This window comes from Danio rerio, chromosome 20 (assembly GCF_052040795.2).
Source record: "Danio rerio strain M-AB ecotype USA chromosome 20, GRCz13ab, whole genome shotgun sequence".
NCBI lineage: Eukaryota > Metazoa > Chordata > Actinopteri > Cypriniformes > Danionidae > Danio > Danio rerio.
In genome coordinates this window covers 12,068,502-12,212,680 of record NC_141040.1, presented here as the reverse complement: position 1 = coordinate 12,212,680, position 144,179 = coordinate 12,068,502, and the positions used below count along the sequence as shown (strand labels likewise).

Sequence of the window (144,179 nt, the reverse complement as noted above, 5' to 3'; positions counted from 1 at the left end):
ATGTTTTTTTGCACAATAAACTCTATAAAAAAGGAAGAAATAAATATAGTTAATTAATTCATTCATTTTCTTGTCAGCTTAGAATCTTTATTAATTTTGGGTCGCCACCGCAGAATGAACTGCCAACTCCAGCATATGTTTTACGCAGCGGATGCCCTTCCAGCTGCAACCCATCTTTAGGAAGCATCCATACACACCCATTCACACACAATACACTACAGACAATTTATCCTACCCAATCCACCTGTACCACATGTCTTTGGACTGTGGGGGAAACCGGAGCACCCAGAGGAAACCCACGCAAACGCAGGAAGAACATGCAAACTCCACACAGAAATCCCAACTGCCGAGGATCGAACCAGCGACCTTCTTGCTGTGAGGCGACAGCACTACCTACTGCTCCACTGCATCGCCAATAAAATTAATTTCGGCTTGTAATTATAATAAATTGTGAAGCTAAAATCCACACACACAAATAATAGCGATTTATTCATAAAACATTGTCTCAAATTAGAAGTTTAAACATTACAATATTCATGTGATTTTCTTAAAACAATTTAAAACAAACAAACAAAATCTATTTACTTTAAGTCCAATATTCTCTCCACTGATTTGAAGATCTGTCAATCCAAGCTAAGAAAATATATTTTTTGTACATTTGTTAGTTTCTATTGTGTCTTGATTTTTTTAATTTTTTTCTGCTATCTCTATGTTATGTGTAAGTCAGTCATTTTCAATCACAGATATTTGTAGTTACATTTTCAAAGCTCTTTAATTTTATTGTGCATGTCTTGGTTCTCTATTTTCCCTGATGGCAATGTATTCCAGTCATCAAAGTTTATCAATACATTCGCAGAAAAAGTGGTTTCTTTTGTTGAACCAGAGAGAGGGTATGCAATGGCAGTCAAAATCACTACCTCCTCATCTCAAAAAATATTTTTTCTCTTTTTGCTGTGGGGCACAAGGGCTTTAGATATCTGACAGTCTTAATATTACTTAAGCTGTGCACCAGAACACTTTTTGTAACCTTTCCACATCAAAATCTCTATGTGGACACGTGTGGAGCACAATTTAGGTGGCAAAGTAATGTTCAACAAGTACACATTGGTTCAATAACTACGCAGTGCTTTAGGGGATGCTAATGGAGCACCTTCAGAAATCTTTGTGGCAGCACAGGTCAAGAAAAGAGCAAATTATTTTTCCTCTCTCCTGCCATTCTTCAAAGTTTCCAGCTACATGAAGCTGCTTTGAGGAGTTTCTAAGAGATGCTTTCTCTTTAAAGGAGCGAGTTCAGCTATAGTTCATTTGCTAATTAATTCTTTGAAACATTTGTTGTTAGGCTAAATTCACATTTAGATTTTGATTACGTTAAGTTTTAAGGTGATATATTTTTTGCAGGATTAGATAGGTTTGGTTTAAGATTATTGCATGCATTATTCAAATGTATCATTATTAGTAGGGATATTAAATACATTAAAAAATACTTCTTACAAAGAGACAAAGACTAATGTACAAAAATAAATAAAATGAAATAAAAATATAATAATAATAATAATAATAATAATAATAATAATACCTTATTTTCAGCTCCAGGACAGCCTGATGTACAAATGGCTTTTTAATATCACTTTATTAAAATTTAGGACTTGGGACCAGTCTAAATTGACAGTTAGACTGTAATGCTGTAAATCCATGGTTCAACCAACACAATCTCACGGCAATTCGTAACTTTTTCATTTAGTGGCTAATTCATATGAATTCGTACGATCTAATTCGTACAATTTAGTACGATTTGCTTATCCCCCAATGACGGTTGGGGTTAGGGGTGGGGTTAGGAGCCACGCCTCCTTTTTAAAATCGTATCATTTCATACAACTGAAATAATACGAATTTGTACGAATTAGCCACTAAACTGGCAAAACGTTTTCTCGTGAGATCAGGCTGGATTCAACACATGACTAGGGTGCGAAAAATGCCTAATGGCTAGTGTTTTGTGTGGCGTTTACTCCGACCAATAATTATTACATTCAATTGATCTTGTTAGTCTTTGTTTTTTTTTCAGTTTTCTATTGGTTGATTTGGTGACATCACGCTATTAAAATGGACGGAAGTGCTTTCAAACCTCTGGAAAACGGACCTCTAGCTCTCGTTAATTTTTCCCATGACACCACAGTTCCTAAGGTTTTTGTCACCGACTCGGTCCCAGTCATTCCCCTCGCTGGCCAGCAGAGGCCGCCATCACCGGATTTCTAAGCATTACATCATCCACCTAGACTGATCGTGCACACCTGTTTCCCAATCTAGTTAATGACCCACGTACCCTTTATAAGCCGCACTCAAACAGTCAGTCAGTGAGAAGTCTTGTTCAGCCCCGGCCAGCATTACTGAGCGGTACATCCTGCCTGATCTCCTGTTTACTACGCCAGCCCGTTTCTGACTCTGCTTTGTCTTCTGCCTGCCCATGACCCAAGCTTGATACATGGACTCTGATACTCGCTGCCTGCCCTCGACCCAAGCCTGATACACGGACTCTGAACCACGCCGCCTGCCTTTGACCCATGCCTGGTAAATAACTTTGTTTGTCTGCCGCCAGCCTCAAGACCGATACTACTACTACTACTACTACTACTACTACTACTACTACTGTTGATGTGTGTTTGCACCTTTGTGCTTGTGTGTTTGAGTAAGAGTGTGATTTAATAAATACTGCAAAATGGATCCCTCTGTGTCAGTCTCCTCGTTACAGTTTTATTGTTTGTTTCTTCTTCATACTTTCCGTTTGATATTTGTTTAAAGTAGGGAGTTCCAACCTGCTTTTGTTTGAATATTTATGTTGTTGAGCTCCCTGTCTCTTGTCATTTTGGTTTTTTTTTTTTTTTTTTGCTGGTTATGTTAATAAATAATTTAGTTGAAGCACTTTGGCTGTTATTTGTGTTACTTTGTCTTAGGTTTATGACTTAAGTAGCGACCGTAACAGCTAGCTAGCACGTTAGCTTAACATAGCATCAAAACATGGCAATTTCCCAGTTTTTCAACTAAAACATGGCCTGAAGAATTTACAATTAGACTCTGTTTAAAAAAAAAAAAAAAAAAGTTAAAAAAAATATATTAGTAGTCATTAAACAGAAAAGGTGTGTGTGTGTGTGTGTGTGTGTGTGTGTGTGTGTATATATATATATATATATATATATATATATATATATATATATATATATATATAGCTGATTTGTGGGGGTTATCTTGACCAACGTGATGAACAGATTTTTAATCAGCATTTTTCTTTTCTTTTTTTTGGGGCGTTGTATAGGCTGAATATTGAATCAAAATGATACCAAAATTTAAAAAGCATAATTAAAGGGGTTGTTCACTACGTTATTATATTTTAAACTTTGTGTAGTGTAGCTGTGTGAACATAAACAGCATCTCCAATTGTAAAATGCTCAAAGTTCAATGCAAAGGAACACCTTGGTTTTTATAGAGTTAGCTTAGCAAAGCCTACGATTAACGAATTTTGGAAGCTACTAAAATATTTCCAGGCCTTGTGAGATTACAAACATTGTGAGATTACAAACAGCAGCTAAGGGCCATGGCCAGAGGCATAGTAACCTTACAGCAGAAGGAAAAAATGTCATTTCAACAGAGCTTCTCTGTTTCCGTATCTGGGCTTCCTAAGGACACGACACAGACAGAAGTGTGTTAAGGTCAATATTAATTATGTTCCAAAGAATTATAAAATGCATAGCAAGCAAGATTTGACACAGCTTCCAGAATCTCTCCCAGTTCAGTGCTGGATTCAGTTAAAATCTCCCTAAAGGAGGAGCAGTAACAACAAGCAGATGCTTTGAACTCTGAGCCATGACCTGGAAGTGTTTTTATTTGTTAAAATTTATCATGACATGCACAGTGTCGAGCCTTAATTGCATGTTGTAACAAAGATGTTAACAACGGAAAATGCCACCACTAACGATTTTGCTACAAATTCATATCAGTTAAACTGCTGTAAACACACACACACACCACCAGCATGTGCAGCTTCTCTATGTGTGTGCGACTGCAGTGTTTCTCTATAGGCAGCTTTTCCATGCATTTTACATCTCAGATTATAAACTCGCAAAAGATGAATGATTCATATTACTTACACAGGCATATTCTGAATATATGTGAAAGACGTGTAATGCGTTGAGTTACAAAAAATACTGGAGAGCTCATCTAACTCATGTAGCAGCAGAAAAATAAATCAAGGCTCACACAGGTCGCATCCCACAGCTTGAGCTTTATTCTTCTGTAAGCAGCGTCACTGTAAATTACAGAAAATAATCTGAGCATCAGAGAAAAAAAAAAAAACATAGGTCCTGCGCACATACAACACGCGCACACACATAAACACACACACACACACACTCTTAAAGGAGCACACACCATTTTCACTCATTAGAGACACAAGTCAGATGTTATTTTAGAGAGCGAACATGAGGTTGACTGACTGTTTACACAAAACGCGCGTGCTTGTACGGGCGTGACGTGGAGCCGATCTGAGAATCACAACACATTATTATACATGACCAATCAGTCACTTGAGGGTGGGCCTTTTAGAGGAACTAGGAAATATATCAGTCGTTTTCATGTTAGCCGAGTAGCTGTATATAATCAAAGTGAGATTTATGTGAAAAATAACTTGATTTCCTTCAAGTGAAACATGAGCACACATTGCTTTGCATCTTGTTAACACAACCAAGCCTTAAAATTACATTCTGGACAACCCCTTTAAAAAACAAAACAAGAACGGTATAGGCTACATTAACATTTGCAATAGCAAAGAGGAGTTTAGCTGTTTGAGTATATTCATATTTCTGGTTGCTTTTCAAATTATATATAGTCTATTTATATAGATTAATATTTTATATTATTTTATATGACATAATTTTATTATATGTTTAAACACATATTACGTTTGGAAATTGGGGCTATATGCCAGTAAAGCTATATTTACATGCAGCGAGTGTATGTGTATGTGTGCATGTTGTTGTAGGTGTATATGCAAGGATTGAGTTTATATGTACATGCGAGTGTGTATAGGTGTGTTTGCATCTTAATGTGTGTGTTTATGTGAGGATCAAGTTTATATTATATGTGAGTGTGTACAAGTCTGTGTACAATGCATGCATCATGTTTACAGTATATGCATGTGCATGTAATTGTGGGTGTTTATGCAAGGGTAGAGTTTAAATATATGTGCGTGTGTATGTGGGTGTGTGCATGTGTCAAGTTTAAATTTATATACGCAAGTTCCATATATGTATTAAACATCCAATAGTATAGGTGTATATGTGAGTAATTCATTGGTGCATATGCACGTTTTATGTATTTGTCAATAAGCAAAGTTTTATTTAAATCCTAAAGGGCACCTCATAATTTAGCATGTTTTTTTTTGTTTAAAAAAAGTGTTTTAGTCATCTCAAAATACAAAAGTTATATTTAGCTATAAACCTATATTGATTCTACATAGTATATGATAAACAACTTGTTTTGTGTTTATTCATTACTATATTTCAATTGATTTTCATTTGCTGTTCTCTACAGGATTGTGTTTTTTCCTTAAAGCTATTAGACACTAAATCTTGTACCTTTTGTCTGATTTTAACTGACCTTTTTTGGCTGAAATGTAAGATTTGTGATCTTCTTGTACGTGGTTGGTTTATAATGGATTATGCCTTTATTTTTAAACTCCCTATGGTAAGAATAATGGAAAACGCTTCAGGAACCAGCATGGTTGAAGAAGCGGATGGAAACTAATGCACTCTGTTAAACTACAGGACCTTCCGAGCCATGTGCTGACAGGACGTCAAGGACAGATGGGGGTTTGTACAAGTTTTACAAAAGCCATTAGATCCAGCACTCCAGCCAAGCTTCTTTATAACACAGCACTGATTCCTGGAAGAAATGACACACAATCATAAAAAGATGTTGAGCATGTAAGTCGTACACTAATATCTACCCTCAATCATTTTTTTTCATTAATACATTTTTTTAAAAATAAATATACAAAAAAAAAAAAAAAAATTAAACAGATAAAATTTGGCTAAATTATTAGCCCTCCTGTAAAGTTTGAATTCTTTTTTAAATTCCCCAAGTGCTGTTTAACAGAGCAATACACAGCGATTCTCATAACTTTTTTTTCTTCCATAAAATGGAAAAAAATTTCTTCCATATATATATATATTTTTTTTTTAGCTTGGCTGGAATAACATTATTTATTTATGTTAATTTTAAATGTGAAATTGCTGAGGTCAAAAATATTTTTCTGCTTACGAATCTTCCCTCTCCCCAAATTTCTACAGAACAAACCTTTGTTGTCCAGTGACTTGTTTAACTATTCTAACTTGCCCAGTTATCCTAATTATTATTAATATTATATTTTTTAATATAATTGAACAGTAAGCAGTGGTGGAAAGAGTACTTAAGTAAAATTACCATTACTAACCTAAAAATGTAGTGCGAGTAAAAGTATATGTTGTGAATATTACTCAAAGTATGAGTAAAAAGTAGTCCTGTCAAAAGTACTTAAGAGTTTTGAGTATTATTCTGTAAAAAAGCTGATGCATTTACATGTAATTTGTGGATGTGTGTAAACGTAACATTCTGTAGTGCATTGACATAAGTTATTGCCCAGCAGTCACACAATGTCATAACATGTTAATATTAAGTTCAATTTAAGTTGTGATTGTGAAGTAACCACAATTCAACGTCTAGGTATGTTTTAGATTGTGTTAGTAAGTGACCAAATAGACGTCAAATACTGACATTTATTCGTCAAGTATGACAACCAAAATTCATCATCTGATAGACATCATAGTGGTAACATTCACACAACGTCAAGTTATAACATTGATGTTTGGTTGCTTTTAGGTTGGACATTGACATCGGCTTGAGGTTGGGTTCTGATGTCAACTTGATTTTCATTTCCAATAAAAATGCAGTGTCCCCATGACATCATGTTGACGTCTTGTGCCTGCTGGGTGTTTAAGGCCATTTTGGTCATCATACAGTAAGCATCCATCATCTTCTCTTAAGTCACATGCATCTAAATGTAACGTCTTCGGTCCTTCAACTCTTCTTCCTCTGCGTTGTGTGCAATGCTCTTTAATGAAGGCCCGGACACAGTATTTGATTACTCCTTTTTACTGATATACTGAAATAATAAACAGTACAGCCCTTATTAGTGGATTGCTTGCTGCAGACATACAACATCCACAGCATGGCTGTCTCACAGCATCTGCTGCCTATTACATCATTAATATCCATATATTAACTGATAATCATATGAACATTTAACATAAAACGTAACATTCACAATTAACAAATAAACATTGACATACCTGAAATAATAAACAGTACAGCCCTTATTAGTGGATTGCTTGCTGCAGACATACAACATCTAAATGAAATAGAAAATCAAATCAACCGCATGGCCTTGCTAAAGAGCATAATCCAGTAGACATTTATAAAAAGCCATAAAAACTACATGTCACAAGTCAAACTTAATGCTTAATGATAATATAACCAAATTATAAACTAAATGTTTGAAATCGCTACTTTCTTAAGCTAATATTAATAAACTATGACGGAGCATGAAAAACACCTACCCACAGCATGGCTGTCTCACAGCATCTGCTGCGCTAGGTCACTTCCTGCCTAACTTGTATGTCTGCGGTACCCAAACAAACCACATGAGGGCGCCCTTACTCTATAAAACACATAACTGCTGCATAATTCAGGAGGATTCACAATGAAAATTATAACTTCGTTACATTCACCCCCACTGAATTCTGCTGAATGATGGCAGCGAAAGTTGTGAACCAGAAAAAAAAACAACAGTACTCTTCTATACACTGTACCGATACAGAGATACCATAAACAGGTATGCCAAACACAAGGTTATCTGACAAAGATGAAGTGGAATGAGAGGAGCGCCAATCTCTCAAACCAACAACTGGCAGTAAGATGCCTACATACATCTCACAATTCCATATCACGGTATATATATAAGTAAACACAAATCAAAACAAAAACAACTGGACCATATCCAGGTATGTCATAAAAAAAAAAATTACAATTGGAAGCAAAAAAGAGAAAAGAAAAACTATATAAAGTACAATAAATAAAAACCCCTGAGAACAACATGTATTGTCTTATCCATAATCTAGAAAAAGAAAACAGATGTTCAAACAGTCAAAACTCTTCCATTCTGCATTGACACAACATTTTGTCCAGACATGGTACACAAAAGTCTATTCACAGGTTTCAGTATACGTCCAAAACGAGACCGAGGGACGATAAACGTTCTGGAGTCTGAAACAGACAACCCATCATCATCATTGGAAACATCAGACAAAGGAATTGAAATGACGGAATGAGCAGGACTTGCAGCTGCAAAATCAGTAGTTCCGATAGTACTCAATTTGTCAGAGCAGTCATTTTCTTGACTTACTGATAAACTGATCAAGGAGACAGTTGATCCCAACTGCGAACAACTCTTGGGTAGACCTGAAACCCAGTCAGATGTACGACCATGACTGTCTGCAGAAGCAGATGAAACATTGCCGTAAAGAGACAAACCATCATTATTGCCTGTAGACACTGAAATCTCAGATGACTGTGCAATCTTATCTCTGACATACAACTCAGGATCTCGACGGTCAACAATTACGCCTGTCAAGGAATTATCAGCATCCTCACATGAGTCAGCTACAACCAAGGAAGGAACACTATCAGATCCTTCATCTTCTGCTTTGTCTAGTGGCAAAAAGTTCACAGGTAGCAACAAGTTACGATGCACCACTTTCACTTGATCGGTATTCACATCCCTTATCTTAAAAATGTGAGTATCGACATTCTTATCTACTACAAGAAAAATAGTAGATGCCCACTTGTCAGCTAACTTCCTCTTCCCTCTTGCAGCCTTGTTCGCTAACAGCACACGATCACCAATTTCAATGTCTTGACCCTTGACTCTCCTATTATAGAGAACTGTATGTCTGTGCTGTTCCTTTTTAGCGTGAGCCTGAGCTATGGACAAGGCCACTTCCAGATCTTTCAAAAGAGAACCTATGTATTTGTCATAGCAAGTGACTGTGTGATCTTCCAAAACAGAGCGGAAAATTAGGTCTACTGGAAGGCGAGGAACTCTACCGAACATAAGATAAAACGGTGCATAACCCGTAGTCTCATGAACAGTACAGTTATACAGAAAAGTCAAAGACTGCAACTGTCTCGGCCAATTACGTTTCGCTTCAGGGGCTAAAGCACGAATCATACCACCTAGAGTTCTGTTAAACCGCTCAACACTCCCGTTTCCCATAGGATGGTAAGGAGTTGTGCGCGATTTTTGCACCCCAGACACCCGTAGAAGCTCACTAATCAGCTGGCCCTCGAAACAAGCACCTTGATCGCTATGTATGCGCTCAGGAAATCCAAAAATACAAAAGTATTTATCCCACAAGACACGTGCCACCTGTCTAGCAGACTGATCATTACACTGATAGGCTTGAGCCAACCTAGTAAAGTGATCAGTAATCACTAGGACATCGACAGATCTGTTATTATGATCTTCAGCAGACCAAAAGTCAATGCACACCAATTGTTGTGGTCTGCTGGTCACGATACTCTCTAAGGGGGCTCGGCCCTCAGGCTCAGGAGTTTTGCTGACTACACACCTTTGACAATGACGTACATGCTCTCTAACATCTCTATCCAGACTCAGCCAAAAAAAACGACGTCTCGCAAGTCCCAAAGTTCTGGACTGCCCCTGATGGCCTGCCTGATCATGAATGCCTCTCAACACCTCTAACTGAAGCGACTGTGGGACCACATATTGAAAACGCTTACCCTTAGACAGCTGATCATGGGAGATTCTGTAGAGGATGCCGTCCTTCATAACAAATTTCTCCCAATGCTTAAGGTATCTGACCACCCCAACAGATTCCTTAGCTCTCTCTCGTCTGGATGGTTTGCGATGACGCTCCACATAAAAAATTACCCTCGACAGTACACTATCTGAGAGCTGTTTCTCACGTAAATCACGCTCTGAGTAAATTAGTTGACTCTCTGGCTCAGAAACTATCTGAGGAAGATGCTCTAGGATTGACAAAGCACGAAGTCTCGCACCTTCATCCCATGCCTCTTGTGAGTCAAGCACAGCCACAACCTCCTCCTTATCCAGGCATGTTCCAGCAACACTATTAGAATTAACATGCACAAGACCACCACAAGGAGTGTTTGGCTTCCCTTCAGATCCACAAGACCACCTAAAAGCATCCTGAACCAAACCAGCAGAGAGTCCTTGCACCTCATTTAAAAGGCTGTCATACGATTCGCTTAAAAGTCTAGAACCAATATTAGATCTCGCAAATGGAACTCTACTCAAAGCATCAGCCACGACATTCTGTGAGCCCGGTATGTATTTGATGTCGAAATTGTATGCTGCAAGTTTGGCGACCCAACGCTGCTCACAACAATCAAGCTTGGGCTTGGATAGAATATGTGTGAGCGGGTTGTTATCAGTCCATACCGTGAAAACATGACCCTTAAGCCAATGACTGAATTTCTCGCAGACTGCCCACTTTAATGCTAAAAACTCTAAGCGATGTGCTGGGTAATTTCGCTGAGATGGGGAAAGTGACTTACTAGCAAACGCTATAGGTCTAGCTCTAGATTCTCCTGGCTGGACCTGGGAGAGAACGGCCCCAATGCCGTCTGAAGAAGCATCAGTCGAAAGAACAAAAGGGCGGCTGAAGTCAGGATGAGCCAAGACAACCGCCTGTACCATGGCCAACTTAAGATGTTCAAATGCCAACTGTACTTCAGATGTCCAATCAGTCACACTCAACTTCCGTGGTACACAGACTCGTTTATTTGCACGACCCCGCTTGATCTTCTGTTTTTGACCCTTTAAAAGATCAAAAAGCGGCTTGGCCACAGAGGAGTAATTGGGTATGAAATGCTGATAATAGTTGACCATCCCAAGAAACGACCTTATGCGCTTCTGGGACGGTGTAACTCCATCAGCCTCCATTAAGTCCAATCCGGTCATTTTGGAAATACTGTCCACCTTACTTGGATCTGTGGACACTCCAAACTCATCAACAACATGCCCTAAAAACTGCACAGATTTCCTTAAGAAGTTACATTTCTTGGGAGCAAGTTTTAAGTTATGTTTCCTCAATCGGCTGAAAACCATCTCAAGACGATCCAGTGCTGTAATTTCATCAGGCCCAAACACTATCAAATCATCCAAATAACATAACAAACTCAAGAAGTTTTGGTCACCGAAAATGCTTGTCATCATGCGCATAAAACTTCCTGGGCTGTTACAAAGGCCTTGAGGAAGCCGATTGTACTCATATAAACCCATAGGTGTTGTAAAGGCAGAGTACTTTCGGTCATCCTCATGCAACGGCATGTTGTAAAAGCCAGAGGTCAGGTCCATTGTACTAAACAATGAATTCCCCCCTAATGCAGCTAAACAATCGGCCTGGTGGGGAAGTGGATGAGCATCTTTCAGTGTTCTCTTGTTTAGCCATCGAAAGTCTGTACAGACACGTAAATCCCCATTCTTTTTCCAGACGAGGACTAAAGGAGATGCAAACTCACTGGTCGACTTGCGAATAATCTCCTTCTCCTCCATTTCAGTCAACACGCGACGCAACACTTGATATTCGCTGGGTGCAACGCGCCGATATGGAAGACGGAAAGGTTTTGTGTCTGAAAGATGGATCCTGTGAACAAATTCAGTAGCATTACCACAATCTAAATGATGGCGTGAAAACACATCATTGTACTGTATGACCATCTCAGCCAACTTCTTCCTACAGGAATCAGACACATCACAGGAATCTAGGTCAAGCCCTTCCAGACCAACAGATTTCAGTTTCTCTCCAATACAGCTCGAACCTAAGGAGACACTATCCACTGGCTGAGTTTTCTGAATCTGTGAATATAGTGCTCCATCATCCAAATCCTCCAGTGCAACACCTGGAAACAAATCAGCTATCTTGGCATTACGCTTTAGCATAACAGGTTTATTCCATGTATTGATTAACTTCAATGGAACCCACCTGTCTCCCCATAGATGTGTGACAAGTCTGGCTACCAGAATGCCCCTAGGTGCAGAACGAGAACTTGTGGGCTCAGTCACAACAGCACTACCCGGCGACACCACTACATGCTTAGGCAGTCTTCCCCATACAAGGTACTCACGGCCAGGCTCTAAACAAACTGCTGAATTACATCTCACAGTTCCTATTTTGTCAGGAATTTCGTCACCCATCCAACGATTCAAGCCTGCAAGCATAGAAAGGTAAGTCTCAGCCATAGGATCATTACAACAAAGAGGTGTTGAAACTGTCCTCCAAAACAAGTCACATTGCTTAGAACACCGTATAATGTGCTTAATGACATTCGTACCAACGATGAATTCGTCGTGCTGCCCACTGACAACCAGGGTAGGTACCAGCATTTTACATCCATAAATCTCAAGTTGAACTGTCACAGTACGTTTAGGTTTTACCTGGCTACCACCACAACCTATTAATAGCACATCTGGGCTATCTCCATTTTGATCATTGATTATACCAGCTTCCAACAGTTTTTGCTCTGCACTTTCATTCATGGTACACGCCATAGAACCACTGTCAAGCATACCATTCAAGGCTACCTTATCATCCACCATGACTGAAGTGTAGAACAAACTGTCACTGCTGCAGATAGCATTGGTGTTCTGAAACACTACATTCTCACTACAACAAGACTCTTTGGCAGACATGAAAATTTTTTCAGCATTTGCAACATCTACGACATTTTGGGAGTTACTATCTAAACCTGCACAACCTCCCTCCATATACAGGTTGGTCAGTTTCCCGACTGAGACTGCGGACAGGCTGACTGTGCATGGCCAGGTGAAAAGCAGCTAAAACACAACCTGTCTCTCAGGCAGTGAGACTTAGTGGAATGCGAAGTATTACCGCAAACTCCACAGCCCCTTACCCTACCTCTGTACCTGGGAATTAAATTCCTTTCAGGTTGGACGTTGCTACTCTGGTGCACTCTTTCCACCACCTGTTCCAGCATACCCATCATACGATTCAGGATATGTTCATTCGAATTTCCCCCCTGGTCATGTGACTGTCGAACTGCTCTTTCTGGACAGCAAGTACTGTGCACCCGGTCTTGCACACCATCAGACACAGGAGGGGAACTCGTGTAGTGCGCAAAACTAGCATTCGTTTCCTGCGAGCGAGACATCGGCAAAAGATTGTCACATGGTAACACATCAACATTTCTCATGTCAAGAGAGCTGGCAGATGTCAGAGACGAGCGCTGCTCTCTCTGATACTCATCCAATCTCCCCTGAACTTCTTTTGCAGTCCATTCACTGATCGGCTTGTGCTTAAAAAAATCAGATAATACTGGATCAGGGCAGTATTTTACCAACATTCGAGCCACCTCTGCACTGATATCATCCATAACACGACCCTGTCTACGCAAGCCTTCATCTGCTAAATCTGCCGCTTTATTGACTCTGATCCAGTAATCCACTGCAGACTCACCCACCTTAGGCAGAGTTGAATAAAAGTCTGCCAAAGGGAGGCAAGATGGTGCAATACTAAAATATTTCAGCAGGATAGAGTAAATTATTTCAGGGTCACTCTTCACGTTAAGAGATGTGTCGCTCCTTAAACTAATCCGCACAATATCTCCCGCTCTGCCCATTAAGCGTGACATTATTTCATCCGCCTGATTTTCAACAGCACACTTCTGCTTGAATAAAAGTGTTTTGGTCATTTCAATCCATTCATGCACCGGGAATTTATCACTTCCGTCTCCTCTAAAAATCACAGGGTCTCTATCAGAAGTGACATGAACTGTTACACGGGAAACATCTTGCTTGGTAAAGCTGTCAGAATTTACCCCTCTGTTGACATGAGACTCTCGATTCACAGACATTGTACTGTTCTCTATTATTTTGGCAGCGACAGCATCACTAATTTGTTCACCCAGTCGCCCAAACATATCAGTTAGACAATCTAAAATTTGACTGTCACAACTGGTATTGTGTGTCGTAGACGTATTTCCAACACTGTGCTGCGCAGTCGGATCATGAACGAAAAGCCCACGACCCACACCTTGAACATAATCAGATGTCACATGGGAAAGGCCCATCCTATTGATAGTAGGTCCATCTTTGCAAGCACTGTTAGTAATGACACCCCTCCCACGTGGAATAAAAGGGCTAATAGGAGAACTAATATTGAAACGATCTACAAATTTCTCACCCATTATTTTAAAGTTAATGAAACAATGTCAGTTCGCAAAAAAAAAGAACAATAGTAGATACAAAATAAAACAAAATTGTTGCAAATTTCCCTTGTTTTTTTTTTTTTTTTGATTTTTTTAGAAAGTCTTAAATTGCAAAAAGATGCATCCAAATGTTCATAAATCAAATTATGTCAGACAGGGACTAAAGCAGCAACCTCTCGGCGATCTTCATCAAGTTGATCAGGTGATCTGACGAGTCACGGCACCAATGTAACGTCTTCGGTCCTTCAACTCTTCTTCCTCTGCGTTGTGTGCAATGCTCTTTAATGAAGGCCCGGACACAGTATTTGATTACTCCTTTTTACTGATATACTGAAATAATAAACAGTACAGCCCTTATTAGTGGATTGCTTGCTGCAGACATACAACATCCACAGCATGGCTGTCTCACAGCATCTGCTGCCTATTACATCATTAATATCCATATATTAACTGATAATCATATGAACATTTAACATAAAACGTAACATTCACAATTAACAAATAAACATTGACATACCTGAAATAATAAACAGTACAGCCCTTATTAGTGGATTGCTTGCTGCAGACATACAACATCTAAATGAAATAGAAAATCAAATCAACCGCATGGCCTTGCTAAAGAGCATAATCCAGTAGACATTTATAAAAAGCCATAAAAACTACATGTCACAAGTCAAACTTAATGCTTAATGATAATATAACCAAATTATAAACTAAATGTTTGAAATCGCTACTTTCTTAAGCTAATATTAATAAACTATGACGGAGCATGAAAAACACCTACCCACAGCATGGCTGTCTCACAGCATCTGCTGCGCTAGGTCACTTCCTGCCTAACTTGTATGTCTGCGGTACCCAAACAAACCACATGAGGGCGCCCTTACTCTATAAAACACATAACTGCTGCATAATTCAGGAGGATTCACAATGAAAATTATAACTTCGTTACATAAACCATTGGTCTCAAACTTAATTCTTGTAGGGCCACAGCTCATGCACAGTATTGCTCTAAACCTAATCAAACAAGGTTGATCTAATTATGTCTAGTCTTGAACACCTTGATTAGTTGAATCAGCTGTGGTTGACTAAGTTTGGAGCTTAACTGTGCAGAGCTATGGCCCTCCAGGAATTGAGTTTGAGACCTATTATTCAAACAGTCTCCGGGTCAATGCTTGTAAAGACTGTGGATGTCTTGGTCACTTCTAATGCTTTTAAACTGTTTGCTGCAATTATAAATTGCCAATGTCTTGTGGTTGTTTATTATGATGAGATTTACCTTCTATGTGTAATTTGATTGAACAAGAATCACAGGACTGACTTTTTAATTCCCATAGACAAGAAAAAAAAGTAGTGACTGCAGATTGAAGGATATTAGTGGAGTTAAAGTACTAAGACAGCACTAAAAATGTACTCAAGGGATACTTTTCAAGAAGACAATTTTATACTGACTTAGTAAATTACAATTTTTAAAAGAAAAACTACACCACTGACAGGAAGCCCCCCTGAATTTTTAGGCCGCTTTTTAAACTTTTTTCCCAATTTCTGTTTAACGAAGAGACAATTTTTTCAACACATTTCTAAACATAACATTTTTAATAACTCATACCTATTAAAGGATGTATTTTATCTTTGCCATGATGACAGTAAATAATATTTTACTAGATATTTTTCAAGACACTTTTATACAGCTTAAAGTGACATTTAAAGGCTTAACTAGGTTAATTAGGTTAACTAGGCAGGTTAGGGTAATTAGGCAAATTATTGTATAATAGTGGTTTGTTCTGTAGATAATCAAGAAAAATAAATATAGCTTAAAGGGGATAATAATTTTGTCCCTAAAACGTTTTGTCCTAATGCACATCAATTTAGTTAACTAATTAGTTTTTACAAATTTAAATGAATTGAACACAAAACAATTAAGTTGTCCCCCAAAAGATGTAATAAGTGTGTTGTTTTTAGCTTATTTTAATTAGGCAGTTTGAACAAGCATCCAAACTATTTTTTTTGGATTAGGGCTGTTTCTCAATATGCATTTTTCAGCAATCTTGAAAGGTCTAAAGGTCCATAGGTCAGCTCCAAAACTCAAGACTGTAAGAACGAAGGACGCATGAAAGTTCCTGGATGTGTTCTTGATATCGAGGATGCATCAATGCAGGCTTGAGCAATGAATTCGCTCTAGATGTCCCAGAAGTCATTGCGACAGGAGGTGGAAGTACAGCAGTTTACATAGATTTATTATTAAAGTTCAGAGATAAATTTTATCTACCTCAGGAGTTTCCCTAAAGGAAACAGTCAAAGTAAATATTAAAATGAATAGATTAACAAAGGCATATACACATTAGGGGTGTTTATTTGCTGAAATTTATATTAAATTTTTTTTATTTGTATTATTGTTTGTATTTAACACATATTTGTACTGTCTTTATGCATATTATATATTGTGAAAAGGGGGAAAACCAATAAATCGTTGTATAAATGCTGAAATGTTAAAAAATTTTTTTGTTTAAACACGCGTGAAGAATGCAGCATCTGATTTCTCTCAGAAATTCTCTTTTTGTGGTCTCCCGAGTTTGTTTTTTTGAAGTAACCTGGCAAGACTGGTCTTCACAAAAATGCAAGTCCGTTCTCCACAATATTGAAATTTAGAAATAGCCTATATGAGTACAAATAAACCACAAATGCAATTCTTCATGACGCGATTTGTCCTAGTTATGAGAATCTCTCCTTTGCCCTTTGCTTGTTCATAGCTCATCGACTAACTGAGTGACGGGGGGGGTTTCTGCGTGAACTTTGCATGGTAGCTGAAATAATCTGTCTACTTCCATCACACCTTCTCCGATTGAAGCGCTGAACTTCTCATTGCTTTTACAGGGAGCTGACCCCGCCGTGGCATCTGTCCTAGATAAACACTCCACCAGGCAACAGGCAGTCCTGGGTGGGACACAAATACAAATTTAGTTTTCTGCTCCATAAGGTTTGTGGCTGCTGGGGTTTTAGGGAGCAGCAGGGATCGAGACAGAGTTACATTACTAATGTAGCACAGCGGAGTGCCTTTCTGTCTGCTTTACACATTCTTTATATTGTTCTGATTCAATGTCCTGTGCTTTAGGATCAAGAGCAAGGACATTTCATAGAACATCTGTCGGTTCTAAAATCTATAATTTACAGTTAAAGTCATAATTATATAATTCATTCATTCATTTTCTTGTCAGCTTAGTCCCTTTATTAATCCGGGGTCGCCACAGTGGAATGACCGTCAACTTATCCAGCAAGTTTTTACACAGCTGATGCCCTTCCAGCCGCAACCCATCTCTGGGAAACATCTACACACACATTCACACACACTCTCATACACTACGGACAATTGACCCAACCCAATACACCTGTACCGCATGTCTTTGGACTTTGGGGGAAACCGGAGCAATCGGAGGAAACCCACGCAAACGTAGAGAGAACATGCTAACTCCACATATAAACGCCAACTGAGCCGAGGCTTGAACCGGCGAACCAGTGACCCTTTTGCTGTGAGGCGACAGCACTACCTACTGCGGCACTGCTTCGCCTAGAATTATATAATCATTTATAATAATAATAATAATAATACTAATAATAATAATAATATTAGTTTTTATTACATTTAGTAGGGCTAATAATTCTGACTTTCTGTATAACTAGAGATAAAACCTATGTATGATTTAAGTAAAACATTATTGAAGAAAATACTTATGAGTGTTATTTTGTTAAGTGTCACGATTACCAGCGATCGTATTCTATAAGATCGCTGGATTTCACCAACAATAACTATGGACTTCAATTCCTTCATTTCTGGACTACATATTCATACATGCACACTGGTCACACTCACACATGCTTCCTTATCTAGACTGTTTACTCGCACCACCTGACGATTGTCATAGACTGATTGCAGACACTAATTAAGACACACTATCACCCTTTCACTCTGCCAAGTCTTGTTTATCAGATGATGACACTAAAACGCGGTTTCCTTGTTTTGTATCTTCGTGTTTAGACCCTAGCCTTGATTATCCTTGTTCTCCTGTTTAGCCGCCTGCCTTCTCACCTTTTGCCTGTGTTTGACTACGATTCTGGACTGCCTGTACCTACCCGTTTGCACCTGTTTTGACCTAGCCGGACAAAGAATAAACCTGCATATTGGATCTTACCCCAGTTGTTTGTGTCAATCCCCGTCGTTACAGAAGACTCGGCCAGTATGATGGATCCAGCGGGTATAAAGATCATGCGACTTCGTCAGGAAGCACGGTCTGTCGAGGAGTACTTGGAGGAATTTATTAATCTGGCACATCTTTCAAATATGAGAGTTATGCCTTATGATCTTTTTTCATGGCGGGTTATCTGAACCCCTTTATTCGGGCATGCCACTTTACGAACCCCACTGGAAGCTAGAACATTACATCGATCTGGCACTACAAATGAGTGGGTCCCCCTTCACTGTAGAAGAAGCCTAGTCTTGAGCTATTCTTAGACATTTATTAAATTTAGATAATCACTGACTGCCCAAATTTAGCCTTGTTTTATGCTTAAATATCTATTAAACTGGAACAAATAATAAACAAATAATAGAATAAACAGAAAAATTTTTTTTTTGACTGACTGAATTAAGAAGTGATAAATTGTGGTTCCATGGATCCTAAAAATTTTACAATTTGAAAAATACATAATAAATAAAATTAAACTAAAATTCTTAAGCTAACTTCATTGAATGTTCCAATTGTGTACCAAAAATGTTTGCAAATTAGTCAGTATTTAATAAAATAATGACATGTTTGCATATTTAAATATACAATATTTGAAAAGTTGCCATACAATGGATATTTGCAGTTCTTAATATAATCACTCAACTTGTGAAGTTTGCTAATTAATTACTATTAGTATTTATAACTATTAGTATTTATAACTATTAGTATTTATTTATTTATTATTATAATTATAATAATTATTATTATTGTTATTATAAAATTTTTTTTCAAGCTCTGGATATATGGGGAGGTAAATAACAGCACTGAATGCTCACATATCTATATTTATATTGTGTTTTCTAAATGACTACCACTGGAGTTTGATACTAACCATAGATGCCCATAAAAATGTAACACATACACACAAAATAACTCTCATGAAGCCATATTTATATTCTTTTTATCCCCATGCTGGGAAGTTGACCATTTTATCAGATGGATACGGACAGTATATTTTTATCTTTTCTGTTTTTACGTAGCCCGGAAAGTCATTATGAAGCTTAGTGCTTTAAAGTACCAGCATGAACAGCATTTCTACATCAATGGACATCCATATGGAGTTTAAAAGTATAAAAAAAAAATAAATAAAAAAAACAAGAATATTTTGTGAAACCTCATGTTGTTCTAAAACCTGTAGCTCTGATTTTAATGTTTTTTTTGTCTTGTGTCTTGTTAAAAAAATAATAAACATAATTAAATACATACATACATACATACATGCATAATTCCAGAAACCCTGGTGTGATTTAAATTTAATGACACTATATCAGACATGCTCAAAGTTGGCCCTTTGTATCCTTTGATTTAGAGGGAAAATTATTGGAATTGGATTGGAAATTGGACGGAACTGTTGAGCTACAAAAAAGCAAAAATAAATTAAATGTTTCAATTAAATGTTGTAAATAAATCAGATAAAAAAAACAAATAATTACATACTGTCACTTAACGAATAGAGGACAAAGCAGAGGACATCAGCGTGCAAATTTAGGCAAAGGCAAGTTTCTGTTTGGAAGGGGTGGGACATGTAAAATATTAGACAACATTTGGTTGGTCAGAATATTTGATGAGAAACTTAAGTATCCATTAAGGCAGAAGAAAAATAAAAAAGTAAGCTCTTGATGTTCATAAAGTCTAAATGTGAATTATGTTACTGCTTAAAAGTAGATATCCTTAAAGTGCATGTTAAACAGACGTTGCTGAAACCTTTGTTTCTGTGTATTGACTTACAACTGAAATAGAATATTAAGTAGGGGGCGGGCCTTTTTTGACATCATTCCCTATTAGAAACCAACATAAAAAAAATAAATAAATAAATTGGCATAGTTAATAAAAATGCTATGCAGTTGCTTTGGAAGCCATCAGGTTGACAGCAAAAGAAATACCAGCACTCCCAATGCAGAAGCAAATGGTCAGACTTTGAATAAAGATTATCAAACAAACATTTGTTTGATGGTTTGTTTGCTTTTCATTGTATTAACTTGCACAGATTGTTCATCTAAACAGTAACAATTTGTGCTACCAAACCAAACATTTTATGTTTTGATTTTCATTTTAAACTAACAAACTGACACCAACTTCTAAAAAATGTACTCAACTCACACTCAGGTAGTTCCAAACCTTTCTGATTTTCTTTATTTTATTCAACACAAATGAAGATATTTTGAAGAAAGCTGAAAACGTATAACCAGCTAAGTTTCCATCCATCTATTTTTATGTGCAATTTGGATATGCGCATAAAAAAACTGCTGATGGAAACACTAAAATGCGCATCAATTTTGAAAATGCGCTTAAAAACATGAAAAAATAGACTAATAAAAGATGCGAATAAACTACGCTGGAAACATTTTTATTATGTAAAGTCCAGTATGCACATTAAAAAAGTCATGTGATTTGGTTATAAGAGATCATGTGATGATAAAAATGTGCGTGAATGGACGAACCAGTAGGCTGAGCATATTGTAAAACATCTAAAATGTTGCTTTGGTCATTCTAAAAACGCCTTAACCATTTCAGTATTAGTGCCATTATATTATTAATGACCTCCAGAACTGTCAAGAGCGTCTGCGTTTTGTTTATCATGGCTTGAAACGCCACCCGGCATTTATTGCATGTCGCCATTGTTTTCTGAGGCGCAAGTCATTTATTAAATAAGGAAAAGATTCATGCAGCTTCTCCTATCGCAGAAAATTCAGTTTTTACTGTTGATATTTGGTGCTAGTAGATTTTGTTCTATTTGAATCATTGGGTGGAAACGCTGCTTTTTTTGCTCATCATTTATGCAATATTTCTGTTTTATGCATAAATTTGATTTGCGTCTTTGGAAGGAAACATAGTTACTGACTTCTATAGTAAGAAAAACAAACACTATGTAGGGACAGCTACAGGTTTCCAGCATTCTTCAAAATATCTTATTTTGTGTTTAACATAATAAAGAATAAAAAACAGGTTTGCAACAAGTGAGGGGTAGGTAAATTATGGCAGCATTTTCAGTTTTGGAGAACTATCCCTTGTAAGTAAGCTTGTTAGAAATGTCTACCTCACTTCAAATAAATCTCACCCTGTTGTTTCTCTCCAAGACGTTTGGCTGCCTTTTTGACTCTCGCGGGTTTACCAGCGCCAGTAAACAATTCGCTTACCACACCCTGAGCCTGAAACACCAGCTCCTGCCAAAACCTTTGCTTCCCGCTCTCATATTGTTGACCCTCTTTCACTCTTACTCCCCACACTGGTCATTTGCAATTCTCCCTGCCTGACCTTTGATGCTGGAAATGGCTACACAAACTGTGTGATTTGCAGTTAATTACACTGAGGCATTTACAAGGGGCAGAGCCGCTAAAGCAAAAAGCCCGGCCCAGATCCATCAGTCACTGAGCTGGGCTCTGCCAAAACACAGCTGGATTCAGGTCTGCTCTCCAGCCTAGACTGCTTTTCATCAAGTACAGTATAAAGGATTTATGAGCATCCCGAGCCAATAACCAATAACTGACCCTGCCAGAGAAAGAATGAGGGGGAAAAATGAGATGACAAAAAACACTTACGTGCCAAGCCTCGAAGAGAGAAGCAGCAGCTGTGTGCTTTTTGCTAACAGAACTACTCAAAATACAACTGCCTTGACGATTATTAATGGACTATTCTGAGTTCAGTTAAAGTTAAAGAAAATCGAGGTGCTAGCGTGTGATGTTGATTAGCAAAACAATGATCGCTTTGATCTGTCAAAAAAAAAAAAAAGACTAATCAAGGGTACGGTGAGGCATGGCGAATGTGAAACGGACTGGTCATCAATTTGTCCATTAGAACAAGCCATATTATTTTTTACTGTAACTTAAATTAATCAAACTTTCAAGTCAAGTTTTTATTAAAATACATCTTAAAACAAATCAATGGATACAATTAAAATATATTAAAAATAAATAAATAGCAAACAAACAAGCAAATCAAAAATCAATACCATTTTAAAATAAACACAATAGCATATAAATTATACTATAATAGTATTGAAATGTGTAAGTCTATATTTATGAATATATAAATAAAAAACTAATATTATTCAAACATTGGTTTCTATAGTAAAAACAATAAAAAACAAATAATAAACCAACAAAAAATAAATATATAACACAAAGTAATACTATTAATTGTTTGTATGGTAAAAACAATACACACAATCAAACAAACAAACAAACAAACAAACAGACAAACAAACAAATAATAATAAATAAATAATGTAAAGTAATAATTTTCATAATTTTTTATTGTAAAAACAATAAATAGAAATGAATGAACCAACAAACGGAAAGACAGACAAACAAAAAAAAAATAACACAAAGTGATACTATTCATCGATTTTATCTATAACAGTAGATACAAACGAGTGAATCATTGATTGGACAAACAAACAAACAAAAAATAAATAATGCAAAATAATATTACTAATTGTTTTTATTGTAAAAAGCTAAAAGTACAAATAAACTGTCATGAATGTGGTTTGTTGATTGTCAATCTTTTCCCCCTCTGTGTTCTCCTACTAGCTGTCAGCGCTTGCAATCAGTGCGAGCGCTGATCAGCAGTCACCTGTTCTCGCTTTGTCATTAATGCCACTCCTATATCTACCTCCCTATTTTCTCCCTCTGTTGTCAGATTATTGTTACTCTGTGCGTTTGCTCGCCGTGTATTTGTCTTTACCAATATCAGATCTCATCATCATTTGTGTCGTCTCTTCTCGTCTGGTTGTTGATCACCCCCCTGTGTTCATCTTTCATGTTGAGATTGCCGCTGCTTTTTGCTCACCTGTTGACTGTGCTATGACCATCAGCACCCGGAGGTCAGTGGTTCCCGCATCGCTGTGGTGGGCACGGACCGATCGGCTCTCCCCCTCTCTCGCTCCCGGCTGTGGGCGGCCGTCTTTTGAGTTTTGTTTTGAAGATCCAGATCTGTGTATTTTCTCTGAATTACCGACAGACTGCTTTTGTTGAATTTTCTATTAAAAGACTGAGTTAAACTGCACAAACCTCTCTATTGATTCTGTTCCGTGACATAAACAAACGAATGGACAAACAATCAGACAAAAAAATAAATAAAAATAAATAACCCTACAAATAATATTTATTGATATTATAGTAAAAACAATAAATACAAATGAATGAACGAACCAACCAACAAACGAACCGACAAACAAGCAAACAAACAAATAATTAAAAATAAATAAACCTAAGAGACTATTAATTTATTTTATTGTTAAAAACAATAAATACAAACAAAGACAAACATACAACATACAAGCAAACACATAAATAAAAAATAAATAACCCAAAGTAATACTATTTATTGATTTTATTGTAAAAACAATACATACAAATGAATGGACCAACGAATGAATGGACAGACAAACAAACAAACAAATAATAAGTAAATAATCATTAGTAATATTTTTAATTTATTTTATTGTAAAAACAATAAATACAAATGAACAGACAAACAAACAAACAAACAAATAAATAAAAATAAATAACTCAAAGCAAAACTTTTTATTGATTGTAATGTAAAAACAATAAATACAAAAGAGTGAACCAATGAACAGACAGACAAGCAAACAAACAAACAAGTATGACAACTGACAGTGGGAGGTTGACAGTGATCGCTGGTTATACGGCACTGGTTTTGAGACATTGGATGTCAGCCCAGGATTAATTGTCTGTTATCTTGTAGCTCTAGGTGTGACAGTAATGATGGTATATCAGTCATAATGATGCATGTATAAATGAGGCATAGAATTATAGTCCTTAATTTGTTGGATCACATTTAATTCACAAAACAGTGGCCACACATCCAGTAATTAATTAACTGATGTTATGAACTCAGGCTCATTGAACATAAATGTCTAAGCCTTCATATTTTTTCTAAATGTAAAATACATTGTTCTGAGTACATTTAGTTGCACATTTCAGATGACAAATCCACTAGAGGGCACATTTTCGATTTAAGCAAATATGTTTAAGTTATGTTGCTTGGGATAGGCCTACATTTTGATATGTGTCAGATACACATACTTCTTGTGCAACTTGATTAGCCTGTGTTATTGGTTTAAATGGTTCTGAGAATAACATACCTTGAAATGGGATTGACCAACTAGAAGCAAGCATTCAACAAAGCCCTCAAAGGCAAGGCAAAGCAAGTTCATTTATATAGCACATTTCATACACAGTGGCAATTCAAATTCCCATATCTATACTTGCTGGCTCCTCTTGTCTTCGTCTTATTCTATCTCTGAGGTTCTCCGTGCCCTGCTACGTAAATAAATAAGAAATTGTAGATTTGATCAACTGGTCTCTGAATGTTATTGACACCATCTTCTCGACGAGAAGTTTGGGCTCAGGAGAGCCCACTTGTTCTGCAGGGACGTTTGCAGCTGGAAACGTGATGGACGGGTGGGAGAAGTTGTGTGTCCTGTGCCTGGCTGCTCTGTTTCTGGAGGATGTTGAAGATATTTACCTATTCGGAACTTTGATAACATGGTTTCAGCTGATGGGCTTATGCAGGGCCCTGGGTTATCGACGACTGATGAAAGTGGTCAGTGCTACACAAAACCCCACCAGGCTGACCGGCTTGATTGAAACGCATATGAGTAGGGTCGCAAATCAGACTTTGGTCCTAGACCGCAAACTGGAAAACATCGGGGTGAAATTAGCGGCTCTGCAACAAGATTTGGCCAGATCTAAAGACAAGTGATGAACATTAAATATCTTTGAATTTGGCAGATATTGACCCAAAGTTGAAGTATTTTACTATCTTTCGGCTCCCTCCCTCCACAACCACAGATAAACAATCACCACCGTTCCCCTCATTCAAACTCCTTAGTGTGCTTTTACCTACTGGAGGGGGTAGGTGGGTCTGCGACCAGTGCCTCCATGGCTGCAGGACCAGGCGGCCAGCCATCATCGGACTTCATCCATATCCCCTGTTCCCATCCCATTTGTCAATGTTATGTCTTGTCCTTGTGCTTTCTTGTGCTAGATGGGACTGTTTTTTCTTCCTGTCTCACTTTGCTCTAATCAAGAGCAAGGTTTGAGGGTATGTTATTTATTTTTTTGCATAACCTTCCTGATGTATCTTACATGCCTTTCTAAATGCTACCTCCTGTGACCTGTCTTCTCCTTAAAATTGTGATGTTTTGTGAAATTGCGAAAATGTATGTGACAAATAAAGGCCTGATTTGATTTGATTCATGCAGCGGGAGCCTATTCTCCCTGCTTTGACTGAACTCTTGGAATTTCTAGTTTATTTGATCCTAAATATCTGAGTGATCTGTTAGGTTTGTATTCAGTGAGCATATCTGTAATGTATTGAGTTCTTAGGCCATTAAGTGATTCATAGACAAGTAGTAATACTTTTAAAATCTATTCTGAATGTAACTGGGAACCAGTGTAAAGACCTGAGAACAGGAGTGATGTGCTCTGATTTCCTAGTTCTGGTCAGAATCTTGGCCGCAGCATTCTGGATGAGCTGCAAATGTCTAACTGTTTTTTATTTTTATTTTATGAAGGTCAGTGAGGAGGCCATTACAGTAATCCACTCTGCTGCTGATAAAAGCATGAACAAGTTTCTCTAAGTCTTCATTGGAAACAAAGCATCTAATTCTTGCTAAGTTTTTGAGACGATAGTATGCTGATTTACTAACTGCTTTGACATGACTATTGAAACTCAGATCTGACTCCAGAGTCACACCATGATTCTTGACCTTATTTTTTTGTTGTTTGACCTTTAGAGCCAAGGTACACATTTACCTTGAGAACCTCATCTCTGTTCCAAAATGCAATGACTTCAGTTTTCTCTTTGTTTAACTGAAGAAAGTTTTGACACATCCAAATGTTAATTTCATCAATGCATTGGCAGGGGGTGTCAATGGGGCTGTAGTCATTAGGCAGTAAGGCTAAGTGGATCTGAGTGTCATCAGCATACTGTGGTAGGAGGTTTGGTTCTTTCTCATTATTTGGCTCAGAGGAGGCAAATGAAGGCTGAACAGGAGAGATGCTAGAGTCAAGCAGTATCACTTAATAATAATGTATTTTTGTTTTTTTTGGCTACACTATAAAAAAGCAATTAGTTGACTTAAAGAGATTAAACCAATTGCCTTATAGTATTTAAGTAAACAAGCTATTTGCATAATTATAAAAGACTGACTTTTTTTGCTTTATTTTGTGATGCAACACGTTTAGCTGAGCTTGTGAGAACCTTACATTTACCAGTAACACTCCATTTTGTGGTGCTATCTTCAGTAATAAATGGCCTCCAGAACTTGAAATAAGCGATGAGGAAGCACATAAACTCTTGTGATTGTCAGACACGCTGCTGGTGCGTGTTTGAGCATTTGCAGGTGTTTTGGGTGGAACAGCATGAGATTATGTTCGCTGACAGCCTCCAATCAGCACATCCATTTGCATATTCATGCTATTTGCATAAGTGATGCATAATTTCTAGTGTTATTTCACAGCTGTCTTAACAGATTATTAAAGAAGAAGGAAATAACTTCTACTAAGGCAAAGCAAGCAGTACCGATGTGTGCATTTTCCTATAATTCAGCATAAAGCCTCTGAATTAATCAGATGAATAAAACAATGTTACTTTTTGAATTGTGATGCATTTTTTTTCGCTGTTGTAATGAGATCATAGCTAAACATGATTATGATTTAATGAGTGTTTTTCCCTGTTCAGACGCTCTGCTGATTCATGCGCTTCTGAGATCTTATAAGATCAGCGAAAATTCAGATGGAAACAATGGCTCTGACAATTCTAAATAGGAAGGAAGGGCATTTTAAAAAGAGTCTCTGGAAATGAGCGGAGAGATGTGTGTGCTTGAGTATAAAGCAGAGACTCGCTGTCAACAAACTCACTTCAGCAGAATGAGTTCAAAAACCCCAGATATCAGACATCCGGCCTTTCATTTGGTTCATGCTTTTGCCATATCTATGACTGAAATGACTTTGAAGCCAAGTAGAAAAAAAAAACTTACTTGGAACTGGAGTTTTTGGAAACTAAAAGCCAAATTGAATTAGTTTTAAAAGTGGAAAGAAAATGTGACAGAAATAAAAAATCCTTTTGATTGATGCTGAGAATGGTCAGAAAAAACATCACAAAGATTTCAACACACAGAGCTCTTATGAAAGCACACTTACACAATTGTAGAAAGACCAGGGTTTCAGCAGATATCATAATGTCAAATTAATAACTTTTTAAGATCTTTTTAAGACCATTAAGTATTAAATTTAAGACCTATATCACAATATCAAAAACATAAAGAGAAAATATAAAACAATATTATATAAAACATAAAAGACTTATATCACAATATCAAACACATAAAGAGAAAATCTACAACCACAAAATTAGTTTTAAAATAAATTCATTCAAATTGAACAGTACTGAAAACAGGTTAGTTGCACCATTAAACTACAGAAAAAACAAACAAACATCTTAAGGCTGATTTTTACTTTCGCCTGACACCGCATTGCACACCTCAAAAAACAGACAAGGGTTTTATATTTGACATGTTCGCCATTGCGATATTCTTTTAAATGACAGAGGGGGGGTCAAAAAAAAATAAAAAATAAAACAGACAGTAAATTTAGACGGATGAACAGAGATATAGAAAGTTTCCAGAACTTTCATATCATTAATATGATTCAGTATTTTTAAACGAATTGTTTTTATTATTTGTATGATTTATTATAATCATTATAAAGATTTTTATAACTGTTTAGGATTTTTTAAATTAAACTTTGATGCATCACTGGCTTTTGTTCATATCCCGGACAGTTCTACATATTAAAGTTAAATGATTATGGCAAAAGAACATGGGTTGCTCTACAATTATATATTTTATTATAGCAAGAATAAAAGCAAAAAATACACTCACTAAAAATACTGAACTTTTTTTATTATTATTATTTTTCCCACTCAACAATTCAAACATTTACTGTCTGGCTAGATTATGACCTCTACTTATAAGTTAAAAAGGCAATAAACATCCCTGACCATTATCACCAATAAAGCCTAGAAATTGAGCATCAATATTTAGCAAACTGATCAGTTCATATACTCCTTTCCAATTAATAAAGTAATAATTTGTTACTTAATTTTAGTTTGTAACTATTGAATTGTTTTAAATTCAAAATTCTAATATGTAAAACCAATGTAAAACCTATGAATGGTGAAAAAACTCTCTGGTGACTAAAGAAACCCTTGTTCCCCGAGGAGGGGAATGGAAATGCTATAGTGAAATTAATCCACTTATGGGAATTTTGTTCAGAAAGCCAATCATCTGAAAGAGTATTTAAACAGGCCAATGAAATGCCAATGAATTGGCAGCATCAGTTTGCGCACATGATGCTTGTTGCAATCAATTTAGCATAAAAGCACAGCGAAAGCAAGATGAGGCATCCTTTTTTAAGCTGAAGAGGCTGATACCTACAGCTAAGAGACAATCATTATGGCGATGCAGTATAGCATTTCAGTTCCCGAGGGTTACTTTAGTAACCAGAGCCTTCCCCTTTGGATGTGGAACTTCAATACTATAGTGGAATTAATCCACTTATGGGAAATGTCGGGAAAACGCCATAATGACTGCACATTACCTCCGCCTCTGATGAGAGGTTTGCCAGGCAAGCTTGAGCGCACCTGCATCATAGAGATGCGTGGTCTTTTAACGTGTTCCTTGGCCCTTACCTATCCCACTTAAAAGAGATTTACGGATTCAGATATATTGTTCAGGAGCCGCAAGCGTCTAGATAATTCTAGGAATTTAAATATAACAGTACGTTGGGAAAGCGTGCAGTAGCGAAGGAAGGATGCTGCGGAGGCCACCTGCTACCCAAATGGGGAGATATGATGGCAGAATATATGGACTAGCCCTGAGAAGGGGGAGTATGCATATAATAGTATGGTTAGCAGAGAGGGAACGCACGGGTCTGTCTGTGAGAGGACTGCACCGTGGCTGAATAAGCATATGGGATCGCCTAGTAGGGATCACGCATTGCGGGCACCTATACCCAAAACGCGGCTGACAAGAGGGCAGACCTACAACATAATGGGCCAGCGAGTGACTCCTCTGCTGAATTAGTGCTTGGGACCTCGGAGGAATCTGCAGGGTTTACAAAGCGGGGAACTTTACTGACAGAATGAATAAGCGCACTTATCTACATGTTGGGGAGAATGGCACAGCAAGCGTGTTTCAACACCTTAATCGAATTGTTTTCTCAATCACCAAGGGTTAGCTAATACCCATGAGGAAACTGGCTCTACTCGCAGAATGTAAAACCTTGCAAATGTATTAGGTGTCGCCCAGCACGCAGCTTTACAGATGTCTGTAAGAGAAACGCCACATGCAAGACCAAGAGGATGCGATGCTCCAAGTGGAGTGTGCATGCACTCCTGGGGGACACAACTCGCCCTGGGTCTGTTAAACAAGGGAGATAGCATCCACTATCCAGTGGGCCAACCTCTGTTTCGATACGGCACTTCCCTGCTGCCGACCACCATAACAGACGAAGAGCTGCTCAGATGATCGAAAGCTCTGAGTGCGGTTCAGATAAATTCGCAAAGCGCGAACTGGACAAAGTATTGAAAGGGCTGGGTCTGCCTCCTCCAGGGGCAGCGCTTGCAGGCTTACTACCTGGTCTTTAAACAGTGTGGTAGGAACCTTGGGCACATATCCTGGGCGGGGTCTCAGGACAACGTTAGAGTAAGCCGGCCTGAATTCCAGGCACGAGTAACTGACCGAAAATGCCTCCAAATCCCCGACCCTCTTAATCAATGCCAACGCGACCAGCAGAGCGGTCTTCAGGGACAGAAATCTTAAAGATACTGAGTCAAGTGCTTCAAAGGGATCTGTACACAGGCTTGTGAGAACGAGGGCGAGATCCCAAGAGAGCATGAGAGAGGGGTGGGGTGGATTAATTTGTCTAGCGCAGGGATGGGCAAAATTGATCCTCGAGGGCCAGTGTCCCTGCAGAGTTTTGTTCCAACACTAGTCAAACACACCTGAACTAATCAGTGTCTTCAAGATCACTTGAACTCTATAGGGAGGTCTGTTTGAATAGGGTTGGAGCTAAGCTGTGCAGGTCACTGGCCCTCCAGGACCGAGATTGCCCACCCCTGGTCTAGCGCCTCTAAGGAACGGAATGATGAGGTTATGTCTTCCCACGGCGCAGCCAGCCATCGCGTCATGATGAGCGGAGAATGCAGCTACATAAACCTAGAGTGTGGAGGGCGAAAGTCTGCTCTCCAGCTTCTCTTGGAGAAAAGAAAGCACCACGCTGATCTGGCAGTTTTGGGGGTCTTTTGAATGGACTCCATTTCAGGGCGTAGGTGCGCCTTGTGGAGGGGGTTCTAACCTGAGTGATGGCATTAACCACTGCACTCGTTAGGTTACCCAAGTCTTCCTTACATCTAAGGACCACACGTGGAGGTTCCAGAGATCGGGGCAAGGGTGTCAGTTGGTGCCCTGTCCCTGAGAGAGTTGGTCCTCTCTCAAAGATTTCTGCCAGAGGAGAGCTGTCGCGAGAGCTCTGACATCCATGGCCGATTGGGCCAGAGGGGCAAAACTAGCAAGACCTGCTCCTCATCCTCCCTGACCTTGCACAGTAACTGCTCGAGCAGGCTTACTTAGGGAAACGCATATTTGCGAGGCCAGATGTGGGCCAGTGCATTTGTGCCGAGAGAGCCCTTGGTCAGGGAAAAAAACAACTGGCAATTAGCGTTCTCGGGGGAAGCAAACAGATTGATCAGAGTCTTTTCGGAATCATGCCTATATCAGCTGAACAGACTCGGGGTGGAGTCTCTGTTCTCTGGAACGTAAAGGCTGCCATGAGAGCACGTCGGCTGCACAGTTGAGCTCGCCTAGAATGTTAATGGCGCGCAGCGTTTTTAGCCACGTATGACTCCAAAGGAGCAGACGGCGAGCGAGCTGAAACATGCGGCGAGAGCGAATATATATGATATATGATGATATACGTCACCGCCGCTGTGCTGTCCATCCTGACCAGCAACTGCTGCTGCTCCAGCACCGGGAAAAAATGGTGGAGAGCGAGGAACACTGCCAACAGCTCTTGACGATTGATATGCCAATGCAACTGGTTTCCTTTCCACAGGCCTGCAGCTGCATGCCCTCAACACACAGCCACCCAGCCCAAGCTAGAAGCATCTCTTGAAACAACAACATGACTGGACGCCTGTCCTAGAGGCACTCTGGCCTGTAGGAACAAGGGGTTGTTCCAAGGGCTGAGGGCGCAGCTACACAGCGCAGTAACAGAGACTCGGTTTATGCCCGCGTGCCATGCGTGTCTGGGGACTCGATCATGAAGCCAGTGCTGAAGTGGTCTCATATGGAATAATCCGAGCAGCATGACAGGGGCTGCGGATACCATATGCCCCAGGAGCCTCTGAAATGATTTCAGTGGGACCACTATTTTGCTGTTGAACTCTCTCAGACAGTTCTGCATTAGCTGAGCGAGCTCTCCGGAGTATCGTGCTGTCATGGTGATTGAGTTTAGCTCCAGCCCAAGAAAAGAGATCCTCTGCACGGAGGCGAGTTTGCTCTTTTATTGGTTGACCTAAAGCCCCAACAGGTGGAGGTGCCAAACACCTTGTCTTTGTGCATAATCAATTTCTTCAGAGAGTGGGATAAAATCAGCCAGTCGTCAAGATAATTGAGTATTCGTGAGCCCTTGAGCCGAAGGGGCGCTAAGGCACCCTCCGTGAGCTTGGTGAAGACCTGCGGACCCCCGCAGGGGAGAACTTTGTATTGCAAAGCTTGACCTTCAAACACAAACTGCAGAAACTGACGGTGGCGTGGAAGAATGGAGACATGGAAGTAAGCGTCCTTTAGGTCTATCGTTGCAAATCAATTCTGAGGTCGAACGCACTGGAGGATGCGCTTCTGCGTGAGCATTCTGAACCGCAGGTTGTGCAGACAACGGTTCAAAATGCGCAGATCTAGGATTGGCCGTGACCCACCGCTCTTTTTGGGCACGATGAAGTACGGGCTGTGAAACCAGCTCTCCTTCTCGGCTGGAGGGACCGGCTTGATTGCCTCGAAGTCATAGCCGAGTATAATTGTGCGTATGAGCCACCGCGAAGGGCTGGCCCATGCTAACCAGGCAGGCAGAGCCCTCGCTAATGAACTCATTGCTACAATTGCTGACGTAGGTGTGCTGATACAGGAAGCGCAAGGGTCTCGCGGAAGAACTGGAGGCGAGAAATTCACTCTCACCTCGCACCCACGCTCCGGAGGGGGGGCCCAAGGAGTGGGAGAAAGGAGACCGTCCTCCCAGCGCCTGTGAGCCACTGGCAAAATGCACAGAACCTGCGAGCTGGAAGGAATAGCGTCCCAGAGTGGCATAGAATGAAATAAAATAAAAATCATAAAAATAATATAAAAGTTCAAACAAGTACATCAAAATAATATACAAAATCTATCTTCTTGCTGTGAGGCTACAGCGCCACTCACTGCACCACTGTGTAGCTTAAATCTAAATATACTAAATAAAATTAAATAAATAAAGTCTTTTTGATGGCTACATATGGGAGATTTCATTGATGCACTAAAACATTTTTTTAAACCATACAACATAGTAACTGTGATGCCAAAATAGCAATGTTAGTCAGATTTATATATAAAAAAGGGTTTTATACTCACATAGTGCAACAAATCTGTAGGATATGTAGAATTTAGGCTGCCCGTCAAACTCTGATTAATCTTTATTTGCTTTGACAGGGAACTCTGGGTTCAAAATAACATGAACATTCCCATTCAACCATAATGGAAACCTTCTCTCTCGTATTAATTTAATTTTTAATTCCTTCCACACTGGAACATTTGAGAGGCTTATATTATATTTTCATTATAAATATTACATTCATAAAAAGGCAGGAATGCTTTCGTTGAGTTCACACATGTGGGCTGAGTGGTTTGTTCGTGTTCTGTCTGCCATAAGATGGCGTATGTGTGGAGTAACCCGGCAGCCTACAAATCTTCCTAATGATTACCATCCACCGACCGCTAATGCAAAACTTCTCACGGGGAGTTTCTGCCCATATAACCAAGCGCATGGAGCTCATTATTTCATATAAAACCAGAGATGATGCCACACTTTCCAGGCCCGAGCACCAGCCGCGCTCGCTTTCAACATATGCAACAGAAATCCTGCTCAATTTCAAAACTGTCACCAGCAGACACAAGTATGTGATTACAGGGCTTAAAATAACAGTTCAAGTTAGTAAAAATTCATGTAAGCTTGTGTGTATTAATCTGGTTACATTTGGATGAAGGCTTCACTGATTTAAAAGATCTGGTCAAAGAGAGTCTGCATGCAGTTAACATCTAATTGATTCAAATGATCTGGTCAGAGAGAGTCACCAGTTAGAAACGAAATGATCTGGTCAGAGTGTGTCTTCGGTTAACATCTAGCTGATTCAAATTAACTGGTCAGAGAGAGTCTTCAGTTAACCATCTCCATCTAACTGATTCAAATGAATTTCTGTCCAAAGAGGTCGTGTTTTGATCTTTGATTGGTATCACGCAATCATGTAATGCAGTCTCACAAGTCAGAGTTCACCAAGCTTGAACTTTCCAGTACAGCTGCAAAACTTGACGCACAAGCTTGCGTTTCGGTCTGACGCATTCACATGTGTATGAATGAAAGGCTATGGGAAGAAAACTGCAGTGTGACTGCAGCTTAAGTCTTTAGTTAGAAAGTAATTGATTTAAATGCTCTGGTCAGAGCGAGTCTCCAATTAACATCTAACTGATTCAAATGATTTGGTCAGAGTAAGTCTGCAGTTAGAAACTAACTGTTTAAAATGATCTGGTTCCTCATGTGTCAATGCTGCGTACGCACAAAAACTTTGCATACACCAGGTAACAATGAAATTACATGAGAATGTGCGTTGGTCTGCATCAACATATTTCTGGTGTGTGTTCGTTTTATTTCCATTGGTGACTCCTACAGGGAATTATGTTAAATTGCACACTACAAAGTATCGCACCAACACATGTGAAAAATATTGATATTAATTTATACTTGATAAAATGGGTTAATTGACAATTTTTTTTAAATTAATTTTTTACCTATTATGTGATTTAGAACATATAAAAGCATTTGCAAATGTATTACATTATATGTCTACATTTAGTCTGCCTTAGTCTATAGCAATGGCAGTGTTGGCCTTTTTAGAGGACGTTGACATTGTCAATGGTCAAATTTTTTTTAGGGATCACAGTGATTTTCTGGCCTACGATAATGACTGGCTTATTAGCCGTTTCAGATTTCCAAGAGCGATCCTCTTAGAGGGCAATCTGAGAGCGATCCTCTTATTGAGCGATCCTCTTGCTGAGTTGGGTCCCAACTTGAAAAGAAAGACAGCGAGGAGGCTCCAAGGTGGCAGGGTGCACCATGGGTGGCTTCTTGGTGAGTGATGTATTTAAATATATAATTCCAGCTAAGTTTTTTTTTATAATTTTTTTTTATTGAGAGTATTTATTTAACTGCATATTAGGAAATCATGGTTATTCATTAAAGGCGTGGCCCCCCTCAACAACCCACAAACTGACCAAAAGCGCAGATACAATGATGCCCATTCTCGCACTCGGTCAGATTGGGCAGCTGAAATGCCGGTGGCGCTGCTTTGAACACAAAGTGTTCCTCTCATACAGGAGTGGCCAACCCTGTTCCTGGAGAGCCACCTTCCTGCAGATTTTAGTTTCTACACATATCAAACACACCTGAATCAATTAATTAGGACCTGAACACCACGTGATAATTACAGGCAGGTGTGTTTGATATGGGTTGCAACTGAAATCTGCAGGAAGGTGGCTCTCCAGGAACAGGGTTGGCCACCCCTGCTCTAATACATCTGTGTCTCTCACAGACACAGATACTACACCAGACAGTAAAGTATCGCCCACAATTGAGGCACAACTCTCTCCTCAAAGGGTGTTAATTCAGCATCTGCTTTTCCTCTGCCTGTTCGGTCCACACTTTGATGCTGCGCCGCTGTGCTCCTCTTAACCTACACCTTTACATCGGACCATTTCTTTTTTAATTTACTCACAGTGCGATGTTCACACACCACTGTGTTAATCGCATCAGCTAAACTTTCCCACAATTTCTTTTCTTTTGTTATTAATTTCGGATGACAAACTTGCAAATAAAACAATTTTACTCCGGTCTACCTCTGATTGGAGCACCTCCAATTCACATTTGTAAAGTTTCTCTTCTTGCTTGCTTTTGCCATAGCTTTTTCATTTGGTTTTGCAAAAGCAAAGTCATTACCATATTTATACGGGGTAGGAGGCAGGGAGAGGTTTTGCAAAGAGAAAATCTCAAAGAGAAATATGAGTGGGATTCTGCGTGCGCAGTGTTTCGTACATCTGATTTTTTTTTATTGCATACGCACATTTACAGCTTTGTCCATACGCAATGTTTTAGTATTAATTTGTCTTTGTACATGAGGCCCCTGGTCTGTGTTTGATTTTTGTGCAATGATTTGCTTGTTTAAATGATCTGGTCAGAATAAGTGTCCAGTTACAATTACAACTCACTGGTTCAAATAATCAGATCAGAGTGACTGTCATGGAAATCTGCTAAACGACTTTAGTAAGACAAGGATTAGAGCAAAGCAAAATGGTAGTTTACTAAAACAATCCTGCCGGATGAAATCTGTGTCTGAGTATTTTTAACAGACAGTTTCATATCCATCAGTGCACATACACTCACATACATTTGAACCAAACTCCAGGAAAGATACTTTTCTCGTGGGAAAGAAAATTCAGTTTCTTGCTGTGGTTCTTGTTGTGTTTTTCTAAATCCTGACTATAAGTGCTATAATGTGTCTGCCTTTGGCCTTGACCAGTACAAAAGAGCTCAGTTTCTGTCTGCATTTTACAAAAACATGTTGTTCATTAAAAAATTCCATCGCAGTCACTCTTCACGGCTTAATGATTAAAACGATTTGGTCAGAAAGAGTCTAAATGTAACAACTTTCTGTTTCAAAGAATATGGTGCGAATCTCCAGTGAAAAAAAAAAACAAACAAAAAAAACACCAACAACAAAATAAAACTTTCAGATATATTTTCATAGCAAGTATACAATTAAAAATGTGACTGATGCAGTCAGAATGAGTTTCATTATCAACTCACTGAATAAAATGGTCCAGTAACAAGGGTTCTCGAATAAACAATTCACTGATTCAAATGATTCAGTCAAAGTTAATCTCCAGTCAACGATTCACTAATTCAAACAATCTAGTATTCAGATCTAGTATTCACATTTTTTCACATTTCACATTTTTATCTTTATATACTAGACAACATGGCATTTATTTAACTTGTTTCCACATTTTAATTATCATTATATCTACCTAGCAACGCTGTGGCACAGTGGGTGAGGCGATAGCGCTACCCACTGCACCACCTCGCCGCCCAAGATTCAAGATTCTGCACCACTCTTCTTTAAAATAGATCTAAAAAATTTATGTATTTAAAAAAAGTTTTATCCTGTAAAATTTTTTATACAGAAATTTAGAGGTAACATTGATATATAGCTTTTACTGTGAAATTTTCACTACAAGTGTAGCTCATTTATTTTGGGAATGTCCTTTTGTTCAATATGTTTGGATTAACGTGACTGGATTAATAAATAAATAAATAAATAAATAAATAAATAAATAAATAAATAAATCATTGATCCTGCCATGTGATCTGTCATCATGCAGCAAACTACAAGTCTAAAGGTGTCCGACATGATAACCTCGTTTTCAGCTCCACCCCTGCCTCTACACGGCTAATCTCATTGACTGTCAGCTGCAGCCGTCAAAGCAGCTTGGCTGTAAGTAACTGCACACCCATCACTTGTGAGGCTGCTTGGCTTAAGTCTGTCAAGAATTATGGAGAAGCTGTTACAACGAATCATGTAATTCATAAAGTCCATAAATATTTGCTTTAAGTAACCATGTGAGTGATACCTCTGTCTTGGATCCAAATAAATTAAAAATTCAAGTATTTAAATTGTGTACTTGAGTTTTACAGTCCAAATTACAATGCAAATATGGCATGCAGAAAAAATGAAAAGAAAAAATGTTTTCGTAATAATTGTCTGAGCGTTTGTTTTATCTTTCCAAAGTTCTTGTCATGTCTCTCAGCTTGCAGCTATACACATTTATGATCGGCTCCAAACAACAGACGGTACTTTAGGGATCTGATTATCTTTTTATTCATTGTGTTTAATAGGGTGTGCATTCTTCGCATGTAATCCAGCATATTAAGGCAAAGGAATATTCTGAGGTCGATGGGAAACAGGATTATTGTGCATATGTAATTGTGGTCAATGAGTCAGGACGTGAATATGTAATGACTTTACCGTCCTTGCTCTCCTAGCTGTTGATTTTCAGTTGTACTGCTGAGAACTTTGGGGGATTTGTTGAGGTTCAGTGCGCATCTGTTCCCACTAGATTTTCAGATTTAAATGATGCTTTAACAAGATCGAGCATCTCATGCCTTGAAATGTGAAACGGCTCGGCATGAATAGGAATAATGATGCAATGACAGTAAGATTCAGTGCTAATGCCTGTGGAAAATCTGCAGAACAAAGCATAGAAATGGCACCTATTATGCCTTTTGAAGGAGTTTAAAAGAGCTGATGCTGGTGAGTTTTCATTTTATCTGCTTTGATGTGATTTATTGTACTACCTAATTAGGTCCAACATAATTTGACAGAGTCTTCCAAATATATTTGTGAAAAAAAAAAAAAAAATTAAAAGAAAGAGTTAATCGTCAGTTAAATGACTCATTAGAACTTATTACAAATCTCAAATATTAGGGTAACATTTTGGTTTGTTAACTACTAGCTTAAAGGTGCAGTAGGTGATCTGCCAAGATGCTAACTGCTTAGCAAATTATCTTTGAACGGTGGGGAGAGACTGTGATTTAAAGCCACGCCTCCTGAAATCGTGAATGTGGGCACCGCGTCACAACAGCAGACAACCCACTAGTTTATTTCTCTTGCCAGTTAGAAATGTAACAGTTAGTTAGTCAATCTTTGGCCGGTGGCGTGCAGGAATTACATTTGTTACTAAGCCATACTTACATTCTATTTCAGAGCGAATATTCAGAGTAGCATGGTAAACAGTATAGGTAGGCTGTCAATGTTGAGAAATTAACCAATGTGAATTTAAAAGCAACTTCAACCTGAAGCAGGTTAGGCGGAATAGCGCTATTTGCTGATGTTTTACTGTTAAACTAAATAATCTACATCATCGATGCTGTCAATTCCAAATACACACGTTTTCCCATGTGATCACATGTTGTTCACATGAAAATTCACACGAAATCGTTCCAAATACACACGTTTTCCCATGTGATCACATGTGAATTCACACAAAAGCGTTTCAAATACACACGTTTTCCCATGTGATCACATGTGAATTCACACGAAAGCGTTCCAAATACACACGTTTTCCCATGTGATCACATGTGGTTCACATGAAAATTCACACGAAATCGTTCCAAATACACACGTTTTCTCATGTGATCACATGTAAATTCACACGAAAGCGTTCCAAATACACACGTTTTCCCATGTGATCACATGTGGTTCACATGAAAATTCACACGAAATCGTTCCAAATACACACGTTTTCACATGTGATCACATGTGAATTCACACAAAAGCGTTCCAAATACACACGTTTTCCCATGTGATCACATGAAAATTCACACGAAATCGTTCCAAATACACACGTTTTCCCATGTGATCACATGTAAATTCACACGAAAGCGTTCCAAATACACACGTTTTCCCATGTGATCACATGTGGTTCACATGAAAATTCACACGAAATCGTTCCAAATACACACGTTTTCACATGTGATCACATGTGAATTCACACAAAAGCGTTTCAAATACACACGTTTTCCCATGTGATCACATGTGAATTCACACAAAAGCATTCCAAATACACACGTTTTCCCATGTGATCACATGTGAATTCACACAAAAGCGTTTCAAATACACACGTTTTCCCATGTGATCACATGTGAATTCACACAAAAGCGTTTTAAATACACACGTTTTCCCATGTGATCACATGTGAATTCACACGAAAGCGTTCCAAATACACACATTTTCCCATGTGATCACATGTGGTTCACATGAAAATTCACACGAAATCGTTCCAAATACACACGTTTTCCCATGTGATCACATGTGAATTCACACAAAAGCGTTCCAAATACACACGTTTTCCCATGTGATCACATGTGGTTCACATGAAAATTCACACGAAAGCGTTCCAAATACACGCGTTTTCCCATGTGATTCACATGAAAATTCACACGAAATCGTTCCAAATACACACGTTTTCCCATGTGATCACATGTGGTTCACATGAAAATTCACACAAAGTCGTTCCAAATACACACGTTTTCCCATGTGATCACATGTGAATTCACACAAAAGCGTTCCAAATACATACATTTTCCCATGTGATCACATGTGATCCCATGTGCATTTCACATGTGGTTTGTGTGTTTCACATGTAAAATTTCACATGTGCAATTTCACATGCACATGTGATCACATGTGAATTTCACATGTGAAACTCATGTGAAATTTCTGTAAGGGAAAGGTCCCTTATAAAACTGAAAATAGTCACATCAATCTTTCTCTGGGAGGTTTCAGTGGCTGAACAACACGTCTGTGCATATAAGCCATTCATAACACAATCTAACATAAGCTTAGCCTAATTAAAATAGTTTTAAAACAGAACATTACCTGTCTAACAGGAATACTTCAGCCATGGTGTCATTCTTCCTCCAGCGTGCAAAAGCAACTCCAATATTGATTCAGGATTATCAAAAGTTTCAATTCAACATTTGATTTCAACGCTCATGCAGGCGGGCACTCGCAAATGGCGAATCTGTACGAACAGAGATGTCCAAATCTGGATTTGCTGACGGACAGTTTGAGCTACTTATGAGAATTATGGGCGATGTCGACCCAGCAATATTTAATTGAATGAACATTTTTTGTTTTATGTTTTACACTCACACAAATGATATATTCCCCATCTAGGGAACTTCAACACTGTGTCTAACCAGAATGCAAGGGGGATCACCTCTTTTATACACGTCTTGAAGCACATGTGAAATCAATCTAATATAATTAAGCAAGTGTCGTCAGACCAGAAAGTATAAAAGCCTGCACTGAGCATTCAGTGTTAACTTCTTTGCTTTCAAAATGCATGCACGTGAAAATGCATCCTCTTTCTGTGAATATACATTACTAACCTGCATACACAAAATACAAAAAACGTGACAACTTACTTTTTTGTTTTTAATATGGCAGAGAAAAACTTTAAACGTTGTGTGCCTCCATGCCCCCGTTTTATCACGGCTGGTGACTTACATGATTTGTGTTTAGAGTGTTTGGGAGAGGAGCATGCCCTGGCAGCATTTGAGAATGCTGAATGTGGACACTGTGACGATCTCTCCCGCAAAGTGCTGCGTAGTAGGAGGGAGTTCTTTAATTGGCGCGTGCTCCTCGTGGTTCGAGCCCCGCTCGCTCGAGGCTGAGCGTCCACTTCAGTCGTGTGGTTTGCAGCTAGATCTGGGGGATGAGATGGAGACGGACTCTGTCCTTTCTCTTTCTGTATATTTAGCGTGTCATCTTCGTCCAGATTTCAAATATGCAAGGGTCCCTCCTTTGTTGCCTAGACCATTAAGAGTAACATCGGGTCTAGTCAGCAAAGCATATATGATGGATGGTCAGTCTGTTGGATGCCTGCACACTATGTCAGTGATGCTGGCATGTCAGGCTGACCTAATTAAAGAGTGCCTAGATGGTGGGGGAGCGACACCCGAAAAGCCTCGAGAAGCTCTTCGGGCGTCAGATCTAGCTTTACACTGTAAAAAATTGCTGTTAAAAAACGGTCAGATTCTACAGTAAAATAATGTTTTTTCACTAAAACAGTAATATTCTGTTAAAAACAGTGCTTTCTGGGTAACATTTTTGTTTTCGAGAAAGAAACCAACTGCAGAAAACTGTGAGCGAACAGAGTTCAGATTCGATGTTTTGAAGTCTGTGTTTGAAATCACGCTTTGTGTCCTTGTTCACTATTTCATACACTAGTTAACTAATATAGTTCACCTGACAGTTTTAATGAACACTAATGAGTGAATTCAGACACTGATGAACACCTGCTGTTAATAATTACAATTACTGAAGAAAATAAACAAGAAACACAAACAGTGACTTGAGTTACAACATTAAATAAAATCAAATAAAATAAAACAGCTTCAGTCTCAGCAGAGGATCATTAAACAACTCCACAAACAACAGCAGACACACACTTATTACTGACTGATTTGACTTCCATACTATTCTCATTGAGATCCAACAGAAATTAAGGTGTTTTTTGTGTCACCGTAATGGAGAGAGGGGCTGATTTAGTTGGGCTCTTCACCCTTGAACTCTTTTAAGAAGACTTTCCATCTGCTTGAATACAGAGTTTACAAAACGTTTGTACTATAGCAATAAAGTTGGGAAGTCAATAAATAGAGAAATCTATTTATCTGAAATTAGTTCTGATAAATGTTTTGGTATAAATCTGGTAAAAAGGGCCACATTCAATAGGTTTTATGCTTAGTTGCAGGTATTAATTTAATTAATGAGAAGTGGAAACAAAAAAGATACCTCCATAATTACTTAACAGTTAAGAAATAACATACAAAAAACAGTTCAGTTATGACAAATACACACTCAGACCTCATAAATCTGACCTTGTATCTCAACAATGGTAACATCTCAAATGTTTCATGCTGCAATGCATGCTGGGAGTGGCACTGTACAAATATCCCAGCATGCATTGCGGTATAAATAAATGTTGTATAATGGTCTAACAGTTTTCTTTATTTGTGTTTGATTCTGCTGTTGTTTATGTTTAGACTTTCAGTTGCCTGTTTCTGAGTTAAACTGTTAATTTTGATAGTTGTCACCATTATTGATGTCTCTTTGAGTGCGATTTACACCATAGAGCAGTGTTATTGTTCAAGATATTCTTAAAAACTTCCAGAAATCATTGCATATATAGACATCAAATGTAAAACAATAGATTTAGCATTGAATAGGAGCAGTAAATATTATACTAAATGAGAACAGACTCTGCCGTTTAATAGCAACATGAACATCACCAGATCTTATTTAGGTTTTTGGCTGGCTTGCCACAACAAAGGAGCTTTTTAAACAACGTTCTTAACAATTGCAGCAGCCAAGATATATAAATGTTAAAAATGACTGAGCTGAGAGCCCAACTAAAGCAAACTCTGTTCTCCATGATGGTGACGTAAAACTTTAACTTTTTCTCAAGAAGAACTTTAGTAAATGTTATACAAAAATACATGTATTAAGTAATAAGTGTAGCTGCTGATGATGTTTGTAGAGTTGTTTAATCATCCGCTGATCATTTAAATGATTTAATCATTTGTTGTTCTACAGGTTATTTCATTATAAAGCTGTGACTAAAGTTTTGTATGTTCTGTTCTTGTTTTTTTCCTTCAGTATTTCTTCATTTGTTCATTGTTAATCCTCAATTATCATTTAATTAGTCAGTTAATTAATGAATTTACTTCAGCTTTGCTCCATGTTTCTTGAACACTCAGTAGTGTGGACACTTCAATTAAAACTGAAGTATATGCTCTGGGGTTTAAATGGTTAAAGGTGTGAGAGGTAAAAACAAAGTGTAAAAATATATTTTAACAGTAATATACTGTTAATTTACACAACGGAAGTAGACTGTAAAAAAACAGTATATTGCTGGCAACCACAGCTGCCAGTAGATTACTGTTAAATCAAGGAAAAAACAGTATTTTACTGTAAAACCTGAAGCTAATTTCTTCTGTCTGTCACCGTTGTGGAGGAGAGTAGAGCCAGTGTATGAGTTAAAGATGAACAATGAACTGCTGATGTTATTCTGCATGTTTCTCTATTTAAAGATAGCCGCTGTTTAGTTGCTGATGCAGTCAGAATCTCTCTGGTGATTCCAGATTTACATGTATGTGTGCTGTTGTGAAAAATAAGATATTAGAGTTAAACCGAACTTTTCTAATTAACTAAAATAAGTTATCATTATAAGTATGTTTCTAGGCATATATAGCACATTACTTTATAAACTCATTCAGCAGTTGAGGCAGTTGCTTTCAGTGAGCAAAATAAGCTCACTTGAGTATTGTGTAAACCAATGTAGTCCATGTATTTTTACAGCAACATACTGTAAAATAACAGTACATTGCTGGCAACTGCAGCTGCCAGTATTTTACTGTTTTTTAACGGGACAATTTTTAACAGTGTACTAAACAGGCGGCCTCTAGTTTGGGGCAATCTATGTCTACCCTAAGGGCTACTGAGCGGCACCTCTGGCTGACGCAAGTAGAGGGGTCAGATATCGATAGAGCTATTTTTATGGATGCTCCAATATCGAGCTCAGGGCTCCTCAGTGACGGCGTCGATCGGGTCACCGAATCCTTTGACAGAGTTAAAAAAACGCTCTAGCTCCCTCTGGGACTTTCTCCCTACAAGATCAAAATGTCATGGGGCTGTTAAAAGACAGCCCCAGCCGTCAACCAGCTCCTCATATCATGCGGTACAAAAGCAGAGCGTGGCTTCTCGGGCTCCCCCTCAGAAAAAGAGGGCCTGGAGAGCATGCTCTCAGCCTGAGCCTTCCTCAAAAATTATCACGAGGACAATAGTAATTTCAAGGAAGGCGAAGGAAAAAAAGGAAGTCCTGACATCTTATACATATGTTAACCCCTGAATGCATTTGTTAACCGGGTTATCAACTTGAGAAAGAGTGAACAATTACTGGTCTGCTTTGGACCCTCAAAGAGGGGGAGTCCGCGAATAAGCAGACAATAAGTAATTGGATAGTTGAGACTATCTCAATAACTTATCAGGCTGCTGGACGTCCCGCACCTAAACTTGTTAAGGCCACAAGGGCTGTAGGGGCCTCCAAAGCTTCTATTTCAGGCTCGGCCCTTTCTGACAATTGTTTGGTGGCAGGATGGTTGACACCACATACATTTGTGCTTCACTATCAACTCGATGTAGACCCCTCACCAGGGTTCTCTGTTCTCACTGCGTAGTGTGCGTTCACAGTCAGCAGTGAGTCTGGCCTAGTGGGTATTATGTTCCCCTAGCATTCTGATTAGACGCAGTGTTGAAGTTCCCTAGATAGGGAACGTCTCGGTTTACGTACACTGTAAGAAATTTTTTTTTTTAAAAAGTACTTTATTTTTGCACTTTATTTCAACAAAGAAATTTTACCATGACTTTATAGTTTTTGTTTGGCAGACATAGCTGCCAGTCATTTGAACTTTTTTTTACGTTTTTTGTTTTTTTTGTTTTTACAGAGCAAGTAATTACAATTTATTACTTTAATTTTACGTAATTTTAAATGTATATAAAAAACTGGAAAAAACACTAAATAATATGTAAAATTTTTTGTAAAAAACAGACAAATTTCTGTAATTTGTGATTACTTATATAGTACATAAAATAACAGTCAAGCCGTTAATTTACTGATAATGTTTGTAATTTTTACGAACTTTTGAATATAATTTAAAATAACAGAAAAAATACTATATAAATAATACTGTAATTTCCCTGTATAAAAAACACAAATGTCAGTAACTTGTCTTTAATAATAAAGTGCCTAAAATGAAAGTCAACCGGTATTAGAGAGATTGGTTGTCATTTTACTAAGTTTTGAATATAATGTTAAATGACAAAAAATTACTGTAAAAAATTTAAGGATATTTTCTGTAAAATTAAGTTTTTTTTTTACAGAGTATGTAACCTTAGCTCCCTGAGCGGGAACGAGACACTGCGTCTTCCGCCATACTCTCTTCTGCCTGTTACTTCTTTCAAGCAAAATTCGAAGTTAACACTGAATGCTCAGTGCAGGATTTTATACTCTTTGGTCTGACGACCCCTGCTTAATTATATTAGATTGATTTCACATGTGCTTCAAGACGTGTATAAAAGAGATGATCCCTTAGCGATCTGGTTAGACGCAGTGTCTCATTCCCTCTCGGGGAAGTATGGTTATATACGTAACCCGAGATGTTTTTTGCTTAACTTAATTTTTTATGTTAAATCTAAAAATTTGTTAAAAGTGTTAAGTTAACTTAATCAATTTGTGTTGGGACAACATGAATGAACTGTGTGGAACCCTGCATTTTTTTACAGTGTACCCTGAATATACTTATTGTTAATTGCTATTGAATTACTATTGGACTGTGAAGAGACTTTCAACCAGCACAACAAAACATGTTTCTGAAGACAATAACCTTCTGCACCTTTAATAAACTGCTAATTAACCATTCATTAATGGAAAGATTTATGTTGGGCTTAGGTTTTGGATAGGATTAGGGATGTAAAATAAGATCATACTTCATAAGCACACTGTAAAAAAAAAAAAAAAACTAATTTTACAGAAACTATCCTTAAATTTTTTACAGTTATTTTTTGTCATTTCACATTATATTCAAAACTTACTAAAATGACAACCAATCTCTCTAAATTAACCGTTTGACTTTCATTTTAGGTACTTTATTATTAAAGACAAATTACTGACATTTGTGTTTTTTATACAGAGAGATTACAGTATTATTTATAGAGTATTTTTTCTGTTATTTTAAATTATATTCAAAAGTTTGTAAAAATTACAAACATTATCAGTAAATTAACGGCTTGACTGTTATTTTATGTACTATATAAGTACTGACAAATTACAGCAATTTGTCTGTTTTTTACAAAAAAATTGACATTATTTACAGTTTTTTTTTCCTGTTTTTTAAGTACATTTAAAATGACGTAAAATTAAAGTAATAAATTGTAATTACTTAAAATTTTTTTTATAAAATCGTAAAAAAAGGTCAAATGACTGGCAGCTACGGCTGCCAAACAAACACCATAAAATTAAGGTAAAATTTCTTTGTTGAAAAAAAGTGCAAAAAATAATAAATTTACAGATATTTTCATTAAAATGTTTACAGAGAAACACTGTCATTTTACAGACTTTTCCTAGATTATTACGATCTAATCCATTAAATATAGAAACACACTAAGAGTGCTCACATGCACCTGTTCCGGATTCTGCTGATTGCACATACACACTCGGAGGATCGTTGTGAACTGATTATTGCCTTGCTTTGTCTGTTAATTGTTTACGTGGATTGCTGCCGGGACTGACCATTTGCCTGTTATTTGACCATGACTCTGGATTCCCCGCAAAATGTTACATCTGTTTGTCCCTGTGTTGACTGTTGCTTGCCTTTGGATCTGCACTCATTTGTCAACGTCCCCTTCATGTTACGGTTCCATTTCATTTAAGATCTGTAACTGAATCATTCCATATAACTTAAACCTCTACATGATTTACATAAACACTATTCAATAAAATATAACAACTGTAATTTCAAAGTTGTGAGAATTTTAATCAGTATCTCGTTTGTTGTTTTTTCCAAAATTTTTTGATCCAAAATAAAACTGTTAAATTACGATCATGAGCATGTCTTGGCATGTTATAAAAGGTGTTTAACCGTAATGATTTAGGGAAAATTATTTTAAATAACACTGTTTTCTCTTTAACTTTTAGTGTAGTCACTTTATTGATGATGTTTGATCATAATAATCTAGGAGAAGTCTGTATAATAACAGTGTTTCTTTGTAAAACTCTTTGTGTATACCTTTATTGAACGGATTTGATTGTAATAATCTAGGAAAATCCTGTAAAATAACAGTGTTTTTCTGTAATCATTTTAATGAAAATATCTGTAGATTTATTATTTTTTGCACTTTATTTCAACAAAGACATTTTACCGTAATTTTATGGTTTTTGTTTGGCAGCCGTAGCTGCCAGTCATTTGACCTTTTTTTACAATTTATTTTTCTTACAGTGCACTCTGTAAAAAAATATTTTATTTTACAATTAATAATAACTTAATGTTAAATAACGGCCGTTGAATTACACAGATTTACTATAAAATAATAGATGTTAAATTCCAGAAATTTACCAGAAATTTAGGTTTAAGGAAATTTCTGTAATTTAATGTCAGTTACTTTACAGTATTTTTTTTTTTAATTTAATAACAGTTTTTTTTTTTACAGTAAATTTCTGTAATTTAAAGCCATTATGGTACGCTAATTACTGTAATTGAACAGCCGTTATTTTACTAGATATTTCTGTTATTTAAGACCATTCTTTTAAAGTAAATTGCTGGAATTTAACTGCCGTTAATTTACAGTAAATTTCTGTAATTTAATGGTCTTTTTTCATGGTAAATTTCTGTAATTTTACGTATGTTATTTTACAGTAAATTTCTGTAATTTAACAGCCGTTATTTTACAGTAAATTTCTGCTATTTAATAGCCATAATTTTATGCAAAATTTCTGTAATTTAGTGGGCATTATTTTATGATACATTTCTGTAATTTTACTGTAAGTTTCTGTAATTTAATAGCCATTATTTCACTTTTTTTTTTTTTTTTTTTGGCACCTAAGCAATTAATACTTTGATAATGCCGGTAATACGCCAAAAGTAATAGCATGAATTGTGACCTCATCTACAGTGTTACCAATATTAAAAATAAAGTAAAATGTAAGAAATACAATTCAAACAAACATATGTTAATTTTAATGACCTTGCAGTGTATAACTTTGCATTTTGATCGTACACTATGTAGATATAAGATAATTAACAGCACTATCTTGAGTGCTATCTAACTCTAATATATAAATGAAAGAGCACTGAAACCTACACAGAGTGATGGCAAGAAGGGACTTTTATTTCAGTGTGAACATCAGTGTCCTTGTTCTTCCAAGTGACTTTGAAAGGCTCAGATCAGGCACTGACATAAAAGACCTGCTCACAGCTAAAGCATAAATCAACTCTGTCATCATTCCTGATACTACTGAAAAGTGAGGACTGACTGTAGAGAAAACGAGTGACAAAGAAAGACAGGATCTCAGATAGCTATTTAAAGTTCACACACAAAAAAAAAATGTCAATTTTACTTACTCGTCATCTTAAATTGTTTCCCCCTGTACAACACACACACACACACATTTTTTTATTTAGCTCTTTTGTTCAACTCAAAAACTTTACAAGTGTAATATTATATAAGCAAACTAGCAAAATCAAATAAATGGGCAGAAAGAACTACAGTAGGTGTCTCATCTAGTTCTAGTCATCTTGAAATCATGCAGAACAATAAGACAAATGTTGATGTTACCTTGAAAGAGACACATGAATTAATGTTCTAAACATTTTTTTAAGCATCTTAGCATATTGTTAGCATGGATAGACCACATACATGTTTATTTGCTAGTTTTCAATAAGCTAGCCTAAGCATTTTTGTGGGCTGCTGTAACATTATAAAATGTGCTGGGAACAATGTAGAGTTCCAAATGCAGCTTTATTGAAAAAGAATGGCCACGCAGGCAGATGTCAAAACGGGAACAAACAACAATATCAGATTAATCCACAGAGCTTAAAACATAAAACTGGTGACAGGTACGAGGCAGACAGCTAACAATTATATATGGTAAATCAGTTCAACAAAACACGAAGGCTGGGAAACCAAGAACGCTCAGAGTTGCACACTTAACAAATAACAAGAGTGACTGAAGTGTTTATATAGTCTGAGTAATCATTGAACATTTGTTATGTGTGTGTATGTGTTCGTATTGTTGTCAGCTGTAGCAAGAGTTAATTTGCCCAAAGCATACGCTGGTGATTGTGATAGCTGTCAATATGTCATTCTGTATTTGGTGTTGCTAGCATGTTTATGTTGCTAATATATATTTTTTAAGATGTTGCTAAAATGTTCTAGGCTAGTTACTAGGCTTTTGTTGCTAGACATGTGAAGGCCTAAATGCTTTGTCCAGTTTGCCCAGTGACTCGTTGCGTATGTCTGCAGACTTGTGACATAGAGCATAGTTCACCATGTTAACGGGTTTGACTCTGTTCGTCAGTGGCCTCTGGTGAATTTATGTGAGACAGACAAGCGCGAATGCTACTCACAAGAGAAATTTGAGATCTCAAAAAGCATACACAGCAGCCACTGATGGATTTTCGAAAAACAAAACCTGCAAAAAACGTACATGATTTGGTGCTCTCCATAAATGTATATAGGGATACATTTTCAGAATGAGCATGGGTTGACAAGATGAGACAAATGTTAGCTTGACAAAGACATGCAAATTAGCTGGTTATTAATATGTTTTAGCATCTTAGCAGTTAGTATGGATTGGCCACATGCATGATTACTTGCTAGTTTTCACAAAGCCAGCCTAAGCATTTTTTGTGAGCTGTCAATATGTCGTTCTTTATTTAACATGTTCTAGGCTACTTACTTGGCTTTTATAGTGATAGCTAAACACTTGGAGGTCTGAATGCTGTGAAATGGTTGGTTTTAAGTTAAATAATTTGTGAGATTTACTTTTTGAAAACTTTTATCCCTGCGTCTTTGGGATCCATTCATTAATTTTTGGCTTAGTCCCTTTATTAATCTTGGGGTGCCACAGCAGAATGGACCGCTAACTTCATTCATTCATTTTCTTGCCGGCTTAGTCCCTTTATTAATCCGGGGTCGCCACAGCAGAATGAACCATCAACTTATCCAGCAAGTTTTTATGCAGCGGATGCCCTTCCAGCCGCAACCCATCTCTGGGAAACATCCACACAAACATTCTCACACACACTCATACACTACGGACAATTTAGCCTACACAATTCACCTGTACCACATGTCTTTGGACTGTGGGGGAAACCGCAGCACCCGGAGGAAACCCACACTAAGGCAGGGAGAACATGCAAACTCCACACATAAACGCCAACTGAGCCGAGATTCGAACCAGCGACCTTCTTGCTATGAGGTAAACGTGCTACCCACTGCGCCACTGCCTCGCCTACAGCAGAACGAACCGCTAACTTATCCAGCATATTTTTTAACGCAGCAGATGCCCTTCCAGCTGCAACCCATCTCTGGGAAACATACATACATACTCATTCACACACATACACTATGGATAATTTACCCTACCCAATTCAACTGTACCAAATGACTTTGGACTTTTGAGGAAAGTGTAGCTCCCAGAGGAAACCCACGCGAACGCAGAGAGAACATGCAAACTCCACACAGGAACACCAACTGACCCAGCCAAGGCTCGAACTAGCGACCTTCTTTGTGTAAGGCGACAGTACTACCTACTGCACCACTGGGTTACCTCTATTGAATTTTATCTTTTTTTTTTTTTTTCAAGTAAAATTATGGTAAAGCAAAAGTGGTAAGTTAAAGCATGATATAACATAAACATTTAGATAAGTCTGGTGGACTAACGTGAGTTTAGTAGTTTTACAGTAGCTTGAAAGAGTTTAGCAACTGTACAGAAGCATTAAGTGTGAAGACACCCTATACTAAAATCACAAATAAAGTGTATTATGATGAAGACAAAAACTAATTTCAAAAAATAAATAAACAAGTCAAGAACAGGGTGAAAATGTGGCAAAATCTGAAAATGTGGTAAAAGTCAGGGGGCTTTTCTTTTTCTGAATTGCTTTTGAAAACTGTAGGTTAGGTTTAGGGTAGGGGTTGAGTGGGTCTACTGGTGCAACACTATTGATTGGGTTTAGGGAAGTAGGAGGGTGGGTCAGTTAATTGGTCAGTTAGTCGACAGTGGCCTCTGGTAGATTTACACAAGACGGGCAGCGCAAATAGCATTCACAAAAGCAGTTTGAGATCTCAAAAAAGATACACAGCAGTCTCTTGTGGATTTGCAAAAACAAACATTGCAAAAACTTACCTCCTAAGACATATTTGACACTCTCCAGAATTGTTCATGGGGTTTGTAATCAGAATGAGCCTGGGTTGACCAGAAGAGAGCAAGTCACTACTAGAATACATTTCTGTTAGCTTTTGTTAAAGCTTTTGTCATCGTTCCACCTTTTCTCTGGAGTGTTGATGTATGAAAACAGCTTGATTTTCTACTGTGTTGGAGCTACATGGTGTTTAGTTTCTCCTACAGAGAGAGAGAACAATAGTCAGAAATCCCTAGATTGAGAAAGTCTTGTGCAATAATGATGAACCCTTTGGCCTACAAAATGCATGATCTGTTAGTTTGAAAAACCTTTGTCTGCTCTGGTTAGGCCTAAAGACCAAATCCTTTGGGTCATAACAACACAGCTATCTGGGATTCATCACTGCGGCTTTATACAAGACACTTCACATCCTCCAATCTCTTTACCAAATCACAAAAGTGATGAAACGCATGACTGACTCCAGATTCTTTAACAGACTAGGTGAAGCTTTCTGTTTTAGAGCTGTTGTGCCTTTTTAAATGGCCCCAGCAGTTCAGGCCATTAAACCGAGCATCTTTCTATCCCTCCATTTTGTAGAGGCACTCTGGGGTCTTGTTAAAGTCCCTCATTGTTTTATAAGGGGAAAGAAAGTGCTTTGATAGATGATTTCTCAGACCTCGAGGAGAGAGATACATTCTCACATCAGCCTGCTTTTGTGGTAGTAGTGCAATTTTCTGAGATGAAAAATAATTGAAGCTCAGTGTACACAGTTTAATCTTGTGATTCGCTTTTATTGCCTTCTGAAATGTTGTAAAAGTTGTACAGATAATTACTTTCCAGTTTAATTAGAGGTGGAATTACATACTTCTGTGCTTTTAGAAACACACACACACACAGACACAAAAAATCATTTCAGTATAAACATTCCTCCCAAACCCACAAACACACCACAAAAACTGACCTGTGTGTGACTGCAGTAAAAAGGAGAAATGAAAAACTGTGAACATGGACATGTACATATTTTTGTTTATGGATCTGATCCAGTATTTGAGGCCACCAACAAACGGTCTCTATGGGAAAATGTGCCTCTATATTTCTGCAAAACATCAATTTCACCTATATTCACTGTTGTTTTTAACTGAAATGAACACTATAGGCAGTAAAACAAAATTGCTGCATAAAAATACAGCATTTTGGATATGTATGTGATTATGTTGGCTTGCTTGGCTGGGACTAGTGGACCTGCTATTCGTGGTATATCTGTTCAGTGGGTCATCTTTCAGCAGTAATGTTTGCATCATACTGATTTAAACTTTTCCCTGCTTTCTGGAACCGTTCTACACTAGACTCGATTCCCATCTTTGCGGTCAACTCCTCTCTGCATTTCAAGTGTGCCAGCATATATGGCGAGCTACTGAGCAAACTAGTAACAGCAGAAAAGCCATCCACATAAAGGTAAGTGGTCAGCTGGTATCGCGAAAAAACAGAAGTCGTCTGCTGAGTCATTCTGCCCTGTACGGCAGTGCATAGCTCTGGCTACATAATTCGCACCACAGAAATGTATACAGGGGTATGTTTTCACAATGAGCCTGTGTTGATAGAAATAAAGATGACTTGACTTATTTTGAAAATATTGACTTCTGTTTTTATTCCCTACTGTTTTGTAAATACACTTTTGGTGTTTTTCATTCCTGCTGCTGGTTTGTTTTTCTGGTTTCTCTTTGGTTTATTGATTATGTTTACCTGTGTCTGGTGTGGTTTCTTATTTCGCCATGTATTTAAGCACCTGAGCTTTACACCCCAGGTCCAGAGCTGGCACAGTGCTGGTCTGGAGAAATAAAAACAGTTCAAAACTTTCTGGGCTAAATCTGGGCCTGAGGGCATTTGTTATCTGGCCAGTTAAAGCACAGATCTGTAACCTAAGTCTTGTCTGTATCCATATTAAAGGCATTAAATGAATGTGACTTTAACACATATATATGCAGCTGTGAAAGAGACAAGATATTTTTAAAATAACTCGTTGAATTGGAAAAGAAGAAGAAAGTTACTTAAAAGTAAATCTAACCATTTATTGAGGTGCAAAGTTTGAGTATTAAAAAAAGATTTATTAATTAATTTTGTGAGAATGCTCTGTGATCATAAAAAAGATAATTCTATTGTAAGTAATTCTTAGTGTAAAATGTTATTGTTTTGCTTGGAAAACCTTTTATGTTTTTGACACTTGTAAATCATTGTAAAACACTTTAAAAATACTAACATTATATTCATTCATTCATTTTCTATTCTGCTTAGACCTTTTATTAATCCGGGATCGCCACAGTGGAATAAACCCCCAAATTATCCAGCACGTGTCTAACGCAGCGGATGCCCTTCCAGTTGCAACCCATCTCTGGGAAACATCCATACACACTCATAAACTATGGACAATTTAGCCTACCCATTCCACCTGTACCGCATGTCTTTGGACTGTGGAGGAAACCGACGTGAATGCAGGGAAAACATGCAAACTCCACACAGAAACACCAACTGACCCAGCCGAGGTTCGAACTACCCACCTTCTTGCTGTGAGGCAACAGCACTACCTACTGCATCGCCAACAATTTTTTTATCTGTATATAATTTGTAGTCTTTCTAAAAGACAGAAAGACTTGTAAAGGTGCAAATGAAGATACCTACTGGACTCTCTGGATCGCCTTTATTTTGTTGAAATGAAGCAGTTGTGTTTTATAGAGTGGATAGTGCATTGACCTTGACAACTGTGACTGATGAAAGAAGAAATTGCCAGTTTGCCAAGCAAAAACTGAATAACCACAGGACGTAATGTGCAATAAAACAGAACATCATTGTGGAAGATGAGGAAAAACATCCTGTTTTGTGTCTCAAATAGATTGTTATTTTACTGATTCGGCAGTAAAGCCTTTAGATTAGATTAGGAAAGTCAAACTAGACATGTCTCCATGGTTTATTAATTCAAAGTAAGCTTATTTGTAAGTAGATTGTTTCTAAACAATATAACTGTTTCTCATTTTATATGTCATTACCTATAGATAACAATAATTTGTGTTATAAAAATGGTGTGGGTATGGCACTAGCTAGGAGCTAATTAGACATTGCTAGCTAACAAAACCAATCCTGCCCAGGGTAAAACAATACAGATATGTTGACAGAAATTTGAGTTTAAGTTCCACATCAGTTTAAGTTGTCTGAAATGTCACAATATGCATAACAATTTACAAGAAATCATTGTTGAACTATGTACAAAAAAGGTAACCTTATAAAATCATCCATTATCTGTTAATATGCTATGGAATTTAGTTTGTTTGCATTTATTGACATTTTTTGTGCAAAAATATAAATGGTACAAAATGAATAGTGTTTCTCATCACTGATTTATCCAAGACACATCTATGAAATTGGGAGAGGTTCATAGCTCTATAGAGTTTACCTGCTGGGGAGTCATGCTAAAGAAAACACAGAGTTTTAAATGGAAAGTATAATTGTAATTTGACAGAGGGTGGTGGATCTCCATGGCTTTGCCAAGCTGTAATTTTGGTCACAATAGCTGTGTCTAAAAATGACTGTGCTGCCTACCTAGAAAGCTCTTTTGGTCTATCATTGGTGTGCTCCTGATGTGAAGACTGCCTAAAATTGTAGGTAGTCAAATTATGCTACCAATTTTCTCTGCTGAGATCAGACATGAGTACAGAAAACTTTCTACAACAGTATTCCATGTCTTTGGTACATTGTAAATCTTCAACTAATTTCCTACACATCTCATCCAAACCCTTCTAGGCTGTGAAAATACTAAAAATAATTTGCCATAGTGATATAATGCAGTGGTTCCCAACCTTTTTCTTTGGGTCCCCCCCAATGAACATATACAAACATTGGAGCCCCCCACTATATAAATGCACACGCACGCACACACATATGTACTGTATATATATATATATATATATATATATATATATATATATATATATATATATATATATAAATAAATAAATATATATATATATATATATATATATATATATATATATATATATATATATATATATATATATATATATGAAGAATCACTACATTTACGTTTCTCTGCCATTTTTGTTTTGATTTTGCCTTTACGACACGTTGGACAAGCACATTGCGCGAGTGAGCAAAATTTAAATAATTATTTAAAGTTATTTATTTGAATAGTTTTTACTTTTATGTTGGAATTTTAAGCATGTGTTTTTATTAATTTTTTTTTTTGGTACTTAAAAATACATATATAATAATAGGGCTGCTCGATTTTGGGAAAAATCATAATCACGATTATATTGGTCATAATTGTAATCAAGATTATTCAAAACGATTATCAGTTAAAGTCGAAATTATTAGCGCTCCTGAGAATTTATTTTTAAATAAATATTTCCCAAGGCATTTTAACAGTATTTCCTATAATACTTTTTTCTAGGCTTATTTTTTTTATTTTAGCTAGATTAAAAGCAGGTTTAAATATTTTGAAACCCATTTTAAGGTCAATATTATTAGCCCCCTTAATCAATATATATTTTTGATTGTCTGCAGAATAAACTACTGTTATACAATGACTTGCCTAATTACCCTAATTAAGCATTTGAACTGCACTTTAATCTGAATGCTTGTATTTTGAAAAATAGCTAGAAAAATATTATGTACTGTCATGATAGCAATGATAATAGAAATCATTAATTAGAAATGAGACATCAAAACTATTATGTTCACAAATAAGTAAAAAAAAAACTTCTCTCCATGAAACAGAAATTGGCGAGAAAAAAGGTTGCTAATATTCAGGAGGGCTAATAATTCTGACTTCAACTGTATACATACAGTTATTTTACACCCTGCAAAGGAAAGATAAATAAATACAATAGAATAAAAATATTAAGCAAACTGTGCTTTAAGCATCTTCACTGTAAAAAAAAAAAAAAACACTTTAGCTATAGCCAGTCAAGACTAGTGAGGGATTTTCTCGTTGTTTGATTAATAGTAATAAAAACAGGTGGCAGCAGGAATGTTTCTCCCTGTCTCTTTAATGGTTTCTCTTTCAGGTCTTTTGATCCTCAACTCATTTGTTTATTGCACAAAACAGGGTTAATATGAATAATCACTAAACACCGCGTTTTGACACCTATTTGACCGTTAAAGCGCTCACGTTAAGATGAATTTAGATGTCTGCGCTTCCCTGCTCATCTCAGTGTGCGAATGAGACCGAATGCTGACCGGCCGCATGCTTTTGACTTCGTGTGCGTGCTGCACACACACATAAGCAAGCGGTCTTTCACGCTTTTAAGAGCAACGCGTGCACAACTGGAAAGGGGGCGGTATATGATGCAATAATCGTTTATCTCGATTAATGCTTTTTTATAATCGTTTGAAATCAAAATCGGATTTTCGATTAATTGTACAGCCCTATATAATAGTGGAGCATTTTTATGTCTTTTTCTACATCAACACTTATCCTTTCCCGCGCCCCTCTTGTGAACTCTGGCGCCCCCCTTAGGGGGACCCCAGGTTGGGAACCACTGACAAATTAATAATGTTTCTGTACAGTTTTCAGGTTTTAAATTCAGTTTAGTTCAGTTCAGTGTGTTTTAATTTTCACTGCTGAAAGTACAAACCCTGAAGAGCAAATCCATTGATGGAAAAGCTGCAGGTGTGAGTAAGTCACCGTCGTTGATCAGGCTGACCCACAGGTTCAATGTGAAGACTTGTCTGTCACTGGGGTCTTTCAGGAATCAGCCTCATGCTTTTGGCTCCTTCATGACCACCGCAACATCTACTCAGGATATGGCCTGGTCCAGGTGTATGGATACTTTGTTCTTCCCAGGTCTTGGATCAAATCAATCTGCACAATCTCTAGAGGCCTCTTGATAAGTATATACAGGTGAAAATAGAGAATAAAGAAAATCGTCACCTTAGAATTATAAGGTTCTATCTGACATTTTTGTCAAAATTGAGTTATTCACATATTCTTATTAATTGACAACTTATTTACATTATATGATGTTTTTTTTATAAGTGGTTTACATTTTAAGACTTTTTTTTATTTAAAAAACTAAAAAGGTTTTATCCACAAAGTCAAACTATAGCTTGGCTCTATAAGGTTCTTTCTGTGAGACAATCAGCATTTTTAATGCACGCAAAAGGACCAATCAGGATCAGCTTTCTTTGTCATTTTGCCAGACAGCTTCATTGACAGCGGGAAACACAAAAAAGACAAAATCACACAAAATCATAGTCGACTAAATAATATTACACCACACAAAATTAAGATGTGTGTAAGATGTGATTTAGAAGCATTTCTTAAAATTGAGATTCATTCATTCATTAATTTTTTTTTCGGCTTAGTCCCTTTATTAATCTGGGGTCGCCACAGTGGAATGAATCGCCAACTTATCCAACATATGTTTTACGCAACAGATGCCCTTCCAGCTGCAAACCATCACTGGGAAACACCCTGTAAGAATTGAAATATTGCAAATATTCTGATATCTTTGACAATTCAAAACATGAGCTGAAAACAGAGACTGGTGACTTCACAACCCACCAGGGAGGAATGCGGGAAAAACCAGTTCCTGCTGCATTTGCATCTGACTATGCTGAGACTCAGCTTCATCCCCCCAACTCACGCATATGGTCATTTCAATGTTCGAATGTTTTAAATTAACCAAACTGACTTTAACCATCATGTTTGATATCATTTGAAATGTCTCAGTGCGATTGGTACAATGGTCTCATTCTCTCAGAAATAGACATAATCAGAACAATAAATATATAACTTCAGGCATCTTTTGAACCACTGTGAGGGGTGTGACTTTTACACTAAGTGTGAATGCCTTCTTTGTTATTCACACCCCCTTCCTTGAGGGAATTCTTGGATTATTTAAGGTAAGGTCTAAGAAAAGCTCAGGGCGATTCTGCCTAACCAGATCAGCCCATAACATGAGGTCTGCCCCATGTTATGTATATTTCAAAGTCAGGTATGCATCTTTTCATCTTGGATTTATCTTTGATAATTTGATGTTTTGTATTGATCATTTATGAATTGACTGATTGAATTGGCATAATACATTTACCTGACTAATAAATTGTAATGTTTGACCATATTTTGCTCACTCTGTAATTATTAATTCAAGTAGATTACGCTGTATCCTTGTTTCCGCACGTCTTGCGTCAGGTCAGTAGACGGACTAGAATCCAGTTGAGATGGAGCATTGGGCACACTAATTGTGTTTTAGGGATCCGGCTGACTCTTGATATTGATTCATGTGTACTTAGGTGGAAAGGGCGATAACTTCCGTCTAGGTCAACAAGGTGTTGCACGACTAACCTAGATTGGGTACCCGACCTTTGTTTGAAGGTAATATTATTCTAAATTAAGTTCATATGGGAAACCATGGGCTTGGTGAAAACCAAAGTTACTATAGAGTCCAGTAGTCGGGTACATTTATATTAATGCCCTAACCTCTAATTAGAAATGATGATTGTCTTAACTCAAAGGTGTACATCTAAGCGGGACTAACTAAAGTATTTTAGAATGAGCGCGCTGGTAGCGGCCATCTAAAGTATTAGTCAATTTACCTCTGTTTAATATTCAAGACTGACCGGAGTGTGACCGTGAGGGACGCCTTCGGCCGAGGCGATTTCTCTGAGCGACATGAGCACCCGAATGAACGGATGTAATAGTTACTAGTAAAGACAAACGGTTCAAACATTTATCTAAATTACATATTGATATAATCTTCTTAATGTTTTATAATTGGAGTCAGATAAAACGAGGATAAATATATTAATATTCTAAACCATCTCATACTAAAATTGGAGTCAGATATGAGTTAAGTTTAATATAAATCAACATTGTGCACTGGAAAGACCAAACATGCAGTGAACCTTCATCCACCAGTGGACACCGGCATTGGGCCAACTGGGTGGACCTTACAACCCACACACACTCTATCACTCACATTGACTATGGCCAATTTTAGTTTACCCAATTCACCTATAGCGCATGTCTTTGGACTTGTGGGGGAAACCCGAGCACCCGGAGGAAACCCACGCCAAAACGGGGAAAACATGCAAACTCCACACACAAATGCCAACTGACCCAGCTGAGACTCGAATCAGCGACCTTCTTGCTGTAAGGTGATCGTGCCGCCCACTGCGCCACCACTTCACTGACATTGAGATGAAATGTTAAACTTTTGTTAAATGTTAAAAATTCTGCATTAAAAAGCCAAATGTATGGAGACATATATGAAATGCAAATCTATTTTTTTTTCTGTTTAAGAAACATGTGCCATGGTAAAATATGCTACGGTTACTTAAGTAACCCACGTTCCCCGAGGGGGGAACGGAAATGCTATGTGGAAAACCTTCCACTATGGGTTTTCGTCAGAAACCAATCATCTGAAAGAGTATAAAATCAACAAATGAAATGCCAAATTAATTGGCTGCGTCAGCATGCACAGCTGGCGTCAATGACAATCAGTCAAGTATATGAGACGTGACTTCTAGGTTTTTTAGGTTCTAGGTTCCCCTTCGTATGGGGAACTCCAATGCTATGTGGAAAACCTTCCACTATGGGGAAATCTATGGAAAACGCCACAATGAAAGCACCTTACCGCGTCCCTGGCGAAGGGTGCGCCACCCAGTAGAGCGAGCGCACCTACAACGCCGCAAGATGCAGTCTTCCAACGTGTCCCATGGCCCTTACTTACCTGTTCAGGTTTAGCTTTATTTTTCAGGGAGTCGAAAATAACCCAGTAAAAAGGGTTTTAATACAACAGTACGTTGGAAAAGGGTTCAGTCCCGATAGGGAGGACACTGCAGAGTTCACCTGCTACCCAAGGAGGGGAGACCTGGTGACAGCCTGTGGCCCAGCCCCGGAACGGGGGAGGGGTACATAAGAGGATGGTTAGCGGGGAGGGAAAACACGAGCCGAGTTTTTTTTATTATTTTTTTTTACCCCGTTAAATGAAGAGCCCCACCCTCCAGTGGGGAAAGAGCAAATTCCCTCCTCTCCGGATGACCTGCCTCAGGGATGCTTCGCGGTCCATTTACCGAACTGAGCAGCACCCTGGAGCAGGGGCCGCTGGCTGCTTGCGAGATGCTCGGCTCAGCCGCTTGGCCGGAGGCACAGGCGGGGCGGCGGAGCAAAAAGCTACAGGTGAGGGCTCTCTGCGAAAAACAGTGGATGTGGATGGCTTGGTGGGACGGAGCGGTCTTACGATCCCGCCGATAGATTATAACTCGTCGCCTCCGACTGCTCCATCACCGGCGTGAACTCCTGGGTGAGTTCACTGACGCTGTCGCCGAACAGGCCAGCCCGGGATATGGGTGAGTTAAGAAAGCAAACTTTGTCAACATCACACACATCACCAGATTTAACCTGAGGTGGTATTCCTGGCCACTTAAGTGGCCAACGTCCTTCCCAGGGTGCGGGGCTCATGCCCAGTCCTGGGTCGGAACCATCCTCGCGCAGCTGGGCCAGCGCCTGCACTTGGTAGCGCTGGTAGGTGGCCATAGCATGCAAGGTGAGGGTGGAGGCGGACGCAGCACACTGTGGAAGCCCACTGTGCGCATCCAGGAAGAAAGGTTTTTACACCCCTCTAGTCGGTCTGGCCGTGGAGGTGGGGGATAAACCAGCCTGGGGAAGCACGGCCACAAAGTCTGCTTCTAGATTCGACACCGAGCTCATCAACCCGGAGGGAGGAGCGGGTTCTAATCAGACATTGGCAGCCCACCCTCCAAGGATGGTGAGGATGGAAGCGCATGCAGATCGGGCAGAAAAAAAAGTGCCTTCAAAACTGAGTCCGAATTTACTCCCACTGTAATCCTCAGATCTGCCCGAGTGCCAACCGTAGTACGGGGGACAACTGGGGTGGGTCGCGTGGGAAGCAAGCCGCGATCTTAGCTGCACAGCAGACATGACATCAAAGAGACGGCATGCACTGCCCGCAAGCAACGCATTAACATGCTGGACCCCCAGACATGAAACGCTGTGCTCGTGCCCATCATCCGGGGATAGGAAACCACCGCATTCAGAATGCATGGTCGGAGCGACGTCTTGAAAAAGACACGCTGCAAAACCGTGTTGCTCTTTGAGGAAAACCTTTTTCCTATATACAAACCGCTCTAGGAAGACCGGACCTAAAGAACACCAGGCAAGGGAGAAAAACCCAGCTCGACCGCCTACCGTATACGCGCTCTGGAGAAGCTGTTTTTTGATCTCTCTCTGTAGAAACAGGTAGTAGAACCCTCAAAGACTCTTTTAGAAGTTAGTGAAAGGCTCTGAAAGCGAAAAGGATGTCGAGCATTGCAGTAGCCGCGTCTTATATACTTGACTGATTGTCATTGACGCCAGCTGTGCATGCTGACGCTGCCAATTCATGTGGCATTTCATTGGCCCGATTTTATACACTTTCAGATGATTGGTTTCTGACGAAAACCCATAGTGGAAGGTGTTCCACACAGCATTGGAGTTTCCTATACGATGGGGAACATAATGTCACAGTGCAGGCAAGGCAAGAAAAGAGATCCTCACTTGCTTTAGATTTACTTTATTTACTAAAACTAAGGTCATTCAGAATAAAAAAATCCAACCTAGGCTCATTGCCTCAGCCTATATTTTGCGAAACATAAAATGTGATGCTCTGGGTATACTTTGTTGCATGTTTCAGATAACAAATCCACTGGAGAGCACTGTGTAAATTTTTGCAAATCAAACATATTTTTCAGGGTATGCTGTGTTGTTCATTTCGAATACACACACACACACACACACATACACACACATATATATATATATATATATATATATATATATATATATATATATATATATATATATATATATACTGTATATATATATATATATATATATATATATATATATATATATATATATACTGTATATATATACTGTATATATATATATATATATATATATATATATATATATATACTGTATATATATTGTAAATATATAATATTAGTGCTGTCAAAATTAGTGCTTTAACGCATGAGATTAATTTGAAATATTTAAATTGTAAAAAAAAAATGCACGCAAATAACGCAGTTGAAGTTTTTTTTTTATTTCCTGTTGTGGTCAATGTGTGTTCAACTAGCAAAGACATATGGATAACTTTTTGGAGCACTTTTTGAAGGCAAGTTTCAGTATAAAACAATTAATGTCGCATTACCAGGCTATCCAGCGTTTCTTTCAGAGTTTCATGCAGTTTCGTTTGTTTCATTTTTAAACTTTCGACTTTTGTTTTAGTGGAATTTGAAACAGCAAACGGAAAGAAAAACCTCCACATTTCGTGACTCGGTGGTCCTTTAGGGTAATCAAAATATTGCTGCTTAAATGGCAGACTCTTAATAAGAGTATTATCTTAATCATATTAAATTCGAAGTATTTTTAAATGTACTCAGAAAGTGCCAAATGAAGTCGCCAACTGTCAAAGACCGCATTTCTCTGCCTTTCAACATGTTCCTCCAATGTTTCATTATGTTTGATGTGTTTCCCCCTTAAACACAACTTTTGTAAAGTGTATGCTACATGTTGTTGTGTCAGAATCCTTATGAAATATATCTATACTTTATAGAAGTTTAGAACGTTTAGAACCTTTTAAGAAGTTTAGAAGTTTAGAACCTTTTTAGAACGTTTAGTTAAAGCAAATTTGATGAATGCAATCATACGTGTTAAATCTGAAGGGAGTTGCTCTGGCTCCGCTGTCCTGCGTGCGTTGTGTGTGTCTGTGTGTGCATTTCTTTGTGACAAACCTGCCTGAAACGTTGTTGTCCGTAGCCACTTAATTAAAAAGTTATGAATTGCCGTGAGATTGCGTTGCTCTCTCAGCTCACCCTTACTCTCAGCTCAAGGTCCACATTGTCCCCCGACAATGTCAACAGACTGGACTGTTTTAGCAACTGGCTGAATGTAAGGAAGGACTAATGCCAAGTACAGACTGCATGATTTTAGCCCCGGTTTGACTCGGCGACAGGTTTTTAAAAAACGCCAACAAATGCCTGAAATCACAGGCAAATCAATGATCATTCAGGTGAGTGACAATCACACTATGTGAACTATCAAAGACGCAATCCGAAAGAATAGCAGATGAGTCGCCGATGCCTGTGAGATATTTGGCCTGCTAAATATCTGGAGCTGTTGGTAATTCAAATCATGCCGTGTAAAATGAGTTTTGACTGAAAACAACATCAGCGATCGCATACAGCCAATGAGAGCAGCATCCACTAGACTAGTGTGTGTACCTGCAGGCCAGCGGGAGGCTTGAGGAGAAGTTAAAAGCGCTCATTTTCAGTTTATTTGGACCCAAGAAATGGAGGAAAAACTTGTTTAAAATTGGCAAGAGCACTCATGTCTGTTTTGACGTGTCATGTGAGCAATACCACAAACGGGTCAAAATAAAAAAAAAAAGTTGAGTAGAAATTGCTAATTCCCTTCAAACCTAAGCGAGCAAATATGTACATTTTCTACCTCATTAAAGGCATAATAACAAAAGATGTATTATGTGTTTTTGGTTGTGACACGTAGTTTTGATGAAGTTGTCAGCAATTCTTCCAATTGTAAAGTCATGCAATGTGAAAGCCCCTGTCGCCGATCTATCTTGCAGTGTAAACAAAGCAGCGACAAAATGCTAGCCCAGATAGTCATTCAGTGTGAAAGCATCTGTGACACCACTACTTTGAAAATCATGCAGTCTGAACTCGGTATAAGCAAAATTGTTTCTACTTAATAATTAATGTTCTCAACTCTCAGCAATACAACTTTTCAATGAGTGCAATTGTTTGTATTCAATACTTTATTGTAATTATAAGTTTCCATTTTCTATATTTGCACTGCCTGTATTTTGGCATTTTTTTGCAGTTCACTTAGAATCCAACGAGGAAATTTATTAAATTTATTTATTTCTGTTATAAATATGGCTGTCAAGCCAGGATCTTGATTTTTTATTGCGAGTATGTTGTTTACATAGAGATCTGTGTTACAAGTTAAACAAAAATTCTACTGAACAATTGCATTTTGAATTTAAATAGTTTTTGTCTTGCGTTTACATTCATTTTAAATTTGAATAGCCAAAATTACATGTTTGCGTCAGCTTAATGGGATGTAGCCTCTTAATACGCTGATTACATTTTATAATTGGCAGCAAAATGTAAATATATAAATAAATATATATATAACCCTAAAACTTGCCATAGTTGTGTCCTTTGTGGCAGTAGCCAGTTTTGGTGTAAAAATACTATAATATATATATATATATATATATATATATATATATATATATATATATATATATATATATATATATATATATATATATATATATATATAAACATTTGATGAACGAGTATCTAATTATTAAGTGCTAGTACCTATAACAGTTTTTCATGATTGCTAAAACACTAAAATTAAACTTCTTAAAAGTGTTTCATTTTCATATTTAACATATATTTTATTTTAACATATATAATTAAGTTCTTCACTGATATTGTTAATATTTATTTTATTAAAATTAAACACTACTTCAATGTGCTAAAGATTTGAGAACAATGTAAATTTTATAATACAGCAGCTAATAATAAATTACAACCTGCAATATATTTTGATACCAGGTTATTATTTGCTTTGGTATTCAGCCTAACTGTAGTGACTTTGAAGGGATGCTATTAACAGTAATAATAGTGTATATTTATGAGTTTGAATATGCACAGTGTGCATTCTAACTTCAATATTTTCTCATCCTCTGCATGTCAATAGACATCAGCAGAAACTCTAACAGTAACTGCAGTGTTTACAGATGTGCACAGTTGAGACCCAATCAGTCTTAGTGTTTATAAGCGGTGGTGTTTACAAAGGAATTGCAAGTATTACATGCCTCAGTAGAAAGTCAATACTTGCTTACTAGATAAAACACAATAAATCTTCAGAGAAATGCAGAAAATAGTTGAGCCAGTCAAACTGATTTTGTGTAGAATTCCTATTTGTAGAGTGCATTTATACTAAGCCATGACTATGCCATATTTAAAATAGGATGTTTAAGTCATTATATATATATATATATATATATATATATATATATATATATATATATATATATATATATATATATATATATATATATATATATATATATATATATATTATTATTTTTTTTTTTGTTTTGTTTTTTTTGTTTAATCTAAATTAATCTCACTGTAATCTTGGAATTAATTTAGATTAAAATGGCTCATTTGATTTCTGCCAAAGCATTTAGATTATGTGTGCTACCCAAATAGTGACTAAAAGTAAGTATTTGAAGAGTGGGTTTCTCAAGCCAGGTGGCACATTAGACTAGGGGCTCATCTCCGGTTTCTAAAATCCATCACCAACTGCTTGAGAAACTGTTCTATGATGATTGGTGATGAAAATAGTGTATGGTCAATAAATTGTAGTTGTGTTTACCAACTGTTTATTCAGTTAAACATGAATTTTGAATTGTAGGCCTACATAAGCTTGAAACAGCAATTTTTGATTATCTAAATCCGACTATGTCATAACTGAACTAAACAGAAATGGAATTCTGACATGGAGTATGCATATATTAGTGGCATTATTGAAGTAAACACCGTGATCAAACTATTGCTGTCATATAGGACTTTTTGCCATATTTTTCAACAAGATCCACGGCTGTCAGTAAAGGGCCGCGCACACAGACATACACACAGCGCGAAATGCAGAAGTTTTTTCGTTCCATTTTGCGTGCATTATTAATTAATTAATTATTAATTAATTAATTCCGTAACACTCACCAGTCCTTACTCCTTATTTGCGTTTAATACCCCAATTTGTCAGGGGGGCATGAATGAAATGTTCATGAGTTGAAGTAAAATTGCCAAACAGCAGTTACAGTCATCCAAAATTACAGGAAACTCTTACATGAAAGCACTTTACGTAAAAACCTTAATTATATTATTGTATATTAAGGGAAATAACTAGAATACAGATGTTCATGTAAAAGTATTCAGTAATATTTTCGAAGTAAGCAAACGATCCAGAAGGGCATCCAGCTTATTTAATTCAGAAGGGTACTTTTTTGTCAGACAGCTCACCAGTCAGGTATACATCCGGGCTAAAATATCAAGGTGAAAGTCATCATAGCTTGCATAGAATAGACCCAGCTCCCAACCCAACTTTGAGAATAAATTAAAGGCAATATATATTTTTTTATTGCGCGATAGGAGTCTCGCATTAATGCAGCACATCCTTTAGGAAGAAGAGACGAAAAAAAAAAAAAAAACAGCTCAGACTTAGACTTATCTATCTGTCATGGGAGAAAAAAAAAAACTAAACAAAACAAAAACCTAGAAACTAGTTTGCATTTGACTTTCAGGAAAAACTGGTGGTTAAAAGTTAAAATACAATACATAAGTACAAATTAAACATAGTTTTCATCCTTAACAATAATATTCTAAGAACATCAGTAAATAAATTCATTACTGGGGAGTTTGTTAAGCTCAGCTGTTTGATCTCTGACTTTATCCTGATGGATGAAGAGCTACAAATCCACAGATCACAGTCATTGGGGTAGAAAGAGTAAATGACACTGCACTCACCTCTGCTTATCACAGCCGGCACTTTCCATCCTTGCAGACCTCAGTGTAAACAGGTCGGGGGGTGCAAAGCTGCTTCTGTGAGGGCCTGGGTCCAAATGCCTGCCTCACTCACTCACGAACCGGTGAAGTCTACATTGGATACGTGGCCTGGAAGTGTGATATGCACATTATTATAGCAGCATTTTTTATAACACTGTATAACGATTAATTATATCTTCACAGTACTGTGATTGTTGGATTCAGGGTTGAGGTGTTAGGCGTTAAAAATATAATTTATCTGGTAATTTGATAGATAACAATTAATACTCTATACAACTACTGTTTTTACATTACTGTGATGATTGGGTTTAGGGTTGAGGTAGAGGTTAATAATAATAAATGGAAAATTTAATAAATATTATAAATAATTCTCATTAACTTCTGGTTGCAACCATGTCTGATCTAGCAACAACCTCACAAACCTGCATATTAAATAAGATGAACACCCATTATTCAAAAACAGCAGATTAACAAACCATGCAGGTAAATTGAACTTAAATGCGTAAAATTCTTGACTGAATCATTCTCAGCAAAAGTGCAGCACATGCATTATGCTATTTAAATAATAATAATAATAATAATAATCCAACATTGCTAAAATGAATAACAAAAAACAACGATAAAGAAAACGCTCCAGTTCAATGTACGGTTGAACTTAATTGTTGTCAGAGTTTAAAGATATCATACATACATAAATTATCCTCCAGTGCTGCCAGATCCATCACTGGCGCTGACTCATTCACAATCATTGCCAACCTTCTAATCACCCGCATCTATCACCACCTCATAACTGTCACCACATAAACCGCTCCTTCACAACAGTCAATGTCTGGTCTTACGCTAAATCCCTGAGCTCCAACCTGTTTCATATGTTTGTCTGCCCACCAATCTGTCCATTAGCTCAATACTTTTGTTATTTCTCAAATGTGATCCTGGAAAAGAAAAGGAATAAAGATATTTTGTTAATGCTGCAAGTTCACTTTGGATGATTTTAGCCCCGCTTTGTACTCTTTGCTGACAGGTTTTGTAGAATAGCAGACAAATTGACAAATCAAGCAAATGACAGTCACATAGTGTGAATTATCAAAGACATAATTAGAAAGAATCACTGACCTCCATAAAATACTTAAGATGCCAAATGTTAAGACCTGTCAGCAATTCAAAATCCTGATGTGTGAACATTGAAACACTGGCTAAAAAAACACATTGACGATGACTAAGCTCACATGAAACCTGACGATTGTTATATTGTTGTCTTTGGGTCTATTTTTTTACTTATGTAAATGTATGTAAATATATATTGCATGATCAAATACCCCGCAATAGTGGAGAGCGGGTTGGGAAGCCGGCGGCTAGAAAAGTAGGTCAATCAGAGTTATGATTAACACCTGTTTCATGTCAGTGATTGGATCGTAGAGACCTTTTTAATCGAGAAGATGGGCCAGGTGCTAATAAGAGTGCTGCATCATCACAGCAAGAAGGTGCTGGATTGAGCTTCAGCTGGGTCAGTTGCCGTTTCTGTTTGGAGTTTGCATGTTCTCCCTGCTTTTGTGTAGGTTTCCTCCGGGTGCTCCTGTTTCCCCCACAGCTCAAAGACATGCAGTACAGGTGAATTGGGTAGGTTAAATTGTCTGTAGTATATGAGTGTGAGTGAGTGTGTATGGATGTTTCCCAGAGATGGGTTCCGCTGGAAGGGCATTTGCTGCATAAAACGTGCTGGATAAGTTGGTGGATCATTCCACTGTGGCGACCCCAGATTAATAAAGGGGCTAAGCCAAAAAGAAAAGGACCTAAACCAGCAACCTTCTTGCTGTGAGGCGACAGTGTTAACCATTGAGATACTAGACATGTTTTTCACTCTCAACACTTACAATCCCTGCCAGAGCTGGGACTCAATCCTGCAAGAATTTCCATCACAAGTCCAGTTTGATAACATCAGCAGCTGAATGATATTCCATATAGTCATAGAGTGTGAAAATAACAGATATTCAATGATTTTGAAAATTATGCACTATGGACTTAGCATAAGCTAAATGAATACTCTTTTCAATTTACCTCTTACTTACCTGAGTTTACCATGTTCATCTTTTTATGTTGATTCTCTTATCTACATAATGGATAATGTAATGTAAAGTTCAAATGGACTCACCTGGGAATAACTAACTCTGGTCCCTTTACCAGTCCAATACACTGCATGCATGCAGTCCTATGCTCCTTCCACTGACTTACTGAGAAGTAATTGGTTGGGAATTTCTTCTCACCATCACATCTCTTCCGACAGGCTATGATCTTCTAGGGGCAAATGCTTTATGGAATTTGAACTGCCTTCAAACCAAGGGTAAGCAATCTTGGTCCTGGAGGGCTGGTGTGCCTGCATAATTTAGTTCCAACTTGCCAAAATACACCAGCTTGGAAGTTTTAAGTTTGCCTAGTAAGACCTTGTTTAGCAGATGTCAATCTATGTATGATGACATTGTTGGGTTGAAAAAAAGCTGAAGACTATTCGAATCTCAACACCTGGCTGTCTGCGTATCTGATCCATCTATTGCTGTCTTCTTAGCTACCTCTCCAACCATATCCCATAGCCTTTTTCCACCAGAACCAATGCAAGTGGACACATACCATCTGTCAACAGCTGAACATTTCAGATGTTTATCCACCAAACTCTGTTTATACTGTTGGACAGCCGGTCACATTTTATCCACCTGTTCAGTCTTTCCACCACGCCCTATGGTAAGTAATATCATCTATCATTTATCATGTATCATTTATCCTCTGAATTGTCAAGTACTCAGACCCTTATGTTTTATTCCAGCAAAAGTGCTCATCACCTCTGAGTCCTCTGGAAGCTTGAGCACTAAAAAAACTTGGTTGGTTTACATGAAGAAACACCCTTAAGTCTTGGTCATGCATTGTATCCAAGGTAAACTATTAGGGCATGGTATAGTGACTCCCACAGTTCAGAGAATTGACTGCCTGAATCTGGAGATTTTGTTTGGTATTAGAGCACTCTATGGTTGAAATTGTCCTGTGATGCCTCTTGCTCTTCTATAATTATCATTCAGTGAATTAAAGCTGCAAGTGGATTAAAATAATGGAGTGAATACTGAATGCAAAATCATCTTCAGAATATTTTTAAATCAATTCTGCCATAACTGAGACCACAGAAATCTCCAAAATGATCGAAATCCCAACTAATTTTCAGGATCTTTTTAGCAATTAAGCTGCCATAAAACCCTCACCACACTGGTCATGTGACTGTGCCATTGACCTGCTGACTATAGATAGACGGCCTTAAGAAAAATATATATCCTTTGTCCATCGCAGAAATGATTGCCATGTTTTATTATATCAACAGGGCTCTCAGACAATCATTTTGCTTCAGGCTTATTTCTTTATGGAGCAAATCCCAGACTTGTGGTTCTATATTAATTTCAAAGTCCTGAATTTCCAAAACCATCAAATTCATATACTCTTCCCCTGGTCCTCACAGCCCAGGAGGATCTCCGTGGGGCTTACATCTTCAGTAAACTACTTGAAACCTCTTTTGCATTCAGGAAGGTGATGAGTAAAAGACAGCATTCATCATTCCTGCTGGCCACTATGAATAACGATTGATGCTGCATGGCTTGGCAAACTCCCCATCTCTCATCCTAGGTTTTTCCTTTTTCTATGCTCACTTCATTTATCATTTCAGTCACTTGCCTCCTCAAAAAAAGCCTTTGCCCTGGACCCCAACCCTGCATTTACTTCAACAACTCAAGCAAGCAGAGCAACTCAAACAAGAACAGTAACCCAGTAAACGTGGTATACAGTTAATTTAATACAGCTTGTTCCAATGCACGTCATTCTTAACAATGACTCTTAGCTGTTCTAAATTCCATATAAATAATGGGTGAAATTGGCAAAGCAGAGGCACAGTAGTTAGTGCTGTCGCCTTACAGCAAGAAGGTCGCTGGGTCGCTGGTTTGAGTCTCGTCTCAGTTGGCGTTTCTGTGTGGAGTTTGCATGTTCTCCCTGCATTCGCGTGGGTTTCCTCCAGGTGCTCCGGTTTCCCCCAGCATCCAAAGACATGCGGTACAAATAAATTGGGTAGGCTTAATTGTTCGTAGTGTATAAGTGTGTGTGTGTGGATGTTTCCCAGAGATGTGTTGCAGCTGGAAGGGCATCTGCTGCGTAAAAACTAGCTGGATAAGTTGGCGGTTCATTCCACTGTGACGACCCTGGATTAATAAAGGGACTAAGCTGATGAGAAAATTAATGATTACATGCTATGCCAGTATAAATACTATGCAACTACACACATATGGGCCTCTTTTTTATGCATAAACACTCACCAGCCATTTTATTAAGTACACCTGTCCAACTGCACATTAGCGCAAATTTCTGTTTGCCTGGTCTGTTGAGTCTCAAATTCTGCGGCTGCATTCGGATGGTAGGGTCAGAATTTGACATCAAAAAACATTAAAGCATAAATCCATCCTGCCTTGTATCAACAGTTCAGGCTAGTTGTGGTGGTGTAATAGTGTGGAGGATATTTTAATGACACACCTGACAGTGTACCCATCTTCTGATGGCTACTTTCAGCAGGATAACGCGCCATGTAATAAAGCGCAAATCATCTCAGGCTGGTTTTTTGAACATAACAATGAGTTCACTGTAATCAAATGGCCACCACAGTCATGAGAACTCAATCCAATAGAACACTTTTGGGATGTGGTGGAGTAAGGCTTGAAGCTTACGCTGCTATTCTGAACCAATAGTCGGAAACAGAAAGCAGTTGAAGGATGGCATGTTTAAATCCCTTATTTACCTGACTCCATTGCAATTAATCTGACTACATTAAAGTTATCATCATTAATAAAGAGAAAGAATCTCAAAACTTAAAGCAGGCAAAGTTGTTTATTAAGTTATATGTTTAAATATACAGACAGTAGAATGAAACAAACTAGCACACTGTATAAAGAAATCAGCCTTAACATATGCACTGTTGAGCAACAAAGACAGTGAAACTGCCTTTGTTAGCATATGAGACTATGCACCAGTGTGCAGGAGATGCAGAGTAAAAGCCATTCTCCCAGATCAACATTTACTTTTCTTTATTATACCCTGAGCAAAGCATTGTCAAACATGAGTGAAAACCAACCCCCAAAACCAGCTGAACATGAGAGCAAAGTTGAGGAGATAAAGTGGGGGAGAAGAACATTAACATACTCCCCTCAGGCCATGACTCAACAATAGTAAATATATTGTATATTGCGATCACACCACAAACTGGCCTCGGTACGCTTACTTCGTCGCTGCTGCGCTGTTCAGTGCTGCGCTCTCCCACTCAGCAGCACAGTGGAGATTTCTTTAGTTATATCGTTTCAGTCGTTTGATATGCAGTGACATGCAGTCAAATGTTTTGCCAAACAGTCCTTAGGGATGCGGTGACATGCAGTCAGATATTTCGCCGAACAGATCCACCACTTTTGGCGCTCATAAACAATCATAAAGCTCTCGTGCTGCAGGAATGAGGAGGTCTGCTGAAGGCGCGCAGCTGGCGTGCAGTAAGGGGTTTGCGTCTTTAATAAACTATGGCAGTTTGCGTTCATTGAACAGTAAGAATGATTAATAAATCAATATGAAACAGCCCCTTAAGAGTGACGTCTCGCTTTCAGTTTCGGGCTTTGGCGCGTTTTGTACTCACACACAAGTGTACCGTGCCAAAGCCCAAGTGAACTGTGCTCAGGCACACCTCTTCCAACCGGGCCAGGGCCGGCCAAGTGAACCGTGCTTGAGCCCGATTCAGCGCACTCACACTTCTCAAATGATCCGGGAAACGGGCCTGGGCACGGTACGGATGGCATAGTGTGAGTAGACCCTAAGTAGTCCTTCATTAGCATAGAAGGAATAGCATATATTTTCTCAGCTTACAGTGGAACGGGAGATTCACATCATGGATGTGCATCCGATAAATCTGCAATAACTGTGTGATGTTATCCAATCAATATGGACCAAAATCTCTGAGGAATATCTCTTGTCGAATCTATCTTGCTGAATCTATGTCATGAAGGATTAAGGTATTTATGAAGGCAAAAGGGGGTCCAGCTCAGTACTAGTAAGGTGTACCTAATAAAGTGGCTGGTAAGTTTGGACTGAAAATTTACTTCATATACATTTGGTAACACAAAAATACATATTTGTATATTTCATTGAAACTTGTACCTTGAAACTTGTTTTTATAAGTCAATATTTATAGGCCTCTAAAACATTGCAGTTGTGTACATGAATTGCCAAAACACATAAAAATGTACATTTATAAACTGACAGATTGTTTTTACTGACATAGCACACATTAATCCACAAAATCTCATGAATGTTCAGCTGCAGATATAATATTCTTTGCAGTTTTATATTGTTTTAATCTTTAAGTCTACTTGAATGCTGAAATATTGCTTGTTCAAGTTTTGCCTGTGTGCAATTATGCTAAAAGCCCTAAAAATGCAATCCATTAAATGGGTGTAGTAAATAAAGTATTTAGAAGACTCCAAATGCAGAGAAGTTTGTGTGCGAGAAGTGAGTGTTGCGAATCACATTTGTAGCACAGTGGTAATCTAAAAAAAGGGAAAGGGGTCTGGGTGCAGTGCAATCTGAGCTGCATCCAATGCTTTTTAATGGGCTTACCTAACCCCACCCTTAACCCTACTCCTCACAGTGACGTCACTCGCTCCATTTGACTGCATTGTGTCTGACATTGCATTGCTGAGTGATGCAATCTCAGCTTGTATCATAAAGTAGAGATCTGTGTGGGACTAAATTTTAAATCCCGCTTCCGCCAGGTTTTAGCCCGAACTTGACCGATCCAGCTTATTTTAAGTATTTGTTATCCTGCTGCCCGACCCAGCCCGTTGTCTACCCGCTGTGCCCGTTCCCGAGCTAGGGATCCCCATATTAGTATTTTTTTGTCATTATTACAATTTTTTTAACGACAAACATTTGATTACAATTGAAATTTTGCAATCTATAATCCATTACCATAACTCCTGTATAGCAGTCCCACAACATTCTGTCACTCAATGACACTTGAATACCCTGTCAGAAAAGTCTAGTGGCTGAGAATGAGCTTTTTACAGTGTCTGCTACATTGTTAGTGTTGTTTTCGTGTGTTCACATAGATGAATATGGCCACTGTGTAAAAGTACACAGTACTTATACGATTGAATTGCCACATTATACCGTTATGATAACATAATATATGCCTTTAGTTTTTTTTTTTTTTTTTGAAGATGAATACCAAATAAATAACACAACTGTAATAACTACAGCAGTCACGATCGTCTGATCTCAAATGAAGCATGAGATCGTGTTGACATATGATAAAGTGTGCAGGTGCTGTAGTGCTCTCCCAATTCTTAAGGGTAAATTCTGAGGTCCTTCCCCTAAACTAGAGGTCTGCATTCCCGCGGCTGTCCCGCGGGCGCCGCAGGACCCGACCAGATTTCTGCGGCGCGGGAATAAATTTCCGAATAAATTGCGGGAGCGGTCGGTAACGGGTTTAATTTGGGACGGGAGCGGGCTGTCTAGCAATATCGCGGATATTGCTATGCGAATGAGAGAGAGAGCGAGAGCAAGAGCGAGCTTTGCCTGTGTGTGTGCTTAGTGCTTGTGTGTGTATGTTAGTGCGCGCGCGCGAATGAGAGAGAGAAAGCTTTCCCAGATAGCAAAATACACTCGGGCCAGTTCCGGCTAGATTCTCGCCTGCCGGAGACTTACCACTCAGCCCGGCTCCGGCCCGAATCAATTGAGCGACGCTGCCGCATCCGCGCCGGAATCGGCCCAAGAGTAATGTGCGCTGCGGCCCGGAGCTGGCGCGACTCAGTATTTATATACCTGTGTGTGTGTGCTTGGTGCTGTGTGTGTGTGTGTTTATACAGACAGCTTGGCTGTCTGGACTGTATAGCTGGGGGATTTTCGGTTTTGTTCTCCCCCGCTCTTTAGTGGGATCGGGCGCGGCGGCCAGAAAACGGGGCGGGTCGGGCAGCGGGACAATAAATTCTTAATATAAGCGGGAGCGGTCGGGTTCGGGGTAAAACCTGGCGGGTGCGGGCAGGAGCGGGATTCAAAATTTAGTCCCGCGCAGATATCTACCCTAAACCCTCAGTTGTAAGCGCCAAGGGGAATGGGTACAAAAATAGAATTGGGATTGGGTCCAGATAAATTTCCAGATTATGTTTAGCAGCTTGCGCACATTTTCTTTTGGATACACAGAAACATCTTTTCCTTTAACATGGAATGTAAATAGTTGTTATCAAACTAAAATACAAATCTGCTTGGCAAAAAAATAAATCCATAAATGAGCAAGTTCTGAATAATTACTGTTAAAACGCATTACTTTGTCATTGTAACCAGGGACGTGACACTGACAACAGAGGTGAAGATCTACATGAAGGTTTATTAGAACAGTCAGGCAAGCAGTAGTGAATACGGGGCAATCCAGAGTCATATTCAAAATAACACGCAGATGGTCACAACGCAGGCAGCATACAGGAATATTTAAATCAAAACAAAGCAAAGGTTCAAAACACAGAAGGCAAGGAAACCGCATTGTAGTGTCACTAATCATAACAAGACTCAGCAACAGTTCTTGTGCTCCTTATGTAGTGCATTAATTATTCCTTGAGCAGTCCTTTAGCTGTGGGAGTGTAATCAGTCATGATCTAGAACCGGTTGTCTGTGTGTGTTGTATGACTGGGTGTTGTAGTCCATAACATGGAGGATTTGTAGTTCATGTGAATGTGTTTACCAGCGGTCTCTGGTTGTAGATCGCTGGTGATCGTGACAATCATCAAGTATGTGCCCAGTTTAATTAATCTCTCACTTGTCAGTTTCCTTTATGATGGTTAGATTTTAGTGCATAATAATGTGTCAATGGCAAGAGCTGGACTTGAGAGCAGGGTTAAAATAGTCCCTTTTTCCCAGAATTAAAGCATTTACTTAGTAAAATGTTATTTTAGTGATGTGATAATAACCTGGCTTACTGCATATTTAGTCTGCAATTTGACTGTTTGACACATGACACATGACTGTTTTAAACATGAAGAGATCAATACATCAGTGCCATGCAAATTGTATTTTGCTAAAAACTGTAAAGGCTAAAAACAAAGAATGTTGCTTAAAAACATGTTGAACTAATTTTACAAAGGTAATTATGCATAATTACCTTTGACACAGTGGCTAAGTGGTTAGAACAGTTGCCTCACAGCAAGAAGAGTATTAAACTTGGTTTGTGTCTTTGGCACCCAACACCGAATATACTCAAAATGCTTTGAGGCTTCAAAGAGATTTGAAAAGTCAATATTTTTGATTGTAACATTTAAACTGTTTGCCAAAGGATTTTTTGTTTTGAATGCTATATTTTCTAAATGAATTGATATATCATTATGAACTTGGTATGGGTGGCTGCATTGGAAGCACTGCTTTATGATGCTTTGAAACATTAATTAATTATTTGTTTTAAATCAAGGGTGGCATGGTGGCTCAGTAGTTAGCACTGTTGCCTTAAAGCAAGAAGGTTTGAGTCCCGGCTGAGCCAGTTGACATATTTGTGTAGAGTTTACATGTTTTTCCCCTGTTCGTGTGGGTTTCCTCTGGGTGCTCCGGTTTCCCCCACAGTCCAAAGATATGTGCTATGGGTAAACTGAATAAACTAAGTTGACTGTACTGTATAAATGTGAACGATTGTGTATGGGTGTTTTCCAATGCTGGGTTGTGGCTGGAAGGGCATACGCGGATAAAGCGTCAGTCGATTTCCAGTGCATGTTAAGTCAATGCAAAGATGTGAGTAAACATCTTGTGGTGCAAAAGACGTGGTGCGGTTTAAGCGTTTAGCTTGCTTAACTACTGTATTGTTTGGGTAATACACCAACAAATTAAACACCATCCACCTCTTCTAGCCAGAATTGACTGGATGGTCAGTGTGTAATCTGACCCCAAAGGTAAGACTTAAGATAGGAAAGGAACCCCTGCTTCGAATGGACACAGAGACATGGTCAAAATACTATAAAACTTGCTTAAGCCTTATGCTTTTAATGTAAACCTTTATTCCCCCTTTTTGTGTAATCAGGTGTTATGCAACACGTCTTTTAATCCTCATGCAATCAATGTTTTAACACTATCAAAGCTAAACAAGATTGTAGATAGTCCATGTTTAATATCCCTGGGAAGCTAATCGAGTGTACTGACCAATTGTTTACATTCATTCATTCGTTTTCTTTTCGGCTTAGTCTCTTTATTAATCTGGCATCGCCACAGCGAAATAAACCACCAACTTTTCAAGCATATGTTTTTCGCAGCTGATGCCTATCCACCTGCAACCCATCACTGGGAAACATCCACACACACTCATACACTACGGTCAATTTTTAACATACCTAATTCACCTATTCCACATGTCTTTGGACTTGTGGGGGAAACCTGAGCACCCGGAGGAAACCCATGCAAACATGGGGAGAACATGCAAACTCCACATAGAAACGCCAACTGAGCCAGCTGAGACTCAAACCAACGACCTTCTTGCTGTGAAGTGAAAATGCTACCCACTGAGCCACCCCTATGATCATTTACATTTAATGTTAAAACGCTTTCAGGGCGTGTCAGAATGCATTTTTGCTAACTTAAGGATGGGAAAATTCACTTTGTGCCATGGCGCATGGTCTAAAAGGGTTGAGTTTATTTTCTTAATGAGGTTTAGGTGTGTTTTGAGAATAAACCAATCAGAGTCTCATCTCCTATTACCTTTAAGAGCCAGCTGCTTCGGGCCATAAGCGCATTGCTATTAACATGACGTAAAGTAAGTTCACTTTTGCTTTTGCTCTCGTGGATAGGGAAACCTTACCGCACAGACATCAATTAGCCTATAAATAATTAATTTCATTTGTTAACCGCAAAGATTTGTTTCAAAACTATTTCTAAATTCAGTTCTAATTTCCAGCAAACAAATAAATGATTAATAATAGCAAAGTGTGGTCAAAATACTGAGTTATTTCCAAATACACCTGTTATGCCCCATATGGTCTAACCTGACAGGTGGACAAATCTAAGCTTGTTTTTAATAAAACAAATATAAATATGGATATAATAAATAAGACTGCTAATAATAATAACATTATACAAAAGCAAATTGAATGAACTAAAAATGCCTCCTGAGATGAAGAAAGTATGAAGGCAGTGGTTTTTAAATTTATGTAGGCTAGAAATTAATATGTTTTGTAATATTTTAATCATTTATATTTATATCCTATATATATCCTTATTATATATATATATATATATATATATATATATATATATCTTTAAGATATTATATCTTTTTCATATGTAAAGATATTTGCGTATTGCTCTACATCTTGTTTGTAGTGTGTAAGCCAGGCGCACTTTGCGCCAGACAATAGACCGACTTTGTCCTGGTCTAAAGAACAGACTATTTACAGTTTCCCAAAATAGCAACGCTCCAAAACACGCCTGCTTTTTTAGACCAGAACGCCTATGGGCGCACATTTGAGCGCAAATGCATTTGCTATTTAAACAGTGTGGCGCAACACCTTAAAATGGCCCTTACGCCAAGCTTAAAGTAGCAAAAGACTATTGCGCGCCACATTGTGCCGGGTGTATGATAGGGCCCTTTATGTTAATACATATGCAACATATTATCCTTTAAAGAAACTTAAAAAAATTCTGCATCCACATTCACCCAGAATGCATATGAAATCTTGAAGCTTCTCAACAAAGGACTATAGAGCATACCTTGGGGTAATTAGCTTTCCCATTGGTCAGCTCAGCTCTTGAGGGTGTTACAAGACCACCCCTATGAAAGCTGGTGACTAAGGCCGCACCTCAGAGAAATCCAGAAGAAGAAGAACAAGAACCGACACAAACCCCAGGAGAGACTTGTTCCATTCTAGCTGAGGACAGCTTGTTTTCAGGTCCAGTGAGTAAACTTGGAACCTGACAAAATGGGTTAACATTCTCATCTCTGATACCCTTCTTTCTTTTCTTTCCGTCAAGTGTGTGGTTAAGTTTATTGCACTTTGAAACTAGAAGTCAACACAACTAATCCCTTTCCCGCCTCAAGACTTGAAATGACAGACTCCACCCCACTCAAAGCCCCACTAGACAAAGAGCTGACCACCAGCTAACCACGTGGGAACCAAACTCAACTGAGGGAGTTCTGCACAACACAAAAGGAATGCAAGTAACACCTCCAGAATACCACTGAACAAGGGTAAACAAAATATAACTCTAAAGAGAAGGGATAAATTGACCATTTGTGGGTTGCTTGGTTTGGTCGTACAAAATCTAATTTTTTTTTTCCATCATTACACTCTTTCACACTCTTATTTTTTCCTCATCTATGCTTTTCTACAACCTGTATGAATAAGTGTTTACATTTAGTGTTATTTTCTGTTAGATTAGTCAAAAAAGTTTCATTTTGTATAAAGAAAGGTGCCTGTGCATGTTTATGAATCTAATGGCTTATACTTCGATCTAGTTAGCCTGCTTAAACATAAATGGCATTTAATTTTTTATAGAAATAGCCGTAGTTTAAGTCAACTTTCCATTCAAACGATTGCTGGATGATCCGTTTGTTCTAATAAAGAGTTGATTCTTTTGAAGCCCCCTTCAAACTCAATTCACGTTGAGCTAATTCATTACACTTTCATTCTTTCTTTATCCTGGCAACTACTATTTCTCACTGACTACGTTTACATGGACATCAGTAATTGAATTATTTGCCTAGATCTTATTTAGACAATAATTTGATTGAGGTGTTTACTTTTTGAATGTTCCTTCCATGATCACATTTTACACAGAATACCAAATAATTCGATTATCGTTATTGTTTTCACTTTTCCTCCAGAGTTTCATGTAATTTTGGCCATTTCATTTCATTTTTATGTACTTTAACAACAGTTTCACTGTTATTAAGGAACATCTCATTCATTCCCCTGTGTAGTGAATGAAAAAGTAAAGTTCAAATAATTTTACTGACTCTGACCTTTTGAGTCTTGTTCATCGAGATTCACAAATTGTTCAATTTGTTAAAATAACATTAAAATGCTACAAAATGCTCCCAAACAAACCTAGCCTAAATGTTGATCACACTACTACATACAAGTCATAACTAGAACACTACTGTACAGTGCACTGCTACTAAGAAAGAGAAAATAATCCTTCGTTGTTTAACTGGTGTTTTAACTATAATTAGCTTTGCTTACTTCTTCTGGCTTGCCTTCAACTTTGAGTCGTTCGTTCACCTGACACTGACAGTCATATATAAGTTTAACAAAAAAAAATTTATTTAAATAAAAAAAAATTCAAATGGTTTTCAATGTATAACTTTATACAATTTACATTTTTTATTTACTTTAATTTATGTTTTTTTTCTCTTCTTTCTCCTTCTCTTCTTTTTCTTTAAAATGCATTATGCAGATTGCAACAACATCTCCGTTATTTTCTAATGTTCTACGTTTCTGCAATCTATTGTTAATTGTTTTTGAAATCAATAAATAAATAAATGAAATGCATTCAAAAATAAAAAAAGCTTAACTAATGCTTACAGTCTGAGCTAGAAACACTTATGATTAGTTCACCTTCCAAGTCTTTGGGTTTTTGAGTCATGTGTTCATCATGTGACAGTATGTAAAGTTATGACTCGAGAAATGAACTGATCAAATCTATTCCTGGCTTTAAATGCATAAGAATGGCTTCTTTTTCTCATGTGAAGAACAAATGACTCAAACCTAATAGAGGACTCGAAAAATGAACTAATCTTCTACTTCACCTGTACTTGTGCTTGCACGAATAAACAAATTACTCTTTAAGAGGACTCATTATTCTTGAGTCACATAAAAGTTCAAAATGAACGAATCGTTCAAAACCAACCCAGCGTGACAAACTGAGGTACTGGATGCACGGACTGGTGGAAGAGTATTGTTTTAATAGAATTTGATAACACAAGCCAAATGGAAAGGAAAAAAAATAAAACTTGTCATTTTGCGATGCAGGTGTCTGTGGTCCTTCACTGACTGGTAGGTGCACAGCCATTTGTATATGGACTATCCTGTTGCAAAACACGATGAAACGTCCTACATGCTGGTAATAGTTTGATTGCAGTGTTTCCATGTCTGTACTACATTTCAATAATGCCTGATGTGACTAAAATTGGCATACACCACATGTCCTAATTAGACATGTAGAATGTTTACATGGTAGACTCATAATCAGAGTATTGATTTAATCGTATTATAATCTGATTATTGGTGTCCAATAAACGTACTTACTGATTTACAAACATCTGGGTAGTGTTTGAATGCAAATGCTTCTCCTGCATTTTAGCTGACATTGATTTTTGACATGTGTAACTCCACATTTCTGCTGTTGGCTCTGACGTCCTGTCCATTTGTTCTGTCATGATAAAAAGGATGTTCTCTCTGAACATGTGCGTCGTATGCCATAATCCTCTTTGGAACAGCTGCGCGGTGTGTTTTATCCTGGGATGATGGCAGTGTGATGGTGTGCAGTGCTGGGACGTGTCCTGCTGACCTCAGCCTTGCAGAGATGCTTGAGACTCTGATCCTGTCATCAGTTTCTCTATTCCTTAGCTGCCATGCAGACGTCTGGTGGTGACAGCATGAGAGCGCTTCATTTATTCTGAGATGCTCACACTGAGACTCACAACACCGATGGAGAAAATGCTATAAATCAAGATAATTCAATGCTATAGCTGATGTCATTTTGAGGAGCTTGCAGTAGGCAGTTGTTTGGCTTTCGATGTGCAATGTTTATTAGCAAAGCAAATTGTTTGAAGTCATCCTAATTATTAAATGGAGTAGAAGTAAACAGAGCCTGGCAGCAAAGCTCTTGAAGCAGAATTATGAGTGTTACTTTAAAATAAAAAGGCCTTATAGACAGGCAGATTTGATGAATTAGAGTGGAGTTTTTGGAAAACATATAGCTTATTTTTATAGAATGCATTACTTGTTGAATTTTTGTTCATTGCCTTTCTGTAAATTACACCTACATGTGGCTAACTCAGTTATGCTTAAGTAGCATAAAACTGCTTGGTTCCACATAGGCATGGGCCGGTATAAGATTCGGACGGTATGATTACCTTGGATAAAAAAATAAAAAATAAAAAAAAACTGTTTTACGTTATTGTGATTTCTGCTCTGAAATATATTATTGTTAAATGTCTGGGTAAAAAACAAAGGTTTCCCCCCCTTTGAAATCTATACATTATATATTTTTGAAATATTTAAAATATTTGGAGCGGTAAATATATTTTGTCAGGCTAAATGATGAAAATGAATCATTTACTTCTGCTGTCTTCATTAAAAAACAAACCAAAAAATTTTTCTTTACTATTTAAAACGGCATCTTTGGATATCTTTTCTGCTGGAGATACTGTTGTAAAAAAAAAAGAAAAAAAAAAAAAGAAAAGAAAAATCTTACAAATAACTTAGGAAAGGTATTAAAGAAAACTTTGGCAGTTTTAAAACCTTGACAGTTTAAAACCGTGGTATACCTTGAAAATGGTTATCATCCCCTGCCTAGTTCCAAACAATAACGTCATGTTGTCACAACAAAAACAGTTTTTGGGCCCACAATAGCCCCCTTTATTTTTTTTTAAATAAAATAATCACAAAAAGTACAACAATAAGTTGGTGACCAATAAAATTTGAGGTGGGTGTGGATTTGACCTGTTATCTGGGAGCAAAGGAGCTAATTTTGGGACCACACTCTCATAACCTGCTTGAGCACAGAGCTTGTTAGCATGAGCTAACAGAATGTAAGATAAATTAATTTTTTCACATATTTAAATTTAAATATCTTTATATTAAAAATATGTGTGATATGCATGAATATGATTATTTTTGGCTAGAATAAAAGCAGTTAAAAAAAAAAAAAAACATTTTAATGACAAAATTATTAGCACCTTTAAGCTATTTATTTATTTTCTGATAGTCTACAAAACAAACCATTGTTATACACTAACTTACACTAACCTATACTTACCCTATCCTGCCTAATTATCCTAATTAACCTAGTAAAGTATTTAAATGTCACTTTAAGCTATATAGAAGTGTCTTGAAAAATTTCTAGTAAAATATGATTTACTGTCATCATGTCAAAGATAAAGTAAATCAGTTATTAGAAATGAGCTATTAAAACTATTATGTTTAAAAATGTGTTGAAAAAATATTCTCTGTTAAACAGAAATTGTGAAAACGGGTAAGTTAACGGGCGATAATAATTTAGGGTGGCTTATAATTCTGACTTCAACTCTGTATAATCTAGTTTCAGAAATTAACAATTATCTATATAAAACCAAAAAGTTATATCCTTTGGTTTGAATTAGCTTATTTCATTCCAGTACTCCATTTGCATGCTTTCTTTTATGCTAAAATGTGTTATGAATGAGTACCAATATACTGATGAGATCAGGGCTGGGGATATGCTGTTTATCTTGCTGACTCCAATACTAAATTAAAATGTTTTAGCTTGAAGGCGTAGGCCAAAGGGGAAGGGTAGATACCCCTTCGAACAGAGATTTTTCAGGACCATGCTTGAAACCAAGAGGTAAGGAAATTTAACAGAATACACTGGCCACAACAGCAGTGTAGCTGCACCCGGACATAAGGAGATCCACAAAGTAGTATTTTTTTTGTAATTATTACACATTTTTACAACACACAAGCACATGTTTTAATATATTCATAACGATGTTCGTGTTTTACCATCATGATTTTAAAAAAATGCCTTCAGTGATTTCCTTAAGATAAATACCAAAAAATAACACAACTGCAATAACTATAGCAGTTATGATCGTCTGATCTCATATGAAGCATGAGATCATGATGACATATGTTGTGCAGGTGCTTTAGTGCTGTCACTTTTCTTAGTGGTAAATTTTTAAAGAAAAATTATGATTGGGCCTTAGCCATCTTCAGCTAGCCACCCCTTCCTCTTAAAAACATATTATAGATTTATTTTAGACTTGCTTTTCAGACTTGTGATAAAACTCACAGACTGCAGATCTGTACGAAACTCTTGATAGGCTCAAATTGTGAACTTCTTGAAAAAGTAATCTGACTGCAAATCAACCAAATTCTCAATAAAAAAAAAAAAACAATATATATATATATATATATATATATATATATATATATATATATATATATATATATATATATATATATAATTTATATATATATATATATATATATATATATATATATATATATATATATAAAATATAAAAAACATTTTCTGTTTGATTCAGGCTCAAACTGATATAGTTAACACTTACACTGACTGACAGTATTTACTCAACCGATGTAGCTAGTAGAGGCGTGATGCCTCCTGGTAACAATGAGCCTATCTGCGAATCACAGCACATTATGTTAGCTGACATATCAGAGCCTTTTAAGGGTAGGCTTTCCGAGGAACAACAAAATATGATAGTCATTTTCATGTTAGCTGTGTAGCAGTATGTAGTTAAAGTAAGATATATGAAAAAAATAACAAATTATTTTACAAATTAAGCATGAGCACACATTGCTTTGCATATTATAAACACAATCAAGCCTTAAAAATAAATTCTGGTACAATAATGACTCTGACACATCAGGCAGTGTTTTCTCATTAAAGTAGCTATACTTGGAATTTTAAAATGGTGGCACAGTGGCTTCAGTTTTGCTTCACATCTCTGATGCTCATATAGTTATAACTCGCACCATGTGAAAGGAACTTATGAGCAAAGTCAAGTGGCTCATAAGCTCCCAATTATTGTTTAACATGTCATAGAATTTTGAGAGCTGTCTGCTTGGATTTGTGAGGCGTGTACAGTTGAATGAACTGATCTGTTGGATCTGAAGTTAACCAGTCAGGAGGACAAACTGAACAGCAAGCACAATATGACATGGCTTGCATGGCAGAGTCATCAGAGATGATAAATTATAGCGAACTAGGCTTTATAGTTGACACATGGGTGAAAGAGAAAGAGAGAAGCTTTGAAAGTAATAAAAGCAATGTCTGTTGCAAAATTTCCTGTCATTGCTTTGAAACTTGCCAGGCCATACAATTGTGCTGTCTGTCACTGCATCCTAAATTATTTACACATAATCTAATACAGGACATATACATGCAATGTTCTAACCATCAGACTTCGCACCTTGGAAGCTTGCCTTAAAACCAAAATATTGGCTTTATAGACAGAATTTAAGGCATGTCCAAATTCAAATTCTTCTTCACTTGTTGTCTCAGGAGGTGCCTTTATGCCCAAACACTGCCTCCAGAGTGGTTGGCTCCAACAAGGTACTAATAAACTTTAAAATACAGCCATTGTCACTTAGAGCGAGAAGTAACTCTAAGGGACAATGGCTGTGTTTTAATTTATTCATTTTCTTTTTAGGCTTAGTCCCTTCATTAATCTGGGGTCGCCACTGTGGAATGAACCACCAACTTATCCAGCATCTGTTTTACCCAGCGGATGCCCTTCCAGCTGCAACCCATCACTGGGAAATGGTTGTATTTTAAATTTAATATTAAATATACGTTTTTCTTCTTCTTCTTCTTCTTCTTCTTCTTCAAAAGTGTCAATTAACAACAAATGTCTGTCATTTATAAAAAAAAAAGTAGCATATGCTGAGATAAAATGTTCATAATTAAGTCAATTATGGTCATTCGAGGTCAAATAATACTCAATTTTTTTTGTACTTTTAATAAAATGCAAAAAAGGTCAGGTTTCTACATTTACTGTAAATTAATTCTATTTCAACATTATGCTTATTTGTAATGTTAATAAATAATTTTATTTAATAAATAAATAAATAAAAATGTTCATAGTTAAAAACTGAAGAAGACGTATAATATGTATTTTTATCATTTTAAATTAATAACAAATGTCTGTCATTTATGAAAAAATGTAGCATATGCAGAGATAATTTGTTCATGAATAGTCAATTATGGCCATTTGAAGTAAAAATAATACTCAGAACTCTTCTTTTTTTGTACTTTAATAAAATGTTAGAAAAGACATGGTACTGCTTTTACTGTAAATGGTTTTTATTGCACTTGTTATTATATACACACATACATACATACATAATCAAATATAATAAATAAATAATCAAATAAATAGGCATGTATTATGGATGGGTTGGATTGGTAGACACAGTAGAAAGACGGACTGACGGACTGACGGACGGACGGACGGACGGACGGACGGACGGACAGACAGACAGACAGACAGACAGACAGACAGATAGATAGATAGATAGATAGATAGATAGATAGATAGATAGATAGATAGATAGATAAAACGGCACATGGCAGCAACACAATGAATTCAGGCATGCTAGACATAGTCAAGACGATCTGCTGCAGTTCAAATCGAGCATAAGAATGGGAAAGAAAGGGCATTTAAGTGACTTTGAACGTAGCATGGTTGTTGATGCTAGACAGGCTGGTCTGAGTATTTCAGAAACTGCTGATCGGGGTTTACAGAGAATGGTCCGAAAAAGAGAAAATATCCAGTGAGCGGCAGTTCTGTGGGCGCAAATACCTTGTTGACGCTGGTTGAAGCTGATAAAAAAGGCAGCAGTTACTCAAATAACCACTCATTACAACTGAGGCGGATGGAGTACAGCAGCAGAAGACCACACTGGGTGCCACTCCTTTCAGCTAAGAACAGAAAAATGAGGCTACAATTCGCTTAGGCTCACCAAAATTGGACAATAGATGACTGGAAAAATGTTGCCTGGTCTAATGAGGATCATCAATCATCATCAGACATGATCAAGAGTGAGTTTTACGAGTTTAACATGTTTTAAAATGTGTGCAGGTGTGTAAAGAAGTACAGCAATTCACATCAGATTCACTTCATCAGCACTGCACGTGTCTCTCTTACTCTGTGTGTTTGTGTCTGCACTATGTATGTGTGTGTCTGCATGTCTACGCTATGTATGTATGTGTGTATGTTTGTGCTACGTGTCTGTATTATGTGTGTGTGTGTGTGTCTACGCTATGTATATTTGCATGTGTGTCTGCGCTACGTGTCTGTGCTATGTGTGTGTGTGTCTGCGTGTATGCGCTGTGTGTGCGTGAACTCATTGTTGCAACTCCACAAAAAATGCATCAAATAATGATTGGTAAAGTTCTTACTGTAGTATTTATTCACAAACGTTAAATGAGATCTGCTTCCTGAGGCAGCCGAGGGCGGTGATTAACGCATGTTGCTGACAGGCACGTGGGAACGGTGAGCCGGGATGACTCGCCCTAAAGGCCCACTGCAAAAAAACAGCAACAACCTTTTCCCAGACATTTCAAACAGCTATAATACATACTCTGATGGGTGTTTTGAGCTGAAACTTTACAAATACATTCTGGGGACACAAAAGACTTATAATAAATATGAAAAAAGGGGTAACCTATGTGCCCTTTAATGTAAATGAGTTTATTTCCACTCTACAAATAGTTTTTACTGTATTTTTTAGTTACTACAGTACATACTGTAGCAAAATAACAATTACACAAATGGCGAAAATGAATGCCTTAAAAGTGGTTGAGTCAAAAAAAAAAAGGAAAGCACATATTTTCCCTTTCTTACTGTATATTTACGAGTAGCTCAGACCGCCTCTAAACAATCTCCTGGGAAAAATCTCTACAGTCTGGAGGTGTGTGAAAGTGAGGAATCAATCTCTGTCTATTCTTAAAACTGTTTCTCCTGATTTCACTGCACAGCTCGAGAGGTCACAGTAAGACAAAAAGGGTTAAATCCCTGCCAGGCTTTTTTTCTGATCATATCACGATTTGTCAACTGTGAGTGTGTGTGTGTGTGTGCGGATACAGCTGGGGATCATTAGGAGAGAAACGGAGACCCACGGTGGAGACGATCATTCATCTTCTCCAGCTCCAACACAGGAGCCAAACTCTAGAGTCCAGCGCAGCTTGACAAAACCTTCTGCCCTTCATCTGAACAAAACCCCATCCTCTTCATCACTGTCTGTCCACATCACACCCATCAGTGGGGAATCTGGAACCGTTGGCTTCCTGAGGCTCTGCAGAGAGGTTTTTCTGCTCTTCTGAGCTTCAAATATCATTCATCTTCTTCTTTCTTCTCATTGTAATGGAGTTTTTTTTTTTTATTCCTATGTAAGACTATTTCAGTGAAGAGTTAAACAAAACGTTTTATGAAAATAAAAAAAAAAAAAAAAATGTTTTGCTTGTGAGCTAAAAATTCAGATGGGGAAATATATAAGTTATAAAGTTTTTCTTCAGTTTTATTTATTTTTTTATTTGCTTATTTATTAAATAAGCAAATTAATTAGTTTAAGCGAAGAATAAAAATAAAAATTTAATTATATTACTTAAACTGAAGAAGAAAAAAACTTTAATGAATAATGTATAACATATAGTAGAATATTTATTTTTATTTTAAGTTTTTCTTCTTCTGTTTTTTAATTATTTATTAAATAATGTATAAATAAAACTGAAAAAGAAAAACTTTATTAATATATTTATAATTAAATTAACTTTATTAAATAAACTTAATTAACTAAATAAACAAATAAATAATAAAACTGAAGAACTTCATTAAATAATTTATAATTGAATTAACTTTATTAAATAAATAAGAATGAAGAAGAACTTTAATAAATAATTTATAATTGAATTAACTTCACTAAATAAACTTTATTTATACTAATTCATTTGTTATTTAATAAATAAAACTGAAAAATAAAAACTGTTAAATAATTTATGATTAAAACTGAAGAAGAAAAACTTAATTAAATAATTTATAATTGAGTTAACTTTACTAAATAAACTATTTATAATAATTAATTTATTATTTAATGAATAAATAAAACTGAAAAATAAAAACTGTATCAAATGATTTATATTTAATTTAACTTTAAAAAATAAACTTAAATAAATAAAACTGAAGAAAAAAAATTCTAAAATAATTATTATTTAAACTAAAGCAGAACTTTCTTAAAATGTTATATATTAATAATTTAATTATTAATTTAACTAACTATTACAGTACAAACGAATAAATAAATGAACAAATATATAAATAAACAAACATTAAAGTGTCTATAAATTCAAGACTCCATTATACATGGATAACCCCATATAACATATTTTCATAAAATATCAGTGTGCACAAAGTACAATATATATATATATATATATATATATATATATATATATATATATATATATATTACTTTGTGCCCACTGATATTTTATGAAAATATGTTTTATATATATATATATATATATATATATATATATATATATATATATATATATATATATATATATATATATATAATTGTTATTATTATTATTAGTCTTGTATTATTAGTCTTGTATATGTAACATTATAATTTTTTGTGCATCATACTGTACGTACTGTATAAAATATACCACACAGTATAAACAGTGCTAAACGAAGACTTCTAGCATTATATATGCAGTTAAAATGAAATAATTGTTATTATTTTATTTTTTTATATTTTATTAATGCTGCTATATTATGTTTTTAAGAGAAAAAAAACAGGACTTCTCTAATATGTGGTTTTGTATGGCTAAGAGCTGTAAGATAGCAGTCATCACATGGTCTGCTTCTTTGAAGTTCATGTATGAGTGAGATGTGATGTAATGATCCTGGATCAGGAGTGAGAGACTCTTTAATGTAGTTTCAACAGAGTCTAACGCAGGTGTCTCTTATCAGTCACTTTCTGCCCTAGAACAGATGTGATTACATTCCTTACAACTGGAAGTCTTTCTTTCCAAAAAATCTGCACAAAAAGTGTTCTTTTGTCCCTTATTTGGCAAATTATATGAACATGCATACATACAAACATACGTAAATGCATACATACAAACATACATAGTGGAGGGAAAATATTATTCAATGCATCATTTATTTTTTATTTTTTTCTAGGAAAATATTTTAAAGGAGCTTTTGACATGGAATTGAACCAAATGTTGGTAAAAAACCGCAAACAATACAAATACAAAAATTCAAAAATAAATAAAAATAAAAATCTAAAAAATTGTTTAGTGTATTAACAATGAAATGACAAAAGGAGAAAGTACTGAAATACTGAAATGTATTTAATACTTAATATAACATGTTCACATACTTTAACAGAGTGTATCTCGTCTATCAAATCTGAGCTTTATTTTTTATTTTCCATTGGGTTCAAGTAAGGTGATTGGCTGGCCATTCTACAACTTGATTTTCTTTTTCTGAAACCATTTGAGAGTTTTCTTGGCTGTCCACTCTGGTTTCATCTTCATCATCCTGGTAATGTATATATATATATTTTTACATGTTTTCTATCCTTCCTCAGATTTTGATTATTTCTGCATCCGCAAACAATTGCCTTCTGTCATTCATACTATTGTTGCATGTTTTGTAAATACAATTATTTTTTGTTTGCTTTGTCAACATTAGTTTAATGGTGACACAAGATAAATATAACAGATCACCTATACCTGTATTTAATTTTACCTTACTACTTTTCCATTGTGAAGAGGTTGCAAAAATTACAAACTGATCTTTTAATTTCATCCTTTCATTAAACCCTAGATGCTATTACAAAATTAAAGGGTGTAACATTTATCATTCTCAAACATTCAGACATTCAGAAATTGTTGTGTGCTCTTTTATATGGTAATAATATTATTTCGGCCGTGCTTACGTACTTATATCATTTGCTATTTATAAATGTCACAGAAGAGTGATGTGCACACATTTCATTAATCTAAATCACACTTTGCATTTTTGCTAAATGATCTCAGAGCAAATTTAAAACTTAAAAATGTAAAACAACATTTCATATATGTGTCTCCTAGTCCTCAAAAACATGTTGTTTACCCTGAGCAGGGTGGACTGATGTACCAATTAAATAACCTCAATTAAGCACACACGAAATGTCTTTATGGTTTAGACTGTTTTGCTAGGTCAGATAAACTGCATGACCTCATCCACAGGAGAATAAATGAAAGCAAACATAAATATTTCCCTTGTTACTAGGCAATGTCTCATTGTGAAAGCACTAGCACATGTTTAGATTATTAGATACACAAGACACCTGTATTATAGGGTACAACGGGGTTAAGGACCACCTGCTGTAAAATACCTTTTGATTTACTTATTTATTTTTTTTCCCCGGCCGAGCTCTAAATAGCCAACATAAACATAACTCTCCCCTAATTAGCAGTTTCTTGTTATGCACTGCAAACTGACCTGATCCATGAGTTCACTGAGTGCACTGACAGGCTTATGTTGCCTTTCATTATATGAATAAAACATTCTGAGATGTTCCTGAAATGATCTTCTTTTTCATGCCACACAACCAATGTTAGGTCTATTCATGTACACTGTTAAACAATTCCTTGTAAAAAAAAAAAAAAAAAAAAAAAAAAACTGTTGTAGCCAGCATCAAACTGTAAAATACAGTGCCCTAGCGTTTTTTTTTTTTTAATTAACATAATGATACTGAATGATACACATTATACACCTGTTTTGAATTAATATTATTATTTTTTTATATTTCCCAAATTATGATTAAAAGAGTAAGGAAATGTTAACATTATGTCTGATAATATTTTTTCTTCCGGATAAAAATCTTATTTGTTTTATTTTGGTTAGAATAAAAGCAGCTTTACATAAAAAAAAAATAAATAAATAAAATAAAATAAAAATAATAATAATAATAATTTTTGGGACAAAATTATTAGCCCCTTCAAGCTATATATTGTTTCGATAGTCTACAGAACAAACCATCACTTTATAGTGACTTGTCTAATTACCCTATCCTGCCTAGTTTACCTAATTAAACACAAAAATATATATTTATGAAGGATAAATGGAATTTATAGGAGTCAAGTGGCTTAGCCTTTGATTAGATTCTGATGTTTTGGGGTTTAAAACAGCTAAAGATAACAGTTTACAGCATATATCAATTTTTATATACATCAATATATATATATATATATATATATATATATATATATATATATATATATATATATATATATATATATATATCTGCTGAGGAAGAATTTTAGTTGAAATTTGTAGATGCACAATTGGTCTGTCTTCAACAAGAACCATTCAAATTGCTTCGTAACATTACATCTCTGGAGACTTAGGAATAAATTAATGGCACTCAAATTAGAGACAGCACAGGAATGAGTAAATAAGAAGACAACTTTATGGCTGTACCATTCCTTCAAAGAATAAACTTAAAACAAACTTAGATTTTCATGAAGAATAAGTCCTTCCTTTTTTTCAACAAAGTGAGCTATAAGGAGTTGCACAACAAGGTAAGATACTTCAGAGTTTGTAGGCTTGCTTTTAAAAAAAAACTCAAAAATGTTTGTTCCATATTCTTGCATTGAAAGTTCAAATGCATGTAGGACACTGATGTCAGTAAGTAGCTGAAAATGTGTGAGCTGGCCTTTCTGAAAAAAAAAGGTATGGCCATTTTTCAATTAACTCTGCAACAGTAAGGGCCGACACATTTTTTATTTTGGTTCGTTGAAGGCGGTACGTTCTCTCCATCAGTTGGTTTACTTTAGCCTTCTCTATTCTTTTTTGCTCCTTTTCGAAGATACATATTCTCCAGCTTCTGGCATTTATTTTCAACAGAGGCATCTGTTTCCTCTAAAGGAAGACCGGGCGAAATCGCGCACAACCATATTTGTCAGTGCGTCCTCTTTTAATGCTGCTGCTTGATGACCTGTGTTGTCTGAAACTGGTGGTTCGACTGACATTTTCTATTCTCGTCTTGATCTGGATCAAATGTGAGCTATTACCTTTACCAACAATTCGGCCATCATTAAGCTAATCTGCACAGCTTTGAGGATATTTGTGAACTGTCTCTTTACAAATAGTAAGACAAATAGTTGTGTGCGTGTTGGAGTTGGCTCATATTTTCATATTTTATCTGCAAGCACCCTAACCATCTATCGTCTTGCTTGTGGTGAAGGCCGCCTTTTAGAGGAAATAGCTTTCTGAATATCACCAGGCATAAGCTGCCATGGCACCTGGAAGGTATCTGGCCATGATTTCGTAGCATGGGATGTAGATGGTGTACTGTCTTCTAGACAACTTGATTCTCCATCAGTAAACATATTAGAAGAGCATGGAAGTGGTGAGGAGCTCCCAGCTGATGATGGAGTGTGCTGCATGATGCTAAAATCCAAAGTAACAGTTTCCGTCTATATACATCACAAAAATATTGAAGTGACAGTTAAAACACAACTTAATATATAAAAAGGATAATGTATTGAATTCTACCCACTGACTCATTTACATTTATAATACAAATTTGTCACATACGAGTAAAATATATTTCAATAAAGCTACTTACATCTAAAACTATTTGCATTGTTTAATTTACTAATGAACTGACTAAAAAGGAAACATCATTAGAAGGTATGATCTTGTGGATGATGACTTTTAGTTCTTCTCTTATGGAGGACATTGCTCTAAACTGAGACAACAGAATGATGAAGAACGATTACAGACATATTCACTACTGTGTATTTTGACAAAGGATAATAATCAAGAAGACTTTTCTGATTAACACACAGGTAGGATCCATCCATTGTTGTCAAAATGTGAATACCCATATTATGGAATCTGTTAGTCTGGAAAAGTTCTTCGATAAAATACACAGAACTGTTGTGTATGACTGTCATCACAATCCTGCCCACAATAAGCTCCTCATCAATTTCTTGAATGACAACAAACTTGTTTTTGGTATGTTGTTCATTTCACAGTACCCTCGTGTGAAACATATGTATTTTTATGCTGAAAATCAAATTCAGATACAGACTCCCTAATGGGATCATTGTAATCACTCACCACAAACTGTTACCTTTTCAGCAGTAATAGCAGGAGGAAACAGCTCACCAGCACCAAGAAATGCCTGCATAAAATGCCTGCAAAGCTGATGTCTTTCTGCAAGAGTTGAGCACATATTTTTAAAGTTGTGTAGTAATCTTGCACACTGTTTAAAATACCTATGCTTGCTCTCAAAGTGTAATGTCCATAAGCGTATGAGTGGTCCAAAATAAACAGTTAGCTCTGGGTAGTGGCTAAGATAGGGATGTTTAGGTCTCAGACACTGTGTAGGAAAAAGTTGTTTCCTACAATTCAGATACTCATCAATAGGGTTGGGTACCGAAACCCAGTGCCATTATAGCACCAGTACCTAGGTAACCGCTTTGTACCGGTATTAAATCAGCTATGAATTTCGGTGCCTAAATTCAGTGCTGCGGCAAGGACGTTACACCTGTTTCACACCGCAAGCAAAAGCAGTGCATGAGTAGCAAGTGCAAAGATCAATCTATCTCTATTTCTATCTCTATGTCTATTCTATCTAGTAATGAACAGCTCTCGGGTGGAATAACTTAAAAAAAAAAAAAAACATAAAACAAAGCCGAGTAAAACTTTCTTTCTCAGCTTCAGCTGCACAGCACACAGCGAGCTCACATCATCCAGCATGCGTGTCAGACTACACTACCCACAATACACTTCGCTATGGACTACAACTCCCATAAATAGCAAGTCTTAAAGCAGTTTTTAATCATTTAAGTTCATTTGATTGACTATAAATAAATCAGTTGATATTATTAACGCATTTATTGGGTAATTTGCTACTTTTTACTGTCATTCAATGTGTTTTGGTCATTATCAATGCACAAAACAAACAAAAAGAAATAGGACTTATTATGACTCCAGAATAATTATTTTTTAGGAAATAGGGTCAAAATTTTCTGAAACATTATTGTGAATGAATGGGAGGGCAAAATAAATTGACTTCAACTGTAGGCCTGGTAAAGTTTACAGGTGCAGCAATGTGCCTTGATGTACTTGAATGTTAGAAATATGTTCTCCTACACCAGTATAAGGTTACTTGTCAAATAAATAAACAAGGAAGATTATTTTGAATTTAAGTTATTTAATTATCTTGTTCATGAAGTTTGTGATGGATGAAAACAAATCACTTCCAATAATGTTAAGTATTTTGTGATATATATGTTAAAATGTGCTCCTAAAAGTATGTGGCCCCTGCCTGCCCCCCACAGGTTAATAGTAAGCTAATGTAATTTCATAATGCAAATCTTAAATTCATGCTAACCAACAAATGATAAAAGGAAATGTATTAATGTAATACAATATCAATTTTTGTTTACTTTAAACTGTAATTATATTGTTCTATCAAAATTATTTTTAAAAATATTTTGTCAATAAAATATTTTTGTAGAGTCATCCACCATCATTTTGTGGCTAAAAAGATTCAGGCACTGTTTTGGCATTGGTATCATTTTAAAAGTATCGATTGGGCACTGGTATCGAAAAAAACCCAAACGATACCCAACCCTACTCAATCACAACTCTCAAATAGCCTTCCTGGCCACTGGAAATGGCTGGTGCACAAACAAGTGCAACCATTTCCCTTAATACTAAAATGAGTTGCCAAACTTCATTCTTACCCAGTGATTCAATTTTGAGACCAATCAACATTGGTAGCATCCTCAAAAAAACACCAGTTCTGGACAGCATGTCCAGCTAGCTTCTCACTTCCTGGGTTAATCTTACAAGGTCTGTCACTGTTGTCATTACCTAGAAATTTGACTGAACTGACTGATCCTTTGATTTAATTCCTGGTAAGTAAATTGTCTGTCATCCTTTACAAGATGTTTAATACATAAAAGAAGATCATACGACACAACACCCCCAAACAAATCATGTTCAAGGCAAGGGGGCAATACATGATAGAATGGCTGTCTGGCATACATGATAGAAGGAAAGCTCATTAAATAATGAATCAAACTTGATACATCGACTCTGGATCAATCCCACATCAAGGCTCTTAATGTGGTCTTTGTAAGACTGCACTGTGCGAAATGTGGCCCTGGGAAGTGGATCTTCCTGAAATGCAAATTTGTCAATTTCACAATATCTGCAAAAGTATGTGCTTCCACTAAAATTCTGCAGAAAACCACATATATTATGTGAGCCTAAATTGTCACCAGCTATTGCCAGCAAGATTGCTTTTACATTCAGTCCATCTGGAAAATTTACACCTGTACTCTCAAGGTCTTTAAGGACTTTGACTAAGGGCCTACTCACACTATGCCATCCGTACCGTGCCCAGGCCCGTTTCCCGGATCGTTTGAGAAGTATGAGTGCGCTGAATCGGGCTCAAGCACGGTTCACTTGGCCGGCCCTGGCCCGGTTGGAAGAGGTGGGCCTGAGCGCGGTTCACTTGGGCTTTGGCACGGTACACTTGTAGTGAGAGTGGAGCCAGAGCCCGAAACTAAAGACGCTACGTCATTTGCTGCGACGCTTCAAAACAGGAAAAAGTCATGTTACGTCACTTTCTGCAACGCTTCAAACTCTCAAAGCAACTGGAAAAGGACGAGTGATGCATTTTCTGTGACTATTCCAAAAACAACCATGGCGTGGAAAGGATCCTTTTGGTCAACTGAAGAGGTGCAGTGTTTGTTGGATGTTTGGGGTGGCGAGAGCATTCAAGAGCAGCTGGACAAAACTCACAAGAACTCCGAAATATTTCGGAAAATTAAGGATCATCTTCTCGGCCGTGGTTACGGCCGAGACAAAGAACCACCGAACAATGCCGGGACAAAATAAAAAAACTACGGACACAGTACTTAAAAGTGCGATAGTGTGATAGCAAACATGTTTTACTACAAATGGAAAAAAGTAAATGATCATAGTGCATGTTTGTTTACTGTGCATCATTAAAATGTTTATGTTTGTGTTTTCTTTTCTTGTAATTCGACAGTTATGTGCCCCAGTTCGAACTCACCTGGCACCTCAAACAGTAGTGTTGAGACACTAGAAACAACACCTTCCAGGGAACAAAGGAAGAGGAAGAGAAAGGTGGAGGCAAACGACACGATGGCTGCCTTTAAAACCTGCAGAAATGGCAGCACGACGAATTTATGGAGGGGGAACAACTGCGTTAACAGCAGGAAAGAAAAATGCTGGATAATCGGATGAAGGCTCAAGCTAATGTGGAGGAGCGTATACTGCAGCAGCATCAAGAAACCACAATGATGTTTATGCAAACAATTAACAGACTCTTTGATGCCATGGTGCCTACAAACTCTCATCATCATTCTTATTTTCGTGGCCATGTTCCTACACCTCCTCCTGCAACTTCTCCACAGCGGCCATACCCTCACCCTACCCAGTCATCATCACCCTACCCAGAACTTGAAAATGTGACTCATCCCCAGTATCAACAGCACGCCAAGTTATCACAGTACTCTGAATGTGATAACATGTCAAAAGTTTTTTGGAAGCTTTAAAAAACTTGTTTTTGTATTTACAGTATTGTTTTCTTTTACTTAGGATAATAGTTTTACATTTTTTTTAAAGTTTATATATATATATATATATATATATATATATATATATATATATATATATATATATATATATGTGTGTGTGTGTGTGTGTGTGTGTGTGTATGTGTGTGTGTGTGTGTGTGTGTGTGTGTGTGTGTGTGTTTTAAATAAACACTTGGTAACCTTTCTTTAAAGACAATGTATGCCGCCAAAAAAACTTAGTTTTGATTTGCTTTCTTAATTTTGTTTTTTTATATTGTTTTTTTCTTTATATAATAGTTTATAGTTTATAATAGTTTGTTTATGTTGTTTTTCTTTTCTGTATATAAGAGTTGTTGTACTTATATATTTATATATATATATTATATTTATATATGTTTATATACATTTTTTATATATTTTTTGATAGTTATTTCAACCACAATGTATATCTCTAAAAACTGCACTTTATTGTTATACCTCAGTATTCAACAAACTCTATATTTGATTTACTTTCTTTTTGATTTTCTTTTATGTCCCATTACTGCACACGGTCATCTACTGTAAAGTACTGTTAGTACTGCAGAATGTGCTTCTTTTATTATAAATAACATTTTTGGATATTATTTAATGTTTTGTGTGTTGATAAATAATTAGAGCAGTTCTGAAAATAAGCAATATGTCTTTATTGACAACAATCACAGAAATAGTATACCAGTACTAACAGGGTAAATAACTATGCAACATTACACAAAGTATGCCATAAAAACCATTGTTCCGCAAAATCTGTCCTTACAGATTAGAGAAATATGAGCACAGTGCATCTCTAGTGGCATTTGACCTGGTGGCTGAATGGCAAGAATTCCAATCACCGTTCACATTTACGTCTTTCATAGCAATCTCATCACAGTCCTCACCATACAATTGACAATAATTGTAAAGCACGCAACAGGCACTGATAATAGTGTTAATGTTGTCTATGTGACAATCACACCTCTTCATCAAGCATCTCCACCTTCCTTTCAAGAGTCCAAATGCCCTTTTCACAGTCATCTGTGCCTTGCTGAGGCGGTTGTTGAAGGTAGTTTGTGCAGGGGTTGTCAGTTGGTTTTCAGGGTATGGTTTCATCAACCATGGCAGCAACGGATATGCATCATCCCCTAAAAGCATAAGAGGCACATCCACATCCCCAAACCTCTCTATGTTAGGAGGGAATAGGGAATTACCCTGACCCCTATCAAACAAGGATGAATTAGCAAAAACCCTTGCATCATGTACCTTGCCTGGCCATCCCACATTAATGTCCCAGAACATAAGTCTATGATCAACCACACCTTGTAGAATAACAGAATAGAAATCTTTCCGGTTATAGTAGTCTGCAGGGCTGACTGGTGGAGCTAAAATCCCAATATGAGTGCCATCAATGGCTCCTCCACATTGTGGGATCCCCCACTTGTTTCTGAAACCCTGAATTATGCTTTCAAATTCCTGTTCAGAGGGTGTTCTGATGAAAATTGAAAGCAAAATTTTCACAATTGTTGAGGCAACAAAGTTTGTAATGCTTACTGCAGTTGACTGACCAATACCAAATAAATGGGAGATTGTTCTGAACTCAACTTTGTGGCCAATCTCCATATGCATATTGCCACACGTTGTTCCACAGGCACTGGTTTCCTGAATGTAGTGGTTTGTCTTTGAATGTGTGGCTGCAGGCGGTTGCACAACTGTAAGAATGCAGCCCTTCCAATTCTGAAATTATCCTTCCACTCACAATCTATCCAACTGGTGAGAACATGCTGCCACCACACATTAGATCTCTGACGAATCCATGTAGTCCTGCAGCAGAATGGAAACAATATTATTAATTGTATAGTTTTTGCATACACAATAACGTTAAAGCTCTTTAAAGTGGAAATAAACAAACAACAAACCACTATGACAAATCAAATCACTTTTATTGTCACATCACCAGCAGCACGTGTGCTATGTTGAGTGAAAAGCTTAGGTGCTGGCAACGCACACAAAATACTAATGTACTTAATATTAAATACCTAAAGTACAGCTGTTCTATTTTCTATATGACTGTGTACATTTAGTTGTGAATAACAAAAATAAACACTGATTAAAAAGATGATTTCTTTTGCATTTCCACTAAAACTACAACATATTGTTACAAAGTAAATGCTAAACAATTTAATCACAATGTAGATCGAAGTGTTACAGTTTATAATTAAATAACAAATTTATAATTACATAACCTGTATATAACAGATGCAGTTACAAACAAGTTACAAACAAGTGACGTTACGTGTTGGACACTTGATTGTACAATATGCAATATTCTCAGCTTTTTACTATTGTTATCAAACTTTATCTACAACATATCCCTAATAGTCTAAGGCATTACACCATTATTAGCCATACTATGCTACAGTTATCATTAAAAAACATACTGTGTTTGAAATTAAATGATACACTTCCTTTTGTTCTTATTGCTTCTAATTTTTCTCACCTTATAGATGTACAGGAACTGTAGTCGCTCAACAAAGCTGCAAAGTCTTCGCTGCATTTAAGCTGCCACCTTGCAAACTTCCTTATACGAGCAGTACAATTTCGTGAATGTTTTCAAGCCACAAAGATGATAGACCGGCTCATCGTTATGTTGTGAGAGGGCTGTGCACCACTGAGGAGCAAACGACTTAAAAAAATTACCCACAAACTTAACAAAGTAATGGACTCCATTGTGCTTAGCGCATCTCCTACTGTTTATTTTGAGTACGTCGCACTACAATGACGCACTATAATGACGTAAACGGGCTTGGGTACGGATGCTAAAAACATAGTGTGAGTGGGGGCCATCGGGGGAGAGGGGAGGGGGCGCAATCATGCTTCGCCCCGGTTCAGGGCTACTGTGCATAGTTTAAGTACGTCCTAAGCACCTCATGACCAATTCTTGACCAAAGTACTTAAAGTCTTGTTCCCTGTAAAGAAACACCAACTGCATTTGGTACGTAGTTGACCTATTATGGGGAAACAGATCTGCCAATGTGAGATACTTAGCAAGTATTTATGCTTTTTTTCCCCCCAGACCCTAAAGGGTTCACAACCTCAAAAGCATCTTGGTATAGGACTAAGCCTAATGCGGACTCATCTGCATGTTGCAAATTTGCAGTGATGTTTTCACCATCCTACACATCTTTTAAAATGTCCTTCATTTGGACACGACTGTGCATTTCACTGTACTGTTCCCTGACTGACTCGCAGCTTCAATGGTTTGCTTACTGGAACATACTGTACGAAACATTCTTTTCCTGCTTCATTCTGTCCTAGACATATGGGTAGTGGCTCAACATAACTAAAGTTCTTCTTGAAAAATGTTTTTCTAAGCTGATCTGATCTTAATATATGATTATTACATGAAGTAAAATGTCTTCCGCTTTAAGATCATTAAGTACCATTGTTACCATTGCCTCTGGAACATCAAGTGAGATAACTTTTGCTGAAGTCTGAAAAGCAAATGGGACTAATTGATTTCATGTATTGATTATTTATCTTCAATCACTGTCTGGATGACTGGGGCTGGAAGCAATAGTTTTGCTTGCAATTTCAAATAGAAAAGAGCAAGATTCCTTACAAACAAACTCTCATCAACATTTTTTTTAACATATGACACAACAGTACCACATGTTTCTCCACAATTCTGACAAGAATACATAATGTTATAACAAGAGTTATTTAGTCAACCCATTATGTCAAGTTTCACTATAAAATATGCATAAAATGCTTGACACTGACACTGCAAAACATCTTGTCAAGCCGCTATTATAATATTATTGTACTGCAAACAAACAATGTGCACGTTCACAGCAATTTTATTCCTTAACTTTACTCATAAAGATTAAAATCTCCCAACAGTTTCATAAACTTGGAAGTGTCTTGATCACTGCAACTTAAGTTAACGTTACCGAGCATACAATCTGACCATAACTGCTATATAAACTAATCGGAATAACGACAAAAATGACAAAGGTCACACTCAATTCTAAAAAAGGTGTTTTTAGAAGCATTGGAGTTGCAAATGATAATGTATATTTGTAATAAAATGCACCGAATGTGCAAGTTACAAGTGTAACCACATGAAAAAAAAAAAAAAAAAAGGATTCTGTTCAATCTTCACTCAAAGTTTAAGTAAAATCTAGGTTTAACATTCTTACCTGCTTGTGATGTGAAGACAAGTCCTTCAGCTATTGTTAGCTTGCTAATTAGGCTAACGTTACCCCTTTCTCCTCTCACACAGTCATATCCTGTAATTACATGAACAGGTTATTTGATTATGTGTCGATTGGTTGTTTATGACGTAATATTTAAATTTAATAGGTAATTTAAATATAGTATAATCACAGATAGAGCTTCTTATCTTGTTGAAATATCCAAATATTCTTTCTTGTAAGTAGCCTACTATGGAGTAGCAAACAGACACACAGTTCAAATCAGTCAATCATAAAATGCAGGGAAGACCAGTTTGTGTAACCACAAATTATAATGTTCAATCTTTGAACTTTTTACTAAAAGTTCAGGTAAAATATCCATCCAGGACAAAAATTAACAAAATTTCTTAAGTTATGTGAGGACTGCCAAGTCCTCATGCTAGGGTGTACCTTGCTTTTCAAATCCACACAGTCATGTTGCACTAGTGCGTTAATTGGATGTGTACATGTGATTTAAAAAACAGGTACTTTAAAGATAGTTAGTCACATTTGGAGCTGCAAATTTACCTCATGTAGATAATCCAAAATGTCGTTTTGTGCGCACAGAAAAAAATATGGTATAAAACTGTTAAATTACAGTGCCCTTACTGTTGTTGCTCAACCACTCAAACTCAAGTGAGCAAGTCTTCCCGTGATGCAATGTAAAAAAAAAAAAAAAGAAAAACGCAACTTGCTGTTTTTACATTAAAATGGTATTTTGCTGTTAGGTAACTTACTGTAAGAATAGGCAAGGCAAGGCTATTTAGCACATTTCATACACAGTGGGAATTCAAAGTGCTTTACATAAACAAGAATAAAAGACAAGTATAAGAAAATAAATGCAAATAATTAAAGTTATTAAACACTGATAAAAACAGCCCATATTGTGTTAAAACAGGTTATAAAGGAGTAGAAAAAAAAAACATAATAAGGATTAGGGAATAAAACACATTTTCTGAAGAATATTTTGATAAACATTTGCATTTCTGTCATGTAGCATTTTTGAGTATTTTGAATCTTGCTGCAGAAATCAAAACATGATACTTTAACTACACCTTTACTGAATTTTTACACATTTTGGATTCAGTCTTTTCTGTAGTTTGAAATTTACAAAAATCTCTCCTAAATAAGTGACCGATAGTTCTTCAAAAGGTTATTCTGACCTAATCTTTTAACCAGAGCTTTGGTCACAGTGTAAACATTGAGACACTGAATAAGGAGATACAGATCTTTACCCTGTCAGAACAGAACAGATGATTAATTTCAGCTCCAGTGTTAAACACATTGTCAATTGAGATTCTCCACATTATCCTGTTCTCTCATCCATTTATCTTTCATTAACAAACAGCCTTTTTGAGGGTCTTAAATGTGTTTGTGACATTATAAAGATGATTTCTATCCTAGAAATCTCAGATTTGAATAAACTGTTTACTTTGTTATGGCTGAAAGATTTGATCCTTTGATCTTTGTCTTGTAAAGCTGCTGTTGGAGGGTTTCAGTAGCTTTAGTGACAGATCACAAAATCTGTAAAAATGTCTTAGGTTACACATGTAACCATGGTTCCCCTTCGGTTGGGGAACTTCAGTGCTATTAAGTGGATTTGATATTGAAAATCCACGTATGGGAAGGATTCGGTTCAGAAGCCGCTTGTCTGAAAGAGTATTGAACGGCCCAATGAATGCAATGAATTGGCAGCGTAAGCTTGCACAGGTGTGCTTCATTGCCAATTATCCCAGCATATAAGCACACCTGGAGCGAGCAAACGCCATCCTTTTCGCTTCAGAGACTTTCTGATCGAGTCGATGAGGGTTCCTCCTGCTGTGATCCAGCGATTCCGAGAGCATTCTCCCAGTCCAGAGTGTGTACACGCAGCGGCAGACGGTCGAGCTGGGTTTCTCCCTTGCCTGGCGTTCTTTGGGTCTGGTCCTCCAGAGGGGTGCGTATAAAGTTGCAAACTTCACAGAAAGAGCAACACAGTCATGCAGCACGTCCTTTTCAGGACGGTGCTCCGACTGTGCGTTTCTGGATGCGGTGGTTTCCTGTCCTCGGATGATTGGCACGGGCACTGCGTTGCATGCCTGGGGGTTCCAGCATGTTAATGCGTGAGCAGTTAATGTCGTCATTGCGATGCCATGACTGTTACACAATAAAGATCGCGGCTAGCCTTTGCAAAAGGGCAAACCACCCCAGTTGTGCCCTGCTCTGCAGCGGGCACTCGGGCAGATCTGAGGGTTTTAGCCGCGGACCTCCCGCTCCTCAAAGCGCTCCATCCAAGCTTTGGGCGGGGGAAGCGATCCGTCTAAAAGATGGTAGCCCTTGCGCTCGATGACACCGGAGACCAGACGTCCACCGCGGCATCGGAGGGTGGGCTTTCCGTGACCGATGATGATCCAGACCCACTCGCCCCCTCCAGGCAGGTGAGCGCTGTCAAACGGATTCTGAAACGGACATGTTAGCCGTGCTTTCTTGGGCTGCTTCGGCCGTGGGTTGGAGATGGCTCAGCTCCGCGGCCGGACCGACTAGAGGAGTGTCCCCTTCTTCCCGGAGGTGCACAGTAGGCTCACGTGGTCTTGAAGGGCACTTTTTTCTGCTCGTGCTGCGTGTCCCTCCACCCTCACCACTCTTGATGGTGGAACGGCCAGGGGGTATGTGGCGATTCCTCAGGTTGAGTACGCGATGGCGGTTAATCCGCGCAGCACCTCTTCTTGCCGGGGTACGCCTCGTCTTCCATCCAAAGCCTGTAAGTTATCTGCCTCCCTCGGAGGTTAGAGCTTACATTCATACCAGCTCCTCACCGAAGGCTCCCGCCTACGAGAGCTGCACCGCACACGCCTCTGGCGAAGCCAGCGCGTCGAGCACCTCGGAAGCAGGCAGCCCCCCTGCCCAGAGCGCCGCTAAGTCCGGCAACGGACCGCGAAGCGTCCCTGAGACAGGCTATCTGGAGAAGAGGGAACTTGCTCTTTCCCCGCTGGAGGGCGGGGCCCCATTTCCAATGGCACTTTTTACTGCCATGAAAACATCATGAAAGAGCACTTTTCCACTTCCCCGGATGTGACAGCCTGAAATCTGCCAGTCTGGGACGCTATGCTTTCTAGCTTGCAGATTCGGTGCGTTTCGCCAGTGGCTCACGAGCACTGGGAGGACGGTCTCCTTTCTCCCACCCCTCGAGCCTCCCCTCCAGAGCTCGGGTGCGGAGTGAGAGCAAATATCTCACCTCCAGCTTTTCCGTGGGACCCACACGCTTTCCAGATCAGCACACCCACTCCGCGCTGCCCCACTGCTGGTACGTCAGCGATTGTAGCGATAAGTCCATTAGCGAAAGCTCTGCCTGCCTGGTTAGCGCGAGCCAGCTCTTCGCGGTGGCTCATACGCACAATCAGACTTGGCTATGCGATTCAGTTCTCGAAACGGCCCCCCAAGTCACGGGTGTGCAGCCCCTGTTCGCCCCTGTCTTGCGAGAGGAGATTGCTGTCCTCTTGGCAAAGGATGCAATCGAGCTGCTCCCTCCAGCCGAGATGGAGAGCGGGTTTTACAGCCCACACTTCATCGTGCCCAAAAGAGCGGTGGGTCACGGCCAATCCTAGATCTGCGCGTTTTGAACCGCTGTCTGCACAAGCTGCAGTTCAGAATGCTCACGCAGAAGCGCATCCTCCGGTGCGTTCGTCCTCTGGGTTGGTCTGCAGCATTAGACCTGATGGACGCATATTTCCATGTCTCCACTCTTCCTTGCCACCGTCAGTTTCTGCGGTTTGCGTTTTAAGGTCGAGCTTGGCAATACAAAGCCCTCCCCTTCGGGCTCTCTCTGTCTCCGCGGGTCCTCACCAAGCCCGCGGAGGGTGCCTTAGCGCCCCTTCGGCTCGCCGACATCTGCATACTCAATTTTCTTGACGACTGGCTGATTTTTGCCCTCTCTCGGAGCAATTGATTATGCAGAGACAAAGTGCTCCGGCACTTCCACCTGTTGGGGTTTCAGGTCAACCGAGAAAAGAGCAACCTCGCCCCTGTGCAGAGGATCTCTTCTCTCAGGCTGGAGCTGGACTCGGTCACCATGGCAGCACGCCTCTCCGGAGAGCGCGCTCAGCTGATGCTGTACTGTCTGTGAGAGCTCGACAGTAAAATAGTGGTCCCACTGAAACTATTTCAGAGGCTCCTGGGGCATATGTCATCCGCAGCCGCTTCATGCCGCTCGGATTACTCTATATGAGAATACTTCAGCACTGGCTTCACGATCGAGTCCCCAGACGCGCATGGCATGCGACTGCGGACCTGGAAAGGTACCCAGTTGCATTGGCATATCGTCAATGCAATACCACGGCAGCCTTACGTCATGGAGAATGGAGACTCCACCCAAATTCTGTTCAGCTGATATGGGCGCGATTCGAGGAAGCCCAGATCAATCTGTTGCTTCCCCTGAGATCGCTCATTGCCAGTTGTTCTTTTCCCTGACCGAGTGCTTTCGGCACGGATGCACTGGCTTATAGCTGGCCTCGGGGCATGCGCAAATACGCCTTTCCCCCAGAGAGCCTGCTCGCGCAGTTACTGTGCAAGGTCAGGGAGGACAAGGAACAGGTTGCTGGTTGCGCCCCTCTGGCTCAACCAGACTGGATGTCAGAGCTCTCCCTCCTCGCGATGGCCCCCTGGCACCCTCGCCGATCTATGGAGGTCCTTGGACACGAGGAAGACTTGGGTAACCTCCAATTGCGGTGGCTAATACCGTCACTCGGGCTAGAGCCCCCTCCCTGATCGCGCATATGCCCTGAAGTGGAGTCTATTCACTGAATGGTGTGTCTTTTGCAGAGAAGACCCCCGATCTTGCCAGATCAGTATTGTGCTCTCTTTCCTTCAAGAGAAGCTGGATAGCAGGCTGTCGCCCTCCACACTCAAGGCTGCCATCTCCGCTCTCATGACGCGGTGGCTGGCAGCACCATGGGAACGCATAACCTCATCATCCGGTTCCTCAGGGGCGCTAGGTGAATTAATCCACCCCGCCCCATCTCATGCCCTCTTAGGATCTCGCCCACGTTACACGAGCCGCGTCAGATCCATTCGATCCGCGACTCAGTATCTTTCTGTCCCTGAAGACAGCTCTGCTAGTCGCGTTGATATCGATTAGAGGATCGGGGATCCGGAGGCATTTTTTCGGTCAGTGACTCGTGCCTGTAATTGGGCAGGCTTTCTCTAATGCCTGAGACCCCGCCCGCGATATGTGCCCAAGGTTCCTAGGTGAGCCTGCAAGCGCTGCCCTCGAAGGAGGCAGACCCAGCCCTTTCTTTATTGTCCAGTTCACGTCTTGCGTATTATCCGGACAGCACTCAGAGTTTAGATCATCTTAGCAGCTCTTCGTCTGTTATGGTGGTCGGCAGCAGGGAAGTGCTGTACCGAATTAAGTTTTCCCACTGGTTTGTGGATGCCATTCTCTCGCTTATCAGAGCCGAGGTGAGCTTCGAATCCCCTCGAGCGCGCGCACGCGGCGCCTCTCTAACAGACATCTGTAGAGCTGCGGGCTGGGTGACACCCAACACATTTGCAAGGTTTTACAATCTGCGAGTGGAGCCGGTTTCCTCTAGGGTATTAGGTAACCCTTTGGTGATTGAGGAAACAATTCGGTAGGGTGTTGAAATACGCTTGCTGTGCCATTCTCCCTAACATGGAGGAACGTGCGCCTTTTTATCTGTCAGTAAAGTTCCCCGTCAGGTGAGCCCTGCAGATTCCTCTGTGGCCCCCAGCACTGACTCAGCGGAGGAGTCACTTGCTGGCCCACTACATTGTAGGTCTGCCCGCTGGTCAGCCCACGTTTTGGGTATAGGTGCCTGCTATGCGTGATCCCCACTAGGCAATCCCATATGCTTAATCCGCCACGGTTAAGCCCCCCCTGGGTGGACCCGTGTCTTCCCTCTCCACTAACCACTTTTTTGCTATGCGTACTCCCCCTTTTTAGGGCTAGTCCATATGTAAATTCTGCCATCTATTCCGCCCTTGGGTAGCAGATGGCCTCCGCAGCGTCCTCCCTATCGGGATTGCACGCTTCCCAATGTACTGTCGTATATTCCTAGAATTATCTAGATGCTCACGACTTCCCAAAAAATATATCTAAATCCGTAAGACTTCTGTTGAAGTAGGATAAATTAGGGCCAGGGACACGTTGGAGGACCGCGCCTCCCATGATGTTGGTGCGTCACGCTTGCTTGACTATCCCCTCATCGGGGGTGTTGGTAAGGTGCAGTCATTATGGCGCTTTCCAGAGTCTTCCCATATGAGGATTTTCAATATCACGTTCGAGGAGGGGAACAGAAGTGCTATACTCCGTCGCCATAATGACTGTCCCTTAGCTGTTTGAAAGTCTCTTTAGCTTAAAAGGATGGCGTTTGCTCGCTCATTGCATTCATTGGCCCATTCAATACTCTTTCAGACAAGCGGCTTCTGAACCGAATCCTTCCCATACGTGGATTTTTAATATCAAATCCACTTAATAGCACTGAAGTTCCCCTCCTCGGGGAACGAAGGGTTACTTCTGTAACCTCGAACGTTCTCTATTAAGGAGACACAATGGGATACAATCGCTCCCTTATAACCTCCTAAAGTACAGATTAAATCAATCCAATGTAATTGGTGGCAAGTATCGTATCAGACCGGAAGGTATAAATTACCAAGGAAGCAAACAACTTCAGCTTAAAACCTCTCGAACAAAGTGTACCAGGCATGGAATAGTATAGTAAAGCGACACAACATCTTGTTTCCTTCAGGGAACCATGGTTACAGACGTAACCTAAGATTAGGAGACACAGTGGTATGAGTTTTCCTAATTCACGTATTTATACTGTATCCTGGAGTAAAATCTAATAAAAATAAATAAAAAATGTTTAGGTCAGTGACTGGCTAGAATAAAAGGCTTTTAAAGCTGTCATACCCCTGGTATGATTATCCACCATCTCAGAGTCTGCTTAGATGCTGACAATCCCATTTAGGTGGATCATATAGGATGAACAACTGTTCTGTTGGCCACCATGAGGCATGCCATGTATGTATGCATCTAACGCCTGCACTGGGCAAAGCAGATTTAAATACTGTTGATCTGGCATCATTCAGGGTGGAGAATTAAAGGCCTGCAGCACAGTAGGTCACACCACCTCAGTGGGGACCTTAGGGCCGTACTTTGCTCAGGGGTACAGGAATGCCCTCACCATACTAGGTGAGAGTTCCGAAAAGGAGCTACAGCTACTTTCAATTTTTTTGTAGTCTTTTTAGGGAAGTAATGGCAAACAAAAAGACCGTCTTCACGGTCATAAATTTTTCGAACACCTTCTCAATGAGTTCAAAAGGGGCTATCAACAGGCCCTCAAGCACTATCGACAAATCCCAAGTAGGAACCCTAATGGTGCAAGCAGATCTCAACCTCCTGTATCCATGAAGGAATCGACCACCAGAGGGTCTCTGCCGAGACCAACAGAATGGTACTTTGACATTGCCACTATGTACACTTTATTTAAGCATAGTCAGGATCAAGCCACATTTAAAATGCTCCTTGAGAAAAGCAATTTCTGGAGAAGGGATCTGTTCTATGGTTTCCTTCTTTAGAAGGCAACCTACTCTATGTTTCATAACTAAAGCTTGCTCTGGCTTCCCTAAGGTATGGAGCACCCTGTTGAAGCAAGGGGGATGTAAACCAAACTGGATTCTTTAGCCCCTCTTTATGGTGAGCAAGATCCACAGCAAAACATTTGGCAAAAGCTCCCACTCTCCCAGAAAATTCTGCAGTGGTACCAATTTCTCAAGACTGGCCTCCATGTTCTCTTGGGTAGTTAACTCTCAGCACTGACATGAACTCATGACAGGAAGCCACTGAATAACTCTGAATAACGCTCTCAAACCCTCTATAAAGGGGGCAAGTCCACTAGCCCCACCACATTTGGTGGACAATGTTAGGGGTCTTTACACCCTGAGGCATCAACGGTGAGGCATCATGCGTGCATCGAAAGTTCCAGTTCTTTATTGTAAAAAAAAAGAAGACAGATTCTGCCCTTCACATGTGTGGAAAGACATTTAAAGGTGCAGTATGTGATTGTTTTCAGAAACATTTTTTTTGTCGTGCTGTTTGAAAGTCTCAAAGTTCACATTCCAATAGTAATAATTAAAGTAAATGATCTAAATGTATATGTATTTTTATATTTTGCATAAGGCCTAAAACTAAAAAAATGTTTATCCAATTAAATAGAGTCTGGCCGACATCTCTCATAATTCTGATAAGTAGCTCAAACTGTCTGTCAGCAAATGCAGATTTGAACAACTGCGAGAAAGAACAGGAGTGCGTGTGATCGGCAAAAACACGTATTTCTCTTGGACAGGTAATATTTTGTTTTAAAACTAATTTAGGTTCATGCAAAGCTGATGTAATGTTAGATGTTTTTGTTACAAATGGGTTATATCTTCACAGAAGTGTTGTTCAGGCACTAAAATCTTCCAGGGAAAGATTGATAAGACTATTTTCAGTTTCATAAGGACCTTTTACTGCATTGATAATGTAGATTTTAATTAGTTTGATTAGTCTCTCCCGATATTGTTTACCATGCAACTCTAAATATTCGCACAGAAATGGCATGCCAGTTAGGCTTAGTAATGATGAGTCTAATACCTGCATGGCGCTGGACAAGCACTAGTTGCTTTTAACACATGAGAGAGGGTTCTTTTGCTGTCATCTTTAAGGTGCGCATGCTGCTGTTTCAGGAGGCGTGGCTCTGGACGACAGGGGAGGGACTGTGATTCAGATATTTATGCTAAGCTGTAGCATTGCGGAAGATCACCTACTGTACCTTTAAGGCTGAAGAAAAATAGAGAGTGAATTTTCTTTTTTGAACCAACCCTTGGAATCCCTTGATTTTAAACATTGTTTGAATGTTACTTAAAAATATGTAGCTTCATCCTTTTGGATTTGCATATAGTGATCATTTTTGACATTATTTTTGATTTATAAACTCCACATTACAACACTGTGGGCTTTGACTTCAGGCCGGAGGACTTTTTACTCCCACACTTAATTAATTAATTAATTTATTTTTATCAAAACCAACATATTTTACCATTTAGTCATACAAATTATGTAGCTTTATCAATTTTTAATCAGGAAAAAACAAACAAATATAAATTCAACTAAACATTGATGAAACGACATGATTTATATATAATTCAAAGAAACCATATTTTTTTTCTTAAAGAGGGATTTACCATCACCCTCTCTTGCTTTTTATGATGTTTAATTTGTAAAATAAATGCATTCAGATGATAAGCTTAGATGTGGCCCTGTGGTAATTAAATGTTGCCAAGATACAGTAATTATACTGAAACTGAACATGGGATGAATGTCTAATAGATCTATTAGATTACATACTAGATTCAAGCAACAGTTTGAGGCTTATTTGAGCAGATGAGCTGTCATATCCTCATACAGTGTACATTTGCTTCCAAGTCAGGCTGTTTTGTTTTTTCTTTTTTTTCTTTTGGAGATCTACATCTCCAGAAGGCAGTTAGGTAAAAAGTGCAGTGTAAATATGAATTATTCAATTCCATTAATGAAAATCAACATTAAATCTATCCACGTAACACACTGTTTTAATGAGGGTAGTCTGTGCAAGCTTTGAATTTGAAAAAAAAAGTAATAATAATAAATAAATAAAAACATAATCCATCCAGTTTCCATCCAACATAGCGAAACTTGGAATCAGGCCATAACCTGCTTATGAGTGAAACAAAAATAAATGTATGGATATTCAATTAGTCGATGACTGATTTTAAACTACATATTGTGCAGACAATTTTTGTTTTAATTGATTCCTCCGCTGTGGGCATATCTGTAGCCATTTATTACAGGAAAGAGGGCAAATTGACCCTTCGATAAGCTTTGCCCTGTTTTGTTACAGTTGCTACAACCTGTCAAGCTTTTGTGCCTGGCACATCTATTACACTGTGTATGGGCCGATGTTAGACATTCCCAGGGATATAATTAATCATTTTAGTCGAACAGGTGAAATATTTGAGAAAGTCAGACTAAAAAGGACTGCAGTATGCCTTAAAGGGGTATATTCACGACGTAATAAGCAACCGATTAGATAATAATTCCATCAAAATTGAAGCTAGGTTAGCCTAGCCTCATACGCTGACCATTCAACAGCTTAGTTCATGTACAGCAGGAGAGGTGAAATTTGAAATAACCCAATAATAACTTATTAAACCGTGATTTCTTTTTTTTAGCCAAAAAGCCTGAAAAACTATTGTTGTGCAATGAAATATAGCATTACTAACCGACGAGGAAACATGCATGGACAGTGCTTCTACATCATTCATTCATAGAAAGAGCAACCAGAAAAGCGAAAGTATATTGATCACAAGTGCTCAGTTTGTGAACACATCTCTGTTGTGTTCAGTTGATATGTAATTTCAAATATCTGTATAGCTTGAAACAGATGGAAATATGACTGCTATTAGTATGCATACTATGGTAAGGGCTTAAACGAAGCAGTGCTCATAATATCGAGCGGAAAAAAGTGTGGCTTAGTGAAGGGTCAATTGAAACAAATGGTAACTCTTTTGAATTAAATAGAATAGTTTAATTAATATCGAAGGTGCTACTTTTTTATTTTCTTATCACAACATGTCTAACTGACATTAAATTATGACGGTCAACAAGGTTTGTTGCTGGTTTATCTCCACATGCTTATGTAAGCTCTGTGAACCAGAGCATCCAGATACCTTTTTACCTATGATGTGGGAATGTTCGAAGGTGCAAAAACTTTGGGATTCTATGCAGGACATTTTATTTAAAGAAAAAAAAAAAAGTTGTTTACCCAAAGATCCTGCACTGTTATTATTGAATGTTAACTCTCACTTTACCTTAAATGCAAAGGTCTGTAAATTTTTATTAGCTGCTACAAAGAAAATGTTGAGGTGGAAATCCCCTTATGATCTCTTTGTTAAGCACTAGTTACTATTAGAAATACTATTTATGGAACTGTAATCAGCACGGATCAACCATGAACTGGACATTCTGACATTGTGGAAAATCTATATGCAACGTCAAAGAATTCTTGGACATTTAACCCTCATCTGATACTATGAATGTCAAATTTAAATGTAATTTGTGTAATAGCTTTCACGGTTGGGTGAGGGGAAAAAGGGAGCGATGACTTAAATGCAGATAATGAATATTATTTATTAATAAAATAAAAGGCAAAATAAACAACCCTGAGGGGGAAAACATTGACAAAACAAATAAATACACCAACAAACTGGACTGGGCAGGCTGGCAGGGATCAGAACTGGAAACACGACAGGAACAGGACAACGCAACATAGGATGACAAACTGGCACAGGACAGCAGACGTGAGGGGAATATAAAGCAGGAATAAATTAATACACAAACAGGTGTTAAACATATGAATCTAATAAACTAATAATTGTGTTAACAAGGAGGGTGGGACTAGACAAAATACGGGAGAGCACATGGCACAAAGACAACACAAGCCATGTGCTCACATAAAACAAGACTGAACACACAGCCAATGAGAGAATTCATTAACCGCATGTTCGTTTGACAAGACAAACACAACACTGAAGTACACAACAAAAGCTCGCGACCACAATGTAAACACCGAGCCCAAGCTTTGACAAGAGAAGCAAGACATGAGCACACAATAGATAAACACCTTACCGTGCGCTCACATATATGCAATGCGCAGGCTTCATCTCAGCTCCAACCAAAATGCAGAGGCGCTGAGAATAAAACAGCGCGATGCTGACTGAACAAAACACAAACACGAGTTCAAGAGCGCGTCCGTGGCACGCTCTTCACACAACCATGACTGCACGCGCACACAGAGACACACACAATGACAGAAACAGGACAAGAAAGGGCTAGTGTCTGGACTCTGCCACCAAAACAATAATTCACAAGACCAGAGTGGCAAAACCCTGACAATAGCTTGGTCTAAACTACAGTTATTTTGAGTTATTTTGTGTTTCCTAGTATGCATATTATGGGGTGGGAGATGGGATATATATATATATATATATATATATATATATATATATATATATATATATATATATATATATATGGGGTAATAGCTGTTAAAAGTATCTTTCAATCTGATTTTAAATATATATGTAGAGTACAGTCCACAGATAAAATTACTTATTGATTTTATCCGGAGTATCTTGCGTGGGCTTTACGACTCCTGGCTCCACAAAGTCTGGGTATCCTTGCCTACTACCCGCTTTCTGACGAAAAGAATTCACAGAATCATAAGCGTGTTTTTTAAATGGTACCAAAATCTAATATGGATGTGAATTCCCATATTTCAGTTATGTTCGTCCAGACCAAATCTGTGTACAAATGTGCACCGCTTCGAGAGATGTCTTGCATTTTATGTTTGTTTGTCTAATTGTAATGGTCAGATATCATAATCAGTGTTACTGCAACGTGATATAAGAAATGACCGTTTATGCGACTCTTAGTGGTTCGCGCTTTGCCTTTGTAAAGTCAGCCGCATACCAAGTTATGAATGAAAGCTCCTTTCATGACTGAAACCGCTCTTCGAGCGCTCATTGGCTCCTTGTCCACGTGACTCGTGCACACGCACGCATGCGTGAATGACGTAACCAACACCCTAAAGCATCAGACCCGCCTTTAGGAAGCAGAGTGTGTGACGCGGCTTTCGTCACAGGGCAAAACAACTCGCTAGCTTCTAACAACTAGCCTTAAGTAAACCAACCCTTAGCGTCTTAATATTACCAAACTACACAAGGCTAACCGGAACTAAATGCCAGCTAAAGCTTAAGCAAACCAACCCTTCACGGCTTGTAACATTAACAAACTTTAGCATAAGGCTAACCGAATTTGAAGTGCAACTCAAACCCCCCCTCCCTCATTCTGCTCTTCTTACATCAGTTTAGCCCACCATTGTATCTCATGTGGTCTGAAATGGTTAAATAGTTTGGAGTTAATTTGTTTTAATTTTGAGTAAGCATTCCATTTTCCCTGTTATCGTTTTATCCAAACAATAGTTAGTTACCTAAGTATAGATTATTGGTCTGTTTTTATTTCTTTTGGTGTTATGAATTATTTAGTTACTTTCAATTATTTTTTTTTCATTAATTTTTATGTCTTCTGACTGTTTCATTTTAATACCAATGTCCAGTTTATTTTGTTATTATTTTATTTTAACCCAAGTTCCCAATAATCTATTCTAAACTTAGGTCATATTTAATTTTATTTTTGGTGATTTTTGCTATTTGGGTTATAGCCTTTAATCTTACTATTATTATCATTAATAACATTATTTTTCTTCCCTTTTGATTTTTATTCAATCTTTTTTGCTCATGCCTTATTTATTCCCTCACCGGTTAGGTCACAGGGCTTAAGTATTAGGAGAATTGCTAATTCTCTGTTAAATTCAGAGATATCGATCTATAAATCCCACATCTGATCAAAACATTTCGGACTAACCCATTAATGTTTGTAGATGCCCCTGAATACTAAGGCACCCTTTCTACTTTTTTCTAAGCCGTCCTGTACTGCTTTATACCTATAGAGTATTATTATGATTATTCTTAAATTCCGATTTCATTTTCCTTTAGCCTCCCTTCATCACAGGGTGATAACCTTCTCTATCCATCAGATACTACAGCATACTAAGATTCCTACTCCCAACTGGCTCGCCCAGAATAGTAGATCCATAGTACTGCCCGTATCCGAACCCGAGTCCTCTGTGCTTGTGTGATTAAGCATACAGGTTATCCAGGTTGCAGATCAAAAGATTGGGTTCATCTGTCTGACATAACTGACCCCTGCTGAAAAACACGTTAGATACCTTGGCGTTTTATCACACCGGCTTGTGTGGATCACAGTGGCATCAGCAATCGTACTCTAAGAAGCACCGTCCGTGTCAACTGGCATACGGTCAATCTTGGTTAATTACCCTGTCAGCTGGACGTTTGCATTAATTCGATGAGGGCAGACGACCTAGCCCGGAGCCATAACAGCCAAGCCCAGACTCAACTCTCCAGGGCCCTGACACACCTCACCCTTGCACCGGACAGATCAATAGGAAAGGGTCTCAACCAGCTGGAGCATCGAGCCCAGGACGCCTGCAAGACGACGAGGGAAAAGGACGCCAAACTTCTGGAGCAAATGGACGGACAACAGCGCGCCCCGATGGAGCTACAAGCGGACAACGGACACGAGGAGCGACGAGAGGAGAAAGCCAAAGATGAACTGAGTGTAAAGCTACAAGCTGAAACACTATTGTAAAGAGCAGAACTAAAGACAGTGAAGCTCGGGTCAAACCCTCTAAAGTCAATGGCTGAGGGCCCGAGCAAAATTCCAACACGGAACCCAACCAAGAGACTTTAAGCATGAACTTGACAGAGTTCACCCAGAACTGTCACATTCCTACAATCCATGTGACTACCTGAAAGGGGAAGTGCCGCAGTCAGCCCCAAAATCCAAGACTGGATAGACCAGCAAAGGGGGTGAATCCAATTCCTACTACCCCGCCAGCCAGCATTCCAGCAACGCCCGTCAGCAACACAGGGACAGGACTCCCTCCAAAGAGGTACCCCATGACAGACACCATCTATCAACCAAAGACTTTGAACCAGCTGGCCAGGAAAATGACAACTTTCACCCCAAACCCTGCTGGAGGTGGTGACACGCACTCCTAATTCTAAGACATTGACTTTTACACAGACAAGGCCAAGTGCCACGCTCTGTGACAAATTATATCTGCTAAGAATTACTTCGAGCCGTGAGGCAAGAAGCTTCCTGAATCAACAGCCACTCTTACTAGAGTGTTTTACCTGACCCTGTGTCAGAGTAAGGACTGATTGTCACCATGGTTCTCAGAACAGCCACGAGACCTCACAGGCATACTGCAGTCGACTACACCAACCCTACTGCATACAGTAAATGAGCCACGGACGGAGGAGGATTTCAACTTCCAGATTCTCTCTCTCCCAAAAAAACTGCTTTCTGTGGCGACTCCGCACTCGGGCAATGCCCTGCCCTCACGCCCTGACCACCCAACAGCGGCAGAGTTTAGCTCATAAAATCCATTTAAAACAAAGACTGCTTTGAAAGACTGTCCAACACCTACAAGCTACCCTGTCTCAGAATCTCATCCGGAGCTGACTTTAAAAGGCAAGCTTCTGTTTCCCAGTGCAAGACTTCCAACAGTGAGTTAAAGCCTTTCTCCGCCAGCAGAGGACCACCGCCATTAAGGCGCATATCCCAACACCAGACAGGATGCTTAGAGACACACTGGGACAAGCCACTCTCCACAAGCAGCCCAAAAGGAGCCTAACAGCAACCGAGGAACGGCCAACCTGCAGTAGCTGGGAGCTCAAGCAACCAGCATCCAGCTCGTTACATGCCAGAGTAAGCAAAATGTGAAAACCTGACAGCAAACGACAGCACAGTGGCGTCATGAGCAGCAGAACTGCTAAAAAGCTTGAAGGGGCCCCACAAGAAGTCAAGCCAGACTCCTTATGACTAGAGGGGGGTCCAAAATCACTTACCCCCCCTGAACACCTGCCTTCTGCTCCATCCCCGCAGAGTACTGCGAGTCCAACCCAAGCTAAAGACTGTATCTAACTACAGCATCACACTTCCCCCAAGAAGCAGCCAGTGCCACCATGCTTGCAACCTCAGGTACCAGAAAACACTGGTCTGGTTGCCTGCTTACCTCATGAGCCACAGCCCACCAACCAGCCACACCTGCGTACAAACAACTTCTCAGGCCCCTGCACTTCAACTCTTGGGGAACCTGACCAAAATGGGGTGGCAACGACGCGCTACTTGGCCGTAACCGTGGAGATGAAAGAAAGATGAAAACGTGCGTCAGCACGGGAGCAGACCTCACATTAATGTCATCTTCCCTGTTTGAGTAACTCAAAGCAAGAGCTCAGAGACTAAACCAAACACTTACATGCCAACAAGGCAGGCTGATGGTGCAAATTATACAGCCAAACTGAGGTTCAACTCACATACATCGCTCCCATTCAAGTAACTATTGTCCCCATGACTGCAGTGCACCCCGTGTACCCGTCGCCAATGGGCACATACCTGCTGCTGATTGGTAAAGATCCGCTGGATATGTTTGAACCTCTTTTGAACTTTGTACCCCTTAAAATCTGGGCCCAAGTGCGAGAACTCTCACAGCCGTCAGGTCAACCCCAACAGACTTTCAGGTCACCAAGGTCGCGGGAAACCGCTGGAACCCACTAGAACCCAAACTCAACAACATAGACGGGGTCAAGGTCGCTACTCTGCAGCCTTCAAACCAGCTAGCAACCCCAACGCTTGCTACCCTAGGCCTCAAAGGGCTTAATGTTGAATAACTGGACTGTGAACGACACTGTACTTGCATTATGAGCAGACAACCCAGCAGCCATCAGCCTCGCACGATGCAACACTCTGCTGACCTTCCCCCCAAAGCTTTCCTGCGTGAAACCAGGAAGGGGGGAAGAGCATGAAGAAACCACGTCAACACTGCTTGAGTCTAAGCCACGACTTGTCGACCCAGCAATGGAGGTCGAAGGAAACTCCCCTCCAACCCATCCTGTACGTCAAGTTAGATCTCAACCAACGAGGTTTTCTTCGAACCTCCTTCGTTGCGAAGGGGGGATATTTGTAGCGTACAGTCCACAGATAAAATACTTATTGATTTTATCACGGAGTATCTTGCGTGGGCTTTACGACTCCTGGCTCCACAAAGTCTGGGTATTCGCAACAACTTACGTATTCCAGAGCCACCTGGAGAGATAAGCCAGAATGCTTCAAAGACATTCCTTTCTTACACACACACTCAACTCCCCAAACCCACAAGGACACTAGTCCAAAGAGAAATCGACAGTGAAAACAGGGACCAGCACAGAACTAAAATGTTATGTTTGCAAACTTTGTATCTCATTTCTGAATTTTCTTACCTGTATAACCCCTCATATAACCTGTGTGTGTGGTCCCTTTAGACCTTTTTAGTTTAAATAATGTAAAGATGTGAAAAATTATGTTGATGTACTTTTAAACCCCCCATGTTTGGTACCGATGGGTTTCTGCTGAAATTTTACAACACATGATGCATAGAGCAAGATCATATCTCGCATTACTTTATTCTTTAATTCCCTGCATTAAATGCCTCTCCGCATACTTTGGGCGGACATTCAAATTTGCATACGAGCAGCCTCGAGACAAAGGAAGGTTTCGCGCTCAAACTTTGCCCTGAAATCATTGGTCAAGAATGCTGAACGGGTCGTCACGTGACCCGCAGGTATAACCAGACTGCTCCCAAACATCTGGGCAGAGAAGATCCGAACAAAGAACATCAAAGGTGGTCCCTTTTAGGGGCCAGCGGCTCTTCCAAGCCGCATGGACTTTCCCGCCACGCTTTCCTTATCTTCCGGCAAAGTAAACTCAGCTTACAGTTTGCGATTGTGTTCATCCGAACTGTATTACAAACTCAACGTATCAAGAAGGACATCAAAGGAGTTTCATCAGGAAGAGACTCGCACAGAGAGAGACCTCCAGACATGAAAGTCCAGGTATTTTTAGTTATGCGAATAAGCTGTGCCCCTTTTATCCAAAAGGTGTTTTTTTATAATCTTGATGATCCTTAATGGTGTGTGTGGAACGGAAAGTTTTGTCACTCTTTATCTGAAATCTCTATTTCCTCGCTTTACTATTTCTCTTTGTTGTTACTTGTTCTCTAGACCTGTATAGACCCGACCACTCCACGTGGTTTACCTTTGTTCTATGTTTAATGTATGTCCGTGCGTTTGTTCGTTATCTGTCTGACTAGTCAATAAATCCCATTATAATCAGATGAATTGTATTGTTTGCCTCACGAGAAAATGTCATTAAATGATTAATCTACTTCACAAGGAGTAGCAATTAAATTCCCTTTTTCTAAATGAATAGATCATTACTGTGTCCGCTCGGAAGAGCGGCGGCTCTGCTTGTGTTCGTTTGGTCAAATTAATAATAAATTGATCCGGAATATTAATGATTAATAATTCATTATTGTTGATAATTAATATTCATAATCTGAGAATCCGCTCGGTCGCGCGGGCAGGATCATATACAAACATATGTTTGTTTGATCAAATTGACTGAAGCTTAAGCTGGAATATTAATAATTAAGAATAAACCGTTATTGTTGATTATTAATATTCATAAAATGAGCTAATTTATGTTACATATATATATATATATATATTGTCATTTTTTAAAATAAAAACTGAATTGCAAAAAAAAAAAAAAAAAGGTTTGTTAATGAGAATAAAGTGTTGGTTTAAAGGGCACCTATAGTGAAAAATCTACTTTTCAAGTTGTCTGGACAGACATGTGTATAAATATAGTGTATAGACCGTCATATTGGGGTGATATAAACACACTCAGTCCTTTTTTTTTAACAACACATGCTGAATATGATTGTGTACTCTCTCCTTGGTCTCTGGCCGAGGCTGAATGCTCATATTCTCATGCAGCGTCTCTGTCTGCCTGCTTGTTCCCAAACACAGAGCGGGCGAGCTCTTGGCTCCGCCCCCTTGATACATTGGGCGGGAATTTGAAACTAATTTTCATGTGAAGCTACACGCCCCTAAAACAGCAAACTGTGTACATGCCCCCAAAATAACACATTATATATTAACACATTTGAACACATTATAATAAAAACATCTGAACTGTGTGTTGAACTGAACCTAAACTGGCACACTCAGAACAACCTTAATAGTAATATTAAATCATAAAAAAGGGGTAAACTATGTGCCCTTTAAGATACACTAGTCAACTACATGCAAATATACACAAATTAATAAAAAAGTATTTTGCAATTACAAAGAGTTGCTCAAGAAAAATAAAATAAAAATACAGATGAGAATAGACCAGAGCTCAGATACACAATAAAATGTGACTGACTGATTGATTGATTGTTTTCACATTTACTTATTCATTAAATTTGGTTTATAAGTACACTGTGAAAGAAAGTTTAGATTAATAAACTGGATAAATATAATTTAACACTGAAATTATTTATAATTCCTACAATTTTAATTACCACAATTATTAACATAACCTATAAGTGTGTGTGTATAACCTATAACATTCCACCCCCTGAGTGTACATCTTACTTTGTAGGGAGAGAAATTTATGTTTATCATAGTGAAAACACAGTTTTTTAAAGTTTAAAAGGCATGCCTGAAGTAAAGCTATGTTTTTTTTAGTAGGAAGTTTCTAGGCAACAGAGGCATGCAAATGCAAATAACATTTTTTTTTTCTGTTGGTCATAAAGTTACAATGCACAATAGGTCTCCTTAAAAAATACATTGCATAATAGGTCTCCTTAAAAAATAAATAAATAAAAAACTCAATAGTACAGAGGCAGTTTTTCTAAAACTCTTATTTGCTTTAAAGCATCTACATTTTTGAGACTATATTATGTGCACCCATTAAGATTGCCATTATAATAAAGCAATTAATCATGGAAATTTCCATTTACCCATCAATTAAATGTAACTAATGCAGAATCACATTTCATAAGTCATCTCGTTCAATCAGTCATTGGCATTGAAGGTTTGTCTTTAGCCTACAAATTTGTGAAACCACAAAAACACATACATACTTGACTGGAGTTTCTAAAGAAAATGAATGCTATGGGACAATGGGGCAGAATGACAGCAACAGCTTTTGTTCCTTTTATTCACAGTAGTTATATTTACAGGGACACACCCTGATGGCCTATTAAGGGTTACTTTTGTGCAGCTTTGTACCACACTAATTAAACACAGATTTTGACTGAAATCATAGTTGCTTTACCAAATCTTGTTAATTAACTTGAAATCCTCCTCATTCATAAGCATTGTAGGCTAAAATGGCTACTTACATTCAATTGAACTTGTGTGTCATACTGAGCGCTCCACAAATGTGACGTAGAGTGAAATTAAAGCTATGAATCACTCTTGAAGGTGACAAGAAGCTTCAGATTCTAGACAATATATATATATATATATATATATATATATATATATATATATATATATATATATATATATATATATATATATATATATAAAGATTTATTATGATACCAGAAGCCACGCTTTTTGCTTTTGACTGTTCTTGACCCGCCAGTGGCCTATGCCATTTCAAACCCCCTTTTGGATATTTGTAGCTAAATTTATGCTGTTTTTCTTTTCTTATTGACTGTTCAGTGGTCATTTAGTTTATTTTTTTTTAGATACAAATGGGGGGTTTCATTAAAGGTCTATTGACTGGAGCCTGTCTGTTGTTGTCCAAGTGGAACTGTTTTTTAATTTACAATATCGATAAAATCCTCAGACCATGGGGGAGAGAATTGAAGAATATCTAAAAAACAGAGACTAAAAATGATAGAGACATAGCACAACAGGGTTGGTAAAAGCTTTTAAATTGATCTTGGAGGTAAGTGGACTATTTGCCAAAGGTCAGGAAATGACATTTAGTAAAGCACACACTAAATTTTAAGGACATTATTGTCACAATTTATGTCATTTTGTGGGGTCATGAACGGCCAAGACCACCTACAAGTTTTTTAAAGGCCTATAAAGAAAAACAGCAGCGAGGTGGCTCAGTGGTTACCACTGCCACCTTACAGCAAGAAGGTTGCTGGTTTGAGTCCCAGCTGGATGAGGTGACATTTTTTCTGTGGAGTTTGCATGTTTTCCCCTTTTTCGTGTGGGTTTCCTCCGGGTGCTCCGGCTTCCCCCACAGTCCAAAGACATTTGGTACTGGTAAATTGGGTAAACAAATTTGGCCGTATAGTGTATGAGTCTGTATGTGTGTGTGTGTGTGTGTGGGTGGGTGTGTGAGAATGTGAGCGTATGGGTGTTTCCCAGTGGTGGGTTGCAGCTGGAATGGCATTTGCCTCATAAAACATAGCTGGAATACTTGGCGGTTCATACTTGGTGGTTTTAAAATAGGAGGTTCTGGTGGTTCGAAAGTAGGTGGTTTGAAGGTTACTACTGACAATGTCAAGAATTTGGCCCCTATATTAGCTCATTTGTCCCATTTGTGACAGTATGTCATCGCCAAATTGTGAAAATAATCAATAGAAGGCTTTAAGACAAATAAATTTTTTTAAATTATTTAATTGGACAAATTCTGACTGAGAAAATGAATTGGCCCGTTGGTTGTTTGCCCATAGGTTACCTTTTTTTTTTTTTTTTTTAATGATGGATGATGATGTGCTAGCATTTAATTTATTTTTAATAATATATTATTTCTAAAACTGTAATAACTCAATGTACATTTTTAAATAAACACAATTTTTTGTAAACATAAAAGGTATGTTAAGCATTAAGCTAAAAATGTTAGAAATATATTTGTTGCATGAAAAAGTGTGGTAATGACAACATGACAATCAAACCATAATCTTACAATCTAATAGAGCAAATATTAATGCTTAAAATGTCATAAAAATGACACACTACAAATACTACAAAAATATACCATTTTTGTGAAAAACCAAACAAACAACCACCGCTTTTAACCCTCTGGGGTCTGAGGGTGTTTTGAGGCTTTGGAGAAGTTTTGACATGCACTGACATTTGTGTTGTTTTCAGTATCTTTAAAAACATATAAATGGCTAAAGTGTGGTAACACTGTAAACAGCACAAGTTGGGCTACAACAATACCTAAGCAGCATGTTTGTATGTGTTTGTATTTTTGAGAAAGAAACATTTATGCATGGTTAGTGAAAAACTAAAATTTTGAAGTCACTGAAACAAGGCTATGAAACACTCAGAGAACATTTGTGCACAAGACTTTTAAAGGGTCACGAAACACCAAAACACATTTTTTGAGCTGTTGACAGTTGTATATGTGTCCCACACTGCTAAAAACACTATTAGGACACCTATATTTCACTAAAAAGTGTAAATTGGTTGTTTTTGCGTTATTTCAAGCAAATTCGTACTTCCTGTTTGAAACGAATTTTTGAAGCTGCGTCACGGTCATGACATAATAGCATGTATTCCATTGTTTACCTGAGAGCTGTTCTCATCTGCAAACGCTGAAATCCGTATTCGCTTGTAACGTTAGTCTCCTCTTCATAAAGACGCGGCTCTAGTTGCTGGTGATTGTCCTGTCTCTACAGATTTGGTAAGTGAGCGACCAGTGCTCTTTGTTTATTCAGTTTGTTCGTATCGAATTAAGTTAACTATTGCACTGAGTGCAAACATAGCACCGCATTTTGTGACCAGAATAACACACGCGGCTTTCTGACGCTACCTGCCGTGTGCATCTAAGTTTCCGGGAAATGCAGAGTTTTTTTTTTTCTCTCATTCGCCGTGCGGTATCAAACATTGCATGAAAAATACACGCTTAGAGCAGATCCTCGAATCAAATATCGCGTTTGTCGCGAGGGGCATGAATGAATTCCCTGAATGAAAGAGACAAACTGCAGTTAAAGTCCAACATTTAATAATTTGGCAAATAATTCGACTACAGATGTCCATGTAGGTTAAACACCATCACTTTTTCATGTGTGTGTATTTTGACTGAAACTCGCGCGTGACCAAATAGACACTCCCACACCATCCCACTTTAGTTCCTCCGACACTCCCCCCTAAACAGAGCTGGACACGCCTACTTTTCTGACTTTTTCCAAAGTAGAGGTGTGAAAACACCCTGCTAAAACGAGGATGTTTCATGGCCCTTTAAGAATTAGATCTGGTAGTCTAGTGTTTTTGCTTCAAAATGATGTGAGAATCATCTTGTTCACTTGCTCACAGAAAACAATACAATGAATTAAAATTTCTAAGTCACTTTTTAAGTGCAATTGGTTTATGCGGGAAGGTGTGAACTATCATTACTATGCAGTCAGTCACACCTAAGAAGACAAAGACCATAATGAGCTGCAGAATGAGCCATCAGACAGGTATGTGACTAGGAGGGAAGAGTTTCAAGAAGGAATCAGAGGAAAGTTTATTTACTTTTTTGTTTGCAGTTAATTTAAAATATATTAATCCCACAAAATAACTGGAGTTACACTTGTGAGAGTCAGTACACTCTATAAACTCTGCAAACTTTTAAATTTACACAGCAAATCTACTGATTTTTTTTTTTTTTTTTTTTTTTGTAAATGAAGAGTTTTGTTGCAAAATTAAATTTATCCATTTTGAGAAATGTTGGTTTTTGACATTATTATTTAAGACACAGGTGTCGAACTCAGTTCCAATAGGGCCACAGCTCTGCACAGTTTAGTTCCAACCCTAATTAAACACACCTGATCAAACTATTTGAGTCCTTCAGGCTTGCTTGAAACCTACAGGTAAGTGTGTTGGAGCAGGGTTGGAACTAAACTTTGTAGGGCTTCGGCCCTCCAGGAATTGAGATTGACAACCCTGATTTAAAACATCAACAGTCAAGTTCATTAACAATTTTATAAATTAAACTATTACTTGAGCTCAATGAAGTCCAGGAACACAATATTCTTCAAATCCAGGATATTTTTTATTTAACTTTATGTCTATAAATAGTTTATAAATAAGTCAAAAATATGCCGTATTAACAAAAATTACTGTGAGCAAAAGAAAGCAGGTGAAAAACACACCATGTGCGATAATAAAATCTTTTAAACAGTCGCCTGCATCACAGCAGCTTTTGGCGCAAGCGATCATCCTCTCATTCAGTTTTCACAGTAATTATTTAAAGAATAAACTTACAAAGGACACTTAGAAATGTAACCTTGCAGACAGGTATCCTGTGATGGGGAGCAGCGCATGAAAAAGGCAGTATTTCATTGTAACCGCTGGCCTTCTTCTTGACATCAGCGGAGACTCACAGACGCAAGATTACTTGGTCCACTTTTGTAGCGTTTTTAAACATTTTGTGAAGTTGAAGGCTACATCTTCATCTAATAGGTTGTCTGAATGACACAGACCAACATTACTCTCATTACTGAGCAAACTCGGAGTACTTCTTGTCTACTTTAGCTCTTTTTGCCGCTGGTCCTTTACCTCCGTTGTTTTCACACCTGGATTTACATATAAAGCGCGCTTAATGAGAGGCGGGACCACGCTGCTGTAATGAGGCGATATAGGAGAATCCGTACCAGTCCTGACTTTTATACGGATTACATATGAAGAGATAATTTGTTTTCGACTTGAATTGGTTAATGCAAAAGTAGACATATCAAGCTTTATATAGATATCATAAATCATCATCTTTGTTGACTATTTGCCAAGTTTCATTTCATTTTAGTGACGTGTTTTTCTGACCACAGTCTGCTCGCGCCTCAGACGCTAGTAATAACAATGCCTTGTGGGCGTGGTCGGATTAAAACCAATGAGATCAGAATGAGAAACTAGACATAGCATTGGTTTTATACCGATTACTTTATCAAGCAATGTTTGTTTTCAACATGTATAGCTGTGTTTAAAAGTAGACACTTAAAGCTTTCTAGAAATACATTTCTCATCTTAAAATTTACATTTTGTATTCGCGGAGTTTTAGCGAATTTTACCGACGCATTTCTAAAAGAAGTTCACGGAGAAAGAAAAGACAGAATGCCTACACTGTTTGTTTTCCCTATTTTGCAAAAGCACACACGTTTGTTGTTGTTGTGAGTGTACACAACAAAAAGTAGACACATAACAGATTTAATTGATGTATTGATCTTATCTGTACGATCAAAACTGAAAGTGTTATTTAAGTTAATTTCAGCAGTTTGATGCCACCACAGGTCAAAACGCGTATACGCGGTCTTCGACCCCAGAGGGTTAATAAGCTGGCTACGAAACTGTTTTTTTACATCTTAGCCCAAATTAAATCATTAACATGAATATGTTAAAGTGTGAAATATATTCTCAAATAATATAGCATGATGCTAGCAATACTAAGTTTTAGGGTTTGATATTGCGGAAAAGAATAGTTTAGGGCCTACCGACAATATTTTATCCCAACCGTGCCCAGGCCCATTTCCCGGATCACTTGAGAAGTGTGAGTGCTCTGAATCGGGCTCAGGCACGGTTTACTTGGGCTTTGGCATGGTACGAATGTGTGTGAGTGCAAAACGTTTCTAAGTCCAAAACTGAAAGCAAGACGTGACTTTTAAGGGACCATTGCATATGGATTTATTAACCATTCTTACTGTTCAATGAACGTAAACTGTCATAGTTTATTAAAGACGCAAACCCCTCACTGCACGACAGACGCACCTTCAGCAAACCTCCTAATTCCTGCACGACAAGGACTTTATGAGTGTTTATAAGCATCAAAAGTGGCTATTTAATGTCTTCAAAAAAGGAAAGAATACCATTGACGAAACAATCTAACTTTGCTATCCTAATATTGTATTGATACTGTATACTAAGAAACTAAATTAATTTTTACTAAGGTATGTCTTTAAAACGGAAAGTGTACCGTTGATGATACTAACGAACTTTGCCATCTGGAGAAACAAAAACAACCAACATTGATCACACACTTACCAAATCCGTAGAGACAGGACAATCAACATGAACTGGAACCATGTCTTTTTATAAAAGAAGATGAGCTGCAAATCCAAATTTCACCATTTCCAGATTCAAAAAGCTGTCAGGTAAAAAAAATATTTATTACAAACATATTTTTGTTGCATGTTAACAGACCAATGTAATTTTATAAATCAACTGCTTGGGTCCACATGTGAGCTGTGCTTTCATCATGTCACCTACTCAGTCCCAGTCATTCCCCTCGCTGGCCAGCAGAGGTCATCATCACCGGACTTCTAAACATTACGTCATGCTCATACACTGATTGCTACACACACCTGGAGCTCATCCACTGATGATCCACACACACATATAAGCAGCTCACACACTCACTCCTGTGCGAAGTCTTGTTCTGCCCTGCCTGACATCACTGAGCGTTATCTCCTTGCCTGATCTCCCATTTATTACCTGGACTTTTTCTCGACCTTGCCTTGCCTGCCGCCTGCCTTGAACCTTGCTTGATACCTCGACTTTGATCCACGCCGCCTGCCCTGAACCTAGCCTGTTATCTCACCTCTGACCCACACCGCCTGCCTCTGACCCATGCCTGCTATCACACTCCTTGACAGCCAGCTGCCAGCCCTTAGACCCAATATAACTACGTTTGATGTGAGTTTGCACGCAAGTGTTTTTTTTTGTGATTGTGATTAAACTGTTTAATAAATATACTTCAAATGGACCCCTCCCTGTCAGACTCCTCGTTACAGAAGACTTTGCCCAACATGGATCCCGCAGCCATGCAGGTCTTGTCCTCGGACCTCACAACTCAAGCTCAGGTACTAGCAGTAGGTACATCAGCAGCAACTGTCACATCTCACCTGGCTGACATAAGAATTGGCTAAAGGTCTGCAAGGTTTAAATGTTGCGACCCCAGTGCAACCCACCGTCAATTACTTTCCCAGCCAACTTCCCGTAACTCATGCTCAGACCCTGTCGAGTCCATGCCTAGCGTTAACTGAGAAGTTTACTGGTAATTCAGCCAAATGCAAGGGATTTCTGTTGCAATGCAAACTGTTTGTCGCTCAACCCCATATGTTCACTGATGAAAACAGCAAGATCACCTTTGTGTTCCCTGCTCACTGGAAAAGCTCTCGACTGGGCTACTGCTGTCTGGCCTGACAACACCCCAATATATCCCTCGTTCAAAGATTTCATTAAATGTTTCTGCATAGAATTTGATCACACTGAAGGAGGTTGTAATGCTGGTGAAGAGCTTTTGAGTATTCAACAGAGAAATTAACCTGCAGCTGAGTTCGCCCTGCACTTTCGCACACTAGCTGCACAGACTGGCTGGGCTGACGATCCCCGGAAAACCCTGTATCGTAAAGCTTTGAACCATGAACTGCAAACTGAGATGACATGTCGTGATGAAGGGAAGTCACTGGAACAGCTCATCAAACTCTATCAGGTTGGACAATTTACTTCATACACGAAGACCATTTCTTCAGTTCTGTTTTCCCCTGTCCTGTAACCCCTAAAAACTCCACAGCTCCATGCCCCGCTGAACCCATACTACTGGGTAGGACCCAGTTATCGAGAGAAGAATGTGAGAGAAGGTTAAAGAGTAACTTATGCCTTTATTTCGGGCTTTTGGGTCATACCAAGGTCCAGTGCCCCAATAAACCACACCCCAAGACGTTATCGGTGAGTGCAACTTCCATAGTTTCCAGCCACAATCACACGTTAACTGTACCCATCTGTCTGTGTTATGGTAATGCAACGATTCATATTGTCGCTATGGTCGATTCAGGAGCTGCAGGCAATTTCATGGATTATACGTTTGCCAGTAACAACTCCATTCCATTAACTTCTTGTTATTTCCCCCTTAGCAATCACAGCGATAGACAGACACCCTCTAGGGCAGGGGTCTCAAACTCAATTTACCTAGGGGCCGCAGGAGGCAAAGTCTGGGTGAGGCTGGGCCACATAAGGGATTTCAAAAAAAAAAGTCCTCAAATGTCATTATTAACAGTTTTAATTATTTCATCTGAACATGAAGTGTCCTGAACATTAATAGAACATTGAGTGAAGATTATGAACACTTCTTCTGGACATGGCATCTTTTGCCTACTTCTTGCTGCCAGAGACTTGACAGCGCTTCTTCTCTCAAAACTGAACCACATTTGGCTTTAGAGCGGAAGCAGTTGAGACCCTCTGTATGGCTTGAAGATGATCATCATTAAGTCTAGACCTGTACTTTGACTTATTGAAGTCCTAGGGAAAAAAGTGGGGGAACTCGCTCAAAACTTCCATTCCCTCGCCTAAAAAAAAGGCGTATATATGTATAAATAAAACACCCCCACCCCACTCCAGTCACATCAGTCTGTACCAGTCTGTATCTACCTATAATATCAATATATATAAGATGCAGGGCAGGCGCGTGCACACATAGGGCTCAACCTGTGCAGAGCACATGCCCTTTTTAGTCTTGCATAGAAAGTGCCCTTCCATAATGATCAGAAGTGCCCCCGCGACGCGACACACCCTCGGTCTCGCCCTTCAGTAGACGCGCGATAACACCGCTCTTGAGTACGCGCGCGGCAACACAGCTGATCAGAACACGCGCGACAACACGCATTGAGTGACAAGCGCGCTGTGTACGGATAGAATCAGCGGAGCGGGGAGCGCTCTCTCTCCCCGCTCCGCTGATTCTGTCAGAGTACAGCGGTCGGCGCGGGCCACAAAATATTGCACTGAGGGCCGCAAATGGCCTGCGGGCCGCGAGTTTGAGACCCCTGCTCTAGGGGATGGAAATATAACTTACCGCACTCTGCAACTCTTCGTTAAAACAGGCTCTCTCCATGAAGAAGAACTAGCGTTTCTGGTCACAAACTCTCCCCAACATGCCATCATCCATGGATTGCCCTGGTTACAAGCACATGATCCCCAAATATCCTGGAAAAATGGTGAAATTACTAAATGGAGTGATGACGCAACTCGGGTCCACCTCAGGTCTCGCTTTTTCTCTGCACCGATCCTCTGCCACCCTGATCCTAATTTGCCTTTTACCCTGGAAATTGACGCATCGAACACGGGTATTGGAGCCGTACTGTTCCAGAAACCCGAAAATTCTAACAAGCTCCACCCTTGTGCCTTTTTCTCCAGCAAGCTCAATCCGGCTGCGAGAAACCACGATGTGGGAAACCGTGAGCTCTAAGCTATGAAAGCAGCGATGGAGGCACTGGTTAGAAAGAGCCAAACATCTGTTCGTTGTGATTACTGACCACAAAAACCTTGAATATATTCGCTCAGCCAAGAGATTAAACCCCAGACAGGCACAATGGGCGCTGTTCTTCAGCCGTTTCGACTTCACAGTCACATATATACCCGGATCCAAGAATGTCAAGGCTGATGCTCTATTCCATCTGTCTGATGAAGAGATATTGAATGTTGATGAACAACCCATTATAAATGAGTCCATTATCTTGGCCCCCATTTATTGGGATATCGATACCGAAATCTCCCAAGCCTCGTCCTAAAACCCCACACCTCCGGCATGTCCTGAAAACAAGATCTTTGTTCCCCTGTCTCTGAGAGAGAAATTAATTACCGAAGTTCATGCCCATCCCAGCTCCGGACACCCAGGTATCACTGCCACGATAGATTTGATCCAGAATCGATACTGGTGGCCTTTGATCAACAAAGATGCTATCAAAGCTATCAAGAATTGTTCCCTATGCCACATGAACAAACACTCTCGTCATCGTCCTGCTGGTCTAATACAACCCCCAGAAATTCCATGTCGTCCCTGGTCACATATCGCCATCGACTTTATTACTGATCTTCCCACATCCCAAGGCCATACCACCATACTCACAGTCATCGACAGATTTTCAAAATCATGCAGACTAATTCCCATTCCCAAATTACCCACAGCCCTGGAAACAGCAGAATTACTGTGCAAATACGTGTTTCGTTATTATGGTTTACCTGAAGACATTGTGTCCGACAGAGGTCCCCAGCTTGCCTCCTGTTTGTGGTCTGTCTTTTTCAAAAATCTCCAAGTCAATATCAGCCTCACCTCTGGTTACCACCCACAATCCAACGGCCAAACCAAACGCCTTAATCAAGAGATTAGATCTTGGATCAATCGTATGGATATTCTCGACCCTACTCAGTTAAGTGAGTTTCACCTGCAGCATCTGGAAATGCCGGCCCCTTGTCCCCGTGGAAGACCCCGGCGTTGTGGCCCCTCTCATGTCAGGAGCCGTTCACAGGAGGGGGGCTCTGTCACCGACTCGGCCCCAGTCATTCCCCTCGCTGGCCAGCAGAGGTCACCATCACCGGACTTCTAACATTACTCCATGCTCATACACTGATTGCTACACACACCTGCAGCTCATCCCACTTATGATCCACACACACATAAGCAGCTCACACACTCACTCCTGTGCGAAGTCTTGTTCTGACATTACTGAGAGTTATCTCCTTGCCTGATCTCCTGTGTATTACCTGGACTGTTTCTCGACCTTGCCTTGCCTGCCGCCTGCCTTGAACCCAGCCTGTTATCTCGCCTCTGACCCACTCCGCATGCCTCTGACCCATGCCTGCTATCACACTCCTTGACAGCCAGTCGTCAGCCCTTAGACCCAACATAACTACGTTTGATGTGAGTTTGCACGCAAGTGTGTATTGTGTGATTGTGATTAAACTGTGTTTAATAAATATACTGCAAATGGATCCTTCCATGTCAGACTCCTCGTTACACATCAAGGGGAAATCAAAACAAAACTTTTGCTTTGGCACATTTAAAAATGGAACACCGTTGACTCTAAACAAGTCTTCTGGCAACACAATGTGTTTGTGATTTTGTTTGTTGTTGTTTCATGACCTTTAAGTATTGCTGTGCTCACACCAGACGTGGAAAGAGTGTCAAGCAAGAATGATTTGCATGTTAACTCAATGCAAATGCACGAATAGACATCCTGCAGTGCGATACGAGCGAATGGTGTGGCACGAATTGCGTGAATGGTGCGCCGTGAATTGAGCATTATGAGCATTTGACGCACGTTTCGCGTGAATCGCTCTAGTTCAAAAATCTGAACCTAAGCGGACATTTGTGCCATGTTAACCTATCAGTAGCTTGTTCTTGTGGGCGCGTGATTGTGACGTAGTGCCTGTTGTTGGTGTCCTGGGGGAAATCCTCCAATTGACACCGACAACAGTTCATCAAACTGGGCTCGGCTCAGTCAGCACCTAATGCCTCCATCATCCAGGATAAGTTCCTGGAGGAGTTTGAGCTCACAGAGCTGGATGCACCTCTGAAAGTATCTCGTAGACTCAGAAACGGCCGTAAACATATCAACGCTGTTTTTCAGCCTTCAAAAAGCACATAAACGCTGTTATTTTCTTAATAAAATCCATGTTAGCCATTTAGCAACGAGGCTAGAGTCACAGGGCAGACAGAAGCCCTGTCCATCACACGAATCCGTGTCTATTTACACACAAATAGAACAATTTATCCGAATGTTCAGCATCTGGTGTTAACACAGCATATCAATTCCCAATATTAACTACTGGTTTATTACCTTTCTATCATTAAGATATTGGCTGTTTATTACTGGTTATAAAGTATTATCTTATTATACATCAACTGTGTAAAAACATATATAAAAATATGTGAGACCTAAGCAACATTGGCTCAAGGTTATCAACCAATGTTATACATTTGAGCCAGGGTTCTTAGTCTTTGGCCTATTGCTAACCATTAGTAAATGATGCATTCCCTGGTTTGGAATGAATCAATTGTAAAAAAAAATTTAACATATTTGCCCAGCAGCTTTAATGAAAGATGAACTGAACAAACAAATCTCTGAAGACACTGAGAGATCAATTCAATTCAGAGGTCACTTGTCGAGAACTAATAACCTCACTGGTTGCCTTCTTTCTACTTATTTGCTGTGTTTGTCCTTGGTCAGTTCTTATATGCTTTCATCCATTTCAAAGAAGAACATATCTTTCATTTAAACATGTCCAAATTGCTTCTTTTAAAGAAAGCAAAAGTTTATAGAATGTTGTATAAGGAGATGTGCACCGGCATTATCATTATACTGTATTTACAGACTAGATAGGCATAGGAATTATAATAGAATGTCAAGAAATTTATTTAGAAAATGAGTCATTCCCGATGAGCTTGTCCAGGCTGTAATACAGCTTGAAATAAATACCAAGGGCAAAGAGACAGCAAACTTGCTGTGATTTATGACCGTTTCATGATTCACTGCTGGGCTTCAGGACTTTTAGAGTAATGTGACCTGGTGAAAGCAGCGGATTTTGAGATAAGATGACAAGAGGCTAAAGAAAATGACATGATAAAATGTTAAGCATTTGGCAATTTTAGGATTATTTGAATCATATGATAACTGAGCCACATTTTAGTTCACAAAACTAACCACCTATAGAAAGCTTATTTGTCTTTTTACATGAACTTTATTTAAGAAAGAGAAAGAGAGAGTGAGAGAGAGAGAAGTATAAACGACTTGCTGTCATTAAATTATTGGATAGAATGCATCATGAATGAAGTTGATGTTCTTTCAGAAGCTTTCACATTAGTTTAAGAGAAGTCCTTTGAAGAAAAAAAAAAAAAGCTATTATCATTTAACGTGCACCTTTGAATTTGTTTGTGGCAATTGGGAAAAAGAAGTTGGAAAAAAAACCAGTTTAGTTGTTTCAAATGGCATATTCTGTAAATCAAGTCTTTAGGATACAAAAAAAAAAAAAACAAGAAATAAAAGGGAGCTTTGTCAATTTTTCTGCTTTTCAAAAAATATATATATTTTAAATATTACTGTCTTCAGTTTTGTCTACATTTTCTTTTCATTTTACAAGCTTTACATGTAATCTTTAATTAATTGATCTTGGAATTAACATACTAATTGGGCTTTTGCACACATTTCTATAGTCCTATTTTGTTCAAAAGGGAATTGAAACTTCATTTAAACAAGGCTTCAAAAGAATCAACTCTAAATTCGATCAAACAAATTGTCCAGCGATCGTTCGAATGGACAGTTAACTTAAATTACACATTCATACAGTTGTAGAGAAGAGTAAAAGAAGAAAAATAGGACCTTGAGACAGTGTAATGATGGAAAAACGTCATATTTTGTAAGACCAAACCAAGCAAAGCAAAAATAATTAACCCTTCTATGGTCTCTTTAGTGTCACATTTAGGGGACACAAAGGGGATCCGTGTGCAAAGAAGGGGCAACTTTCTCCCAGAGAGAAAAAAAGGGCAGGTGCTTGAGCACCCAAACCCTCCTTCTGCACATGCCATCCGTACCGTGCCCAGGCCCATTTCCCGGATCATTTGAGAAGTGTGAGTGCGCTGAATCGGGCTTAAGCACGGTTCACTTGGTGGGCCCTGGCCCAGTTGGAGGAGGTGGGCCTGAGCGCAGTTAACTTGGGCTCACGGTTCACGCCTCGCTTTCAGTTTGGGGCTTTCAAAGCCTCAAACTGAAAGTGAGACATGACTTTTAAGGGACTGTTTCATATGGATTTATTAATCATTCTTACTGTTCAGTGAACGCAAACTGACGTAGCTTATTAAATATGCAAACCCCTCACTGCACGACAGCTGCGCACCTTCAGCAGACCTCCTCATTCCTGCAGCACAAGAGCATTATAATTGTTTATGAGTGCCAAAAGTAGCAGATCTGTTTGGTGAAATATCTGACTGCTTGTCACCGCATCCCTAAGGACTGTTTGGCGAAATATTTGACTGCATGTCACTGCATATCAAACGACTGAAACGATATAACTAGAGAAATCTCCACTTTGCTGCTGAGTGAGAGTGCTTTTCACTGAACAGCGCAGCAGCGATGACGTAAGTGTGCCGAGGCCCGATTGTGGTGTGAGTGCGGGCCGTTGGGGGAGACGGGAGGGGGGACAAGCATGCTTTGGCCCGGTTCAAGGCAACTGTACCCAGTGTAAGTACGGCCTTAGTCCCTTTCTTAATCTGAGGTCACCACAGCGGAATGAACCACCAACTTATCCAGCAACTTTTTACGCAGCGGATGCCCTTCCAGCCGCAACCCATCTCTGGGAAACATCCACAAACACTCATTCACACACCCTCATACACTGCGGACAATTTAGCCTACGCGATTCACCTGTACCGCATGTCTTTGGTCTGTGGGGGGAACCGGAGCACCCAGAGGAAACCCCCGCAAACGCAGGGAGAACATGCAAACCACACAAAAAATCCACACAGAAACGCCAACTGAGCCGAGGTTCAACACAGCGACTTTCTTGCTGTGAGGCAACAGCACTACCTACTGTGCCACTGCTTCACCCCGTCTGCTGTTTATAACAAAGTGAAATTAAACAACTCTGCAAACAGAGATAAACCAACTTCCCCTTCACAGTTCAATCTGCGGCTGCTCATTAACCCTTGATAAGTTCACTACACTGGTGGTCAGAGCGCCACGCACTGCGGTTGTCATAAATAAAAAATGTTTAGTATTTTCAATCACAAGACACTTATTTTAGGTCTCACATGTTGAAATGCAAAGTAGTGGTAGCAGAACAACCCTTTACAGTTCAAGAAATACACCATAGACTAAACACTTAACAACATTACCAGTTTCATAAAAAACTTAAAATGATAATTCATCAATAAATTATTTACAAAAATAAATAAATAAATAAATAAATAAATAAATACAAAAGTGAGGTAATAAGGGTTTAACGCAAGTAAAGTGTGATTAAAATATGACAGACTTTTCATTTTGGGGTGAACTATGGCTTTAAATTTCAGTTTTTAGTCCCCCCAAACTGCATTACCTTGCTATTTAACTGCCAGAAAATATTCCAAAAAGTTCAACATTTTTTGACTTTTTGGTCTCACTGAGTGCATTTAAATATAGTTAGTGCTTATTGCTGTGATTACTGCTCATTGCTATCCTTTTATATTCAAGAGGGGTAAAATGAATTGTTAAGTTATTGCTTTTTCATCAAGAACCAATGCTCTAGAGTCTGAATGTATTAACTTGACTTTGTACAGAATCTGCTGCCTCAACTTTAGTCTAAATTCACAGACATGTTCTCCTTTATATAGGTTCAAATAAGTGCTGTCCTGCTGAAGTCATTACTACAGCAGCTCTGTTAAACGTGGTAGAGAGAGATTAGACAGATATGATGTAATCTGTCCCGGTAAGAAGATGAGGGGAAATAATCACACATTTCTTTGCGCTGGCACCCAGACTTAGAATGAGGTGTCAGCTCTGTTTTTTGCTTAATCTTTTACTTCATATAGGGAAATGAGAAAATCAAAAGTTCAAAAGAGTAACTTCAGTTCAGAGGGAAGAAATTATTTGGATCACTGATCACGACTTCAGAGGATGATCAAATTTGCTGACACGTAGAGACAGTACTCGTACCCTAAACCTAACTGTTACAGTAGCATGAGCATTGACTTAGTGGGTGGTGCGAGGTCCACTTGTCCAGTTGATGGTTACCTACACCTCCCCCTACCCTAAACCCCACTATCACAGTAGCATGGGTGTTCCCTTAGTGGACAATACAAGGTCTGCTAAGTAGTTGAGGATCGCCTATGTCACCAAGCTGCGGGTCTAGATGCAGACATGGTGCAGTGCAATCTGAGCTGCATCTGATGCTTTTTAATGCACACACCTAACCTCACCCCTAACCCTATTCCCGACAGTGACGCCCCTAGAGTACATTGTGTCTGACATTACATCACTGACATTTGCAGTGTCAGCTTGTATCATCAAGGCTATGATCCAGATACTATTGTAAAGGTAGGATAATTGAAAATAATTACAAATGAATAACTCAAAATAAAAGTTCCACTGACTAACCTCTCACCCTACACCCCGCAAAAAAATCTAAAAAAAAAAAAAAACAAGGTAACACTTTATTTTTATGGTCCATTTGAGTATTAGTAGACTGTCTGATCAATATCTGACATTTCCCTAACGCTAACCCTTACCCTTCAACAGACATTTAACTGACTATAAGAAACTTTGCATGTTAACAGTATGTCAACTTACCCTTATCCTTACCCAACAGTCTACCTATAATCTAATATGAATTATTTGCATGTAGATGCAATGTAACTTAAATTCAACAAATGGACCATTTAAATAAAGTGTGACCAAAAACCCAAGAACAAAATCAAGTCCTCCTTCAAAGCAGCTATAGTTAAGTTTTTATGACATTTATATGAAATTCAGTCTGACATGCCTGAAATAGATTTAAGAAGGAATTAAAATTGAACACTGCATGCTGCTTCTTTTTATCTACCTCAGTTGTTCACGTACATGAAAGGTCCTGCTTAGTAAGAGCCAGCGAATGATGTGGTAATTCAGATTTAATGAACAGAAGAATATGTCAAGTTTTATTTACACCTCTGATATCTTTTGCATAACCAATACAGAAATGACAAAACTTGTTTTTAATGAACCATACTCTTATAGTGTCTCTTTTAATAAATAATGAGTATGCAGATACACTTTCTTTCTACTCTATGCATGTTGATCCTCTCATTGAGTATGTCAAGATTCTTGTGCTTTTCAACTTTCTTCAAAGAACTGAGACATCTTTATATATATATTTTTTTTCTTTCTATTTCAAGAAAGTTTAATTGTGTAGCTAACAAACTTACATAGCAGTTTCAAACATCCAGACATTTAGCCTTTATCACGTTAGCTGGACCAGCAATTATAGATTGAAATCTTTGGCCTCTGGTTCAGATCATAATCCCTTTACAAATCCTTACATTTAATAAATTTTTATATTAAGATTACAGCTGATCAGATAGACTTTTTATTTGTCTTTTCATTTTGATTAAATGTGCGATATAATGGCTCAGTGGTTAGCAATGTCACCTCAATGAAATAGGGTCGCTGGTTCGAGTTCCGGCTGGGCAAGTTGGCATTCCTGTGTGGAGTTTGTATGTTCTCCCCATGTTCACATGAATTTTCTCTGGGTGCTCTGGTTTCCCCCACAGTCTAAAATCATGTTGTATAGGTGATCTAAATTGAATGTAGTGTATGGGTGTTTCCCAGTACTGGGTTGTAGCTGGAAGGCCATCCCCTGCGTAAAACAGATGTTGTAATGGTTGACGGTGATTGTTCACTGTGGCAACCCCTGATAAATAAGGGACTAAGCCAGAGGAAAATGAATGAAGGAATTTGATGGAATGGTTTATTTTGTCTTAAAAGAAAGTTTCCATGTTTAAAAATTGGATCTTAGTGGCCCTGGCCTTTAATCACTCCCCAATCCAACATGCACTTGCCGCTTACAACTCCTTCTGTGTCCACAGGTGGATGGTCTCACATTGGTACTTTAAGTGAGGCCTGGCCAGATTTCATAGAAACACCTGGTCACTAGGTGCTTGTATAAGAGTCCCAATCCCTGGAATGAGTCCAAGGTGGAGTCCTGGTTGCACCATGTTGGGTGACATTATGGTCCTCGATTTTAATTAACTCATAAGATTTTTTTTTAACCACCTTAGTCTGGCCTGTCAATAAAGAACTTTTTGCCTTAGAACTAAGATGCCCAAAGAAGGGCCCCCAGGTGAAAGTTGGCCCATGGTAACCTTTGATTTGGCCCACCATTTCATCTGAAAAGAGAAGTCATATGATGGGGAGGTCGTTAGGGTGAAACCCTTCATCAAAGATTATTGTCATTTTGAATTTAACGTAACGTTTTGTATCTTTGTTTTCTTGCTGAGCAGCAAAATAAGCCAACTGAAATGAAATGTTATGAACCAGAGTTCTAAAATGTTAATACTTTCACTTGACAGATAGACAACAATGCACAAATCATCTGAGAGCAAATCAAGGTAAAGCCAGGAGAAGCTTAATTAGTGTATTTAGCATTGAACTCCATTCTGTTATGAATGTGATTATGTTTTTACTTTATTAAGTTCTTTATAAAATGATTAAAAAAATACACTGGGTTAGTTAATTTGAGTTAAAACAAGGTTTTCTATTTTGTATTTATTTTTTTAATTAGGATATTCAGCATGCTGATATGATATGAGAGATGATTTGCAATCAAATATGAGTAAAAAATTAAACACCTCCAAGGCCACAGTGCTCCACTAGAAAAAAGTGGCTTTCCATCTGCAGGTAGTAGAAGAGTCATTTCCCCATGTGGAGGACTTCTAGTAACTTGGAGCTTTGAACACGAGTGAGAGAAGGATGAAACAAGGTATTAGGAGATGTATAGACAGTCACTAGGCAAAGCTCTCAATTTACCAGTCAATCTTTGTTCCTACAAAGACAAGACCTCAAATACAAGCTAACCGAAATTAGTTTTTCCACACGGGGGCAAGACATACTCGCATAAAAATGGGTAAGAAGCTTTGTCTTACAAGATGTAGGTTTGGAGTAGAGCTGTTGCTTGCTCTATACAGTGAGAAGCCAGTTAAAGTGGGTATTCCTTTAGCAAGCCTTCTGAAAGCCTACCTAAAGATGTGCACCCTCTGCAAACAGACCCTAGGAAAGAGTCTGGGGTATTCAATGAGAATGCTGATCCCACATCTTGGTTCTAGATAAGCAATGGAAATATGATGCATGGACTGATGTTTTATTTTGGTGTTCTCTAACGGGGCCACCTCACATCTAACTTAAACACAACCATTTCCCAATGGAAAATGAGTTTGCATTTCCATTCCTTGGTTAAATGAGCTCATCTACATTTGATGTCAAATGTTTTGTTCAGGTAATTTCAAAGCGCCACAAAATGGAATTCACAATGCAATTTCTGATGTCTAACATTTCTTTTATATAAAACTAAGTTCGCCCTGAGAATATAATTCACTGAGAATAAATTGTTTCTGCTAATATCATTGTTTATTTTAAAGCACGTCTGTCCGCATTGTTCTAGCATCTGATCCACTAATGGAATTATGTTAATCAGGTAATTAATGTTGAAAGCAATTTATTTTTGCCGTTCTGAGTATTAGAAAAATCTGATATACCTGAATGAAAGTGAAAAGCATTACTCCATCGCAATGACCTCTCAATGGTTCCTTGACACACTGAAAGCACATTAAACTGCACTACACTATGCCTTATTTTATTATTTTACCTTTAATGTCAGATTTACTAACTTGAAATAGCATAAGCCCAAAGGTGCTGTCAAGATAAGACTTATTGAGTGTTTGCAATTTCCTTTAGCGGAAGTCAGGCTCATCATAGTTGGAGTATTATTTATTAATTTGTAGACAATTTTGCTTTTTTTAGAAACTGCATTATAGCCACATTCATATGTCTTTTTCATGCCACAATGCCTTCATGTTGTAACCAATTTGGCTAGCCACCTTTTTTCATCATTATATAGTTATGTGTAATAGACACCCATCTATTTTTTTGTGGGCAGCATTTCAGATGTCGTCAGTTTGCTTTATTACTTTGTATAATGTTGTACTTGTGATCTGACCATTTGGGTATGAGTCCCGCGAAGGGGATAACAGAAATGTAAATTCAAGGTAAAACTGTGTGGCTGCAGTGCTGTTTTGTCTTACACTATAAGTTGGGCATAATGCTACTATTGACAGGAAACCCCAGCTTTTGAGATCAGGCTGGAAGGGCATGTATCTTATCATACCTTAAGATTGACAAAAATCTAAACAGTGCCATTTAGTATATTTTTTTATCTGAAATGTGCAAAGGAACTTACTCAAAGCAACATATTTTACAATTCGCTAAATCGTAGTCTGAGACATCTATTTTCAATAAGCCCTGGCTAATAATTAATTAAAGAAATGTATAAACCTCAGTGAGGAAATTTATTTCACTCTGTTGTGTTGGTTAAATTTAGCAAATCATTTTCAAGTTTAAAAAAAATGCAACATCAACATCGCTTTCGCACCAAAAACGGACCAGAAAAGCGTACCGAGACCTCCTTGAAAAGGTGGTCTCAGAATGCTTTCTGACGAATCCTAGAGTGGTTTGTTCGTGGTGAGAACATGATTAGAACTAGAACAGAATCAACCGCAAAAAGTTCACATCAAACCACAGCCACTGGATTAGTCCAAAAAGACATAGTACTTTTTGACTAATTCAGCTGCCGTAGTCCGATGTGCTATTCATTATGGGATGTGGAGGAAAAAATATTTGTTGACAGTACTTTACTAACAATTTTAAACAGAGAGATAGAGAAAGGAAAAAACATTACCTGGTGGATAGTTGGTAATATTTCTGGAAGCTGACCATGTCGCAGTTTAGCTAAATTAATTCTTACTGAAGTGATGTGCAATGCGCCTTTACCATTTGCAATGCATTAAAGCATTGTTTTCCAGCCACGCTTCATTCTTAAAATGTATAGTTTGTCTAAAGTGATGTATACAAACTAGATAGTATACTATAACCAGGGATACAATCAGCCAGAGCAGTTGTCCCCCAATAGTAAAAAGTGTCACTTTGTGCCTGCTGGCCTGTTTACTTGCTGGAGATCCTTTGGCATATTCCCGCATGTTAATTCTGACTAATCGAAAAGCAGTTCAGGAGATATGTTTAATAACAACTGGCCATTGAGTGATGTTGATTTTATCACATGACTGCATATTGGTTCTTTTATACTGGTTCAGACCAAAGCAATCAGTGTGGTGTGAAAAGGACCCAAAAACGGCAGAAAAATGCTACAATGTATCATTTGTAACCCTTGGTCCGGACCAAATAAACTGAACCACAGATGTGAAAGCACCCTATACCCAAAAAGACAAATATACACTTATGTTTAGTAAAACAATAACATCTCTATTGAATGCATTTTTATATATATAATTTATTTAGTTTACTGTGCTATAAATCTATAGCTGCTCTTATTCAGTCTGCAGGCTCTATTTTGATGATCCATGTGCAAAGTGCAAAGCACAGGGCGCAAAAGCAATTAGGGTGTGTCGGAATCCATTTTTGCTAATTTAAGGACAGAAAAATCCGCTTTGCGCTGCAGCAAATGATCTAAAAGGGTTGAGCTTATTTTCTTAATGAGTTATGGGTATGTTTTGAGAATAAATCAATCAGTCTGATCTCCCATTCCCTTTAAGAGTCAGTTGCATCATGCCATAGCGCATTTGCTATTTACTAGTGCTGTCAAACAATTAAAAAAAAAAAAAAACTAAATAGCTGCACCTTTTTTAAAAAATCAATCACGATTAATTGCGATTAATCACTTTTAAAATACTGAAATGTGTAATTTTGGCTATTCAAATGTATAATTAATGTAAACGCAAGACAAAAACTATTTAAATTCAAATTATAATTGTTTATTCGAATTTTTGTTTAACTTGTAACACAGATTTCTTCATGTAAACAACACACCCACAATAAACCATCAAGATCATGGCTTGACAGCCATGTTTATTACAGAAATAAAAACACAGGCATGTTAATGCCATTTGAATTTCAAAACAATCAATGCCAATAAATAAAAAAATATATATATTTTTCCAAGTTGGATTCTAAGTGGACTGCAAAAAATGTCAAAATAGGCATTGCAGATATGGAAATTGGAAAATTATAATAACAATAAAGTACTGAATACAAACAATTGCACTCATTGTAAAGTTTTATTGCTGTGAGTTGAGAACATTAATTATAAAGTAGAAACTATTTTTTTTCCTCAGTCCTCCTTTACATTCATGCAGTTGCTAAGACAGTCCAGTATAGACCTCCCAAGTCTACTGGAAGTTGCGGGAGTATTCACAAATGCAGAGACTCCCGGATGCCCACAAATGAATGATTATCTCCCGGAAATCTGCCAAATGATTTTATACAGTTGAAGTCAGAATTATTAGCCCCCCTTTGATTTTTTTTCTTTCTATTTTTAAATCTCCCAAATGTTGTTTAACAGGGCAAGGACATTTTCACAGTATGGCCGATAATATATTTTCTTCAGGAGAAAGTCTTATTTGTTTTATTTCGGCTAGAATAAAAGCAGTTATTAATTTTTCAAAAAGCCTTTTTAAGGTCAAAATTATTAGCCCCTTTAAGCTTTTTTTTTCCGATAGTCTACAGAACAAACCATCGTTATACAATAACTTGCCTAATTACCCCAACCCACCTAGTTAACCTAATTAACCTAGTTAAGCCTTTAAATGTCACTTTAAGTTGTGTAGAAGTGCCTTGAAAAATATCTAGTCAAATATCATTTACTGTCATCATGGCAAAGATAAAATAAATCAGTTATTAGAGATGAGTTATTAAAACTATTATGTTTAGAAAAGTGTTGTAAAAATCTGCTCTCTGTTCAACAGAAATTAGGGAAAAAAAATAAACAGGGGGCTAATAATTCAGGGGTGCTAATAATTCTGACTTCAATTGTAAATGTGCTTTATTCTGACCAACCTGCTCCCTTGGTTGCAAACCTAGTTGTGATTTTGCTGCATTTTTCTGCTTCTATGGCCAGGGCTTTTCTTCTTTTCATGCGCTCCCTCTCTGCTCCATCCATTCTGTTTACCATGCGGGTTTTTGCCTGACTGAAGTTGTAGCTGGTATCATAAGTTCTATGCAAATAGCTAATCAGGCAGTACGTCGCTGAAATGATTGGACCTTATGGTGATCGCGATCGCCTGATCTGGGGTTTAAGATGTCTATCAAGCTGCAAGCAGCCTATGGCATGTGGAGGTGAGGTAATCGACGGCATGGCGGCAGACCAGATTGACCATCAGGCCATCGGGAAATGTCCCAGTGCTCCCGTTAGTCAGTCCGCCCCTGCCCCCACCGCTTTTCAGGTATGTTGCGCGC

General features: G+C 38.3%; 2 long non-coding RNA genes and 2 pseudogenes across 3 annotated transcripts; 1 reads left to right on the top strand and 3 right to left on the bottom strand.

Annotated features, from left to right (window-relative positions):
- Positions 1-47,123: 47,123 nt before the first annotated feature.
- LOC147832138 (uncharacterized) lies at positions 47,124-52,324 on the top strand. The gene is made up of 3 exons (XR_015518207.1): positions 47,124-47,982; positions 48,053-49,029; positions 49,260-52,324. It is a non-coding gene; the product is annotated as an uncharacterized LOC147832138 (long non-coding RNA).
- Positions 52,325-55,792: 3,468 nt separating this feature from the next.
- On the bottom strand, positions 55,793-102,205 carry LOC141379540 (uncharacterized). 2 transcript variants are annotated; one of them, XR_015518202.1, is made up of 4 exons: positions 102,059-102,170; positions 101,872-101,961; positions 67,184-67,330; positions 55,793-57,431 (listed from the first exon to the last, which is right to left on the bottom strand). It is a non-coding gene; the product is annotated as an uncharacterized LOC141379540 (long non-coding RNA). The 2 variants fall into 2 exon arrangements; XR_015518201.1 differs by lacking the exons at positions 55,793-57,431; positions 67,184-67,330 and adding an exon at positions 98,320-99,493 and having other exon boundaries at positions 102,059-102,205.
- Positions 92,534-93,524, bottom strand: LOC147832137 (uncharacterized; annotated as a pseudogene).
- LOC147832136 (uncharacterized) lies at positions 100,578-101,372 on the bottom strand (annotated as a pseudogene).
- Positions 102,206-144,179: the final 41,974 nt, after the last annotated feature.